This window comes from Carassius auratus, chromosome 35 (genome assembly GCF_003368295.1).
Source record: "Carassius auratus strain Wakin chromosome 35, ASM336829v1, whole genome shotgun sequence".
NCBI classification, from domain to species: Eukaryota; Metazoa; Chordata; class Actinopteri; order Cypriniformes; family Cyprinidae; genus Carassius; species Carassius auratus.
Window position 1 is genome coordinate 15,408,928 of NC_039277.1, and position 126,567 is coordinate 15,535,494.

At 36.0% G+C, this 126,567-nt stretch overlaps 7 protein-coding genes and 1 long non-coding RNA gene across 20 annotated transcripts; 3 read left to right on the forward strand and 5 right to left on the reverse strand.

The window, feature by feature from the left end:
• The first annotated feature begins 10,333 nt into the window (after positions 1-10,333).
• Positions 10,334-32,552, forward strand: LOC113054578 (fibroblast growth factor receptor 1-A-like). Of its 4 annotated transcripts, none has more exons than XM_026220219.1 (17): positions 10,334-10,766; positions 15,272-15,459; positions 23,007-23,093; positions 23,174-23,346; positions 24,631-24,754; positions 24,849-25,039; positions 25,739-25,883; positions 28,384-28,556; positions 28,653-28,798; positions 28,904-29,025; positions 29,282-29,392; positions 29,506-29,696; positions 29,770-29,892; positions 29,975-30,045; positions 30,162-30,299; positions 30,919-31,024; positions 31,199-32,552. In XM_026220219.1, exons 2-17 carry the CDS (start codon positions 15,372-15,374, stop codon positions 31,379-31,381), a joined length of 2,172 nt encoding a protein of 723 aa, XP_026076004.1. In that variant the 5' UTR covers positions 10,334-10,766; positions 15,272-15,371; the 3' UTR covers positions 31,382-32,552. The 4 variants fall into 4 exon arrangements, with proteins under 4 accessions (XP_026076004.1, XP_026076001.1, XP_026076002.1 ...); XM_026220216.1 differs by having other exon boundaries at positions 10,335-10,766; positions 28,363-28,556; XM_026220217.1 differs by having other exon boundaries at positions 10,335-10,766; positions 15,276-15,459; positions 28,363-28,556.
• Positions 32,553-35,800: 3,248 nt separating this feature from the next.
• On the reverse strand, positions 35,801-38,292 carry LOC113054861 (stanniocalcin-like). The gene is made up of 4 exons (XM_026220643.1): positions 38,032-38,292; positions 37,745-37,887; positions 37,424-37,635; positions 35,801-36,648 (listed from the first exon to the last, which is right to left on the reverse strand). The coding sequence occupies exons 1-4, from the start codon at positions 38,141-38,143 to the stop codon at positions 36,366-36,368; spliced, it is 750 nt and encodes a 249-aa protein (XP_026076428.1). The 5' UTR covers positions 38,144-38,292; the 3' UTR covers positions 35,801-36,365.
• Positions 38,293-40,802: 2,510 nt separating this feature from the next.
• On the forward strand, positions 40,803-49,363 carry rhobtb2b (Rho related BTB domain containing 2b). The gene is made up of 10 exons (XM_026220220.1): positions 40,803-41,196; positions 42,441-42,642; positions 42,736-42,839; positions 42,919-43,104; positions 43,721-44,667; positions 45,325-45,443; positions 45,662-45,812; positions 46,562-46,650; positions 47,720-47,825; positions 48,644-49,363. Exons 1-10 carry the CDS (start codon positions 41,174-41,176, stop codon positions 48,865-48,867), a joined length of 2,151 nt encoding a protein of 716 aa, XP_026076005.1. The 5' UTR covers positions 40,803-41,173; the 3' UTR covers positions 48,868-49,363.
• Positions 49,364-49,963: 600 nt separating this feature from the next.
• Positions 49,964-74,933, reverse strand: LOC113054580 (cGMP-dependent protein kinase 1). Of its 6 annotated transcripts, none has more exons than XM_026220222.1 (20): positions 74,861-74,933; positions 63,779-63,987; positions 63,574-63,695; positions 63,320-63,486; positions 62,651-62,764; positions 56,507-56,612; positions 56,337-56,400; positions 56,161-56,238; positions 55,987-56,081; positions 55,821-55,886; positions 55,356-55,430; positions 55,185-55,281; positions 54,966-55,105; positions 53,975-54,064; positions 52,954-53,095; positions 51,802-51,965; positions 51,548-51,670; positions 50,546-50,608; positions 50,371-50,437; positions 49,964-50,152 (listed from the first exon to the last, which is right to left on the reverse strand). In XM_026220222.1, exons 2-20 carry the CDS (start codon positions 63,896-63,898, stop codon positions 50,054-50,056), a joined length of 1,992 nt encoding a protein of 663 aa, XP_026076007.1. In that variant the 5' UTR covers positions 63,899-63,987; positions 74,861-74,933; the 3' UTR covers positions 49,964-50,053. The 6 variants fall into 6 exon arrangements, with proteins under 6 accessions (XP_026076007.1, XP_026076011.1, XP_026076006.1 ...); XM_026220226.1 differs by lacking the exon at positions 74,861-74,933 and adding an exon at positions 65,253-65,800 and having other exon boundaries at positions 63,574-63,692; positions 63,756-63,987; XM_026220221.1 differs by lacking the exon at positions 74,861-74,933 and adding an exon at positions 65,253-65,799.
• LOC113054583 (uncharacterized) lies at positions 74,529-76,964 on the forward strand. Its single transcript, XR_003277401.1, has 3 exons — positions 74,529-74,755; positions 74,984-75,112; positions 75,336-76,964. It is a non-coding gene; the product is annotated as an uncharacterized LOC113054583 (long non-coding RNA).
• On the reverse strand, positions 76,132-82,891 carry LOC113054582 (ras-related protein rab7-like). Of its 2 annotated transcripts, none has more exons than XM_026220229.1 (6): positions 82,691-82,891; positions 81,944-82,016; positions 81,714-81,840; positions 80,726-80,944; positions 77,616-77,744; positions 76,132-77,304 (listed from the first exon to the last, which is right to left on the reverse strand). In XM_026220229.1, the coding sequence occupies exons 2-6, from the start codon at positions 81,994-81,996 to the stop codon at positions 77,215-77,217; spliced, it is 618 nt and encodes a 205-aa protein (XP_026076014.1). In that variant the 5' UTR covers positions 81,997-82,016; positions 82,691-82,891; the 3' UTR covers positions 76,132-77,214. The 2 variants fall into 2 exon arrangements, with proteins under 2 accessions (XP_026076014.1, XP_026076013.1); XM_026220228.1 differs by having other exon boundaries at positions 82,687-82,891.
• A 931-nt stretch (positions 82,892-83,822) lies between these two features.
• On the reverse strand, positions 83,823-88,589 carry wdr45 (WD repeat domain 45). The gene is made up of 11 exons (XM_026220230.1): positions 88,496-88,589; positions 88,270-88,383; positions 87,727-87,801; positions 87,542-87,646; positions 87,308-87,413; positions 87,113-87,207; positions 86,936-87,015; positions 85,882-86,090; positions 84,431-84,532; positions 84,154-84,299; positions 83,823-84,073 (listed from the first exon to the last, which is right to left on the reverse strand). Exons 2-11 carry the CDS (start codon positions 88,316-88,318, stop codon positions 83,964-83,966), a joined length of 1,077 nt encoding a protein of 358 aa, XP_026076015.1. The 5' UTR covers positions 88,319-88,383; positions 88,496-88,589; the 3' UTR covers positions 83,823-83,963.
• A 27,766-nt stretch (positions 88,590-116,355) lies between these two features.
• LOC113054585 (uncharacterized) lies at positions 116,356-119,442 on the reverse strand. Of its 4 annotated transcripts, XM_026220233.1 has the most exons (12): positions 119,293-119,442; positions 119,152-119,196; positions 118,736-119,044; positions 118,584-118,643; positions 118,439-118,489; positions 118,263-118,334; positions 118,082-118,159; positions 117,860-117,979; positions 117,693-117,776; positions 117,331-117,551; positions 117,004-117,163; positions 116,689-116,909 (listed from the first exon to the last, which is right to left on the reverse strand). In XM_026220233.1, exons 1-12 carry the CDS (start codon positions 119,426-119,428, stop codon positions 116,764-116,766), a joined length of 1,482 nt encoding a protein of 493 aa, XP_026076018.1. In that variant the 5' UTR covers positions 119,429-119,442; the 3' UTR covers positions 116,689-116,763. The 4 variants fall into 4 exon arrangements, with proteins under 4 accessions (XP_026076016.1, XP_026076018.1, XP_026076019.1 ...); XM_026220231.1 differs by having other exon boundaries at positions 116,356-116,909; positions 119,152-119,442; XM_026220234.1 differs by lacking the exon at positions 119,152-119,196 and having other exon boundaries at positions 118,736-119,047; positions 119,335-119,441.
• Positions 119,443-126,567: the final 7,125 nt, after the last annotated feature.

Consider the following 126,567-nt stretch of genomic DNA (forward strand, 5'->3'; position numbering starts at 1 on the left):
CTTTTACAGGAAACCTCATCACAGTCTCACCAGGGCTTTATGGCATAATCAGGAATTCTGTTCTCGGATGAATATGTGTGATTGCTGAAGTTGTTGTTTGGGCACTTTTTTTATTATCATTATATAGCCATGACTAAAAGTGCTGAAAAAAATATTGTGAAAAATATCTATAAATTGATTTTTGTATTGACATAACCGTCATATATTACTTTTTGAATATGACACAGAAGTCCCTTTTTGTTTCCTTTATAGAGATTGTCTCTTTATGCCTTCATTTTATGGAAAGTAGCAGTATGAATATTATGATAACTTTTCTTTCTATTTCCAGGGAAGAAAGAAAGTCATATGGGTTTTGGAAAGCCAAAATGGTGCATAAATGCTGACAGAATTTATATTTTTTTGAAAATATAATTCAAAATTATTGTATATAAGCCGGTTTATACAGTGAACTAAGCTATCTCATACATATTTTCCAAGACCATGGGAATCCTGGTTCTTCAGAGAGAGAAAAAAAGAATCAAAATGAGAAATATATAGATTTTTAGTTGTTTTGTATTATTTTTAATCATTCCGAGTCGTCTTACGTTCCCTTTGGAAGTTTTACCCACTGGTTGAGAAGCACTGATTTAAAGTATCCTGGCTGTATTGCATGTATTGCAAAAAATTTTTTTCCATATGTTTCCATTAGATGTTGTCAGGTGGTCTACCTGCCCTAACTAACGTGACCAAGATGTTCTAGCAATTGAAACCAGGTCCAGCTGCTGAACGAGCCGCTAGAAACCATGCAGCTCCCATCCAAAACTAGCCGTCAGATCTTGGATGAACTTCAGAAATCTTGAGGAAATGAAGTCCAGCACTTCGGATATCCTGAATTTGACACATGTCTGTATATGTGGCATGAATGTTGACATAGCGTGGCATGTGTGTTTTCAGCTGTCCCCCACACCCCTGTCAGCAGGGCTGCTTCCTGTGTGGAGGGCGAGGGGGGCTGCCAGTGTTTATGCCCTGCCGAGGCTGCGGTGTATTTGTTTGCTCCAGGATCCCGCAGAGCATTCGCTCACTCCTCGAACAATAAACATTGGTGATTGCTGACGAAGGCCCTGGTCCCGGCTTCTCCAAACTCTGGTGATTTAGAGGTGCCCAGCGGTCTACTGATGTATTGTTGCTTATGGCACAGAGACCATAAGTGTAAATACTCTCGGTTTGGACCTTGTATACATGCACACTGTAACATATCAAACTACGTGGATGGAGTTTGATTAGTGTCGGGTGATCAGAGGCACCGTTATGCCCCATTTGCATGCAGATGGATCACATGGGTCATCCCACAGTAGAGAAGACACCTACATAGGGGGTTTATTTGATCATTGAGTCTTAGCATTTGAAACGGGATGTTCTGTCATGTCTAGTGTATGTTACGCTGTTTTCAGACTGCATTAATAAAACAAAACAACAGCAACGAACAAATAGCAGAAACTATAGGATGAAGGTGAAAATGTGTGGATTTTTATTTTAAAGATAGCAAAGAAAATCACAAATAAGATCTTTAATATCTTAGATGTTTCTCTTGGACAGTAATAAGATTATCTAGAGAGCAAGTTGTGACTTTATATCTCCTCAGAATATTATTTTGAGAAAATGACTAACATTTCTCCTCTAAAATTGTAAAGTCAAAAATCATATTCTTCCCAGCCAAACATTACCTGACCTGCTATCCACATTCATTTAAAGAAAAAAAATATATAGTCTATTTTTATTCTAGAGCATTTAAGGAAAACGTCTGCAACAAAGATGATACTTAAAGGGATTTTTATGAAAATCCGGTCATCTTTACTCACTAAACCTGTATATGACTTTATATTTCAATGGAACACAAAAGAAGATATTTTGAAGAATGATGAAAACCAGATACTGTAATTTCAGTTCCCATTGACTTCCATTGTGTTTTTTCATCCATACAGTGGAAGTCACTGGGAACTGATAAGATTCTTCAAAAAAACTTATTTTTCCATAAAATAAAGAAATGCATACAGGTTTGGAACATGAGAGTGAGTAAATGATGACAGATTTCTCATTTTTTGGGTGAACGATGCATTTAAAGCACAACTGAAAACTTCACTAAATAACATTTCCTCCTGGGGATTCTCAGTTATTTAATGTTGCCTTTTACTTGAACTAATCTAAACTGTCACTAATTTAGTTCAACTCATGCTAAAAACCATGTTTTTCAGATTTTCATGCTTGAATCCACACTTCTCTGAAAGATTTTCCAGCAGCTGAACTCATGTGCAGTGCACAACAGCCTCAAAATGTTACTGATGGCACTCACTTCGGAATGAGGCAGGGTTAAAAATACGGAAATGTGGACAGCTCCTCGGCAAGCAGCCCGCCCGCCAGCTGCTCTCTCAGCCCATCAGCGTCTCCAAACTTCAGCCCCAGACCCCACCACAAACTCCAGCATCAACCCAGAGACACTCTCCAACCACTCAGCCCGCTTCCTTCCACCTCACCATCAAAAATGACTTAAAGCTGAAAAATAGAGGGAACATTACAGCAGTCTGTCCTCACAGCACAAGGAACTGCTGTATGACTATAAGACGAAGAACAAGTGCAAGTACATAAAATCATGTCTTCAGGTAATCAAAATCCCCATGGGCTGCAAAAACTCATATTCATAATGAGTTTCTAATTTTCTTGTTTCAAGGATTATTAGATAAATTGTTAAATTATATAAAAACTGTTTGGGCACCAATTCTCACTATGAAATAACTAATAACTCCTGTTGCTTATTTAGTAAGGTAATTGTTAAGTTAGGTATGGGGTAAGATCAATGGATCTAAAATATGATCATGCAGAATAAGGTATTAATATGTGACCCTGGATCACAAAACTAGTCGATGGGGTATATTTTTAGCAATAGCCAAAAAACATTGTATGGGTCAAAATGATTAAATATTAAATAATAATTTATCTTGTATGTCAAAAATCATTAGGATATTAAGTAAAGATCATGTTCCATGAAGATATTTTGTACATTTTCTGCCATAAATATATAAAAATGTAATTTTTGATTAGTGATATAGATGGCTAAGAACTTCATTTGGACAAATTTAAAGGTGATTCTCTCAATATGTGCTTTTTAAGTATTAATAAATAGCCAGTAATATGCATGATAGTAAGCAACTAGTTAATAGTGAGAATTGGTCTCTAAACTAAAGTGTTAGTATCACTGAGATGCTATTATGCTTTTTAATGTAATATTTACCAGTCTAATTTTTTTTAATATACTGTTTATAATAATTTTGATCTCAATTTTAGGTTTAGTTATTTAAGTATTTTAGTAAGTTAAAAGTTTAATTTAAAATTAATTTAAATATTTGTTAATTTTATTTCAGTAGTAGTAAGTGAAAGTGAAAGTGACATTCAGCCAAGTATGGTGACCCATACTCAGAATTTGTGCTCTGCATTTAACCCATCTGAAGTGCACACACACAGAGCAGTGAACACACACACACACACACACACTGTGAACACACACCCGGAGCAGTGGGCAGCCATTTATGCTGCGGTGCCCGGGGAGCAGTTGGGGTTCAGTGCCTTGCTCAAGGGCACCTAAGTCGTAGTATTGAAGGTGGAGAGAGAACTGTATATGCACTCCCCCCACCAACAAATTCCTGCCGGCCCGAGACTAGAACGATTGGGAGTCAGACTCTCTAACCATTAGGCCACGACTTCCCAGTATAGTGTGTGTGTGTGTGTGTGTGTGTGTGTGTGTATGTATATATATATATATATATATATATATATATATATATATATATATATATATATATATATATATATATATATATATATATATATATATATATATGTATATATATATGATTCACAATATAAAGAAATATAAAGAAATATATATATATATACAACTTAAACAAGACTTATAAATATTTCATTAGTCAAATAAAATGTACAGAGAGAGAACAGACGGAATAGTAGCTTATATTTTCATTCATTCATAATTTTTTTCTTTTAATCAATCAGTTAACATGTGTGCATTTGCTAACAAGCAGAAATTGGAAGCACAGGGCTTTGTCTAATTTTCCAGTTACAATAATCTAACAAAAACGTCTTAAACAAGATAAATTTACTTGTGAAACCATGCCATTTAAGATATTAAGACTTTTCCTGTATTTATAAGTGGATCTTTGCCACGTATTTGTTAAAAAGAAGTGGAACAATTATGCAACATTTATATCAAATTCTGGACAGCAAGCTAATTAAAAACATCTTGAAGTCAAGAGATCATTTGTTTTGCAGGGAACCTGATTGTGGTTTTATTGAAGTGGTTATTTTTATCCTCCTGTGAAACTCTCAGCATGATTAAATGCAAGGTCATAGAAAGAACTGGACAACCGAACCCCTAGACAGCACAAAGCCACACTTTGGCCATGGTCAGAAAGTACCAAAACAGGCCAGTTTTGGCCAAACACGTCTCGTCTGAGCTGAATTCACAATGCGACCGCAGACCTAGGTATTCGCTTGCCCTTTGTTCTTTAAGGTCCTCGTTTCATTTGTTGCTGCACCACAGAAGGTTGTGAATATGCAATGATGCTAAACCACGCAAGCATGTCATTTTCAGAAAATCTGTAACCCTTGTGAACTTTGCAAGTAATGACAGGCTCTCAGATACTGAAAATACTGGATGCATTTCCCATTTAATGGACGATCCTGACAGAAGTGGCAACCGTTTACCACATGACCTCACCATTACTGCATTTCCAGCTGCGTGGCCGTCCACAGCGTGCATTGTGATCTCACTGATCATGATATGACATGCATGTACATTCATCTTTATGCAGACTGGTTAACTGCGAATGATTGTGTCTTGCACCATTCTGTGCTTTCCGTCGGATCTGTGTTTGCTGGATTGCTCCTTGTGGCGATCTGGGTGTGGTGATGCTTTGCCCGGCAAAACCGCATTTTGCTTTCCTCAGCATCCATCACTGCCACTGTGGCATAAAGTTGCGCTAACACTTCCTAAATACTGAGAGGACTAAACCAGGCACATTTAAACGGCTCGCTTTGCTTCAGAATATCCAGATTTGTTCAAAATACAAAGTATAAAACAACTAACAGACACCACAAACCTTTGGAATTTGGATGTCATGTTCCGAAAGGGAACTGACAGTAGCTTCCAAAACCAGCTTCCTCTGTAAAGAAACTAAGTTTAGGAGAACCTGACAATTGAGCATAGAAAATACATTTCATTCGCAAAAAGAGCAACACAAAGCTGTAAGTCTGAGAGCGCTAATCATTCACAGCTGATAAAGTCTTTGATCAGTTTCATGCAATACTTCCAACACGTCTTTCTCTGGCCACCACTGCTAACATGTGCTATGCACATTGTGGCTGATGAATTGGTGCCTGTTTATTTTGGGCATCTTTACTAAACTCTACTCTGATTCTGGTTCTGATTAATTATCAGTGTGAATCTGACTGTGTTTTGGCCATGTGTAAATCACTCTCACAGCTGTTTGTCGACTTGACTGCCACAGCTGTGTTGTGATCAAAGCTGCATCTATTCACTTTCATTAGACATTAAAGATATTAAAGACAATTTATACAAATGCAGCTATATCATTAGGCAAAACACCTCATCAATACAGAAGATTGTCCCTTTTAGAAATAATACCAGGTCGTTTAAGGTCAAACGAGAAGCTTCTCTGGCATGTCAATTTGTGTCCTTCATTCAGCTTATATTTAAAAATGAATTTAATGAACAATTGATACCTAATATCATCTTTTACAATGTAGTCATTTGTCGAAAAGCATCAACAAAAATCTAGCAACTTTAAAAAAATATATTGTTTGCTATATAAGTTTAGAATTGTAATATTCTATTTGTAAATTTTGTATTCTTTTTTAAATAATATTGTAAAATATTTCTATAAATATAAACATTTATGATTCTTTTATAAAATATTTGTATGCGTGTACAGTGGGTATAAAGAATCACCCCGCTTTACAATAATGACATTTTGGTAATGATGATTGAGCAGTTTATGTTTGTGGAAGTATCATCATTCAGTTCTGTAATAGGCATCATGTAGTTTCATAACACCGGTGGCAAAACAAGGACAGAAGCGATGGCAAAAACAAGTCAGGACCATAAACCATGAAGACTGTGTGTCATTATGAAAAATCTTAGGGTGGCAACCCACTCTGAGCCTGTCATTTTCACCGTAATGAATGCCTGTTATTATGGATGAGCAGAAGAAAATGACCATAGTTTCAGCAGAAATTATGCCAATAAACAAACTTCCTAACCTTTCTATATCCTAATTCTAATTAACTTGCCAAAATGTATTAAGAAAATACAATAGTTTTCAGAGTATTGTAATCTAAAACTACAAAGTACCAGCAGTTTAGTATTTCATTTTTAATGCAAAATGTGATCCAAAAACTTGCAAATTGGTGACAAATAAGCATAAAATTACAATTATAGCTTGGTGTGAAAGTAAAATGCAAGTGGGGTTTAACAAAAGTTACAAAAGTCCCAGGTTGAGTGACCTTTAACTACTTCAAAAATACAATCTGAATCTGTCTCAAGGGTTTAAACAGGACGGCGTTAATATGACAACAGTGTTACCACATAAACGCTGCTGCAGGCAGAGACAATAATCAATCCTCTTAGACTCTGTTAATTACTGAGCAAGTCAAAAGCGAGCTGGCGAGGTCACGTCAGGGGATGCCCAGTAAAACGGGCACATTTCAAACTTCAGGGTGTTTGTTTACTGAGAGCAGCGTGTTCCTGTCTGGCCAAACACAGACACAGGCCGGTTTTAAATGCGGGAATCTAGCGAGAGGAATGTGTCTAAAGTGCCAGTAGCTAGATAAATGTTAAATTATTATTATTTTTTGTTTTTACCCTATTTACTTTTAAATGCACGTTCATTGTCTTATTGTGTTCATCTTTGCATATTATTCCAGATTTAAAAAAGAAAAATAAAATTATAATATTTAATCATAATGGTTTGCACCATTTATCTTTTTGGTTGGCATCACAAATAATCAATGACTTTATGGTTGCAGATGCTGTATATAATTTGAACCAGTGTTATATTAGTATAATTGTGTTGCTATTATAGTTTTTCTTAATATTTTGATTTAGTTTTTATTTTTATAGTTTCTGTTTTGATTTAAATTTTAGTTTAAAGTTTAAGTAATTCTGTAATTCTGTTGTGTGTTTTTGTTCATTAATGTCTTTTGAAAATATTTAATTCCAGTTTTAGCTTCAATAATTTTAATACATCAAGTTACACTAAATTATGCTTTTAGCAACTACCTGAAATAATAAAAAAACCTTTCTTTGTATATATATATATATATATATGTATATGTAAAATGTATATATATTTTCTTTTATTATTAGTTTTTTTTTATTATTGGTTTTAGTTTTAGTTTAAGGAATAATTCACCTAAAAATAAATATTCTGTGATCATTTGATCACCCTAAGGTTCTTCCAAACCTGTATGAGTTTCTTTCTTTTATTGAACACAAAATATTTTTTGAAGAATGATAACCCAACAGTTGACAGTAGTTAGTATGTGGGTTAAAAACTATTTTTTTGCATGGGTTACTGTATGCATTTAACTATAATAACCCTGATTTGATGTAGTATCCATATTGTTAATGCTATTGTTATTGTTCACCACTTTCTGACAGGTAAGATAAAAGTTTTAGATATAAGATACAAATCCAGCCACTCCCTGATAAAAGAGATGAAAATAAGCTGATGAGACCACTGTTGTGAAGAAATCAATACTTTGACAAAAAAAAGGTGGCATCTGCCTCCAGCGTCATTTTGAGATGCTTGAACTTCTCATTCTGTACTGTTCATATTTCAGGACTGAAAAAATTTAAAATATCACTTTTGTTGCAATATTGTGTTAATAGTGATTATTTGTACTCTTCGTGGCAGAAGTTCAAAGCCTGGCGTTTATCCACTGTTAATTCATGAATACTTTATCTATCAATTATTTTTCCAATGTACTATCAATCCCCCTCCGGCTCTCATGAGGGCATCCGTCAGTGTGTTAGTGGGAGCCGAACAGATGAAGTGCCAGTTGTAGCATTGCTGACTCTGCTGCATTGATTCTGCTGCCAGTTACAGTGATACTGTGGAAATGTCACTTCATTGTTTGTGATTTAACCGATGTTTGACCCTTCCAGTTACAGCAGTAAACGTCCCTCCTCTTGAGTGCTTATAATGTAATGCAGGAATGTGTCCAAACAAAATGGAAGTGTTACTCCAGTTATTGATTGGAACAAATGCTAATTAGCTTGAACCCTAGATGAAAAAGATCACTGTGATAGATGAACAGACTGCTCTGTTTAATAAAGCTATATTTAAAATCTAAATATTGTATTTTTACTTACCCCTGGTCATGTCTTAATTATTTTATATATCATTTATTATTTAAATGTATTTTTCTTTTTTTTTGTATAATTTATTGTTCTACAGTATTTTTTTTATTTCTTTTAAAGTACAGAAACCATACTTTTTGGAGCATTTTTTTTTTAACTGAAGATTTCATGGATATTTCTCTTCATTTTTCACTAGGTGATTATGGTAACCAAGATTTATTTGGCATGCTGAATCACGGCCCCAGTGACATGTTTATGACTATATCTATTTGTATCAGTACCACTTCACAGAGGTGAGTCAAAATATGAATACACTTGTTTCTTAGACATCATATTGTAATTGTAACCAGAGACTTCTAAAGCACACAGCACAGTGCTGTGAAATACACTGTAAACGCATCTCCAGATGTTAATGCTGTGGGACCTAGACCTGCACTGTGGTTTTTCTACGATCCAAGTCATCCACTTACCACATCAGATGCTCATGAATGAAGCAGGTGGCTCCTGCGCTGTGGTGTGTGGATCGAGAGAGCTGGATGGGTTCAGCAGATGGAGATACACTCACTCTGAAAGGGAAGTGAGCAAATGGAGTTGAATGTTGATCTAAAGCACCTCATGGGGAGCTGCTTGAAAAATACAGCGGTGTCACAGTAAAAGGTAATTCATCAAATGCTCTTATCCTGAGCTGCTCATCTGAAGTTTTAAGTGACACAATCTTAAGTACCCAAGAAATACACATTTTTGGTAAAAAAAAGAAAAAAAAGAAACGTAAGTTAGTTTTTAGATTTTCTGATTAAAATTACCTGTGCAAACTTGCCACCGTGATGCTATAGATGTTGTGGATGATTGCTACATACTACAAGTTTCATGTACTGTAAGTGAAATTTGGCCGATATATATTCCAACAGAACTCTTGCTCAGGACATTGATGAATACAGTTGACTGGGTTATTATTGACTTGAACAGTAAATGGAGTCTTTATTTGTTTTTGCAGTTCATATTTTCATTCTAGTCACTCTGACATTAAGTGCTCTGAGATCACATGACATCAACTGAACCAATCAATCCAATTAGAAACAGAGACTCAAGACAATAACATAAAATAACCCACCCATTGTCTGTCCGTCTGTCTATCTATCTATCTATCTATCTAAATTCCAAAATTGCTTTATTGCCATGACTGTAAAAAATACAATCTATTATAGAATATCTGTGGAGATATATAATAATAACAATGTAAAGATCAAAATAATAGAAGCAAACATAACAATTTAATCTTAAATGAACAGTGTAACAAATTAGAACGTGTGTGAACTGATACCACAGTGTTTAACATAAACGCACACATGCTGGGGGTCACTGACAGAAGGAAACACACAGAGGTCAGATATAAAACACACGTTCTCCTGTTGTCTCTCAGGCTCTGGCACATCCACACATTTCTCATGTCTTTCACTCCTCTTCAGTCATGGCTGTGGAGTTCTTTATTGTTTTTATGAATTTGTTCATGTATAGGTCTCTTATTGATTAAATTTGTAACAGTGAAGGAGGAAGTTCACCTATCTATCTGTCTGTCTGTCTGTCTATCTATCTATCTATCTATCTATCTATCTATCTATCTATCTATCTATCTATCTATCTATCTATCTATCTATCTATCTATCTATCTCACTGTCTGTCTGTCTATCTATCTATCTATCTATCTCACTGTCTGTCTGTCTGTCTGTCTGTCTGTCTATCTTTCTATCTATCTATCTATCTATCTATCTATCTATCTATCTATCTATCTATCTATCTATAATAGATAGATAGACAGGCGGTGAAGGGTGAAGGGGGGGGTGAAGAGGGGTGCAGTGGAATTCTTGAATCCTCAAATCCTGGAAGTGGGAGGAACGATGAAAAAACCTCCTTCATATTCATTTCGAGTGGAAGAACCGCTGCTGTGAGCGCCAGAGAAAGTGCACGACGAACACGCGCATTCGCGGCAGCTTCGGTGTGACTCGTAAATCTCCGTTCGCCGCGAGACACCCGCGCGAGTTTCTTCCTAAAAACTTAGCAAACAGCAAATACGTGGAAGTTTTCTAACGGTCCCTCTACGCACCTGGACAAAAAGCTTTTGTGTGGTTCGGCTAGTTTAAACGTGACTCCTTTTTTCTCGCTATTTTTGCAAAAACGCGCGCTGCACGAGAGAAATCTGGCTGAGAGGCTTGTTTTGAGCAACTTCAGCGTGGGACATTTTCTCCGGAGAACGCTTGTTTTGGAGTAACGTTTTACAAACCTAAATAACTCCCACAAGAAGTGCAAAACAACGCAGTGCTCACAATAACATCCAGAGGTGAGTGTTTAAAACAAATTCTGTATTTTTTTAAATAAACTTGTTTTGCACATTTCATGTAGAGAGGTCAATACAGAAGTGTGGTTGAGGTATAAAGATAAATAGTGTACTATAGGCTAGATTTATATAACCTTACACATATAGCCTGTATGTATAGTTGTGTTTTTTAAAGCAAATCATTCCCATTTCCATTGTATTTGCACATTCATGAAGAGACCAACCTTGAATAGGTGCTCACAGCAGGAGTAGAATAAGAATGCTACATTGTATTTCCTCAATTTGCATATCAATGTACATGAAAAGTGGCCTATTTTGAGCTGTTAAACCCTAGGTGATATGTCCAGTGTTTCTTATGGATGCATTGTGTTCCTTGAGGAAATAAACATTTCTAGGATCTGTTTCTGTGGTAATGATAAATCAGTTTGTGTGTGTGTGTGGGCATGTATTTGTGACATATCAGGACACAACTCTGTATAATGACATGACACAGGTATTATAAGGAGAGGGTGACTTATGAGGACATAACCCATGTCCCAATTTTTCAAAACGCTCAGTTTGTACAGTATAAAAACCATTATGCCTATGGGATGTCCTCACTTTTCACAGAAACAAATGTGTGTGTGTGTGTGTGTGATTTAACTGAGCTGATGTTCCCTGGTCTGACCTCTGTTGTAGAATTTAGGGGAAAAGATGCACTAGTAGAGTAATTCTAAACATCTTGGTCAAGAACCACTGAAACAGTAATTGTGCTCCATGCTCGAGATGTTGTGCTAATTTACCTTTAGGGTCACTTTCTGATCACGAGGATCATCTCTGAGGATGACTACTTAATTCCAGAAGCATTAATTTCAGAGATGACTCATAAATAAAATGATATTTTTCAAACCACAACTTCCCTCCCAGAAGAGCACATCTTGACTTATTGTGGCACTTTGTGCTGAGTTACAGCCAAATCTCATAATATGTCAACTGGAGCCCATCCAAATTGAATGTGTAATATTGGATGCACTGAAAGACCAGCTCTGTCCATGCACCTGGTGGTTATTCATGCCACTGGTTTCGTCCAGAGTTTTAGATATTCCATGAATAATATTTATGGTTTGTAACTCTTGAGGTTCCAAATGATTTTTTTTCTTCTTCTTCTTTCAAGTGTGGCGACCCATACTCAGAATTTGTGCTTTGAATTGAACCCATCCAAGTGCACACACTCAGTCATGGTATTAAGGGTGGAAGAGAGTGCATGGTTATTCAATCCCCCCACCGACAATTCCTGTCAGACGTGAGACTTGAACCCGCAACCTCCAAGTTACAAGTCCGACTCTCTAACCATAAGGCCATGACTGCCCCTGTAGCAATACCACAGAAGAACAATTTTGGGTTCCCAAAGAACCTTGTAGTGAACAGTGAGGTCCTGGGATGGATTGATGACTATCTTCCAAAACAAACACCAAGTCGAGGAATGTCATGCATGGATGCAGCAGCATAGTGATTAAGGGCTGGACTCTCAGGGGGGTTAGGGAACACAGTAAACCCCAAACTTTAATTAACACAATGGGCTTTTCAAATGCTCCTCTTGCATTACTGTAGAGAACTCTGAAAGGACTACCGGTTTCAAGGCTGTTTCGTGGCAATAGTTGAGTAGAATTTTATTTGTTTGCATTTATCCACATTTGGAAGATGCTTTTGTCCAAAGCAGCTTGCAAATGAGAATAATACAATCTACTGAAAGGTTATTTAGGGCCAGATATGAAAAGAAATATATACATGCACACACATATATATATATATATATATATATAATTATTTAGTAAGTTAGTTATCCATTTTCATATTTGCTAATCTGTAAAATGCACACATTATTTTTTATACAATATTTGATATATATATATATATATATATATATATATATATATATATATATATATATATATATATATATATATATATATATATATATATATTTAAAGAGATTAAGTTTCATTAGAGATGAAAATAATTTAAATTATTTTTCAAAGTTAAAGGTAAATAAAACATTATTATTTAAGTATGTTTTACAAGAAAATACTGTTTTAGTCTTCGGAATTTCAGGTTTAATTACTTGCCTTTTTTGTTATTTGTGAATTTCACTAGCAATTTCTAAAGTGAAAATTTTTCAAAGTATTTACTTAATATTTTTAATTTATTTATTTCGATGTTGTATGGCTAATATATATATATATATATATATATATATATATATATATATATATATATATATATATATATATATATATATATATATATATATATATATATATATATATATATATATGGTGTTTAACATTAGAAATGGTTTGTTTCCTGTTTTCCCTTTAGTGATCATGAGCACTACCAATCTCTCTTTTTTTAATAATTTTTTTTAATCCATCAGACTGGTGGTAAGACTGTGCAACATGTTAGCTATTATTCTTCTAGAACTTCACACGTTTTTTATTTTATTAATTTTTTTTACATGGTTTCGTGACTGTTGTTGAAAAACACTTTTATAGCTCATCCAATAACAGTTCTTTGAATTTCTCCAGTGTGCCGCAGTTTCATGTGTGAAAAAGTGCCACGAATAGCTCCACATTCTCATCAGTTTAAGAGATTCTTAAATTTTACTGCTTTGACGCGGTTATGGACAGCGCCTGGGAGGTAAATGAACTGCGCTTATGGCCTTATCATAAACCCGCTGCACATCAGCATTTAAGATTTTTCAGTCAGGGTCGCCACCCACCGCAGAACGACCGTCTCTTCATGTACTTGCCTTTAGCTGAATTACTCTGGAATAAAACCATCCGACAGCTCTCAGTAATGGACGGACACCCCTCGTTTATTATTCTTATGAGGTGTTCATAATTAACAGAATTGGATGTTGCTGTATTTCAACTCCTCTAGATGAAAACAGATCATGGTTGAGTTTTTTAAACAAACCTGTGTGAAACCTAGCCTTACAATGAAGGTGCTAATAAGTTAAAAACAACTTTGTTTACATTCACTAATACTTTAATTCCCCTCATTAGTAATGAGAGCAAAACATGTGGCACCAAAATGTGTTGTTGTTTCAGATTGGAAATTGTGAGTAATGTTGAAGGTGCGAGAGCAAATGGTTTGCAGCACTATTATTGGAGGAGGGGGTACAAAAACAACCACCAGATTACTGGCTTTTGTTTGGTAATGTTTGACAGGGATGGGGGCGTGACTGGGGTCCCGACGAAAGACAAGTGTCAAGTGGCGGGTCTTAGGGGGTCATAGCATTAACAGATGTGTTTCACACCACCAGGAGGGCCTCTCTACACCTACTCAGGGGGGCAGCTGCTGTCGGGTGAGGGGTCGAGAGGTTTGGGGCCTCTGTTTTCTTCATACTTGTGGGAAAACCATGTTTGAACTAGTTTTTGATTTGTGAGGTATGTAGTCGAGGAGTTACAGCTTTTTCTTAGTTAACTTGGAATTTTTGGTAATAGGACGATTGTTGCTTTGAAATTAGGAGATTTTGTATTATTATTTATCAGTGGTTGTTTAATTGGGTGGTGAATTGATGCATAAACGGTTGTCAATGCTAATCAAACTTAATTAATATTTAAAAGCAACGAAGGAGCCTTAGAAGTTGAATTAGTGGGTACCAGATGGGCTTTATTGCCAGGTGATGGTATTATTTCAGTAAATGAGAGGGGTCTGGTCTTTGTAAGCCGAGCGTGAGTGTAGTTGGGCTCATATTTTGTGGCTCTTTGATATGGTTATAAGTGGAAACTTATAATACCAGTCAAAAGTGTGGGGCTTGTAAGATTTTTGTAATAGATACGAAGTCTTTTATGCTTATCAAGGTTGCATTTCTTTGATAAAAAATCCAGTAAAAACAGTTATATTGTGAAATATTATTACAATTTAAAATAACTGTTTACTATTTGAATATATTTGAAATATAATTTATTCCTGTGATGCAAAGCCGACTTTTCAGCATCATTCCTCCAGTCTTCAGTGTCACGTGATCCTTCAGAAATCATTCTGATATGCTGATTTAAAACTTTTAAATGGTGTGTTGCTTGAAGTCCTTAACTTGTTCCTATTGTGATGTGATGCATCTTCAAGTGATTTTGATCAAAATAAAATTGACTCGTTCACAAAATTAAAAGTAAAGACTGCATATTAGATGTTCATTTGACGCTTTATGTATGTAGTTTATCATTTTTGTGTTGCCACAGAGAATTATGGGACATGTAGTTTTATCGTGCAATCCTGTTGCCATGGTCATTTAGATTTTTTAGCATGTAAAGAACTCTTTTCCACTATAAAGAATATTTTATGGAATGGAAAGGCTCCAATGATTTTAAAGGTACTTCAGGGAAGCATAGATGCCAATTGAAAAAGAAAAATGGGGAGATAAATTTCCCAAAGCCAGAACATTCCAATGAAAAGTAAATTTTTCCTCCTTTGTATCAATGCATAGCGTGTAAGACTAATTCCTGTACGCATTCTCTCTTTGGCAGGTAGCTCTATGCTTGCATTGGTGATGGGCCAGTGCTGCCCACAGCTGAGTGAATGAGCTGACTCGGCCCACCCTCCTCGCCCAGCTGCCCATCTCTCAGGATGATGAAGTCATGGCATTTGCTTCTCCTGTGGGTTATTCTAGCTCAGCTCCCCTTGGCCCACTCACGTCCCGCAGTAACCGAACAAGGTAAGTTTTTCCTGTTCCCATGTCCATTTCCAGGCTATTCCTAATCTGAGGTGGCACAAATGGAAACAATTGGAAGAAAGCAAGCAGCACATCTTTCACTTGCCTGATTTAGGTTCGAATACGTTCATTTGATGTTCGGTTCACACTTGGCTCCAGCTCATGCAGCAGCAGAGTTCTGGTCATGGCTCTGTTTTTGATGTGGCGTTAACTAGCGGAGCTGGAACTCATTAGGATCTGATGTGCTGTTGGACTCCAGATGCTTTTTCTTTATGCATCCAAAGTGCTTTGGGGTCTTTCGCTCTTTCTTGAAACCTTAGAGGTTCAGATGGATCACGGTGGAATGCATAGCATTGCAAAGACTTCTCAATGCACTAAAAGATCACCAAATACAATACAGACATCTACTGCAGTCAGAGAATGGCTTCATTAAATCTGTAATGCTCCTCAGCCGCTTCTCTCTTACTCATTGGTTTTGATATATTGGAACCATATGGTTATATCAGCTTTATTTATTACCCCCCCCCCCCCCAACACTGGATGGATATCAGTATATAGAGCCCCTTTCACACTGCATGTTGGACCCAGAAAATTTAGTTTGAAGGCAGATCAATGTTCGCGACGAAAAAAATATGTGCAAACTGTAATGAAGAAGAGTTCAGTTAATTCTTAACTTTCTGCGCTGATCATGCTCATTTCAAGTTTTATTTTTTTATATTAATTTAGACAAAATATTATTCAATTTTAATATCGATCATTACAAGCCATAGTTCATTGTTTTGAGTTGAATCAAGTAGTTTGATAATTTGAATTTCCCTTTATTGTAAAGGGGCAGGGGCAGAATTGTTGTTGTGACAGCCTGACACCAACACGCTTACACTAGTCTTAGTTGTTTACAGCCTTATTGATGATGCATGTTTGCATACAAGTGGACATAGTGTCCATTCACAGCTGCTTGAGACAGAGCTCCTCTGCATGTGAAAACCACCATCGTCCATATCCTGTTGCTGCATAAACTCTTGGTCCATTGTTTGTAAGCATTGATCTAACGGTTTGCCCTCTTGCCTGAATTAACTAGTAGTTGTGACTCGTTGCCCAGGACTATTACTAGCCAGGCAGGAAATCCCAGCAGCAAACCATCCAGGCTATGACTTCCTTTACTGATTCCCAGCCAAGTGCAGAGCTTAGCACCAATCCTGGAAGATGCGGAGAGACGGTCAGCTATAAGGATTTGAGGCTTGTTTTATTGAAGGTTTAGTTCATTAAAAGGGTCATAATGATCGGAAATGCAATGACATTTAGGCTTTTAAAGAAGTCGCGGATGAATAATGAGGTGATGACAGATGTTGTCCACTTCAGCTTGGACTGACTGACCAAGACTAATGGGTCGGGCCTCCGCCTCCCTCTGAGAAAACACATTCTCTTCGCTTTACCAAGAAGCCAGTCCAGAGCATTCTGAATCTGAGCACACAGATGTGTGTTGGTACTGCTCGCTGATGAAATCATGCTTGTGTTTTTGGGTCTGTCAGACTGGGAAGAATGAGCATATCAAGATTTTTTTCAGTTTTATGGAAAGTTTTTATTTAGTTTGATTATTTTCTAGCAGTTATAAGCAAGTATTTTTCCACAGATTTTCTTCAGTAAACAAAATGTGCTTCCAATTTTACAGTTTGCCCATTTCAGCTGTTTAGGTGGTACACTTTTCCCCTTCTTGTGAACTGCTTAAAATTTTACCAGAGATATGGAATTTGTGCATGTTGAGGGGTAAATTTAACTGTATTTTTATTCTCAGTGCTGTTTTATGTGAAATAGCTCATTTTTGGTGAAGCTTGTGCAATAGCTTTGTATGATATTCTGAGTTTGAACTGTTTGAAAGCCAAAAATAGGGATGATGTTCTGTTCTGACAGGATTGTGCACAATAGAGGAAAAAACAAATCATGTATATAAATAATAAATTTCAACTATGCATTACTGTTCAAATTTAGGGGTCAGTTTAATTAATTAATTAAATTATTTTTATTTTTTATTTTTTTAAAGAAATTAATATTTTTTTTCAGCAAGGATGCATTATATTGATATAAAAGTGAGAGTAAAGACATTTGTAATTTGACAAAATATTTCCATTTCAAATTAATGCTCTTCTTCTGAACTTTCTGTTAGAGCCATAACAACATTAATAATTTTGTAGTGTTTTTTCCTTATGTTAAGAATGGTTATGTTTTCAAAAAAATTGTATTTTTTTTTATTAGTTGTATTTGTATCACGTGACTTTGACTAGTTACATATTACGTATGCGTAAAAAGTATACGGAAGGAAGGAAGGGTTGGAACTAGACAGTCTTTTGACCGTGAAAATTTCTCATTTTTGAAACTGGAATAAGTGTAGACTTTATTTTTGAATTTATTTTGTATTGTAACAAGACAAAGAAAAACTAAAGGCGTCAAATCCTTTGTGCCACCCCTTAATGGAAATGGTAAAGAACAAGCCTTGGATCGCCATTACGCTTTCTATTCATCAAAGAATCCTGGAAAAATATACAGTATATCATAGTTTCCTCCAAAATGTTAACCAGCACAACAGTTTTAACACTAACTATAACAGATGTTTCTTGAGCATCAAATATCAGAATGATTTCTGAAGGATCACGTGACTGAAGACTGGAGAAATGATGCTGAAAATTCAGCACTGCATCACAGGAGTAAACTAAATGTTAAAATATATTAAATAATTAAATACTTATTTTAAATTGTAATAATATTTTACTGTTTTGCTGTATTTTGATTTTATAGATGGAGCCTTGGTACGCATTAGCATTTTCATATGAAAATAAATCTTAACGACCCCAAACTTTTGTTCAAATCAATTGCTACATTTGCTTCAAATAGTTTATTACTTGGTAGAAGCTAGCTAAATTAGGCACATGCTAACAAGGACAGACTCTTTGACGTTGTTATTAAAAAGTTAAAAAGGCCTACCCAGACTACATTAAATACCAGTTCGGTCGCCAAAACAATTGAATTTCTAGTGCAATTCAGAAACCAAACTCTTTGTTGCATATTGTTGTGCAGGGCCGTGCACAGACCTTTTGAGGGGCATGTGCTGAAACTGAAAAAGGGCACCCCCCTCCCTTTTTTATATCAAGATTATTTAGTAACCCTGCATAAAAGGAAGAAATGGTCACATCTTCATGACAAATTCAATAACACAAAATAATAGTCTCAAAAGCTTTAGATTTATTCACGATTAATAACAACCATAATAATAATATTAGATAATATAGATAAACAGGGTTTTAAGGGCTTCTTTAAACCTTATTACAACAGCAACCTTCTGTGAGCCATGTATCTGGCAAAAATTTGATACTGTGGTGGACCAGGGATGTTGGTCTCTTGAATGTCTCTTATTCACTACACTTTCCCTAAAATAAGCCAGCAATGAAAAAATACATAAAAATAGTGTGAAAAGTACAGTTGCAGTGAAAAGCATTTCTGAAGGATCACGTGACACTGTAATGTAAGTAATGATGCTGAAAATTCAGCTTTGATCACAAAAATAAATTACATTTTAAAATATATTCAAATAGAAAACAGTTATTTAAAATTGTAAAAATATTACACAATTTTACTGATTTTGCTGTATTTTGGATCAAATAAATGAAGCCTAGGAATGAATCATGAATTACATTCTGCATGATAAAATATAAAGATTTCACAGTGATCTTCTGTAATTTTTTTTTTTTTTAGTTACTACTACATTACTGTAGTAAAACCATGTTTTACAACATTTTATACATGTGAGGACGAGCGGAGAGTATACCATAACATGAATAGCCTAAATGTTAATAAATTAAGTGTATCAGCAATCATAAATCAAAGAATAAATTTCTTAGAAATATATGTTATCTAGGTGACGAGGATCACTCGTCGCTTTGTGTAAGTTCCAGAACGAAACAGCGCGGGGGCGCACGATTTTCCGATGGTAAAAACAATTGTGTTGTTGTATTACTTATCAATATATCGTTTTTGACCAGCGAATGTGTGCAAATGTGAATGTTTTTTTATTTTTTTTTCGTCATTAAAACGGCGACGGCGCCTGCCACTGCCGGTGTAGCAGTCGATTCTGTTCCCCTCGGAATGTCTGTTCCCCTTTACGCAAACATACTACAATTCTGGCGTTGTTGCCGAGTTACTGTACGTACGATCAGAACTAGCGTGCACCAGAAGCGTGACTGGATGTACGGCAAGTCAAATACTTCAAAATACCGTCCTAAATCTTAAACTTGAAAATAAATTTAAGACGAGAGGTTTTTCAACTTGAAATGTAAAAACATAAGACAAAAATAACGGAACAACTGCAAGATGTATAATAATAAAAAAAGAACATAAACGGGAGTGTGAATAATTGTACTATGCTGCAGTGTAGCAAGAAATTTGTCCCTTTTTGCTTTCCTTACATCCAGGTGTGTTTGGTGTATTTTCATGCGGGAATGTTGCCAAATCCGCGGAATTTAGGCTACTTTGGGAAAATGTTTGATTAACTATTTGGTTGGGTTTATTACACGGACCTGGCAACCCGAGGGGAAACAGACATTGGGGAACAGAATCGACTGCTACACCGGCATCACATTACATTTTCATCTAATGTTACAAACTAGTTTTTTTAGCAATATATACGGAGCGCTCAGTTTTTCCTGTGGTAAAATGCATTTGGCCAAAATAGCATTTTATAAAAGATGAAATGCAACTATATGCACAGGCTATTTAAGTGTTGGCTATGTATTGGCTATGACTAGATGGCAAATGCTAGCCCTCTCTCTCAGGTGACGTCCCACATGTCTCAGTCAGTGAGTCAGTCAGACATCAAATAAATAAAATATGAGCCTTTATAGACATAGGGTCTCATTCATGAAACATTCGTAAATATATGAGTAAATATGGGAGTGATTTGCGCGTAAAGAGACCTTCCCGAAAACCCTTCTCCTGATTCACAAATACTTCGTAAACGTCAGATGTGATAGTGAAATGTGTGTGTGTGTTAATGAATTCCAATCAGTCGTAAATGGGACGCGCGTGCACGCTCATTCTAGATTTCTTTCGTACCAACTAACATTTGGAAAATACGAACATTTTAATGAATCCGTAATTTTACGACAGAACCACTTTACACACGATTTACACAAAAATTAGTTCTGCTCGTGTTTCATGAATGAGACCCATTGTGTTTAGTAGTACTTATTCAAACAACAAGATATTTATTTACCCTTCGCAAAACTTTGTTCAGCTCAGCTGGTGTCTACTGTGCGGCTGCTGTGGAACTTCAGTTGATTCAATGAATATAGAGGGGGCGGAGTTATCAGCTTACTGACAGCTTGAGGATCGAATAAGATTTACACAAGCTCGTTTTAAGAACTTTCATTTGCTAAATATTTGTAAAACAGACAGACAGACGTAAAGGGTGACCAATAGCATTGTTTAATAAAAAATAAAAAAAAAAACACCACCAAAAAAAGGGCACTTCGGAGTGTAAGGGCAAAAAGGGCATGTGCTCTGCACATGTTGAGCCCTACCTGTGCACGTGCCTGTTGTTGTGCCTATAAAAGGCAGGGTCAGATTGATGTTTTTTGTGGACATTTTTGTAAAGAAAATTTGCCACTTAAAGCAAAACCACTTGCCTATGAAGAATTAATAAATGGCAGACTCCTCTAAAAATAACTTATCTGAATTTATTGCAACAGTATTCACAGCCAGGGTTTAATTTTAGTATAAAAGAATCAAAGGGCATGCTGGGAGTTGTCAGCCCTATTAACTGCAGTTGTTTTTCTCGTAAATGTGAGGTTTAGGGCTGCACGTGATGTTTCTGCTCTAGTATGTGAACGTAATGATTGGAAACAAAGTAATGAAAGGATATAAGATGAGACATCAGTTCTCATTTCATATTTACAAGACCAGCATCTCCTTCAGCCTCAACCTTTCCTGCACACCATGCTTTTTTTTTGTTAAACTGGGCTGAAGCAAAAGTTGATCCCAACCCCCTCTCGTCCCGTTTCCCTGTCGGGATTAAGAGGCCTGTGATCCAGGAAATACCTCCACTAGGCTTAAGTGAGATCTCCATGACAACTAGCCGAGGAACCTGCTGTTACAGGCTCTTCTCCGTCTCTCCAAACACTCTCTCTTTCCCCCTTCTGTCTCCGATGGATCCGCTCACATTGTCAGGAAACGCTGCGGAGGACAAAAGAGACGGATTAGTTTGTTTGACAATTAAGGTGACTTTAGGTTGGTGGGGGGTCTCTTTGAATGGGACGGCTGTATGTTCTGGCGTCAGGTTTTTTTTGGGCTTTTGTGTGGAATGTACTGAAACTCAGGCCTAATAAGTGTAATGGGCCACAGGAGGTTAATCTTTAAACTGTTTCATTTTTTCTTCAGAATATCTTCTCCTCTTTTGTAAAGGAAGTATCACATTTCTTGCTAGCAATCTTATGTTTTAGATTCAAAGTATTCGAATCTAATGATAAACATGACTGGAACACATTACACCTCAAAAACCAAAGGAAAAAAAAAAGGAAATAAATATATTCATAATTTATAACAATTTTGCTGCACTATATTTAAATTATTATTATTTAATTTTTAAATCATTAAATGCAGTATAACAAATAGTATTTTGATGTATAAATATGTTACAAATTTAATATCTAAAATCAATATTTAAACCATTAATGTTTAATGCAAAAAAATTGCTTAATTGTAATGATAAATTAAATGAATAAATATTCATGAAAATATTTTCTTACATATAATTTTTTCTTCATTTTCTTTATCTGAATTGTAATCATTATTTTCTTTTAATTATAAATTCTGTTAAAATATGGTTAAAATATGACCTAGACGTGATCTAAGCAAACAGGTTGCAACCCTCCTGGCATCATGCAGGCAAGTTTTGCACAGGCAAACACCACTTATTGTCTTCTGAAATAGTTAAAAACTAGTTTAAGTTGTTTTGGGGATTGTATTGTTGTTATTGATGAGCAACTGGAACATTGTGAGGCTGTTTCTCTCTGTTCAGCTGTGGAATGTGTCAGGCGTTGAGTGGTGAATTTTTCAGACAGCTCCCCAGAGTGTGTGTGTCTGTGTGTGTGTGTGTGTGTGTGTGTGTGTGTTTGTGTGATGGGAGCGTGGGTACAGCTCTGGAGCGGAGCCTGCAGTGACTCATGAGTTCTCACTGTCCGACGCTCTGTGAAGGGCGGATGCATTACTTCATCCTGGTTCAATATCCAGATCAGACAGGAATACAAAATCACCAGAATATTGTGAATACATAAATAATACAAAACAAATAAAAGTGTTGTAAGCCTCTCCTATCTCATCCTGCTGCTATTCTCTGCTCCATGAAAAACACTTTAAGGGATATAAATCAAGACATTATCAGATTTGGTGGATCAAGGTTGACAAACAGACAAATAAATAACCACATCTGCATAGCTATATTCTGCCCTTTTTGGGTGGCTGTGTGAATTTATTCTCTGACACACATCCTGTCGACTTTGTCACAGGTCACGCAACAGCGTCTTCCGAGGATGAGGACGACGATGAGTCATCGTCAGAAGAGAACAAGCCGTCAAGTAGCCAGGAGCTCTTACGTAAGAATGCACTCTCATTTTCAGGAAGGAAATCAAATTATAAATTGTTCTTTGTTATTAATACCATATTTCCTCTTTAGCAATGGCACCTCATTGGGCCCAACCTGAAAAGATGGAAAAAAAGCTTCATGCCGTACCAGCCAGCAAAACGGTGAAATTCCGATGTCAGGCCGAGGGAAATCCGATGCCGAAACTACGCTGGCTTAAGAATGGAAAAGAGTTCAAAAGAGACCAGCGCATCGGGGGATACAAGGTACGTTTGCATATAAGCAGACTTCAGTACCTGACTGATATCACTGTTATGTGGGACATAAAGCCCTCATTTACTTTGCACCTGACCCGAGAGAATGAAAGCTGATACCTCAGCTTACAATAGGCCAAAATCACAGCCTGAATCTATACACCCTGAACCCGACACCTGAATGCACACACCCTGATGTAAACGTGTTGGAAACAATGGAGCTCTAGTACAAAAAGCTTGCAATAGTGATTAGGGCTTGGAAAAATATTTGTGATGATTTGATGCAGATTTAAAAAATGGATTCAAGGGATTGTCACATCAGCCATATAGAAGTATACAGAGTATAGAAGTATAACCGTTTCCTTCAAGAACCCAGAAAATGTAAAAATGACTCAACATAGAGAGACAATGTGCACATATCAAGACAAGAAGTACCACAATGTGCTAGAATAACAGCATTAAAACTGATGTTTTTAAGTGTTTTTGAATGTGAATCCATTAATTGATTCAAACTTTTACCCACGTGTTTTTTTAATGTAATCATTTTATAGTAGTAGTAATTTAATTATTGTCATATTGGTCAATATAAATGAAAATTATTGAATATTATTATATTTATTTAGACTTCTCAATGGTATCTTTTATTTGAAATGAATCATTTAAAGCTGCAGTCGGTAACTTTTGACGCTCTAGCGGTTAATAAACAGAACTGCTTGCATCTTGTGGAAGAACATTGTAGCCGGAGCTACTTCTCTCTGTTTATGTCTATGAAGAATCACAAAGGTACTGGGTTACTCCGCCGCGGTACCCCCGAAGCAATCTAAAATAGTCCGAATATAAACACTTATTATAGGTGTACCCTAGTGATTCAGGACAAGCCAAAAACACGGTTTGGAAAATGGATTCATGGTGTACTCGCTTATTATATACATTTTTCTACATTTTGAACACAAACAAAGTTACGGATCGCAGCTCTGATTGGTTGTTTTTTACCGGGAGCGATGGAGTTTCTGCAAATGGCAATAGGACACTGGGAGGAGCCAGAGGAGCTTGATTTTTTTCACAGATTATCTGTCTCATATTCTACTGTCAGGACATAACGACAGGTTTAATAAATATGTAAAAAATATATTTTTACAAAAGTTTCCTACAGCACCTTTAAGCCATTTCTAAGGCAAAATATATATATAGTATATATCAAATAACCGATTTGTGAATGGAGTATGTATATCTGGTTTTCATTTGTGTGTGTGTGTATTTTGAGTAAATATTGTGTGAATACACTTCCATTCCCAGCTGCGGGAACACATGTGGACAATAATCATGGAGTCCGTGGTGCCCTCAGACAAGGGCAACTACACGTGCCTGGTGGAGAACGAATATGGAAGCATTAATCACACCTATCAGCTGGACGTAGTGGGTCAGTCATCTCTCAATATCAACCGGTAGCATTCCAGGAATAAATACTGTGCTTAAATACAAATCTAACAAACCCTGTCTTGTGTATATTTCAGAGCGATCGCCTCACAGGCCTATCCTGTACGCTGGTCTCCCTGCAAATCGAACAGCTGTGGTCGGCAGTGACGTAGAGTTTGTTTGCAAGGTCTTCAGCGATCCCCAGCCTCACATTCAGTGGCTCAAACACATACATGTGAACGGAAGCAAACTGGGACCTGATGGACTCCCCTACGTACGCATCCTAAAGGTAAAGGTTTACATTGAAATGCAGTCAGTTTACTTAAGTCTGACTTGCATGGAGCAGTTTCATATAAGTGGTCCACACATATTAGGATGTCCTGGGTAGGGATTGGAAGTGATGAATTTGGTCTCTTGTCATCTCCAGCACTCGGGGGTCAATAGCTCGGACACCCAGGTGCTGACGCTCTACAATATCACAGAAGAAGAGGGCGGCGAGTATATATGCAAAGTGTCCAATTATATAGGAGAAGCCAATCAGTCAGCCTGGTTAACTGTCCTTAGACATGACATACAAGGTAACTTGACCACAGAATAATCTAAAGTGATCTCCTCAGAGGTTTAAGCCTTGGGTTTCTCTCATGCTTTGGGTTTTCCTATCCCGTTATGCCATGGAAACTCCCGGTCGACCCAACCAATGGCGATAACTCCCTCGCTATGAATTGGGTCTTGCTGGAGAGAGTCTCCATGTTGCTTGCCTGATGTGGGTGGAGGTAGATCGAAGGTGATGGTGCTGGGCAGCAATATTTGATCCCTCTTAAGGTGATAGAAAGTTTTCAGGTGGTTTCCCGAGCATCTAACTGGTTTTTAATCCAACCGGATAGACGCAACGACTCCCCGAAATCTCCCAAACTCAACGTTTTCCTGCTTACTCCTCCCTTCCCCTCACGTCATGGGCCTCGGGTCTGCTTTTCTCGTTCTCTTTCAGACGGCAGGCCTAAACACCACCGACAAGGAGATGGAGGTGCTCCAGTTGAGGAATGTGTCCTTTGAGGATGCTGGGGAGTATACTTGCTTGGCGGGCAATTCAATTGGGATCTCCCATCATTCAGCTTGGTTGACCGTTGTCAAAGGTATCCGGCAACTCTTTTCTGTCCTCTCTAGACCTTTCCTTCTCGTCCTAACAGTGGCTATTTTGTATGTGTCATTCGCCAGTTTCAGGTGAGCCACATAAAAGTCAAAAAGAATTTACTCAGCTCTCACTTTAGCTGGTGTATGTTTTGCACCATTGACAAAAGACGAGGTGTATCATGGGCCGTCCACAGGTGCAAAACCACCCATGCATGGCACCAGCATGCAGAGTAGACCAAACATTTGTATTTTAATGACATCTTCCCCTATAAGTATCAACTTACAGAAGTGCCCTCATTGGTTTCCACCTCTGGCTGATGACACAAGTTATAGCACTGTTTCACCTCCTCTTCTTATTTTTCTCGATAAACCTTGTTTTCTCTCTCTGACCTGCTATCTTTGTTGTTTTAATGAGTGGTTATTGCACATCAAGTCACCTTTATTCAGATTAAAGCCCCGTCCACACAGAGACAGAGCTTACCCCAATCCGATCTTTTTTTTCCCCGTCTCAAGAAATATCCGCGTCCACACGAAACCGCATAATGACGTAGTATACATGCCAGACCAGTATGTGGCGCTGTAATTCTGCCACAGAGATACACTAAAAACAGAGAAGAAGACTTGGACTATGCTCATAAACCTTGCGCGTGGTACACAAATGAACATGGAACAATACATTTATTAATCAGTGTTAATGTTAGTTAATAAAAAGACAATTGTTCAGTGTTTGTTCATGTTTTTGTTGCTGTCACGTGACGTAGAGGTGTATGACTAGGGGGGGGGGAACGTGGGCTGATGACGTCATAGTTTCAGAAAATATACGGATTAGCCGTCCAGACGAAAACGCAAAGACGGCGTTTTAAAATTTATCCACTCTGGGACCTGTTTTCAAAAAATAGCGGTTTCACCTTATGAAAATGCCTGATCCGTGTGGACGAAACGCCTATCCGATAAAAAATGCGTGCGTATTCACAGAAACGCTTCTCCGTGTGGACGAGGCCTTAATGAGTAATGCTCATTCTGAGAGTAAGCAGAATCATAACAATGTATCAAGACGGGTGTAAACCTGTTTTTTTATATTTAAATATTGTTGAGGGGTTGAATTACAATTATAATTAGCTTTTTTGTAGCTTATTTTAATGCTTGTTTTGTCTTATTTTAATAATTTTAAGTCATGTCAGGGCCATTTAGAAGTTCACTAAGTCTTCCTATTTGGCCTCGGCCCTCTGGTTGAGAACCTCTGCTGAAAATGGTGCAAACAATATTGCCTTAAAATAGGATCTAGATATAATTCTGGAGTCACTGACTATAATCTAACTACTGTGACTTGGTGCTGCATTTTAACTGGCTCATTAAAACATTTTTTTTACTAATGTATTGAAGTTGGCATTTATTTTCAGAGTTTTGTGGCTGTTATAGATGTCACTTCCTCTAACCCATTGTATTATCAGCTTGATCACTAACTAATATGGGTTTCCTTGCTGGAAAAATAATTATTAATGCTCAAGCATCACATAATTAGTTTCTTATCTTCTGGAGGATTTGTTTTATTTCAACCACTGCATACTATTGCAGAAAAACTCAACTCTTTATGAACGATGCTCTAATTTATTAACAACCCGTCAGGTGTAGCCTTGTGTCACGTTGGCCTTTCAGGACAGTTTGGCCAGGATGGTTCAGTTTCATACTTGTGCATGGGATGACTGCAGCATCACGCTGGTGGAGAATGTGGGATGAAATACTACGCCACAAAGGAGCCATTGTGTGGCCACAAAAGGGTGCTTGTGCTCTTTTCTCAGTGCCAGTAGTGTCAAATGCACTGGTTGAAATAAAACAGAGCTTGAGGTGTGTGTGTGTGTGTGTGTGTGTGTGTGCCTGTCACCAGCATCTACCAGTGTGTGTCAATCCAAAGCACTGTTTAATGCCGTAGACACAGTTACAGAGGTTTTCATGACACTGCACAAGTAGATTCAGCCTTATTAGTGCTGTTTGTTATGGCAAGCATCACTATTATCTCCATATTTGGTCTTGTGTTCCATAAAAAATATTTAAACCATTCCCAAACAAGATACATTTACTTTACTTTTATGTTGTTTATGGATAAGGAAAGCAAAAGGGCTATTATTATATATATATATCAAATTTATTTTATTTATATATTTTAAAAAAAGGAAAAAATATATATAATTTTTTTTTTTCTTTTTTTTTTTTTGCATGTCAATTTAAATCTTGTTTTGAGGATGTTTTTACTGGAAAACTAGACGTACGAAACAGGGTTATAGTTGTTAACTAAAACAAAAATTTAAATAAGAATAAATTATACCTAAATAGTATTAATAATAATCATCATAAAAATAAAAATCTAAAATTAAAAACGGAAAATATAAAGATGTTAACTATAATGGTTTAAAATAACACTAAATAAGATATATAAATAAATAAATATTTACTGACTGCGTAGCCTTCTATTTGTCCCATAAGCCCCAACCACTCCCTCTGCAGTCCCCAGTCAGTCCTACCTGGAGGTGCTGATCTACTGCGTTGGATTCTTCCTCATCTTCCTCATGGTAGGAATCGCCACCATCGTCAAAGTCCACAGCTCCTCCAAGAAGAGCGACTTCAGCAGCCAGCTGGCCGTCCATAAGCTGGCCAAAAGCATTCCTCTCCGCAGACAGGTAACAGATAAGCTTCGATGTACTGCTGTCCAAAGAAGGGCCCTTGTATCCTTCTAAAGGCCCTTAAAAAATCCATTCTACTTCCTCACTCTACAGGTGTCTGTGGAATCCAGTTCCTCTCTGAACTCTGGTGTGATGTTGGTCCGACCTTCACGGCTCTCCTCCAGCGGGACGCCCATGCTGTCAGGGGTGTCTGAGTACGAGCTGCCCCAGGACCCATGCTGGGAGGTGCCCCGAGAGAGGTACACACACTGTGCATCTAGAATTTGGACTTTTCTCACATCCTTAACTCTGTAACAGGGTCAACCGAGAAATGATTCTGAAATCTTCTGTAATTTTTGTAACAGGCTGGTACTTGGGAAACCTCTGGGTGAGGGCTGCTTTGGTCAGGTGGTGATGGGCGAAGCCATCGGACTGGACAAAGACAAGCCCAACCGCATAACTAAAGTTGCTGTGAAAATGCTGAAATGTATGTGGTTTCGCAAATTAACAGACTAAACGACCCCATGAAATGGTTTGATGTGATTTCTATAGGTACATGTTAGGAATTTATTATGTTAAGGTTATTTGTTTTCAATGTTACATTATGAAACCAGACAAAAATACTCATTAAAAAGAAATTTTTGCAGACCAAACAGGCATTTTAGTCATAAAACTCAAAACCGCATTATTTATCAGATGACATTATTAACCAGACCTCATCATCATTTCTCATGTTTTATTAGCTGATGCCACTGAGAAGGATCTGTCTGACCTCATCTCAGAGATGGAGATGATGAAGATGATCGGAAAACACAAGAACATCATCAACCTGCTCGGAGCTTGTACCCAGGATGGTAAGAGCCCATTTAATTATCCTTACAATCACGCGGCATCTGAAGATGTTGGATCACACTACATGGATTTATTTTCTCAAAACACACGTTGGTTTCCAATCTCCCTGTTTCAGGCCCTCTGTATGTCATCGTGGAATACGCCTCTAAAGGAAACCTGCGGGAATATCTGCGTGCCCGCCGGCCACATGGCATGGAGTACTGTTACAATCCTGACCAGGTGCCTGTGGAGAGCATGTGCATTAAAGACTTGGTCTCCTGTGCCTACCAGGTGGCTCGTGGCATGGAGTACCTGGCATCCAAAAAGGTATTGTTGACATACTGTGTGATTTATTTCTTTAAAATATGCGCTGAAATAAATGCTTTTTCTTTTTTGGTAGTGTATCCACAGAGACTTGGCAGCACGCAATGTACTTGTTACAGAGGACAATGTAATGAAGATAGCAGACTTCGGTTTGGCCCGGGATGTTCATCACATAGATTACTACAAGAAGACTACAAATGTAAGCCGTCAGTTATTCATAGTTGCATTTATTATCTAAAAAGTCAATATATGACAAGTGAGCATCCTTATTTCTTCTTCAGGGCCGGCTGCCTGTCAAATGGATGGCACCTGAGGCTTTATTTGACAGGATTTACACTCATCAAAGTGACGTGTAAGATGGCTCATCTGTTTTCAATGCCAGTATATCTTTATATCAGCTCGCTTACTTCATAAAAGGACAGTTTCTTGGTTCTGTTTTGGTATTAACTGTGTGATCTCATGTTGTAGGTGGTCTTTCGGTGTTCTTCTGTGGGAGATATTCACTCTGGGGGGCTCGCCGTATCCAGGAGTGCCTGTGGAAGAGCTCTTCAAGCTACTGCGAGAAGGTCATCGCATGGACAGACCCTCAGCCTGCACTCAGGAGATGTACGGCACATTAGAATTAATGACTAAAATAGGTTCCTTTTAATTTAATTAAATAGAATCTTTTAAAACCTTTTAAATTGAAGCATTCAAACAAATCAAAAACATTTAACTTCCACAATTTGAAACATATTTGAGTGTAACTTGTATAATTCATGTACTTGTTTTTGCTGTAATAATTATTTTATTATTTTACTTTTTTCTTTTTTTTTTGAATAAAAAGGACAATTCAGATGTTTTGATTAGCAACTAAAATCCTTCTGAATTGAATAAAATAGAATTTTTAAAAAACATTTTACTTCCATAACGTGACACATTTTTTTATTAAACAGACTTTCTTTTAATTGAATAAATATTTGTTTTATTTGCAATAATAATAATTACTTAATTTTTTTTGGTATTATTTAAATACATTGCTCAATAATGTATCACACCATTTTAATACAAGTTTAAAAGATTCTATATTTTCCACTTTTGGTGTAAAAAAAAAGTAATTATTATTATTTTTTGTTAAATAAAATGCACTGATGAATTGTCCACAATAAGATTTAATACAAAAATAAATACTTTTGTGTTGTCTTCACATAATGACTCAGTTATGCAATTGTTTTTTTTCCCCCAGATACCTGATGATGAAAGACTGCTGGCATGCAGTTCCCACACAGAGGCCAACTTTTAAACAGCTGGTAGAAGACCTTGATCGCACTCTGTCCATGATATCCAATCAGGTAGGGCCAGCAGACTGCATAGGTAGCTACCTGTAAACATGATGACTGATGTGAAATACATCATGGGCAGAAACTCTATTAATGCTGCTCCATCTGCCAATTTGGATGAAATCTTCATTGTTCTCATTGAAGTGCATTATAGGGATGACTTAATAATGTATGTTTCCGTTGCAGGAGTATCTGGACCTCTCCGTTCCCCTGGAGCCCATGTACTCTCAGGTCATCCTGAATGAACGGAGTTCCACCTGCTCCTCCGAGCCGGACTCAGTCTTTTTAAGAGAGTCTGGACCCGAAGAACCCTGCATCCCTCCGACAGTCTCCCCACAACAAAACATACGATCCTTCAAAAAACGCTGACAGTAGAGAACACCTGCACCTCTATGTTCACAGAGGATCTCTCTGCATCTTTCTGCTTCCTCTGACTCGTAAACTCTGCAGGCTCGGAGACTGAGGTCAGCCTGGGCTTTTCTAGCACAGAAACGCAAGCGGGAGGAAACGTTTCATACCAGCAGACTCAAAAACAAGACTGATCACAACAGAGAGTCTCACGTGGGGAACTATCACACTTTCTGTCCATCGACTGATCTCCAGATGTGCGAAAAGTATCACAGAAGAATAAAAATGTTGTTGACGCCAGCAAAGTCAATGGGGTGGAGAAATAATTATGAAAAAAAAGTGTTACCCAGTAGAGTATGTTGGCTTTGTAAATGTGGTTAGACTGTACAAATATGAAATTATATAAACACAATGGTTTTATATTACAATTATAATAATTATTATTTTTGTATGAGTTTGTTTATTCCTTTTTTGGTTCAAGAACATGATCCGCAGCACAGTGTTCTAACCAGTCACAACCGGAATATCTGTTTGTTTGACCAATGGCAGATGCAGTAATTATTCAGGAAACCTGTTTGAAAACAGTTGTGCAGAAATTACACACTTCACCTTTAAATGTCAAATATGATCTGGCTGGTTGTGATTGTGTTACATTTTCTCTTTCACTGTGGAAAAATGAATAACTTATGGTTAAAAATGTCCTTCTCGTGCCTGTACGGTGTCACAGATTTATGGAAGAGTTTCTATATGTTAAAATAAGCTAGAAATGAAATATTACTCATTGCTTGCTGTTCCGATCATAAGGTGCGGTTACCTTTTGTTTGGTGTCCTGGAAGACTAAATTCAAGTTTGAATGAATGTTTAGTAACTATTAATATGAAACGGCTGTTTAGCATTAGCATGGTGGTTGATAATCTGTAAAATGCACCAGTTTCAGAGCATTGCATGTCTGTAGCTTCTTCATAATTTGAAGCTACACTCTCAAATGACAGGGTTTATATGACAGGATTGTTGTGAGGAACAGTGTGCAGTTTGTTCTCAAATAGTTTTGATGTGTTCGTGATTGTTTATGGTACGTCCTGATGTGAATTTCGAGGCAGTGGCCTTGCACTTATATTCAGGCTTTCAATAAGCTGACTGATACTGCCTTTCCTGTGGGAATATAAATAAAAAATGTTATACATAAAATATGATCTGAAGCTGGCATTTGTATTTGTAGCTCATGCATGCTGGAAAGTAATGAGAGGCGAACCAAACATCTTAACTCACAGGCCAGTCCTGAGGTTGTTGGTAGGGCAGATGTGCATAAGAAGTTGTTGACTTAAATGCGAACCGTCCACTCATGCTGAAAGCTTGAGAGAGAGCTAAGCACATGATTAACGGTGAGATGAAGTGTTTTTCTCCTCCGCTGGCCCCTCATCGATTAACCACGCCAACACCAAGAGCAAGCACCGCAGCGTCAGGCTATACATCAGGAGGAAAAACTCTCAAGGCAGTGAAACAAGACAGTTAAGCACACTGCCAAGCCTTTAGATCTTCAATTAATGCTAAGCAGTTTTTCAGAAGATTGAAACAAATATGGAAACAATCCAAACTAAAAATTCTATCATACAGGTGTTTCTGTTCTGAAAATATAACAGATAAATTTGAATAATTTTTTAATAAAAATGTAAATAATCAGAAATTATTATTAGCTTGACACGCTAAGCTACTTGAATATCAGGATGTGTTGCTTGATCCATCAGAAGCCTTTTAGCATCTTTGTCTTTCAATCTCAGTAATCTTGTTGCTTTTAGCAGGAAAGGGTCATAATTGTATTAATGCCTGGAAATAAGAGACGTTAGGAGTCACATCTGCCATTCTGTTTGTGCCATTGTACCCTTGCCAAAGCTATCTATGGACTACACACCTACCTTTATGAGCAGCTAATGGGCCATGAGGTGCAATTAACCATCGGCCATTATCACCTCTGACAGATGGTCCAGGGACGTCCTGGATATACTACTCAAGTGCTCTAATAGTGATAGTGCTGTCATTACAACCAGCAGCCTCAAAACAAACATTTGAGCAAACAAATAGAATTATCTGAGCTCCATAAAGGTGTTACGTTACCAAGCTGTAGGCTAAAGAGTAAGCACAGCATATCTAATGGCACTTCCATGATTGTTGTGCTTGTGTGATATAGATTGGTTCAGTGTGTTGTCCTAAATCAGAAGAGAAACAGCATTTTCAAGCCATGCTTTCCCTCTGTAATGCCCTAGTGGTTTTTTCACAATAGCAATTTTAGATTTTTTAGTAAAACAGGTTCTGTAGTTAGTATTATTTAAAAGAGACTTTTAACTTTTATTCTTGCTATAAGTTGCTAAGTTGCTAAATGCCTGACTGCTTCGCAAGCACATCCGTTCAATAGTTGTAAACCTTATTTAGCAACTCGTTAGCAATTTTCTAGCATGAATGTTGTTCTGTGATTATGTTGTTTCATGTTTTGCTCTAAACCTCAACATTGTGAATCTGTTGGGCACTTAAAAACTATTAATTTTTTTTGCATTGCAGCTTGTGTTGTCACATTAGCTAAATTTCACAGGCAAAAGGGTCCATTGTATATTGATAGCAATGAGTAAAGCACACCTCCCAATTCTACATTCCCTGCACATACTGGGTGTTTTGAGAGATGTGGCTGTGTTGAGGTGCCGGGGATGACACTGTCACTCATTGTGTTTATTTCTCTAAGCTCTCATGGTTTCGGTGTCAGGGTGTCATGACACCTGTTTAGATGCGTGTCAGTGTGTGTTTACGATAGGGCTGATGTCCTGACACGTAGCCTATAAAGAGACGAGAACGATTGTGCAGCTAACACTTGAGGACAAGGTAAGTATAGAACGGACAGGTTATAAAAATTCAAGGCTGATTCTTATTTGCAGTTTACTACAGATAAAACTGCATTGCCTAAGTGGCAAATATAGACTGAAAATGATAAAAATGTATTAATATTCATGAAAGAAATTAGTCGGACTATGATACAATGTGCATACTAGAATAACAAATGACATTTTAATGAGTGCTCATGTCCCAAAATGAGACCATATTTTATGAACAGACATTCAATATATTCTCATAAACAGTCTCACACATTGGCAGCTGTAACTTGATCGGTCCGTTTGCTCTTTTTCCCATCCTCATTTATGAAGGAAAGACTACATTAAAAAGCCTTTGTGATGTAACTTTATAGGATAATAAGTAACAGTATTGTCTGTCTGTTTACTTTATACAAGTTATTCCTCATGTGTTCCTCTGGCCCACAAACAAAACACCCAAGAGCAAACTAAGAAACGTTCTACTTGCTTTCTAGGATCACTTGATTAGATGTTTATTTGTTCGGTCTCAGTTAGGCAACAGTACCAGCCCACTGTTATCTTGATTCTGGGACGTTTGGAAATTGGCTTTTGTTTTTTTGAAAAGTGTGTGGTTACAATCATCTCTTGTCAATGATGTAATGTAGTTGAACACGAAGGATCAAGGTCGAGATAAATGAATTGCCTTGGCCCTCTCCTGACTATGGAAGCCAATTTCCGGCACATAAAAAAAATTGCTTTGGTAAATTATAATTATGACTTTTTATGTCATATTCAGTCATGAGATTCTAAATAAAAATTTAAAAAATTCTAAATAATTCTAAATAATCATTTAAAAATTTGAAATTACGAGATACAAAGTCTAAATTATAACAAAAAGTCTAAATTGTGAGATACTTATGATACTTTCTGTGTATGAAAAGAAAAAAAACCTTTGTCATAATCATGTATTATGTTATAATTTAGACTTTTATGTCTTAATTATAACTTTTAATCTTGTATTTGACCAAGCCAATTTCCATGACTTGACAATTATAACATATTATTATAATATAAGAGTAAATGAAAATACAAAATTTAGTCAATTTTTGACTAAAAAAATATAAAACCATTTAGTCAATTTTTCATTGACTCTTTAATTTTATAATAATATGTTATAATTTTCAAGTCATGGAAATTTGCTTGGTTGAATGCAACTAATGTTTTCCATTTAGCTAATTTTCTATGAAACACTATCAGTGGATATTTTTTTTGAAACTCTCTCTCTGTCTTGAAAATAAAAGCATCAAATTATTTTATTGCTAGCATTTTATGCATCCTAAATCCAAAGAAACTATGTAAAAATATACAAATATGTAAATACGGTTAGCTCACGTTGGGAAAACTCACTCAACTTACTTCAACGAGTGTTTTGTCTGGTAAAATGTAAGAACGTGGTTAAGGTGTTTGGAAGCAGCGCCCCCTTGCGAGTACACGCTGCAACATGACCGTTTGAAGAGTTTTTGTGGCCGTTATTGGCCACATCATGGACACATTTCATACAGTAAGCAATGAAAGATGAAACTATTTAGTATAGCAGGAAATTTTATTTCTATATAAGCACATCAACTATGCAATATCACCAACATGAACAAAGTATGCCCTTTTTAATCATATAGAATATTTCTCATGACCAGCATAGGAAACATTTATGAAACATATCCAGAAATATGTAGTTTTCTCTCTCTTAAAGAATAAAGACTCTTTCATTTCAGACTCAGATTACAATAAACAATAAAATACTATTTAAATGACATTTGGTAGGAAAATAAATATAAATTATTTTCATTGTACACTAATAAATATTTCTGCCCTGCCACAACAAGTTGGTTAGGGTGACAGGTTTCCCTTTTCCAAAATTTGTGCTAATATTTAGCTTTCCTTGCATTAGGCCATATATCAAAAATGCAATAAATATTAAGAGTCTAAAACATTTTTATGCTATAAATGACATTGGCATGTATATTCAATGTAACGCAGTTAAAGAATCAAGCAAAGATTTCCGTTGTGTCCCATAATAAAACTACATTCACTAATTATTCATTACCGTCTTCTACTTATAAACATCAGCATAATGCATGATGCAAACAGGTAGTTGTGAATATTGTGCGACTCTAAGAGCTTCCATCAACTGAGCGTTTCTTGGCGAAGAGGTGCGTGGGGTCCCTGTTGCGCAGGTTGGGCTGGATCTTGAACATGGGAGGCCAGCGGAAGCTGGTGTGGCCCTCGATCACAGAAGGCCCAGCGGCGGCAGGTTCAGGTGGACAGGGCTTGTTTTGAAGCAGCTGGAAGAGTGTGGTCATGTCAGGTCCCAGTCTGGCCACCAGCCCGGCTCGCACCACCTCCACGGTGTCTTCATCACACTCCATCAAGCTCTGCAGAAGTGTGCTGTAGTACCTGCAACACCAAAGTATGATGCATGAGTATGCACTTTTGAGTACGCTTCTTATATAAAGAAATAGTTAACTCAAAATGTAAAATTCTGTTATTGTTTCTGTTATTGTTATTGTTTTATTCAAAGTTTCAAAAAGTAGGCTATACCAACAATGCAATAAGCTATTAAAACACCATAAAGCACCATAACATAATTTTAACTTAAATTTTGGCCTGTTCCTCACACAAATGTATAATTTGGCACCAGAAGAATTCAAATATGGCACACAATATCCACCTTATTTTAAAACATTTGCAACTTTGAATGTCTGAGGCTTCTGGTGTCACTGGCTTTCAAGCTGTACAAAAACCAAACAGCCCGTTATGCTTCTTGCTATGGCAAACTTTTATTTTGTATCATATATTTGATCATTTTAATGCATTATTTTAATGTACACTGACTGAAACATATAGAATAGTTCTTCTAACGTTTACTGTACTTTGTTATTTTAATTAATGAGTCGGAAGTCTTGCACATTCACAGAAAACAGCTTCCTGCAAAATAAGGTGGAGAGTGTATTATAGCATTTATTACCTTATATTGTACAGTATGTTGCATTAGGACTGTAAAAATGTGAAAATCTCATATTTATTTTTTATATTTTGTAACTTTATTTTTTTGAGTGTATCTTTGGTTTAAAGCAAAACTGCAAATAATAAATAAACTGAACAAATCCTTTCCCTTTAAGTCTAATATGGACCAATTACGCATGCCAAACATGTTCACGCGCTATATTACCTGTTTGGGAAGTGGCTGGGCACCTGGACCACGTCCCCGATGGCCTCAGGATTGGATTTGGCCACTTCGCAGATGTCAAGCTTCTTGTAGCATTCCTCCTGCACTTCAGCAATCATCTTCTGGAAAGTGGAGCAGCGTTTGATGGTCTGGAAGACCTTAGTGGTGATACCTTTGGCGATGCACGTGATGCTTTCTTTCACAAACGTCTTACCCTGTAAAAACAAACAAAGAAACCTGATTATAACTTGCACTGCAAAGCAAACGGAAAGTGAAAAGGCATAATTTTGACTCACTACGGAAAGGGTTAATGAGGTTTTGTACCTCTGTATTAAAAATCGCAGCAGTGTGGAGGAAGGCGTTGCAGATGTCATGCATGCCGTCAGTGTCGCAGGTCGAATTCTCCAGACATGCGAACGCTGCACACCCCACCTGCAGAGCTCCGTTCAGACAGCGGGCAACCTCAGCTAGAGAAGAAGAACAAATTTTTGTGAGGTGCTTTTATTCAAAGTGTAAAAGTGGACCTTTTTTTCTAGATGAGCAGTCCTGAATCTGGACATTTGCCCATGCATCCTCCGAAAAAACAAAAGCATAAAGAAGAGAATACTTACTGGGGCTGTTGGCAGAGAATCGTGCTCGTCTAGGTTGTGCAGGTTCTTGATCTGTCCCAAATGCAGATGCCACCAAAACAAGGAGCAAAACAAATCCGCTTTTCAGGAGCATGTCTGCACTTAGAATCAAAACTAGGATAAAAACACAAAACCGTTTGCTGATTCTGTAGGTTTATGTTTCAGGTGGATGACCGCCTCAGCTTTATACAGATCTTCAGCTGAGCTTGACGGTTCATAAACCCCTACAATCACCAATCAGAACGCAGGATCCGAAAGCTCAGACTTTCCATCTCTTCATAAATATTCATGGACGGATGGTTAATACCTGCTATGATCTTATCTCCAGTTGGACGTTTAAATTATTTCTGTGTGTTCCAAATACTGTACATCAGGGCTGGACTGGGACAAAAAAAAATCAGCCCTGGCATTTTTTGGTCTAAATGGCCGACCACTAAGATCTGAATCGGTCCAGTCAGACATATGTATATATATATATATTTGGATACCAGAACTTGGGGAATACCACTTTACACACTAACTCTGTGTGTGCTTATGTGTGTGTACTAGTTTAAGTGGACCAGTCAAAGTTATGACCTTTTGGTGAGACGTTCTTAAAAGAACCTTTTTTTCTTAAGGCTGGAATATACTACACGATTTTGCCATGATTGTCCTCTGACTTACTGTATGGTGAAGTTGATGCAAGTTTCCAAAAGTCGGAGGCAGTCTGCAGATTTGAGTTGACCGATTTCATAGAAAATCATGTAGTGTATGATGATGGTTTCATCTGATTTTAGATCACATTGTTTTCATTCGTCACGCAACAAGACGCATGTTTCTGCGTGAGTTTGTTGTGATCGTAAAACAATGCCAAGTTTTCCTCTGTGACTGTTACAAAGTCGGTATGCCCAGTGTTTTAAAATCTGTTCAGATGTTAAGTCGTGAAGTCACCAACTTTAGTGTAAAGGTCCCAAGAACCTTATTAAAACACAAAAAACCTTTAACGTGATGGAAAGATTCGATTTTTGTTAAAGACACTTCATTCATTATTCAAACCTAAAATGTCAAACCAACCTTTATTTAAAAAAATAAATAAATCAGATTTCTTAGAATTCTAAATGATGTTTGGTTTACATTTTCAACTGGAGGATCTTGTTGATTCAGTAACCGTGTAGAAGATAAATGACATTTCCCTCAGGCAGGTCACTCTCAATGGCTTCTTTGTTGAAAACAACTAATGTATGTTTGGTTTGGATTTCATATAACTGTGATTTTGGTTATGCACATTTCTCTTGTTTGCTTTCGGCTGCAGTCCTAAAAGTTGAAGAGTTCAGGGAGTTTTGTTAACACCTGGCACAGGTAATTGTGCTAAAGGTAGAGTATGAGCGGTTTTTGACAATGCCTAAGGACTTCGTGAAAACCGACAAATGTAGCTTGTCAGAACTGGTCATGTTGTTAATTAAACATCTGTTCCCACCGTTTGCAGTGCTGGGTCTGACGGAGGAGCGTTTATCAGCGTCTAATCAGTGCATGTTGGAAAGGCTTTAGAGGAAGTGATGTTTTTCAGGTTGAATTTCATTAGCCTCAAGAAATTTCCTCCCCTAAAGGGTTAATTACACTGATAATGATCAGAGCGCTCACTGGTTTTGAAGGGGGCTGGAGACAGAGCTATTTTGGGTTTTTATTACCTTTGTTCACACAGACATCTGTCTGTTACTACTGAAGTAGTGCAGGATAGTCACACACACACATCTTTACTGAATAACATGAATGAGTAGTCTAAAGAATAAATACACACACACACACACACACACACTGTAGGCCTTTAATTTTCCAATTCTCCAGTGATACTCAGACTACGAGGAAATGCTCATCAATTATTTGTCCTTCACGTGACAATGAAGTCATTTTTCTGACTTTAGTCAGCTTACCTGAGAGATTTAGGGAAAAAGCTAAAATGTGAGGCAGCAGGTATGAAGTTTTAAGTGGTAATGTTATCTTTTAAACAAAAAATGTAAATGTTTGTAGCTAAACCTCAATTAATTCAACCTGAGAAAACATTACCATTCAATCAGTTTCCAAAACTGAGGACGGAAAATATTCATTAAAGAAAGTGGGCTCCAAAAGTCTGAGATGATTTAGGAAATCAAATCTGGAAATAAACAAAGTTTTAAGATTTTGTAAAGTAAAATAGAAAGTTATGATGCATATGTTTATAAATGAATGAATAAATAAATATAAAAATAAATGTAATATAAAAATATGTAATATAATACATAATACATTTATAATTTTTATAAGTATTTTTGTCCTATCATGTCACTAATCAAGTAAAAGAAATTAAGTGACATTTAATATGTGAGCAACATATTTTCCATTGAAGCACTGCTGGATATGATGGATCATTAGTGCTGTCACAGAAAAATAAAATAAAATTGGTTAATAATAATAAGGGTTCACAGGCCTAATAAATAGTAAACACTGTAGAAATTATGAATCCAAATTTTCCAATTCAGTTCCTCACTCTGATTGCCATGCAAGATTGTATATCAACTGAAAAAAAGTTTAAAGCATTTTAGTCTGACTTTTAGACTTCATTGATGGCTTTAATTATATTAACACCAAACACACATCATGACACTGTAAGCGTATCTATTAAGATTTAATATTAAGTATTATTATTTCATTAAAGTGAGTGTACAGGTGGGCAAACAGGTGCACACGACTGAAGATGGTGGAAAACGCATATATAAAGATTAAGTAGATATGTTTGTAGTCAAGAAGCTTGAGGAAGTTAAAGGCGTTAAATCTAATTCTCCTCAGCGTTTGTGTGGTGCGTCAGATGGCGCTGCTACATGCGGAAGAGAAAGCAAGGAACACCGGGAATGTCACGAATCGGAAACCTCCAGCCGTCGCGCTTCTCTGCGCATTCAATCGGTGTTTTTGACTCAGATGAGCTCAAGAACAAGGGCATGGGCTGGTAACATGGGTTAGCGGTAAACTACGCTAAAATAATTCTGTATCTTCCGCGTCTCCGCCGGGAAAATGAAGTGTATGCCCGTTTCGCTTCAGGTGCTCTCCGCATCAACCGGGCATTTTATTACCATCATCTTCATCTCTAAGATCACAAACGACTGCCAACCTGATGCATTCTTTCAGTTCGCTTCGGTAAGGTATTTCGCGTTCATAAATGCATGTGCTTGCGTGTAGGCTACATTAATTGCCCTCTTGAGCAGGACATTACGGACGTGAGAAGTATTACATAAGTTCAGGATTGAGGCTGTGTCTTAAAACCTAGTGAGCTACCTACCTAGACAGAATTTGTAGGCAGCGTATTTTTTCATCGCGTTCTGAGCGCGTCTAACGATGCTGACGTCATACTTGACTCTGATTGGTCATACGCTTTGGCGTATAATTTTTTTCCCTCGCCAAACTGGACACTTCGCCATTGTCCATAGCAACATAACTGCCATACTTAATTTATTAACCATATTTTTTGAGGGATATTTAGAAACTGAGACCCCTGTTAAATCAGTAAAGTTGTAGCAATTTTTATTTATTTACTTATTGCAAAAAAGTAACATTGTCTATGTTGAGAAACAATATTTGAATTAATTTGATATTTTGCTGTTGTTCATAGAAACATAACTTTTGAGATGTATTTAGAGAGGCAGTCCCCAGCTAAAGCAGGAAAAAACATTGTTATTAGAGTTTTAAGTTACATAATTCTTTTGGTAATAGTCTATAGAAATCATAGTATTTTCTATGCAGAATAATAATAATATTTAATTTTGTTGCTATGATGTCATGGACTTCTTTTTATAGGAAGTTTAATGATTCTGAAAATTATAGCTGAACCGGATATTTCACTGTTGTCCATAGCAACATTGGTGCTACTTTTATTTTGCTTGTTTCTTTTGAGAGACATTTAAAATGGGAGTCCCCAGTTAAAGTAGAAAATATTGTAATAAGACTTAAGTTGTCTCCATTTTTCTTTATTTTTGAATTCATTTTGTTGCTGCGATGTAAATGGACTACTTTTATTACTTAAATTGGACTCCCATATATTTTGCTGTTATCCATAGCAACAGCACTACTTTTATTTTTATCATAACTTTTAGAGAGATATTTAGCAAACTGAGCAAATAATTGCTTTTACAATTATGAAAGAATAGAGCAAAATACTGCATTGCAACTTATTGTTATATCACAAATTTTAATTGCCATTTAATTTTATAATCTTTTATCATTTTGTATCGGGGACTTTATCATATATCTCATATGATATATGAGGACATAAAAAGTATATCTTTACAAATATAATTTAGAGTATTCTTGATTGTGCAAAGAATTAATTTGCTTAAACTTGACAAATTTCTTGCATGAATTCTTTTTTTATCCATTGCTTTTAGGTCCCAGTTTACAGATACTGACATGGAGTATGAGAGGCCTAATGTCGAGACCATTAAATGTGTGGTGGTGGGGGACAATGCTGTGGGCAAAACACGTCTGATCTGTGCTCGGGCGTGTAACGCCACTCTCACACAGTACCAGCTACTGGCCACGCATGTGCCCACTGTCTGGGCCATTGACCAGTACAGAGTCTGTCAAGAGGTCTGGGTTTTATCTTTCCACTCATGAAACTCCAGAAGTATTATAACTTCAATCCAGTTCCAATTTAAATCCAATTCTCTTCTGGTTTTGAAGGTTTTGGAACGTTCCAGAGATGTCGTGGATGATGTCAGCGTGTCTCTTCGATTATGGGACACCTTTGGCGACCACCACAAAGACCGACGCTTCGCTTATGGCAGGTGTGTTTGTGGACCACATCTTTCTTAAGAGGTATTTTCAGTGTTTTCTTGAGTGCTTCATCTTGTATCTGGACACTAGGTCAGACGTGGTGGTCCTGTGCTTCTCCATCGCCAACCCCAATTCTCTGATGCATGTGAAGACCATGTGGTACCCAGAGATCAAGCACTTCTGTCCTCGTGCTCCAGTCATCCTGGTGGGCTGCCAGTTAGACCTGCGTTACGCTGACCTGGAAGCTGTTAATAGGGCACGGAGACCTCTTGCCAGGTGAACTGTCAAATATTTGATCTTTGACCCTTTGATCACAGATTAATGTAATTTAGTGGATACACTAATTTCAAATTTATAGTCATTATTTTTCTGGAAAAAAGGCCAAAAATATTTAATAAATATAATATTAAAAAAATATATTATTTAAAAATTATATTTATTTCTGTGGATTAAATTAAAATGAATTTTAAAATTTTATCACAATTAAAATAGATAAAAATACATATTTTCGTTGAAACCATTATAAGGATTTAGTAATGACAACTTTTATGTGACATATAATTTTATTATTTGAATATATTATTTAAATGTATTTTGTCTCACTTTTGATCAATTTAATGCATCTCCTCTGAATAAAAGTACACATTTTAAAATATTAATACTGCACACAGAAAATCAATAAAAATGTTTTTAACCGTCTCTATATTATAAATACCACCTGATTCTCTAAATTGTAAATATGAAATATTCTTTTATCAATATTATTGATTGGATCTTCAGTGTGAACTGGACGTCATGTATGGGACATGAGACCAAATATGTAACATTCACATTCACAAGATATTGTAGCACATCCTTTTTGTCGACATTTCTCCATGATCCCATTTTACAGACCCATCAAAGCGAACGAGATTCTTCCTCCTGAGAAGGGTCGTGAAGTGGCCAAAGAGTTGGGCGTGCCGTACTATGAGACCAGCGTGGTGGCTCAGTTTGGAGTGAAGGATGTGTTTGACAATGCCATCCGCGCAGCTCTCATTTCACGGCGCCACCTGCAGTTCTGGAAGTCTCACTTGCGCGACGTCCAACGGCCCCTTTTGCAGGCGCCTTTTCTGCCTCCCAAACCTCCTGCGCCCGTTATAGTCATCCCGCCGCCCCCGTCCACCGCCGAGGAGCACCCGGGCCGGCTGCTGGAGGATCCTCTGTGTAGTGATGTGGTTCTGGTCCTCCAGGAGAACCAGCGAGTCTTTGCTCATAAGGTCTACCTCGCCACAGCCTCCTCGAAATTCTACGACCTTTTCCTCCAGGATGTGAAAGCCGAGGCTGACTGTAAGCTACCCACGGGACGGGAGCCTCCGGCACGGGCTGCCAGCTTTGACATGTGTGAGAGCAGTGATGAAGAAAGCAGGGTCAACCTCAGGGCCTGCATCAGTGACGGGACTCTAATCGGCGCAGTCTCCGATGGGATCCTTGAGGGCGGACGCGGGGGGCGGCTTTTGTCATCTTTGGGTCGGGCTTTCGTCAGCATCAGGAGAGAAACGGTCCAGGACCCCATCACGTTCATCTCCCGGCTGATGACGGTTGTGGACATGGACCCCTCTGTGTTGCTCGGGCCGTTTCGTGTGGTCATGCGTTACCTTTACACGGGCCAGCTGGACGAACACGAGAAGGACCTGATGCACATCGCACACATCGCTGAGCTGCTGGAGGTGTTCGACTTGCGCATGATGGTCGCCAACATCCTCAACAATGAGGCCTTCATGAATCAGGAGATCACGAAGGCTTTCCATGTGCGACGGACCAATCGGGTGAAGGAATGCTTGGCCAAAGGAACTTTCTCAGGTTACATTTTTTTCTCAAATACCATTTTCAGTGAAAAAAAATCTGGATCGTTTTTCTTTTCTGTTTAATATTTTTCTAGACTTTGTTTAAATGGTTAAATTGTAGTAATCAAAAAGCATGTCTGATTAATCGAAATCACGAAACTTATACAATTTACTGTAACAAAATGTAAAATCTTAGGGCCCTGTGATATATTCCCCCAATTTTTCCCTTGGACTTAAATATTTCTGGATTCTGTTTTAACGGTTCAATTATATTTTAACAAGAAAAGTATGTCTAATCAACTGAATTCATAAAACTTTAAGTTCATAAAAGGCATGAAACATTAACAGTTTAATTAATGTTTTCATATGTGATCAGATGAAAGTTTTAACAATTCCTTTTATTTTGAACTCAGCTGAGATAAGAATATTTAAATAGCAGTCTTTTGGACTTTAATATTCACAGACACTTGTCTATATCATGATTTAACTACATATACAGACCTGCAATTGACTTATTAATCACAAATTTCCCAGATTCCACATTCCATACTGTAAAGAAAGATTTTGTGACTGGATTCCACGGAAGATTTCATTATCTTCCACCTTGCGAAGATCATAGGGTCGTACTCAAACCTGTTTTGCTGCAATAAAGATTTCTTTCTTCATATCCCAGATGTGGTGTTTAAACTGGACGATGGTCCCGTTCAGGCCCATAAACCCCTGCTCATCTCCAGCTGTGATTGGATGGCAGCCATGTTTGGTGGGCCTTTTGTCGAGAGCTGCACTAAAGAGGTGAGTACTGCATTTTATGGATCTGACCCATTCATGTGCAGCATTTGTAAACATCACTTTGACAAAAAGAACATTTGGTGAATTGTGTACTTCCACTTGTCCTTTTGACCTCAATATTTGGCAACAATATTACACTTGATTCTTTTAGTAGTGTCCAGATGTTAATATTGTACACATTGGTGTACAGATTTTTCTCATGACTTGTTGTGGTTCCACAGGTATTGTTCCCAAACACGACCCGTAGTAGTATGCAGGCAGTGCTGGAATATCTCTACACGGGACGCTTCTGCTCCAGACCTGACCTGGACGCCATGGAGCTCATTATTTTGGCTAATCGCCTGTGCCTGCCTCACCTGGTCGCCCTCACAGGTCTGCTGGTCGATTCTTATGCAAATAATGAATATAAGAATTATCAGGGAGCAGTTAGTTAATTAAAAAAAATGTATCTTCTGGGATTTTAGATAAAATGTATAACCTGTTGTTCAAAAGTTTGGGGTCTGTAAGATTTTTTTTGTTTGTTTCTGAAAAATAAAATACAGTTAAAATGGTAAATTTGTGAAATTATTTCAATTTAAAATAGTTCAGTTTGAATATATTTTCAAATGTAATTAATTCCTGTGATCATCTGTCTTCGGTGTCACATGATCCTTCAGAAATCATTCTAGTATGCTGTTCTACTGCTCAAGAAACATTTCTTTTTATTATCAGTGTTGAAAAAGTTGTGCTGCTTAATATTTTTATTTTCAAAGTTCTTTGATGAAAATAAAGTTCTAAAGAACAGCATTTATTCAAAAGAGAAATCTTTAGTGACGATATAAACGTCTTTCCTGTCACTTTAGGTTAATTCAAAGCATTCTTACTAAATAAACCTTTTTATTTCTTAATTTTAAATAAATTTTACACGTTTTTAATAGCAGGGTAAATATTAGGATTTTTTATTTACATAAAATATGCAGTGACCCCTTTCATTTAAATTAATAATGATCAGAGTTGATTGAAAAGAGCAGCATGGGCCTCGTGCTAAACTTCTCCGTTTGTGTTGCACTGAAGGAAATAAATGTATGTAATGACATGAGGGTGAGAGAATGATTTTTGGGTTTAATTGTGTTTTGCTGCAGAACTCCATACAGTGACTGTTCTGAAGGAGGCCGCTGCTGTGGGCACGGACATCGACGGAGATGTGCTGGTATATCTGGAGATGGCTCAGGTAAAACTGCATGTGAAAACCACCACAAACTCCTCCTGCAGTAAATGTAGCATATATTATCAGTTGAAGAGTATGTTGTTTAAGTTGTTTCATGTCCTTTATCGATTGATACTGAATGTACTTCTTCTAACAATCACAGGTTTTTTAGAATTGTTGTGTAGGAAATTATAGGTTTCTTGCAAATGTTGCAGTAACCCGTTTCCTGCTCTGGGATTTGGTGTGAAGTCAGACACATTTTTTGCTGCATTCCTGTGACCGTTCACGTGGTTTTTTAAGTCATGCCTGACTGGTCAACGCTTTACTAAAGACTCTCAGAAACGCTGAGCATTTCATGATTAAGGAGCTCTCTGCCATAAAGTGGGATCCTGTAGATGACTGCTGATGTAATAATGAAACTAAATGGTATGATTTATAAAACGCATTCAACAAAGCTTGAGTTCCACGGTTGAGCTGGTATAGACTGACTGTGGAGAATGAGCTCACTCACAATAATGTCATTACAAACCCAGATATTTATCACATTGCTCACTTGTTTGGTGAACAGGACATAAAGAAACAAAATGAAAAGTTTTGGTTAGAAGAAATCTAGGAACTTTGACGTTTCGCAGAAGAAAGGTTTTTTCAGCAAGGATGCATTAAATTGATAAAAATGGAGAGTAAAGACATTTTTGGTACAAAAGATTTCTGTTCTTTTGAACTTTCTATACATCGAAACATACTGAAGAAAATAAAATGATAGAAGCTTCCACAAAAATATTAAGCAGCAAATCAGCATATTAGAATGATTTCTTAAGGATCATATGATACTGAAGACTTACGTTTATGATGCTGAAAATTCAGCTTTAAATCAGAGGAATAAATTACATTTAAAAAAAATATTCAAATAGAAAACAGCTATTTTAAATTGTAATATTATTTTAGTTTTTATGGTATTTTTGATCAAATAAATTCAGAGACTTCTTTTCAAAAGCATAAAAAAACCAACCCCAAATTATGAATGATAAAGTCTGTGTTTTTGAAACAACTTGAGGGTGAATAAATGCTGATTATTGTTGTCATGTGGTTTCAGTTCCACTGTGCCTACCAGCTCACTGATTGGTGCCTTCACCACATCTGCACCAACTACAACAACGTGTGCCGCAAATTCCCCAGAGACATGAGGGCCAAATCAGCAGGTACTACATCACAGTTAGTTTTTTTTTTTTTTATATTTTACATTTTCATTAACATTTTTGGTCAAGTTTTATTAAAGGGTTAGTTCACCCAAAAATGAAAATGATGTCATTAATAACTTACCCTAATGTTGTTCCAAACCCGTGAGACATCTGTTTATCTTCGGAACACAGTTTAAGATATTTTAGATTTAGTCCGAGAGCTCTCAGTCCCTCCATTGAAGCTGTGTGTACGGTCTACTGTCCATGTCCAGAAAGGTAATAAAACATCATCAAAGTAGTCCATGTGACATCAGAGGGTCAGTTAGAATTTTTTGAAGCATCGAAAATACATTTTGGTCCAAAAATAGCAAAAATTAAGACTTTATTCAGCATTGTCTTATCATCCGGGTCTGTTGTAAGCGTGTTATTTTTGGACCAAAATGTATTTTCGATGCTTCAAAAAATTCTAACTGACCTAAATCTAAAATATCTTAAACTGTGTTCCGAAGATGAACAGAGGTCTCACAGGTTTGGAGGGTGAGTTATTAATGACATCATTTTCATTTTTGGGTGAACTAACCCTTTAATTTAGTTGTGATTTGGTTATTTTCATCAGTTTTTGTTTCTTAAAATATGCCTATATAGTTTTTTATGAAATTTGTTATGTATTTCACTTTTCATTATCTTAATACATCAAGTTAGACCAAATGAAAACGTTAGCATGGTGTATATTTTCAAATGATTTTATATTATTTTATATATTTCAAGAAACTAAAATGTTTTTTACTGTTTGTTTACTACAATAACCCTGTTGGATGCATGTTCATTTGCATTTTCAGAGAACCAAGAATACTTTGAGAAGCACCGCTGGCCTCCGGTCTGGTACCTGAAGGAGGACGACCACTACCAGAGAGCTCGGAAAGAGCGGGAAAAAGAGGACTACCTCTCCCAAAAACGGCAAAACAAGCGTAAATGGGTGCTGTGGAATCTTCCACCCTCCCCTTCGAACCCCTCTTCATCTTCTTCATCGTCCTCATCCTCGGGCTCCTCTGCTATCATCTGAAGAGACGAGGGCGAAACCTTAGAGATGGAGAAACTGTAAGGTGCAGTGAACACATCCACCAAATATTTCTGGTTTCAGATCAACAAGTCGTGCTTTGACGTTCTTGGTGCTTGAAGTCCTGCACTTGGAAGTGTACAGGCATCACATGTGACATGGCCGGCAAGCAGGTCTAGATAAACGGTTTACCGAATGTGACTGTAGTAAAACACATAGACATTTCATCTTAAAACAAACAATGAAGAAACCTTGCTGTGATTTTGTGATGTAGATCAGTGGCTCTCAACAGTTTTCATTCACAAAATTAGACATCAAATGGCAAGGCAAAAATTTGTTTTTCACATAAAAAATGTATTGAATTGAACACTCTGGTTGTATATTATTTCTATACTACTATAGTATTCATTACCATTTTGATTCAGCCTTAATTTTTATATTTTCAGTTAATTTAGTAAATTTGTGATTTTTACCTTTTTTTGATACTTCAAAAATTATAAGTTTTCAATGCATTTTTTAAAATTAGTTTTTTAATTGATAGTTAGATTTTATTTGATATTTATGTTTATATATTTATGTTTATATATATATATATATATATATATATATATATATATATATAATATATTAGTTTGACCTCAAAAGAGATTTCTAAGATAGTTAAAATAATAATATTTCAGATATTTTGCAATGCTAAATGTTTAATAAATAATTTATTCATTATTGATCTACTAACTGAGAGCTACTGATCTAAAACCATTAAGCCTCAAAAGCAGAACTGTGGGAAAACTGAAGAGTCACCCAAAGAAACAAAACTAAACCAGTTTGTACAGATCGCTCTGCATTTTTAGCCTATAATAATATTCTTGATTTTTAGCATTGTACCTACAATGACTCTGTGATTCATCCCCTGAATCATATCACGTGTATTCTCCTGATTATAACAGGCATGACCGTCAGGTGATCACTAGACTCTAGTGCTGAAATTAAATCAGAAAATGTGAGTTCACCTCATAATTGTGCCTAGTCATGTTATTCAGAGAAGTCATGGCGAGATGTCGATGCGTGTGTATATTATAATCAAGATATCCTTAGCAAAACTGAAGAATAAAAACATTTATTTGCACATGACGTTCAGGTCTGTTCTTGTTTTATTCTGGAAATCATTCATATAAGCGTTTGGTCCCTCCGATCAGAACTCCAGGTCCCAGCCGGACTCCTCATCAGGCGGCGGCTCATCTGTGTCCTCAGGGAAACTGTCGAAATTACTCGTGTCCAAAGGTCCTTCCACCTGTGGCAAACAAACCAAACTCAATTTCTTTGGATGAAACTCACACACTCAGGACTGCAACTCTCTAAAAATATCTGGATTTATGAAGTCAACTAATACTTCTTTTTATTTATCGGAGATGACTAATTCATTCTGAACATATGTATTTTTCATATCCCTCCATGTTAAAACACAGTCCATCAAATGATTCATTTGTCTTATTTGCTGGAGAATCTCACATTTGGTATAAACAGAGGAGTCAGGGTCCCTTCACGAATACCATCCCAGTTAAACCCCTCAAACCATCTGCAAGACACATTAAAACCAGCACAGCCCACACATCATGACTGTTAAATAAAATGCAGTACTGTGAATATGTAGTGATAAAGTCAGAGCTGCATGTATTGTCTGTACTTGTGTTTCTGGATGTCCTTCACGCCGTTCTTCTGGTTGCCGAGTCTCTCAGACGGATTGTCCCTGCCAGGTCATATGGTACACTTTATGGCTGATTTTCAAAATGTATAATCAAATATATATTGTGACGAGTGGGGCGGGGCCGAGAGCTGTGGGAACGGAGCGAGGCCGGGGGAGTGAAATGAGCGACACCTGCTTGACCCACCGATCTCAAGACCCACGGAGGAGATTGGTGGGTCGAGCAGCTGTCGCTCATTTCCAATCACTCCACCGGCCTCGCTCCATTCCCACGGCTCTCAGCCCGCCCCACTCGTCACACACACACACACATATATATCTTATTTTTTTTCTTTTTGAAAATAAAATGTATTGATAAAAAATGTGCATCAATATATTATTTAAAATTTCACAATTGGAAGGCCTGAACTGCAATGTGAAAAAAGGGTGAAAATTTTGTTATTTCCTAAAAAAAAAGTTTTATAATACAAAAATGTTTTTTCCCCTCTCTCTCTCTCTCTCTCAAAAAAAACTCTTTCTCTTAATTTCTTTTCAGCATTTTAGTATCTCTTTAAAACAAAACAAAAATAAATCACATTTTTTTTAATGTTTTTTTCTCTCCAATTATTCATTTAAAATAAACACCTTTCTCTCTTAATTTTTTTCACACACTGCATTTCGTTTTTTTTTCTCTTTGATTTTTTCTTTTTTTTTAATAAAACACTGAAACCTTGTTACTGTATTGCATTAATCAGACACAAAGTAAATGTAATATTTCAACTCCAATCTTGCATAAAATAGCGCGAATGCAGAGGTGAGCCTCAACTAGTTATAAGTTATAAAGTAAGAATTTCTGAGTCACTGTATTTCTGTAACAATTCCCCTCCCCCCTCCAAAAAAATTATAATTTACAGAATGATGTTATTTCAGCAGCTCAGGTTTTCATAATAAAAGAACAGTTTTTTTAAACAGCCTTTCTGAATAGACACGTCTCTCTCTTTGTACCTGCACAGTCTCTTGATCAAGTTCGCAGCACTCTTAGTGATTTTCTTGGGAAACTCCACCATATCGATTCCTCGAAGAATAATGTTGTACGTCTTCATGGGATCTGACTCTGAGAAAGGTGGGCTCGGAGGGACAGAGGACAAATGGTGTTGAATGTTAATAATTAGAAGAGTCAGAGTGTGAACTTCGCTTCCTGGGATTCTGGAAACAGGAAAACTTAATGTTGTTAATAATGACATTAATAAATCACCAACCTTCCGCTCAGCAGCTCAAAGACGAGGATTCCTAGAGACCAGTAGTCGGCCGAGACGTCATGTCCTTTATTTAGGATGATCTCAGGGGCCACGTACTCTGGAGTGCCACAAAACGTCCATGTCTTCTTCCCCAAGCCAACTTTTTTAGCAAAACCAAAGTCCACCTAGAAAACGATGACTGTTTTTCTTAGAAATAGACATATGCTTAAAAATATTGTAGACTAGTATAATGTATGGCTAAAAATACATTTCATGACAAAAGTAAACATTTTATTTACTATAAAAAAAGTATTATGGATATCAAATGTAGTATGTACAGTAATTTAATGTGTATTAATTCTATAACAGAAGTACATTGGTTTAGTGTTGTGATTATTAAATAAAACTAACACTAACATTAAACAAACTTTAAAAAATCTTTTTCATTAATTAAAGCTGAAATAAAATATAAGATGAACGCTTCAACTAAAATGAAGAACTACATATTTTAAGTACTGAAATTGCTAGAACCTAAATAATAAATGTTTAAAAGGAACAATTAAAGCTAAATAGAAATACTACAGAAAATCATTAAAATTTGAAAAAAATAAATAAAAATAAAGTTGCATTTAGTTGTTAAAGCTTAAAATAAAAAATAAATATTAGATGAACACTGAAACTTAAAAAGGTGAATATTCAAGCACTAAAATCACTGGAAGAAACTGAAATAAAAATGTGAATGTGTTAAATTGAAAGCTAAACCGAAATATTTTGTAAAATATTCAAATGTTTGTATTAATTAAAATAAAGCTGAAACTAAATAAAATATAAATATCAGATGAACACTTATTAAAATGAAGTACTTAAATCAATTTGAGTTAAAAAAAAATTCAACCTACTACAAAAAATTTAAAAATACCTATTACACATTTTAATTAAAAATTTAAAATGAAAACTGAAATAAATGATAAATATTACAACACTTTAAATATAAAAACTTAATTATGTTATGCTTCAATTAGTACTCCATTTTAGTTGAAGTACTAAAACGCTAGAACTAAAATAAAAACGTAATTTGTTAAACTAAAATGAAAATAAAATAATAAAACCTAATGAAAAAGGAAAATAAATATTCTAATAGTATATAAATAATACTAAAATAACATAGCTTACAAGCTTGGCATATCCCCGGTGGTCCAGTATGATGTTCTCAGGCTTCAGGTCTCTGTAGATGATTCCACGGGAATGTAGAAAAGCGAGAGCTTCCACCACACATCCAGCGTAGAAGCGTGTGGTGCTGTCATCAAACGAGCCTCTGAAAACAGCCACACAACTTCCTGTAGGTCACTAGATCGGTTCAGGAGAATATGAGACAATACTGCGTGGGATCCTGATTAGTGGTCGACCGATATATAATCAAGGCCGATATATCGGCCGATATTTGTCATTTTTCAAATGAATCTTATGATTTGATAGAACGGTTAAACAAAGGAATTAATGTATACAAAAAGTATTTAAAGATTGCTTTTATATTAATAGTAACTTTTCTCGTTTGCCGTCAGCGTTAAGCAAATACACATTTATATAATTAAAGCAAACCTTGAATGGCTAATGAACATTTAATTTCACAAACCTTGCAAACTTAGTCGAATCCAGCTGTGAGATCTTGTGAAGTGTGTATTTTTATCCAGCATGATTGCGTGTTCTCTGTGTGACTGTCGGTCCTTGTGAATTAAATGCTTTAAACTTTAAACTCTTGATTTCAATATATGCTGCTCTTTATGCATTTGCACACTTTCCTATTCATGTCATTTTCTCTGTGTGCTGTATGTAAAATGAGGGTAACCCTGGCTTTATTTGAAAAATATGATTCCCAATGCACACAAACTTCCCAGAAAACGAAGTCCCCTGTTGGTTACAGTGTTTACTTCCTTTTTAATTATTTTAATTAAATATTTATTTATTTGTGAAAAATACTTTGTCATCTAGAGTATGTTTATTTTACACATTTATTTTTTAATCCATTGTTAAATTATTTCAAATTTCTTAAATATAAATAAATAAATAATATATATATATGTATTATATACAGTATATACATGCTATAGGCCCCCCTGCTTTTCAAGGTATCGGCATCGGCTGTCAAAAAAAACAAAAACAAAAAACAATATCGGTCCACTACTAATCCTGATACCTGTCTCTGAGCAGAGTCCACAGCTCTCCACCCAAACACGCCTCCAGCAGCATGTACAGGTACTTCGAATCTCTGAAGGTCCGATAAAGTCTGAAACATGTAACCATTATGGGATTACTATTGCATGCTTTTCAGATAAATACCACATGAGTCATAACATATGTAGAGCTACAGTGTCATCTGTCAACTAAGAGTTTTATTTCATTCTTTAAGATACTATAATCAGATTATAATAATTAGAATTAAACTATAACTGCCTTTTAAATGGATATAAGATATAATAATTATTGTATTGAATATGATATAATATAAATTATATAATAATAATATTTATAATAGTTTTAATTATATGTATTATACATTTTATTATAATTATAATCATTATTATAATAATTATAATCATTATTATAATAATTATAATATAAATTATTATAATCAAATTAGTGGTCAACAAATATGCTAAACTTTTACCGAATACTCTATGTAGCCTGATAATATACAGTTTACACTGTAATAATGATTTTATTAACATAATTCACAATTAATAATACCAATATTAATAATTTTAAAATTATTTATTTTATTTTGAATTATTAAATGAAATGATATATTGATAACTTATGGTATTTCACTTTCTTGATGTTCTAATTCTAATTTTGTGCCAAAAGGCTTAAAATAAGTTGCATGTCACTTCACAGACGGATAATTATGGCCACATAATTCACAGTCAATATGTACTTTGCGCCATGCAGGACAAATCTATTTTTCTATACTATTTTTTTCTCCTTTACCAGAATTGAGCTTTAGGAGACCAACACGTGTAAACAATAACACGCATTTAAATGTACTGTGTTAGTGAATATAGGTTCATATGAAATATAGGTTTTTACTTAAAGATTGCTTTAGCATTGCACATTAAACAATTAAATCAATCAAATCATGTGACTATTGTGTTATATGATAACTTCCACTGGCACAGAACTGTACAGACCTGACAGTAAAAGGGCTGTGGGCTTCCATCATGATGCGTCTCTCCGACAGGATGTGGCCCTGCTGACTCGTGTCCAGGATGTGACGCTTTTTCAGGACCTTCATGGCAAAGGAGCGACTGTGATCGTTCTTCAGCTGCACCTGTAGAGAATCAATATGAACACATGCTCTCAATATACTTCTAATCACCTCTACAGAAACATCGAACTACTCGTCTTACCAGCTCCACCCGACTGAAGCCGCCCACCCCAAGCGTGCAGATCACACGGACGTCACTGAGAGACATATTAGAGAAGAACGCGGCCTCTGCCTCCAACCTACGAGACATGTCAGTCATTCTGATATAACCGTCTCTGATCGACTGATCTGAGGCAGCTCATCGTGAGCTTACCTGGTCTTCACCTCTTCACTCTCATACATCTTGTTGCTCATATTATCCAGTCCTCCGATCAGCTGCTTAAAAGATCTGTTAGAGTTGAGATTTATTAGCAGTCAGTAAATGTGACAAGACGGAGGAGAGATGATGTTATTAGTTCACTGACTGTTGTGATATTGTGATTGTAGAGGTTCTACTTTTGACTGATTATGATGGTTCTGACTAGCTATGATTTTGAGCAAACGTGCTTCTTAATATTTTGATTGAAATATTAATATTGATAGTTATGATTTTGCTGGTTATGATATTGTGGATTGTGGTAGTTACGATTTTTTTCGCTTGGGAGGGTTGTGATATTGGTTGTGATTTCAAATGATCGTGGTTCGTGGATTGTGGTCTGTTATGCTGATGTGATCCTGACAGATAGTGTCTGCTGTTTATGAATGATCCCTGATTGTGATTGTGCTGCGAGCTCCTCACTCTCTGTCCACAACCAGACATGTCACATCTCCAACAGCCGTTACATTAGCTGTACGCACATCTTCCCTGGGAAGAAAAGTGAAAAAATTTAAAAAATATTCTTAAATCTTAACCAGATTGGTTAGAATGAGAATTACAGCCCTAAAAAAAGAGGTTTCTCCCTGACCCTTTGAGAGCCTGCTCTCCAAACCAATCCCCTGTAGACAGCGTGGACAGGAACACTGGCTCCTCACTGGCTGATTTCTGCTGGGTGACCCTCACCTGTGGGCCAAAACAGCCACACAACGTATAATAAATATTCTGTTCTACAACTCGTCTACAATTAAGGCTGCTTTCTCACCTGACCCTCACTGATGATGAAGAATGTGTCTCCAGTAGCGCCCTGACGAATGATGTAGTCACCATCACTGTAGTGAGTCTAAAGTGTAAAGAGAGTGAAAACAATAGAATAAAAACACTGAAGCTCACAAAGATCACATGAATCAATTCGTATATGCAGTGTTCAAACACTTTCACCTCTTCCAGAACATCTGCTACTTTACTCAGCACATCTTCAGTGAGAGTCTTGAAGGAGGGGACACTGACGACAGAATTCAGGTGATGGTATTACTACTATAGTATTACTAAATCTAAACTCTTGATTTTGGTTTCAGATGTCAAATTTGATTTGAAGCGAAATGTGTTACCTTCTCAAGAACTCCATGTAGTTCGAATGCTTGAGAAGACCAGTTCTCATCATGATGGTTTGGAAACCCTGTCGATCTATAGCCCATAGTTTGATATCAGTCAGGGCTGAAAGGGAAGAAGATGATAATGGTGAGGAAGGAGGAAATTATTCCTGAAAATGTGCGCTTTAATTCTTACCATGCAAATAAATGACACTACTAATTCAAATCCCTGAATATCTTGTTTTTTTAAACTTTCCTATCAAGTAAAAGTCAAAAAGCTCCTAAAATTCACAAATTAAATGCATTATATAAATGAATAATAAATAAATATATCACATAACATTGCTTCCTGCGATTGAGCAGCCATATTGAGCATTGCATTTTTCCCTCAATGGGACACGCATAATCTTACGGGTGGGTGATAAAGAAAAAAATATTCTATCATGATTTTTTTTTTTTTTTGAATATTACGATGCACAATTTTATCACAATTCTTTGTCATGTTGGTTTTACTATTTTGCAAGTTGTCTGAACATTACAGCCAAACTAATTTCCCAATTATAAAGACAAAGCCTTTCAAGGTAACAAAAAAGAAAAAAACAGAATGGCAGATTAGGCTAAAGAGGGTGAAGATAAAACTCTTATTTTTTAATAACAAAGAGAAAAGAATGACAAAGATACACATTTCAGCTACACATAATATACAAATAAAACAAACAGTGCTTTATTTTCAGGTACAGTAGGTGTATTTAGAAAGAGCATTCAAGAAATTAAATGAACAAATATAAAAATAAAACACTATATAATCCTAAAGCAAGTGTGTTAAATTTCTTCAGTCAAGAGCAGTCATTGATTTTTCTCTTTGTGTTTTGCTGTTTTATTAAGGTTAAAGGAATAGTTTACCCACAAAACAAACAAACAAAAAATCTGTCATAGTGTTTTATATTTATCGAGTACCACCATCACTCAAAAGTGGTTTTAAGCCTGAATGAGTTTCATTCTTATTCTGTACATAAATGCTATTTTGAGGAACATAGCCAAACAGTTGCTGGTTCACAGTGACTTCCAGAGTATTTTTTGCTACTATCAAATTCAGTGTGGACCAGCAACTGTTTGGTTACCCACATTCTTCAAAATATCTTCCTTTGTGTTCAGCACAAGAACGAAATTGGTCAGAAGATTTGATGAGAAGATGAAATACGATGTGATGTAAAAAAAAAAACGTTGAGCCATTTTGGCAGAAGTGACAAACTGCAATCATCTTAATGCAAATTTTGTCACTGTTTTGGAGCAAGCTGCTTTATAAATAACCTCAAGGCTAACATATTGATACTAACACCCAAAAAACGTTAATTTTGATTTCATTGGGACTATAAAGTCACCATATACGGTTCATTGAAGGCATTTCTGAATGCAAATAACTGAACGGGTACGAGCATGTTACTTACGCACATGTGGGATTTATCAACAATGATAGCTTACTCATGTGCATAAGAACTGCGTGGGCACATTTGATAAATGCAGATTTTCTTGTACTTAGGCACATTCTAAATTTCATTCGTATAGCAAATTATAGAACCTTTTCTATGCACTGTTGATAAATGAGGGCCCTGGAATTTTACAGTCAAAAAGCCTTTTATTGAAATATATGACATGGATTACAACAATTAAGATCAGATGGATTTACTATAATTCTCTGCTTCATAATTCATAAACTTGGACATGTGCAAATATAAATGTGGGCTTGATCCCTTCACCTCAAAACACTTATGTTCTGTACTTCCTCTCAACACGACTGACAGCTGCTGCTTTGAGAACTCTTCACATCCCACTCAAAGTAATTACTCTGCCAGCCCACCACACACAAACACTATATTCCTCAGTAAACACCAATAAACTCTGGAGTCGTTTTATTAATACCTGCAAAACCAATACATAAATTCCTAAAAAACAACCAAAATAACTTCACTTTAAGCCAAAAGATTATTTGATGGCATGATTGTGATTAAATATCCTGCACATTCTATTTCCCGGCTTATTGTTCTTCCATTATGTATGTACAGTATATATGTGTGTGGGTATGAATATATATGTGTATATTGTTCAAAATAGCTTACTACAATAGTTACTGTACTATTTTATAGTATGTAATTATTATATTGTTCCAAGTTTACAAATTATTAAAATGAACAGAGTACCTGAATGACAAAATGTCCAATACACAACAGTGAACTATATACTCTGCACAGAATATTGTGTCCCATGATGCAATGAGTTCGACCTGATCTCCCACTTTCAGTGAGACAAAGACAAATGAACTACTTAAATGTTTTATTTTTCCAGACCTGCCAACCTGGTACGATTTGTCACTCTAAACTACTCAAAAACCTGGTGACGCCTCTCTCTGTGAACACAGAAATATAACACAGATAACATTAAAAAATATTTTTTTTTTATGAAATGTTGATTATTAGTAACTCAAACCCCTTTACCCTCTCTCATTAAAGTGTCCACGGATCCACACTTCAAAAATCTACCTGAAATAGTAGACCATACGGAGATTTCTGTCACGCTTTTCAACATACTATGCTTTGGGATGCATTTATTTTAACTTAGTTTGAACATTGTGACGCAGGGTCTGCTGCAATAGGGGTTATGCACAACAGACTTCCATGTTCTGTTAACCGGGTCCCCTGACCCGTCACTTCCGGTTCAATTGTTTTGTATATGCTTTGTTAAATATGAAGCAGTTTTTCTCAAGATGCCTTCAAAATAGATAGCAAAGATTATCATAACCAATGTGGACTGATATCTATTTTCACTAACATTTAGACATAAAACTGGATAAAACGTCTACCATAAAAACAGCTAGCTAGTTTAACTGATTATCGTAAAAGTCCATAGATATCGTTATTATTTATTACGGCTGTTAGCATGTTCTCCGACAAGTAGAAGCGATGAGACCTGTTTTCCGGGTTTGGTAAGGTGACATTCAACCCGATGAAAAACCCTCCCGATCCCCCTCTGCTCCCGCCGTCTGGCTGATTTCTTAAGCGAGCACAGACACAGTACAGTATGATCGCATTTTTTTTTTTGTCTGGTTTTATGTTTAAATAATTTTCAATTGTTTAAATGGCTGTGTTTGTGTGTCCGTAAGTTTGTGCGATGAGATGAGCAAACACCTGAACACGCCAAACATCTTCAAGGAGAAACCTCCTGGCGAACAAAAGAGAACGTTATAACATGTTTTACTCCACAACATCAGTGTTTGAAATAACCTTTAGTGATCTGATATCGTTTGAGGCAGGAAATATATTCTTCACTGTTGAATGGATTATAAATATCCATAATTAATTATGAAAATACCCGAGATGGCTTAAAGAACACAGATAAACTCCATTTGCAGTCCAGTTTTTACTGTCCTCGTATTTTATCATTGTCCATACTGTGGATTTCTTGGAGTGTCATCAGTTCTATTATTTCTGTGATGCACATTTATTGCGTATTTTCTGCTAGAGGCCGCCCTCTGGTGTCCAGTATGAATGAAACAGACATTAAGTGTTTAAAGCACTAAATAATGACCAATCCATAAAATAAATATATAAATAAATAATACCTCCCTCTCTCTCTTTTTTTTTATATTTATAAAAATTTATATTGAAGTAGACATGACAGTCCATGTTTTTTATTTTATTTTAAATGTTAAAAAATACTCTGATGTGCCAAGCCATGATAGCCGAACCGAACAATTCTGTTTAAAGGTGTGTGTGTGACTGACTGCAGACCACTGATCTATATAATGTTCTCCATTATAGATCAGTAGTGCAGATCTGCTAACCTTTGTAAAATATTTAACATTAAATCTTGCATTTTGACATTAGCCATCAAGGAGCTTCAGGTAATAATGTCTTGGAATATATGAACCCTTCCCCAAACCCTGAGTCATACTTTAAACCTAAAGTAGCTGTTGACATTTCTAACACCTTCACCCTGCTTTGTCACTCTCTGATGTCTCAATGACGTCAGATGTACATTGAAAATGGAGCTGACCTCTAACATCAAAAACAGCAAGAAATGAGAAAGCCCAGAAATAACTGATGGGGTGAAAGCAGACAATGAACGCAGGATGCTGTAAGAAACTGTTGTTCAAGTTATTTTATTTTCAAGCTATTCATGTAGCTGACCCTGAACAGCAGACACTGCTTGCCATCTTTCTATTAACAAAAGAGCGAGATATGACAATGTTGAGAAACATTGTTGATTTATTTGATTCTCTAATTATGTAAATCCAGCTTCTATTGTTGTCATTCTGGGCCACAAAATAAATAAAGCAATTTGCAGCACTTTTTGTTCAAATCCAGCATATCCGTACTGTTTTGTAGTATGAAATGAAGTGCTGAAATACCTCAATTACTACATTCGCCAAAATCTGCAGTATAAAACCAGAACATGTGACATGGACTAATATGTCCTAAAATGCAAATTTTCATCTTAAACTTCTATTGTGGAAAATATTTCACTTCTCAAGACGTTAACTGATGGACTGGAGTGGTGTGGACTACTTGTGGATTATTGTGATGTTTTTATCAGTCTGGACTCTCATTCTGACGGCACCCATTCACTGCAGAGGATCCATTGGTGTGCAAGTGATCAAATGCTACATTTCTCCAAATCTGTTCTGATGAAGAAACAAACTCATGTACATCTTAGATGGCCTGAGGGCTGAGTACTTTTTCACCATTTTTTGGGGGTGAACTATTCTTTTAAACACTATGCTGAGTGATGAAGCCAATCTGTGTCAAGTTGAGAAGCATTTTTGATTAATATTATTTTATAATTATGCAAATATAACTTAAATTGTACTCATTCTGAGCAGCGGAGAGAAACAACGATAAAAATGTTTAGCACTTTTTGGTGGAAGTCCAGCAAATCTGATCACGGTTCACAGGTGAGATTCTTACAGGGAAATATAGAGTGATCTTTGCATGAACAGAAACAGCCAAAGGCCTGATTTTAATTGAATTTTTATTATTGTGATTAAACAGACACCACCAGAGTCAACTCATTTCACCCCAATCCATCACACTAAACCGATGTGTCGCAAAAGGGCATAAGATGAAGATATATTAGAAAAACCATATGGCCAAACATCCCAGCAATTACACACAGCCGATTCCTCCACGTTCACTTGTCTATAGCCCACAGCGCTGGCAGATGAGCAGGAGTTCAGACTCAAGACAACAAACTTTGTATTCATGATCTTATAAACTCAGGCTTATATTCTTCCTACTAACTAATTATGTCACATCCTCTCTCTCTCTCTCTCTCTCATTTTTATATATAATTTACTCTGCAATGGTATATTATTTTGTTTTTTTAAGTTTTTCAATTAATTTTGCGCTATTGGTATTAATATTCTATTAATTGTACTATTTTCATATTACTTTATATATATATTATATTTACATTTTTGATAATTTAACTTAAATTAATTAACCATTCGGTTTTTTTAGTAATAATACTTATTTAATCATTTTGCTCTATTGTTATTGACTCTATATTAACATTAACATTTTCATATAACTTTTACCCTTTGTATACCTTGATTAAATCTATTTTAGAATTTAACTGAAATGAATCACTTCTGTTTAATCTAATATAAATAATAAATGTAATCAATTTACTCTGTTATTTCACTCTATATTTACCTACACTTTATACATACATAGATGTATTATTTTATATTACTATAAAAATTTCTGTATTTTAATTATTCTATGATTGTATGACACATCTTGTTCTTTTTTTGGTAAGCTGATTGTTACTTTCTCTGAAATTGAAATTTAATCAATTGAAAAACTAATTTGTTAATTAAAAGTTTTAACTCCATTTGATCCATTGTTATTTTACTCTGTATTACTTTATTATTTTATATTACTTTTATATGTTTATTCTAAACTCCAAACATGTTAACAGTATAAACGTACAGTTTTGTCAAACTAATAAAGCAAATCCCATTAAAACTCAGTTGAACTGAAAAAAGGAGAAAGCTAATTAAATAGCTAATTACATTTTTAAAAAGCTCATTAAATAGTCAGCTTCATTTAGTTCCCAGTTTGAGTGATATTTTGTGCCCAAGCACATAGACTGAGTGAATCTCACCCGTGACGGTGGCCGTGCGCGTGCAGTTATAGAGGATTGCCAGCTCTCCGAACACTTTCCCCGGCTCGATGGTGCACAGCTTCCGCTCTCCTTTGGTAACCTCCACAGACCCCTCTGCACACAACACACACAAACAAACCCAACAACCTTGAGGCTGAGAATGAGATGAATGTGTGTGGGAGAACTGTTAATACTTTGATTCAGCAAAGGATGCATTAAACTGATGAAAAATTTGAGTTTAGAAGGTTACAGATGATTTCTATCTCAAATAAATGTTATTTTGAACTTTACATTTATTACAAATATTGTGCTTTCAATATAGATATTAATAAGAAATGTTTCATGAGCAGCAAATCAGCATATTAGAATGATTTCTGAAGGATCATGGGACTCTGGAGACTGGGGTAATGATGCTGAAAAATGTTTGAACTATTCCTGTGCAAAGCATGAAATAATAGCACACATCATGTGAAGTGTTTTTTTTTTTTTTGCACAGAGGATCGCTGTCACAAACACATGACGAACAGGCAGCAAATTCAGCTGCCCACTTGACAGAGGTTAGCATAAAAACAAAACACTGTTGTTAAGGGGCCTTTCAGTTTTACATAAACCGTTTCTCCAAAAAGTTTTAACTGATCATAAAGTAAAAATGGTAGATTTACTCCTCACCTTCCAGGACGTAGACGGTAGAGCCGTCGTCGCCCTCCTGGATGACGCAGCAGCCCTGTGCCAGTGTGGTGGGATACATACAGTCCATGATGGTGAGGATCTGACTGGCCTCCAGGTGCTTCATGAAATCATTCTCTAAAAGAGCCTTTTGGATCAACTCTCGAGACCTGGGATGAGCACATGAAGAATGAAGATGAGACGCAATCAAACATGTGTCTTTTCTAGTTCCCTCATGTGTCCGGGCTCTTACTCACTCCTCGTTCTTGCTGTAGTTGGTGAGGGTGACGTGGGCGAGTTGATTTGGATCCAGCCCCGTGGGTTCGGCTGAAATGGCCTGGCGTTTAGTTCGCTGGGGTATCATCTGGTAACGCTGCTCCTGCACCAATAAAATAAAATGCACCAATAAATAAAATGTGTCCGCGTGGTTAATCCAGGCTTTAGATTGAGTTCCCAGCTCACCTGTGGCTTCTGTCGTCCCGGAGGGGTTGTGTGAGACAGAGGCGGTGCGGAGACGGTCCAGCTCGCCCTGCAGCTGTCTGATGAGCTCATCTTTGGAGTCCAGCTCCAGCTCCAGTTCATCGATGAGGGCGTCACGTTGGCGCAGCTCCTCAATCTTAGTCTGCAGGGCAAACTGGAGGTCACGGAGAGTCCCCATCAGCCCGTCACCGCTGGAGGATCATGCATTCATAAAAGCAGTGAAATCCAATAAAGAAATCAGAACAATGGTTTGGGATGGATGTTTCCAAGACGTTATTAATTTCAGTCAGAAGGAAATGGAAGTGTTACAGCTGATGGGATGATGAGGAAATAATTATGAATAAATTAAACACAAATATAGTGTCAATTAAAGAAATACAGTGGAGTCCTCTTGAAAATGCTTTCTTTTTGAATACAGTTTTTTTTTTTTATTACAAATTAAATTAAGAGAGTAACAATTCAAATGCGTTTCCAAAAATTAACATGTATTTTACAGGTTCTTAGTATTTGGTCCAAATACTGAACAAGAAGATCAGCGTTTTATTAGGTCTGACAATTGTGAATTTCTTCTATGTCTTATGTTTTTGGCGCTATGGTATTAATATTTTATGTTTTTATATATTTCTAGATAATATGATATTTATGTACAGAACTTTGGTCCATTTGTATTGTTTTGTAAATCTGAGAGATGTAAATCTCTTCATTTTATGAAACTTAAAATACAAACTTAAAAAAAAAACGTAAAATGTAGGCTACAAATAAATATACATTTAAAATGCTTTCTTTTTGAACAGTTGTTTTTTTTTCATTACAAATTGTTGTAGCATCAACTGTGAATTTAAAAAAAATACTGAAATTATGAAAATTATGATTTTCTTTTGATTTCATAGTCTCCTAATATTTGGTTTTAAACTTTTCCTATTTATTTTACATCATGTTTCCTTGTTTAACATTTTAAAAATCCAGATTAATTTTGGTTTCTTTGAATCCCTGATAAATAAATAAAATAATAATTAGAATTTTTATATATATATATATATATATATATATATATATATATATATATATATATATATATATATGAACAAATACACAGAGAACCATAAAGAAATGAAAAGGAACAGAAGTGATTTATATATATTTCTTTATATGTTACATTGTACATGTTTATTTAGCACATTGTTTTCTAAATAACAAATCATTTTTACTATTCAGGCATAAAGATACAGGCAATGGTAAGAGAAAAACAAGTAATACAATAAGAAAGGCTTATTAGAATGATTATCATTATGGTCCTTGTAAAAATCTTGTTTAAATCATTACATAAAAAGAGATATGGAAAAATATTTACTACTCTGTCATTTATGTTTTTTAAAAATTTTCATAAAAGGAAAATGTTTCGCCTGAAATAAAATTCAGTCATATAATAAAAGACGTTCTGCTGTGTCGGACTTACCTACAATAAAGAAGCAGAGAGGACTGAACCGATCAAGCGCAGATGAGCAGGGAGAGACTCGGCTGTGTTTCAACATCTAGTGCGCTGCATACACACTAACTAGACTGCATCATATGTGCCTCCTCCTCTGCGTCCATAAACGAAGCTCGCTTCTTCATAACGAGTCTTGCTGTATGTCATTAGTGACGTAGAGTGAAGATGCTGCAGGTGTGTTTCTGACTGTAAGTTTGATTCATTTGAACTGACCTGTGTTAAAAATATCAAATTAGACATGCTACTTATAAAAACTATGTTTCCGTTGACAGTGACAGGAGTGACAGTAGCTCGGCTATAACGCTTTTCCAGCAAGGAGCTTCTTGTATCGCCAAGAAGCAGTGTAAAGTGACAAATCGCTATTTTTGTAACGAATTTTCCGCGCGTTCTCTTAAATGTTTACTAGCTCTTGTATGAAGCACTATGATTCATTCCGAATCGGTTCGCTCGAATGATTCATTTAAATGAATAAGTTTAGAAAATGTCCGTTACTTCGCGGCATTTACAAAATAATATCATAATATTAATTACAATAATTTAATAAAATAATTTAACATTTATTTAAGTGTTAATGATGGTTTGACATATTCATTCAAAAAACATCACTTTATAAATAATTTTTACTGATTTACTCTTGTTCCTGACAATCTAAAATATGAAAAATTAATACCGAATCGGTTCGTTCGAATTTTAGTTTAGATAATGTCCGTTTCTTAGCGGTATTTACAGAATAATATCTTAATATTAATTACGATAATTTAATAAAATAAAATAACATTAATTTAATTTTGAATCATGGTCATGACGTTTTATGTAAGAAACATCACTTTATAAATTATTTGTACTACTGTATTTTTGTGACAATCTAAATTATGAAAATTCATCATAAAAATATTAATTATATTTTGATAATCTAAACCAGTACAATAATCAATAAACATAACATTAAATATAAGAAAAGCATACATTTACGTTGAATGCAAGATAGTTTTAACCATAGACATATAAATACCTATAGGTATATATATATATATATATATATATATATATATATATATATATATATATATATATATATATATATATATGTCTATAGACGCCTCATTGGCCACTTTGAGCCGTTGCCGCGATAACACGTCCGCCATGTTAGTTAGGGCAAGACTGCCTTAAAACAAATGAAAGTAAACGGGGGAGCTGCGGTTTTTACTGAATAAAAACACGATTTATCAACCGATTTCAGAGGTTTGTGATCTACGTGCAGTTAAAAAAAACTTTGCCTCCAGTTATTTAGTTAGGTTTGGAAAATTATTAATTGAAAGCTCACATTTGTCTCACTTGTTGATTTCGTTGATTTTTTCGGTTTACAAATCTGTTAATTTAGTAGAACTGTATCATATTCATGTAATGTAATTTGAATGTACCTTGGAGATTGAAAATTTTTCTTTTCTGAGACCCCAGAAGCCCAAATTCAGACCCAGAACAATAAAACCCACAGAAGAGGTGGGAGTTCAAAAGAGGAATCTTTATATTACCAAACTGCAGGGAGAGGAAGAGTAGATATAAGTCATGATCTGCAAGATTAACCACAATCTGAGGCATCATTTGATTCAGATTGGGACTCCGAATCGCGTTTCACGAATCATTTGATCTGGGCTTTGGAGCGAGTTAGCAAAACATTTGATTCAGATCGGGACTCCGAATTGCGTTTCGCGAATCATTTGATCTGGGCTTCGGAGCGAGATCGCAAAATATTTGATTCAGATCGGGACTCCGAATCGCGTTTCGCGAATCATTTGATCGGGGCTTCAGAGTTCGCAAAACATTTGATTCAGATCGGGACTCCGAAGCGTGTTTCGCGAATCATTTGATCTGGGCTTCGGCGCGAGTTCGCAAAACATTTGATTCAGATCGGGACTCCGAAGCACGTTTTGCGAATCATTTGAGATCAGGTCTTTCGAGCGGATTTGCAAAGCATTTGATTCTATCATGTAGGCTAGATCAAGTTTTAATAAAGAGGTTTAGAGATAAATTTTTGTTAATAGCCTGTTAGTAATCCCTCAGTCCATATCAGTAACTTTATTATTTAGTAAGGGAAAATTAAAACAAAATAGGATGAGTTTAAATTTTTATTTTATTTATGTAGCAATGGTCATCTTAACCTCTGTGCAGTGTTCAGGGTATTTCAGGACCCTAAATTAAATTCTAATACATCTAAATGACATGGCACTTAATGACTTTACCAAAACAGAAATTGGGATGTCTGATTGTATATTAGTGTAATGAAATCAATCAGAATGTTCATATAGTGCTTTTGTTTTGGTTTCCAGTAAATAGCAGAAATCTACCACTTAAGTACGGCAAATTTTCATATGACCACGTATGAAAGCAAGAAATGTAGATATACTTTAAAATTAACTACATATTCATTTTGTATAAGCATTTCATATAAACATGTAATACTTTTTTTTTTTTTTTTTTTTACAAATTTAACATTTAAACAAATTCCATATCAACTGTCTAGTAAAAACATTAAAGGAAGTTTTGTTACAATTCATGATTGTCTAGATATTGGTGTTTTTAATTTCACCTCTTAAAGCATTTTCTTTTATCATTGCAAATAACAGTATTCAACATTTTGGGATTAAAACATCAAAACATTATGCATTTGTAATTGCAGGTTAAATGCATTTATATCTTGCATTAAACAGTGTGTGTAAACATCTGTCGGGGTCTCTAGAGAGCGATGTGTAGAGGATTAAGACTTGAGCCAGAGGTTCTTCACCGCTATGAGGAGACCTTTGACGTTAACGTTCTTCCATCTGGTCTCATCATTCACCCTGATGCTCCACACCTTGGTGCAGATGGCAAAGTGGTGGACCCAAATGAAGAACCTCTCTGTGGCCTGGTAGAGGTTAAGTGCCCTGATGTGAAAGAAATCGGAGAGGCATCCCACGCTGAGTTTATTGGGGACCATGCAAAACTAAGAAAGAAACACACAATTGGCATTCCACGGTCAGCTGACTGTTACTGGCTTAGTTAACCTGGTGTGATCTTGTGACAAGTACAAGAGGTGACTTCCATGTGGAGAGGGTATGGAGAGATGATGAGCTGATCACAGAGATCACGGCTAAAGTTGTTGAATTCTACTTTGGCAAATACATTAATTTTTTGCTAGGAAGAAAATAGGCATGAAGAATTTACCAACAAATGATGTTCCTGTTCTATGTTGAATGTAGTTCTATAGTGTTCTATTACAAGAAAAAAACAGTTACCCCAATAAGTCATGCTTCAATTAATTATATTTTATTGTTATTTATGTTATATTGTTGCCACATACCTACCCCAAACTGGAAAGATATGTCAGGAGGGGTTGGTGATTTCTGATGTGTTCAGAATCTGAAACGATATTGCAGATCATAAGTGAAAGTAAAGAGTTAGATTTTCATAAAAAAATTCTGACTTAAATTTTCCCCCTAAAATCTAAGCATTAAATTCAGCAAAAAAAGCACACTGAGAAGTATGTGAAAGATTATATGTATAATGTTGGTTAAAAACCCTGGCTGAGAAGGTTAGGTAACAAAAGCCTAAACTTACTAGAAGATAGCAAAATGTGCTCATCACAAAGCAGACCAGTTACTAGCAGGTGAAGAGAAGCATGGTGTCACTAGCAGGTGAGTAACGCATCTCTTTCGCCAAGCATTCGAATAATGTATTTTCCTTAAAATTGTGAGTGTAGTTGCATCTGATCAAATGTGCATTTTTATTCATTAGTTTGGGTTAAACTAATTTTACTTTGTTGGATCAGCAGCATGCTAATGATGTCTCTATTTTGTTTCTATGTTTTGCCACGGGATGTAACTAGGATTTACACAAGCTCCAGTCTGGATCCAGAACACCTGAGAAGAGATGATGCTGACCCTCAGAGGACCCCAGAGGATGCTAACCCTGAATCAACAAACAGAACTAACAAATACTGCTACAAGTGTGACTGCATCATATAATAATTATTAATTAATAATATTAATCATGTTCATCGTCTGGCTGACTACGTCTTGTATTAATTTTCTAAAAATCCTGTCAAACGTGCACAAACTGACAGTCACCAACATAAGCTACTACTAAATATTGTAGATACATAATTTTCTGTAAAGTTGCTTTGTAACGATTTGTATTGTAAAAAGCGCTATACAAATAAACTTGAATTGAATTGACTTGAGTAGATGATGCTGATGTCACTAGCAGGTGTGTAGATGATGCTGATGTCACTAGCAGGTGTGTAGATGATGCTGATGTCACTAGCAGGTGTGTAGATGATGCTGATGTCACTAGCAGGTGTGTAGATGATGCTGATGTCACTAGCATGTGTGTAGATGATGCTGATGTCACTAGCATGTGTGTAGATGATGCTGATGTCACTAGCAGGTGTGTAGATGATGCTGATGTCACTAGCATGTGTGATGATGTCACTAGCATGTGTGTAGATGATGCTGATGTCACTAGCATGTGTGTAGATGATGCTGATGACACTAGCAGGTGTGTAGATGATGCTGATGTCAGTAGCAGGTGTGTAGATGATTCTGATGTCACTAGCAGGTGTGTAGATGATGCTGATGTCACTAGCATGTGTGTAGATGATGCTGATGTCACTAGCAGGTGTGTAGATGATGCTGATGTCACTAGCATGTGTGTAGATGATGCTGATGTCAGTAGCAGGTGTGTTTTCCAGCTCCTTTATTTTTCCCATGCCTCAGCAAGAGCACTTAATTAACATAAAGCAAACAACAATACAGGTATTATTTTGTGTTAAACTTAACACTTTAATAAAAACAACTCATTAATTTGGAAAGTTACTTAGAACATCAATTCAAAGTTAAATAACCTACAAACTATTATAAAATAATTTTAATTCTGCTTGTACAACAGATGTTTGTTCAACTGCTATTTCCTACATTGTTGTGGATTTTATTGATAACTTTAAATGTCTTTGTTAATTTTGTGCGACTTCAGCCCGAAAGAGAGCAGTATAAAAGGGTGATGGCTCAATAGTATAAAAACACCGCTTCACTAACCTGCCCGACTGTTAGCATAACTGCTACCATGTGCTACATTAAATGTATAACGTTAAATCTAACAATACAAATAAAACATACTATATTTGATTAATGTCTAGTTGCCGATAAGCTTTTAATATAAGTTATTGTTTTAGTTAACACATTGTACTCACCTGGGACTGGACGGCTGTTGTAATCGTGCTCGTGCACCATCTCGACATTTATTGCTCTGCACCATGCACAACATCCCGTTTTGACGCGTGATTTAACGTCTTCTTAACTTTTCCACGCAAAGCTGGAAGGCACAGCCCACGGTGCGAGATCGACCATACTCCGGTTGGACACGGACCTCATCCTCCGTGAAGTGCTTAGCACACACTAAAGTACCTTTCCTCACAGTAATTGTCGCCTCCTCCTCTCGCCTTTCTTATTTTAATGGTGGGAAAACTATGAAATGATAAATATGTTTTTTTTTTTTTTTATTAGAACACAATAAAGGCACACAAACATCTCAATACTTTTGGTCTCCGCCATTTTTCGGCAAGCGAATGAACGCGCTTTCACTGGAAAATAACTTGAGATCTGGGATTTGGAGCTCGCTCGCAAAACATTTGATTCAAATTGGGACTCCGAAGCGCGTTTCAAGAATCATTTGATCGGGGCTTCGGAGTTCGCAAAACATTTGATTCAGATCGGGACTCCGAATCGCGTTTCAAGAATCATTTGATCGGGGCTTCGGAGTTCGCAAAACATTTGATTCAGATCGGGACTCCGAATCGCGTTTCAAGAATCATTTGATCGGGGCTTTGGAGTTCGCAAAACATTTGATTCAGATCGGGACTCCGAATCGCGTTTCAAGAATCATTTGATTGGGGCTTTGGAGTTCGCAAAACATTTGATTCAGATCTGCACTCCGAAGCGCGTTTCGCGAATCATTTGATCGGGGCTTCGGAGTTTGCAAAACATTTGATTCAGATCGGGACTCCGAAGTGCGTTTCGCGAATCATTTGATCGGGTCTTCGGAGTTCGCAAAACATATGATTCAGATCGGACTCCGAATCGCGGTTCGCGAATCATTTAACCAGGGCTTCGGAGTTCGCAAAACATTTGATTCAGATCGGGACTCCGAATCGCGGTTCGCGAATCATTTGACCGGGGCTTCGGAGTTCACAAAACATATGATTCAGATCGGACTCCGAATCGCGGTTCGCGAATCATTTGACCGGGGCTTCGGAGTTCACAAAACATTTGATTCAGATTTGGACTCTGAAGCGCGTTTCGCGAATAATTTAATCGGGGCTTTGGAGCGAGTTTGCAAAACATTTCATTCAGATCGGGACTCTTTTAAATTAAATTCTAATTCTAATACTGCATCATACAAGTGTTTATTTGAGTTGAATATTTCGATATTCATGTAAGGAAAGAAGCCATAATTTGATAAGTTTTCATTTACATTTATTCATTTAGCAGACGCTTTTATACAAAGTGACTTACAAATGAGGATAAAAAACAACACAACAAAAACAACAAAAAGAGCAACAAAAAGTTTATAATCGAGAATAAACAAGATGCATGCAAAATGAATGTAGATATTGTCTGATATGTTAAGAAATAATATAAAATAAAAATGCTAAGAAATTTTGCCAAAATATTTGACTCAAAAGTCCAGATGATTCAAGCTGTTCGTGACTGAGTGTAACAGCAGCAGCAGAGATTGTTATAGTTATAGCACGTGGGACAGGCGTACTACTCTGGCTGTGACATCATCATCCTGGGGAGGGACTTTGAGAGGATTCAGATCATCCCAGGAGCCAAACACGGGAACATCCAGGTAAACACACACACACACACACACACACACACGGTTCTGGCTTCCAAACAACAATATTTTTTTTGCCTTTTTCAGTTTTAATAATTTAAGCATTTCAACTTTTTTGTAAAAAGTTACTACTTTAATTTTAGTAGTTTTCATTTAATTTATAGTGCTTTTTACTTTACAAATCATTGCAAAGAAACTTTACAGAAAAGTAAGTTTCTACAATATTTAGTAGTAGCTTACATGATTTATCTATATCATTTTACTTTAGCTTTATTTCAATTACAGAAAACTGTTTTTAGTAGTTTCAGTCTTAGTTAACAACAATGACACATAGTTGGTTGCTTTGGGAATTACTAGTTAGGAATAAAAGTTTAACTGTGTGTGTTTATTTTACATATTTATAAACACCAAATGGTTGATGGTACCCATTCACTTCCATAGTATTTCTTCCTCTTTTATAGTAGTCAATGGGTGCCGTCAACTGTTCGCACTCAAAAAAACATCTTCTTTAGTGTTCAGCGGAAAAAAAAACACTTGTTCAGGCTGAGGAAGAGTAAATGATCGCAGGATTTGATTGTTTGATTCCTCTCACACAGACAATACAGTTATATGAGTGTTAATCTAAACTGTTTGAATATGAAGCACTTTTTGTGTGTGAAATGTGTCACCATCAGCTGTCACTCGATTTCAGAGCCGCTAACTAGAATAAGATCACAGCTACTTTTATTTTCAGTATAAATATGGAGTTGAACACAAGGCTTGATGAAATAATACTGTGATAAAGCATATTTATAATCATCGAGGCTCCTGCAGACGTATGTTTTAGGAAGATTGTCCAGGGTTTATTTTTTACTCTTTTCTTTTACCCGCCACCGTTCGACTCGGACATAAACACGAGAGATTTTAATTTGATGAAGGTCATGGTGTTCTTCTTCACCAGAGAATGGTGCTCTTCCTCTTGTTTTCCAGCTCAAATCTCTGAACATCCTTAAATCGAGAAGCATTTACTGAAATATAAATGAGTTCATGTTTAAAACAAGAACAAATATCTGTCAGCGGCTAAGAAAAACAATGGTTTTCACCTTTGGCAGAATTGTTTTCCCCCGTTTTAAGATACAAAAGAATTAACCAATAAAAATCTAAAAATGAATATATTGAGTAGATAATAAAAATTAATATCTGAGGTCATTATGCATCTCCTGCACATGTCTTGGTTTCACGATGTTCATATATTAGCACTGGAATACAGAGTGTAATAATTTTTTCTTCCCCAGATTATTGCTGATGTGAGGAAGCAGTGAGGAATCCGCTGTATAGTGATCATGCTCTCTGCCCTTTAACCTCTCAAATCTGAATATATACGCCAATGAATCTAATTTTATAACAAGTATGAAGAGATCTGTAATATACTTGACTGTATGTAATGAGAAAATAAATTACTTAATGCAACATCCATTATTTCTTTGCTGGGTTTAAGTTTTTTTTTTATGAATGATTATGTCATCTTTTATTATAAACATGAGTGCAGTATTAGCATTTGTATCAACATTATTAGAAATGTCTGAATGAATCAGAATCAAACAATTAAGTGATTAATGCAGAGATTTTCTTCCTTAGTATTTCTGTCTTGTTTTCTGGTATAAATTAATGCTTTCAAACGATTAATCGCTTTAGAATATGAGCTGGGTCATTCTGTCGATTCATTCAGGGCTACTCTGGGTTTAGTACAAACACAACATTAGTCTAGGGAGGTGTAGTCTTGTCTCTGAGAACAGCTTTCCTCAGCTTTCCTTAAGGCTGTCCTTGTCCTGTTTGCAAATGGCTAAGAGGGAAGAAAAAATAATACAAAGTATAAGTTCACAGTTTGTTCATTGTTTGTTCATGTTCGTTAATGAATTAACTAACATTAACTAAAGGACTAGTATTCTAAAGTGTTACCACTTAATCTTTGTAAATAAGTAACGGTAGTGAAATTAAAGAGAGAAGCTTAGCTCCATCATTAATCTAGACAGTGAAAGTGCTCACTCTGTATACTGTGCTCATAACATCATTTAGTTTATTATATAAATGGCAATAGAAGTTAAAACGTAATAAGAATTCGTTTAAAATTAGAATTCTCAGCTTTCACTGCTAACTACATTAGCGATATCGCTAGCTATTTATTAATAGTCTGACACTGGTGGTTAATTAAGCTGTCAACATAATGTTAAAAATGACCACAAAACATCGAGAAAGAACAGCTGATTCTTACCTGTGAAAGATAACACCCCGAGATCTGTTTTTATTATCGTGTGACGGTTTGTAGGTGTCCAATCTGTCGATGAGTCAGGTATGTTTTCTTCTGTCCTGGTGTGAGAGTTATGAGAGTTGCCCGCTCCAATATGGCGGCGACGTTGACGTGCGGTCGAGTGGCCAATGAGCATATGTCTATGGTTTTAACTGTAATGCAAATCTAACTTTGTCGAATGTTATTTTATGAAAAGAAGGATTGCGTTTAATCAAAACATGACGAAAATGCCGCTTTCAAACTGAAAGGCAACAAAACATGTCAATATGGCTGCTTGCGTGAGTGAAAACGATTCAGATAAAAAACTGGAATTGTATCCTTTTAGTACTGCTGTTCTTAAATATCAAACTATTTTAATGTGATACAGTTGAACTCTGCTTGTGTATCCCGGGATTTATTAAGACTTTTAAGCTCTTACCTGCTTGCACGACGGAGTTTGATCAGACACGTGCAGTCAAGTAACAGTAGATCGGTCAATGCATGAGAAACAGGTGCATGTTTTTTCCAAGTCCTGTTTTGCTTATCCTTAACGAAACATCAGCTTTTTAAATGTACCCTTCCCATGTGAGAGAGAGGCAGCTATCGCCCTGCAGTCTTTATCTCCTGATCCTGAGCCCAGGAAAGGAGGAATCACTAAAAACTTGGATGTTACAGGACACACACTGTCTGTGTGAGTTAAAGCACATGAACGATCACATACAAAACTCTAGCGTTAAAAATAGCTGTCCTAATTTAGATTTAGGTCGACACAGTATGCCACACTGGTCTAATTACCTGATTTTCCTCTTTCAAATTCCATCCTGTGTGTTTATGATATTAATTCATAAAAAAAGAACAGTACATTTCTATTATACACAATAAAACTTACCTTATTTTTGGTCATGTCTTTATAGGAGATGGACTGCGGATGAAGCTCGGATTCTTCGGGTTTCTGTAAGTTCATTCTTGGACCATTTGTGTCTAGTGATGGAAACTATGGATGCATTCGGACCACCTGTTTCATAATGACAATTTGAGAGACAAATTCAAGCATAAGAGGAGAAATGTGGACGCAGATGCTGTTTGCACTATGTTAGAAGGACGTCCAAGAGAAACATCTGCTGCCGTGTCTTTATCTTGGACTGCGAAGGCTTAAAAAGCATAAAATAATGTGCTTTTGCTCATGTCTGAAGACAATTGCTTTGAGTTGTTAAATGAAATATTTCACCAAAAAGTAAAAATGTACTTAATAACTCGTCCTCAGACCATACAAGATGCAGAGTTTTTACATCAGAAAATATTTGAACTGACCAATGGATCCTCTGCAGTGAATGGGTGCCGTCAGAATATTTTCCATATTATGGCCATAAATGAAGGTTTAAAGTTTGAAACACCTTAATGATCAATTTGTTTCTTACAAACATGGAGCTTTTCACATTACAAATAGTTAATTGTTGGACTGGAATCATGTGGATTTTTGTAATGTTTTCATCAGCTGTTTGGACTCACATTCTGACGGCACCCATTCACTGCTGAGGACCCACTGGTAAGCAAGTGATGGAATGCTAAACTTCTCCAAATCTGTTCTGATGAAAAAACAAATTCATATGGCCTAGGGGCGAGTAAAGTTTCAGCAAATTTTATCTTATTTGTGAACTATTCCTTTAAAGTTTATCAGTGTAAAAGAAACCAAAACAAACCAGTTTTGTCATTTGAATAAAGATTTATTAATGAAGCATTGTTGATGAAACAATACAGAGAAATGATTTGACCATGTTCAAGGAAAGGTACTTGTTTTATAAAAGAGGGACAGATGTGTGTTTATTAGTTTCTATTGGCAGACATCGCTAAGGGTTTTCGATCAATATAATCTCCAACACTGGTTGATAGAAATAAAGACGTAAAAAAAAAATGTCGCACAGATTCAAGGGTTGTCAGGCCTCACTCTCTGATTTCAGCTTTCCTTTATTTAACCTACATAATACCCATAATTCGATCAATGAGATGAGCCTGTTAGAAATGTCTACTATATGAACATAGAAACATCAAAATAAACTGTAAACCTAGTAATTAAACAGCATGAGGTCAAGACAAGAATTAATCATGACTGTTACATTCATACATTAAAACTGGGGAAACACTTTCGTTCGAAGTGAACGAAACTGTTGCATGGTTAAAATGATTGCACTTAAGACTTCGTGAGCTACCAGATCCCCAAAATGTTCACCAGCCTAACAAGTCATGTAAGGTTGCCTCCTTAGGCACAAACTTGAAATAATTCTTTCTGGCCTTGGCAGCTCTTAAATTATGCTGAGGATTTTGATATTGTGACATGCTTGGCTGTGTATTCTGAGTGTACGTATATTTGTTTAGTTTACCATATTAAAGGATTTGGCAAAATAAAGGAATTTCAAGGAAGACTTCTTCATCCTAAAACAAAGTAAAAGGCACAGACAGACAAACAAGCAGGAGACGAGTCTGAAAGACTATAATCTGCATGGATGAAGGAATAAACAATACAAAAAGCCAAAAAAAAAAAAAAATCACTTGTAAATAATAGAATAACTATCACATTTCATCTCTTTCTCATAGAAATAATATCCTTAAAGGTAGTTATATTAAAAGTGATGCTGTAGTAGGGAGTTTCTTTAAATTCCTAACAGTTCTTTACATACAAGTTTGGAAAGGAAGTGTTTTCTTCTGAATGCTGGATGTTTTGCACTTCGGGATCGGTCTGCCCCACACTGGCTCTCCTCTGCATCTCTGGTCCCCTCTGTCTCCATACGTCCCGCCTCAGCAGCTGCAGCCGTCACCAGAGGACACGGGTCTGTCATCTCTCAGTTTAATCTGGTCTGGGAAGTCGTACGTCTCAACCTCAGACTCCTGTGAGAGGGGCATACATTAGTATCAGAGTGGAGGTGCTGTTACTATAAAAAAAAAAATTAAAATGCATTGCGATGCGGATGTTGCAATTTTCGATTCACAAATGTCAAAACATTAGCAAACATCTAAATATCACATATTTTTTGCACATCGGGGAGCCTCTGTAAATATGAGGGGTGTTGAAATCACTTGCAGTTCAATTTGATGCATTGATAATCGTTTTATAATCACAATGCAGCTCTCTGAATCAAAATGAGATCGAATCGTGAGGTGCCTAGAGATTCCCACCCGTAATGTCAAATGGTACGTACCTGTTTGAGGGCGTTGCGAGCGATGGTTTGGAAAGCTTGGTCCACGTTGATGGCCTCTTTTGCACTAGTCTCAAAGTACGGGATATTGCTTTTGCTCTGACACCAGGCCTGGGCTCGTTTCGTTGTCACCTGCACAGGGCAGACAGTTGGTCAGTTTAATAAGGCAGCATCCAGTCAGATTTTAGAATCAATATCAGGGTTATCATGAACTGAAATTAAAAAAATTTAAAAGTAAAAAAAATTACGATTATTTCAGCTCGTTGCTAAAATAACATTTCAGTCCAGTATAAAAATTTCCTGATAATTTCCTGACCCCCATGTCATCCAAGATGTTTGTGTCTCTTTCTTCAGTCGAAAAGAAATTAAGGTTTTTGAAGAAAAAAATCTAGGATTTTTCTTAATTTAACAGACTTAAATGGGAATCAACAGACTGAAGGTCCAAATATTGTAGACAAACGTATATGCTTTTGACCACAAATGCTCATCTTGCACTCTGTGATGCGAATCAACGACTTGCATGACGTAGTCCCTTTGGAAAGGTCATGCGCCTTTAGTTCTTCATCTGTGTACAACAGTACGAAAAGGTAGGGTAGATCTCATTCTATTTCTTATAAATCCTCAGACATCATTGCTTTACCTTTTTTTTTTTTTATAAAGGGCATTTGACTTTCTTTGCACGTTCACATTAAGTCATCGTAGTACCTAAATATGTAATATGAAATATATAAATAGTGAGTGCTGTACAATCTTTAATATACATTAATTCACATTTACTTATGTTTAGATTAAGACATGAAGCTTCAGACCATTTTTTTTTTTTTTTTACAAAAAATAAGCTGAAGTCATCTTCTAATTGACTAATAAATATTTCTCGACCCACTACACGAATACCACTTTCACAAACAAACGTTGACAGTTGCTGCACACAAAGAAGAAATTAATAGGGAGAAATGAGGACTAGAAACTAAAAATTAGGAACATCTGACCAAGCCACGCCCCTGGCACTTAATATTTAAAAATATATATTTTATCACATGAAAAGATAAATCTTATATTTTAACACATTTGTCCGGTAAAAATAAAAAGCAGTATTTAATAATCACGATAATAATTAATATTATAAAATGTAATGTAATATAATAAAAGTATTAATAGAATTGTTATTATTAGTATTATTAAGTATCTGCCAAAAGTTTGGAAACATTACAATTATTAATGATTTTGAAATTACTTTCCTCTATTCACCAAAGCTGCATTTATTTGATTTTGATCAAAAATAAAGTAAAAAAATAAAGCAATATTATGAAATAAAAAAAGGTTTATATTTTAATATATTATAAAATGTAATTGGAGCTTTCTGCATCAATGCTCCAGTTCTTGATGCTCAAGAAATATTTCTAAGTATTATCAATGTTCAAAAGAGTTGAATCTGCTGCTTCATGTATTTTGTGTGGTATTTTTTTTTTTTTCATGATTCTTTGATAAATAGGAAGTTCACTGAACCGCATTTATCAAATATTTTTTTAAAACAGTTTAAATGTATTCACTCTACACTCACTTTATCAGTTTAATGTATGATGAATAAAATGATCTCTCTCACTTTTAAACCTTACCACAAATGTTTGAGTGGTCTCATTATTTCCTCAAAAATGTTAAGCAGTAAAAACAGTTTTGAACATTCGTAATAATAAATAGTAAATGTTTCCGAGCAGCAAATCAGAATGTTACAATGATTTCTAAAAAAATCCTGTGAACACTGAAAATTATTTATACAAACAACAACACACTTATAAATGGATCTAATGACGAATGCTGTGTTCCCAAATGCAAGAAGAGCAGTTAATCGAAACTGAAAACACCGTACTGTTCAGCAGACATGTAGAACAGAAGACTGCAGCTTAAATTTATATAATTACATCGCAACCATTACATATTTTATGACAGTACTAGCCTCAAATTCTCACCATCATTCATAAAAAAAGTTACAGGGTGAGAAACACATTTCAGCACTGATTCTACTCGCATTTGAACCCTTTCAGCTGTCCAGCAGATGGCGCTGTGAGCTCCTTCAGTGCTCTCGGATCATTCCGTTCATGATGTTTCCGTCCATAACCTTTTCGCAGTTTATTTAGTGAATTTTTTAAAGCCATTTTGCAATTTCAATCACCATGAACACCTCCATCCCCCTGATTTTTTATTTATTACTGACCTGCATGATTTACATGGGTCATGATTTTAGACCGAATTCCAAAATAATCGGCAATAATCACATCCCTGATAAAGTGAGAAATTGAGCTAGTGCAAGATGAGCATTTGTGGTTAAAAAGTAGGGCTGTGCAGTTAATCTCATGCAACCGTCAGGCGCGCCGGTTCTGTGATTAGTAGTAAATCTCCATCACCTGCTTTCAGACGGAGCGGCATTCACTACACAGAGCTGTAGTTCACTGACAATTGAGCAATATCGCAGGCGATTTGATCTGCAATACTGAATGAGATAATGCCTATTTGTCAGATTTACTGCTGCTAGGGATGGGCATTTTAGGAAATTTCTCATTTCGATCATCGATAGGTTTCAAAAACGATGAATCGATGAATCGGGGGTGGGGCTTAATGCGGGTGGGGGGTGGGGGGGGGGCATGGCCATAATGTATATAATGAAAAAAATCTGAAGATTGTTATGAAAATGAAAAAATAAAAAATACAAATAAAAATCTGACATGAAAATCTGTCTATGAAAACATGAACACATAATTAGGACAGGTTAGATTATGATTATGATGAAGCAATGTTATTAATAAAGGAGCAAGAAATATCTGCCTGAGGTGAAAAGTATACCAATAAACGGAAGCTAATTCTATGACACATCCTATGATAAATCAGATAACTGAGATACATATCAGACGTAACATTACAACTTGTATCAGCACAATAGAGTAGATATTTTATAAGACCAGTTTGACCATCTCTATCTATCCATTCAGTACCCCCAAAAGGAGTGTGTTTACATGTACAACAATCATTGGAAGACAACAACAAAAGAAGAATCTTTCTTCTGAGAATTTATGTCAAAATGTAAACATGTAATCCCACGCTGTTAAATAAAGACACACCTGTCGGTTCTCCAAGTCGATTTTGTTGCCGAGCACTACAAAGGGGAAGTTCTCCGGGTCTCGAGGGCTGGCCTGAATGAGGAACTCGTCCCTCCAGCTGTCCAGGGTTTTGAAGGTGTTCGGCGCAGTCACATCATACACCAGCACACAGCAGTCTGCCCCGCGGTAAAAAGCCACACCCAAAGACTGGAAGCGCTCCTGTCCTGCCGTGTCCCAGATCTGAAACGGCCATGAAATAGTTCAGTGCTGCATTGTTTGCATTTAAAGGGCCATATCATTAGGAATCAAAATGTCCCTGATGTTTTGCAACTAAAAAAACGGGTCGAGCTGAAAAATGGTCATGAAATGATACAACACAAATATGCATTATATATATACAAAAAATATGTATTAGTGCAAAAAACACTGTGGACGTCAGAATTTATATATATATATATTTTTTTTTTTTTACCTGAGATCCACTCAGTGTTTTTGGCACTAATACATATCTTTTTTATAAATATATATAAATAAATATACATAAATATGATTATATGAATATTGCTAGTTCACTCTCTCTACATATACATATATTTATAATATTAATGTTATATATTAACATATATAATCATAGTAATATAATAGTATTTCTGAGTGTGAAAGGACTTGACATTGTTATTGAACCTCAGATAGAATAAATAAATAAGAATTTATATCTATCCATCTATCTATCTATAAAATTATAATCATTAATACTATTTATATTTATATATATATATATATATATATAATAGATGTATTATTATTTTAGTATCATTGATATACTATTCGTTTTTAATAATACATTTAATAATATAATTTTTTTGTGATTTAGTAAATTATAAATATATATATATATATAGTAATACTTCAGCTTAAACTAAAAGAAAATGAGAAATGCTATCTTATTATGGGATTAGCTTTAGTTAACAATGGTTTGTAATATAAAAATACATCTAAAGACTCATACCTGCATTGTCACCAGCCTGTCATCCACCATCACTTCCTTGGTAAGAAAGTCAGCACCGATGGTGGCTTTATACTGATTGCTGAACTTCTTATTGACATATTGGTTCATCAGAGAAGTCTTCCCCACACTGTAGCACACAAACACAAGAAGAGTTATTAATCTAAGTGAAACTGAAACGTAAACTGAAATAACACTATCAGGCATTATTGGTTCAGAAGATCATCACTTACCCAGAATCCCCGAGAATGATCACCTTCAGGAGCACCTTTTTACGAGAAGCCATCCTAGTGGACTAAACTGTGCCTAATAAAACGATAGGATCACTTGTGAGGTCTCTTTAAAATGTAATTACGTTATTTAGTATGCAACCTCTGCAAATGACATGTAATGACTGTGATTGCCAAACAAACACACACAAACATGTTGAAAAGGGAAGGTTGCACGATATTAGTCATGTCCCCAAGCGTCAAATCTGCATTATTATATCTAATGTAAGGCGTGCCATAAATAAAAGTCAAAGTTCTAACCCATTAATTATCAATAAAAAGATACTTGATGTCAATGTAACGTTAAACGTCAATATTAGCTGTCAGTTCATGCTGGCCTGCTGCAAATGTCCAGTCGATTCTTAAAATGACAGTGTTAAACGTTCACAATACTTTTTTTTAATTATTATTCAAATAATAAATCAACAAAACCAATGTTTTAAAATAATCAGTTTAGCTTATCAATGTTGAGCTAACGTAAAGCTATGAGAAGCTAGTTAAAGCTAGCACAAACATACCGCGAATGTAACACATGAACAGACTTTATTTATATAAATAAGCACGTTTCATACACCTAAAACGTCTAAATCTCAGTTTATGGTTATTTCTATGGGTTTCAGTCACGAAGTTTAAATATTTTTTATCTTGTCACTCTGCTGGTTAGCGTAACGTTAGATGGCTAGCATGTTAGCATGACAAAAACTCACTTTCTGAGGCGAAATCCCAATTTGGGCTCAACAATCTGCTGCTGTCATACAACAAAAGGAAGCCAACACGACACCTCCACCGTCTCTGATCGACTCGGGACGCTCTCTCTGGGTCGTGTGGCGTGTTTTTGGATGTTGTTGTCACGGACAGTTTTGCACATCCGTGTGTAATAATGAGCCGCAAACACTCCCTCTCTCGACTCGACTCGACTCCACACTCATCATGTTTATGTCTGAGAATGCAAATACATATGTAAATACAAACGTGTATTGTGTATTTCTGTCGTGTGGTGTTTATATCTGATATAAACACTTTTATCACTTCATAAGAAGAAGTAGACCTGTGCACTCAAAACTCACTATCACTTAAAATGTACGTTTGTGGTATGTGAATGTGAAATCCACTGATAAAACCATTTATATGGCCTGACAGACCTTTTAACTATTTTGTGTAAATATTGACATAAATGTTATGTATGTAAATATAATAAATATTGAATTAACTATGCAGTGCTGTTGATATATTAAAGTTTTACAGTATTATACCCACACACACAGTATTTTATGTTAGATTTACTTTATACTTGATTGCTATTATCAGATTTTGCCTCCCTGTAACCACTACAGTTCAAACTGTTTTTGTTTTCAAGAGTATTTTAAGAAATTAATACTGTTAATCAGCAAGGTTGCAATAAATTGATCAAAAGTGACAGCAAAGACATGTATAATGTTATAAATGATTTCTATTTCAAATAAATGCTGTTCTTTTGAACTTTATATTCACCAAAAACCCCGCATATATCAGGGTTTCCACAAAAATATTTCACAATATTTTCATATTGACAGTTTTCAACGATAATAATAAATGTGTGCCATCACAGCAATAAATTACATTTTTAAAACACATTTAAATAGAACACATTTACATTTTAAACTAATTTTTTAATTTTTGCAAAAGAAAACATTTTTTTTAAAGGTTGAGAGAGCTTATTCCTCAAGAGTAACAGCACACAAACAGGACAAAGAATGATGAGTAATCATTCCAAAGTGTTCAAAGGTTGAGTATCTCAGAAGGACACGTAAACAGACTTTGAAACTCCTCTATGTGGAGTGATAAGATAAAAGGTAACAAGACATTTACTCACAGACTGATTTTATGTACATTTGATTATACAGCGCAGTAACATACACTCACAGAAAAAAGCAACAGGATCAACCAGCAGAGTTTGCTGTTAAGTGACTACTAGTTAACATAAGTTACAGCTCAATCTCCAGCCTCAGAAATCATCATCATCGCAAATGTCCAGATACACATCGAAAGCCTCACGGTTGCAGTTTCCATCAGGGGTGAAGACGTACTTGTGGAATGTCCCATCAACACATATGGCTTCAAAGAGAGACATAAGTGATGAGAAACTGACATATCAATAACAACGCACTCAAAGGATTTCAATAAACCCTACGTACCAATAACAGAGTTGACGTTTTTGGAGGTGTTCTTCCCGAAGGCACAGATGCAAGCGCACTCAGCCGGCACCGTGAAATTAGCCAGAGACCACTGACTGTCCACATACTGTCCGATGACCGGACCCACCTTTCCTACACGTGCCAAACTAGAGAAGACAAAAAGCCACACATAAAACCCAGTGACTACTAGGATATTTCTAAATAACACTTAGAATGTAATGAAAACTGTAATGAAATGACAATTAAGATTTTTTTAGAGTGAAATGGTTAATCTTACGCAGAGCGCCGGTTCAGTTTAGTGTCTTTCAGAGCAAATATGTGCACTGTTCCCTTGTCACTTGATGCACACAGAAAGGATGAGTCGTGGCTGAAATTAATACTGTAAAACAGAATTCAATAAATAATCTGACATTTTTTTATTTCATAAGTATTTTTTTTTTTTTTCATTAAAATACAGCAATACTAAAAATCTATTCATATAAAATGCAGTGAAGAAGTTTGGGCAAACTTAAATCAAATTATGTTTTTAATTTAATCTAAAGGCTTCTACATAAATTCTACTGAAATTGTTACTTAACCCTCTCAAGGCAGGCGTTGCAGATTTGCAACAGTAAAGTAACTAAAAACCTTATTACTCCAGATACATATTTTATGAATCTGGAGTACTAAAAACTTTACTATAGGTTACTAAATTTACTAAGTTACTAAAACTTAATTTGAGCCTGAGAGGGTTAAATTAGTTCTGTAGACCAGGGTTTTCCAAATGTGGTTCACAAAAAGCCAATAATAATAATAATGATATTTGAATGAAATGTAAAATTAATGTGGCTTAGATGAACAAAATATAATTGTAATATATTGTTAAATAAAATAGATGCAAATGCCATGTGACCAATGGACATCAGAGAACCATGAACATGCAAATGTGTTTTTTTAAATTATAGAAATTGTAACTAAATATTAACAAATATTTTATGTCTAAGGGGTTCGATTTACTAATACATTCCCTCGATATATAAATGGTGCACACGATTTACTAATACGTTCCCTCGATTTATAAATTGTGCGCACGATTTACTAATACGTTCCCTCGATTTATAAATTGTGCGCACGATTTACTAATACGTTCCCTCGATTTATAAATTGTGCGCACGATTTACTAATACGTTCCCTCGATTTATAAATTGTGCGCACGATTTACTAATACGTTCCCTCGATTTATAAATTGTGCGCACGATTTACTAATACGTTCCCTCGATTTATAAATTGTGCGCACGATTTACTAATACGTTCCCTCGATTTATAAATTGTGCGCACGATTTACTAATACGTTCCCTCGATTTATAAATTGTGCGCACGATTTACTAATACGTTCCCTCGATTTATAAATTGTGCGCACGATTTACTAATACATTCCCTCAATTTATAAATTGTGTGCACGATTTACTAATACGTTCCCTCGATTTATAAATTGTTTTACTACATCAATGGAATGAATTAGTAAATTGTGCTCACAATTTATTTATTTTTTCTTGCATGTCGTGAGGAGCTCCATATTATATAGATATCATTCAGTCAGTGTAGGAAAAGCAGCCAGGTTTTTAGTATATATGTGAACTCCTTCAATACTGTGTAGAAAGTATCCCAGGATGCACCTCATTAATTTAAGAGAATGTCCAAAGTGAGCAAAGATTGAATCTAGATAAAGAAGAAGCTCAAATACAATACCAGTAGAGTGTAGCAGGGTCGGTTCCTCTACGTAGTTCCACTAGCTTGTCTCGTGTTGTAGTGTCAAACAGACGGATCAGCGTGCCCTTTCTGGATGCAGACGCAACCACACTGCCAGGCTGGTTCAGTGCCAGGCAGGCGATTTCACTCTGGTGGGCGTTGATAGTGAATGGAGCAGATGATGTGCCAGGTTTTGTGTTGGAAAGGTCCTATCAAAGCGACATGGACAGCATTTAAAATTCCATCCAACATGTAGATGAACAGATTTGGAGAAATGTAGCATTACATCACTTACTCATCAATGGATCCTCTGCAGTGAATGGGTGCCGTCAGAATGGGTGCAAACATCTGTTAAAAACATCACAATAATCCACAAGTATTCCACACCACTTCAGTCCATCAATTAATGTCTGGTGAAGTGAAAAGCTCCATGTTTGTAACAAACAAATCCAGATATTTTAATTTCATACCGTCGCTTCTGGCCAAAATACAAGTCCATAATTCATATTAATGCTTCCTCCAGTGAAAACGTCCATCATAATATGTCCTCTCAAATCAAAATTCACCAACATCTTTGTTTAGAACTATTTCAGTCTTTTTTCGCTTGTAAAACATGCTTGTTTTGTTCATATTTCTCTCCTGATTCAGACAAGATGAAAAGCAATAATACGGATAGAGAATTCATATTTTAGATAGAAGCATGGTTTGAAGTTAAAAATGTCTTAGTGATGGATTTGTTTATTATAAACATGCAGCTTTTTGCTTCACCATATGTTAATAGGCTTGGAGTCATGTGGATTATTGTGATGTTTTAATCAGTTGTATGGAATCTCTTTCTGACGGCACCCATTCACTGACAACGAATTTGATAAATTCTCTAATGATAAATTTCTCCAAATCTGTTCTGATTAAGAAACAAACTCATCTAAATCTAAATTTTGAGCAAATTTTATTTTGGGGTGAACTATTCCTTTGATAAATGATTAGAAGTTTTAATGTGCGAAATTCAATTAACTACTCTAATATTTTATAATAATTTAAACATAAATCTTACCACTAATTGTAGACTGCCACATTTGTGTCCAGGAAAAACCAGCAACTGCTTTTCCAAACTAGGGCACAGGTCACACAAACCTACAAACACAAAAATACAGTGATGAAAAATTCACAAAAACAAGTCAAGCCTATTTCTGATGAAACTATATGAAATTGCAAGCAATGCTCACAATACCTTTCGGGTTATCTCGAGTGTCAAACTCAAACAGCTTGACAGGGTTGTCAGGAAAACTATACACGTAGATCCTATTTTTCAGGACAATGATGATTCTTCATGTATAAAAACATGAAATGAGACATTATTAATATGAACAGCATTTTTAACATGTGTAAAGATGGAACACTATTGTTTAATGGCTGGATATCTTACTTGTCATGTCTCATCCTCACAGCCAGCACTGGTTTGGTGAACGTGAACTCAAGAACTAATTTATCCTTGGGGTCTCGCACTTCCCGAGCATCATCCCAAATTAATACTGCCAGAGATAAGATGATTAAAAAAACACACATAGTTTATTCCAGCTCATATAAAGTCTGGATTGAAGGAAGCCATTCAAGTGTACTTTATCCAAGTATATAAGTGCAATTTAGACTCCAAGTGTACCTGAGATTTCTGAGAATTTGGGGTTGACACCGCCTCCCACCACAGCCAAGAGGTTTGATCTATGAAGCATTGAACACAGAGCAATGCTGCCCACCTGCTCATGATCTATAACCAACCAAATCACACACAATCAACAGATAAGTCAACAAATAGGTTTTTGCAAAAAGATAACAGATTTATCCTACCTAAATGGCCCTTTTCCATTAAAGGTTCCACATTGTAAATACGAACACCTGTTTCCATGGCACAGCAGAAACAACCTAAACAACATGGAAAAAGTCAAAGCTAATGAATACAGAAAAAGATCATCAGTACATTATTAACAGTGGCTAATATTGCTGATATTTTATTGTGGCTGATATTTTATTAAATTTTTGAGAACACTGACTTTATTTTATCCACTTTGTCAAAAAAATTTCTGGTTTAAAGAATTATTGCGTAAAAAAATATGTGTTCATTTGAAAATTTGCACTGGTCTCATTTGTGATCATGACATTGTATTATAAATATATTAATATTTTATTGGTTACTCTGCTTTCTGGATGTCAATATTGAAAAAAATATATAATAAATCATGAATATATATATATATATATATATATATATATATATATATATATATATATATATATACACACACACACACACACACATGAAATCAGTCTGGCAGCAATTGTAATAATATAGCAGCAGCATGTTTCTCAAAGGAAATGATATTTCAGACTCACTTTGGTCCTGGTTGAACTGAAGGCTGTTGACTCCTCTCGGCTGGGCCATGATGTCGGAGAAGAGTTCGCTGCTGATTTTCTGGTCTTCAGGAGTTTTAACTAGATCTAATCATCCTAAATTAGCAAAAGAGCCGGAAACAGCGTTTTATCATATAAAAACATGACTACGAGCTCAGAAAATCAACTTCATTTTATAATATAAGGGTTGACATAACACCTCACTTACCATTAAGCTGTTCAAAAGGTCCAACCAGTTGTCCTGACACTAAACAAGTAAAGCGAAGTGATTTTATAACGGTTGATGCAGTGTTAATTTCGTTGACTAAATATTTTCGTCATTATTTTCGTCACGAATATATTTTTGCAGACGAAAACGAAACGAAAACTAAAATAGAAGGCACTGATGGAGACTAAAACTATGACTAAATTGATTGACATTATCGTCAACGAATAAAGGACGAGACGAAAATAGACTGTGACGAAAATCAAATCAGCAGACGGGAGAGATGCGAGGAATGAACAAAAGAACCAGCAAAACAGAACAGGCAAGACTGCATGAGAGAAGAGAACCAATCAGAGCCTGACTTATTGAGACGTGAAGCGAAGGTTTTCAGTTTTTAAATGAGCTCCCGGGAAGACGGCATTCGAAGAGGTGATGTCTAAAAGAGCGACAAAATGTCCACAGCTCACTTCACGTTTGACGACGAACAAAACAAAACAAAGTGTAAAGCATGCGGAGCGCTCATTCGTGGCAAGAATGCCACCAATTTGAAAAGACATTTACAGACGAGCCATCCGGACATTTTCTCAAATGTAATTTTACAACGATGTTCTTTTGTTTATTGAGCTAAGCAAAAGTGGAATACTGCAGTGCGTAGATGTTGTAGCATTAAATATTACGAACTGAAAAGTACTGTAAAATAGCCCCTTCTTCAAGTTAGATGCGAGCACAATACTAATACGTAATATCATGATAAATACATTTGATTAATACTAATGTTTAGTATATTTTATAATGTTCTACTTGTTGACAATATCACAAATATTTCTATATTAGTCATGTGAAACATGAATGTTCACATCCTATCATTATACATACAAATCTAGCAATATTGTAGTATTTAAAACATACAATATTGCTAGACAAATGAATACCTTATAAAATCTTGTTACTTTTTTTATCCACCTAGCTGCCAACTTATTAAATATTTACTTTAAATGTATGCACTTATTGTTCAGCTCAGCTGTAAGCTTTAAGGTCCTGGACCTAACGTTATTTTTCTTTTATTGATGGTCAATTGGCAGCTAGTTATTGTTTACATTATCATGACAGTGTTTGTTGCTGCATAAAAGCTTTTGAATCGAAATAAAGACACAGTTGTGTTGAAATAAAGTTGAATTTGTGTTTTATATATTTTGGTTAAGTTTGTTTCCTATACCAGCTGTAAAAAATTGTCTAGTGAATATGTTATTGATTTTAGTCTTATTTTAGTCGACTAAAATACCAAGCAATTTTAGTCGACTAAAATACCAAGCAATTTTAGTCGACTAAAATAAGACTAAAATTAAAACAAATCAGATGACTAAAACTCGACTAAAACTAAAAAGAATTATAGTCAAAAGACTAAGACTAAAACTAAATTAAATTTCGTGTCAAAATTAACACTGGGTTGATGTAAATGTGACACCTCACATTAGGCAATAAGCCGCGTAGAGCTGCCAACCACTGCTGTTGTTGTTGTTGTCGCAGCTGTCTTATTCTACGCTGGCGCGCGACTGTTAACGGAGCACAGCTTCCCCCTGCTGGAGAGGAGGACAACGAAAGTAGCGCACGGCCACGAAGAAAGATTTCTCACAGAGATGAAAGCTGGTAGAAGAAGACACCTAAGTGGGCGAAGCTACTGTCTATGAGGCGTAGTAGAAGCCCAGAATTTATTTTGAATCTTACATGTACAATAGGCCTTAATTATGTTTTTTTTTTTCACGTGTTACCTGTAAAGTCACCTATGATTTTTTCCAAATCATTCCGTGATTTTCAGATACAGATCGTTCGATTTAATAGTTCTAAAATATACTTTTTTTTAGTGCGTAAATTTGCCAGAGAAGAAGTGTAATTAAATCATTTATTTACTCGTAACAATCCCTAGCCACTTAACACCATTAATTCCTTTAAAACTGTACACATTGCAATTACGCACTTAAATATTAGAAAAGTGACACATATTACAAGGAGCCTCACAATATAAAGATGAAAAAAAAGGCAAAAATGAATAAGGATATAAACAGAGAGCTAAATAATTTAATCGCATGGAATCATAATATTGAAACATAGTGAAAATATGTATTTACAAAAACTGATTGTGTAATTAACTTTTCTGTCCATAAGGTGGCAGTAAGTTACTAAAGACGGTCTCCTCAATAATGCATCTTTAATCATTTAATTGGAAAAGTGATACACAGGTAATGATGGCCCTTATAACGTCTGTCTGTTGCATGTGCGACCTCCATCTCACCTGTGTCTTAGAATTACTATAATTACAAATGAAAATGTCTGCTTAGGCCATTAAACAGGTCCCTGAGCTGTTCGCCAGCCAGACACACATTTTAGAGAATGCAGCTTGTTTTAGGATTTCAAAAGCATGTCTAGAGTTTCTTGGCGAAATATTATGCCGAACATGTAAACGAACCTAAATGTAAGTGTTTTTCTCATAATCAAAAATATGGTGCCATAAAGGCATACACTATTTCTGCATTATAAAGTATGTATACTGAACTATGCAAATTTTCTGTATGCATAAATTACCTGTATCCCATGATTTACTGCACTTTCCATATGACAGATAACCCTGTTTTTGAATCATTATTTGTTTAGAATGCAAAAAGTTCAGACATTGTCACACAAAACTGAACTGGTTCTGGTTCAGTTGGTTCTGGTTCTGAATTCTGATCACTATATTTAAAAGAAATTCAAGATGGAACAAAAGAAATAGGATCAGATCATCACATTACGATGGGCAGCAGCTGCTTCGCATTCAGAGAAAATCTGCCACACAAATTGTAAACAAGTAAATGTAAATAAATAAAGAAGCTCACAGTTTGAAATAAAAGGAGGTTTATAACAGAACCGTGTGAACAATGGTCCATGAATATGTGCGTCATCAAACAGTACACTCGGTTTAAATAAGCTCCTTAAGATCACTTGACTCCACAGGGTTTTGCTTGCACAAATTTAATTTTAAAGAGACAGGCCCTAAGCAATTATCCAGAGTGATCATGGAAAGAATACTGCGGTCAGTGTCCTCCTGTGTTGTTATCAAAAAGATACTGGAAAGCTGTGGGAATGACCATACATAGAAATAATGGTGAAAAATGTGGAGCCAGACTCTTTTGTAGATCAAACCCCCCTATTGAAGACCCCTGTAAGTTTATTTAGTACACCAACATGTAAGCCTATGGAAGCTTATATCCAATAAAAAAAAATTAAAAATGTAATTGTGTCTTTTTATCTCACAGTTCTGACATTTCTTGCCATTCTGAATTTATATTTTACAATTGTGAGAACAGAAAGATAAACTCAAGAGGAAAAAAAAACATTATTGTGAGAAAAAGTTGCAAATGGCAGAAAAAAAGCAGAAACAAGCTAATTTATTTTTCTTGCAATTTATTTTATATCCATTTCAGACTCAGGATTACGAGTTTATGTGTCACAATTTGTTTTGTCTTTGCAAGACTTTTTTCTTGTAATTCTGCAATGGCAAAACATAAGCTTGCAATTGATAAAAGATCACAAATTGCAAACAAATCACAATTGCGAGAATATATCTCTCAATTCAGACTTTTCTTATGCAATATCTCACAACTGCATGTTATAAACATTTGTGAAAAGTATAAGTCAGAATTGTCTCACCATTCTGACCTTTTGTCTCAGTTTCTTTTTTTTTTGTGAGATATTTACGGAGCCCCGCACATGGCATGCAGGAAAAATTAGTAGGCTAAATCGTGTGCACGATTTACTATTTCGTTCCCTCAATTTATAAATTGTCCACACGGTTTATAAATTGAGAGAATGAATTAGTAAATTGTTCACACGATTTAGCAAATAGAGGGAACGAAACAGTAATCGTGTGCACGTTTTAGTACATCGAGGGAACGAGAATTTGTAAATCGTGCACACGATTTATTATTTTTTTCTTGCATGTCATGTGCGGGGCTCCATAGATATTAACTTAAGAATTGTGAGAGAACTTTTTTCTTGGCGGAAATAAACTTCCATTCAATATGGCATGCAGGACAGGTGTTCTTGATAACCACCAGATTCATTTCATCCCATTCCTCTGACATTCAGTCTTGGACTTAATTTCCCACAATCCTTCGCCCGGACTCATCAGCACTCATTGTTGGCACCTGTGTCTTGTTAACCCTGTCTGCTCACCCAATATATAGCCTGGTTCATTCAGTCATTCATAGTGAAGTCTTGTCTGTGTTAATTACTGCATTTCTGAGCCACTGTTTCCTGAGTCTTGTATTATTCTGCCCCTTGTTCTGGATTACTCTCTCTGTAAAGTTTGCCTGTTTTATGACTTTTGCTATGACTTCATGATAGTGGAATACCCTATGAATAAACACTGCTTTTGGATCCTCAGCCTTCGTGTCTCTGAGCAGTTCATGACAACAGGAAATGCAATGCTAATCAGTTTGGTGGGCATGAATCCAGCCCTGAGGGGCGCCGAAGCTTACTCGCTTCATTTAGATGAGAATAATGTTTAGTATAATGTTGTTTGCATGGGTGCCTGGTAAAAACATTGTTGCTTGTTAATAATTTGATTACTGGGAAGTAAGCCTTCACCAAACAATAACACTCACAATTTATTAATTTACTTGACTGAGAGTGTAAAGCATAGTACAGCATAAATATTGTTAATGTGCCACGGTGAGGAGCTCATTTCCTTTTGTAGGAATTTTGCATATCATACAGCAGTGGGATGTTTTGACATAGTAAAACTTACATCTGAAGAAGAACTGAACTTTTAAAGACACCTTGCAGACGTGCATGTACTATCTGGGTTCATTCTGTATTTCACAGAAAATGAAATGCATTGGAATTAATAATTTATTGAAAACACAAGATGAGTTTGAAATGAAGACTTCATTCTCTCTGCCATTTCTGATGTAATCAGCCTGATTTTCTTTACATTATCACTGTTTTGGCCAAATTATTTGAATGGAAACGTTGTTAGCTATAGTTCAAAGTACATTTGAGCTGATAAATGCACTAAAATTTAGACTTCCCTTTCCAGAAAATGGATCAGAAATATTTATGACTTTTTTGCATGGGTGCATAAAATGAGAAAATCCTTCTCCACCTGTTTCTGCATCAGCAAGCAGCAAATCATGATTAAAAATTGTTTACTTATGAAACAAATCACTTATAAAATGAGTTTAAACTAAAACTTGATGTTGTGTTAATTAAGTAAGGCAGCTGGAGTCCTCAGTGAGTTCATTCAGGTGTATTAAAAAAGCTCTGCCTTAAATTTTTCTCCATATGGGAGGAAACACTTCATGAAATAGTCCAAACAAAAACACTTTATCAGAGTTAATTTTCTGCTTAATGCCAACTTCACCTGAATCACACGTCTCAGGAGTATTGTTAAGCAACAACTCAAGTGCACAGAAAGATGATAATACATACCACAGTATTTTGATAAATACACTACTGTACTGTACTGAAAACATTCATTCAGCAAGAATGCTTTAAATTGATCAAAAGTGACTGTGAAGACTTTTATAATGTTACAAAATATTTATTTTCCACAGCAGTATTAAGGAGCACAACTCCAAGTTTCAACATTAATGATAATAATAAGACATGTTTCTTGAACAAAAAATCTTAGAAGACTGGAGCTAAAAATTCAGCTTTGAATAAACTACATAAAAAATAGAATAATAATATTTCACAACATGACTGTATTTACTTAATTTTTGATCAAGTAAATGCAGCAATAGTGAGAAAGCAACCACATACTCAAGGTTATTCAAAAAATAAAACGTACAAGCTGGTAACTGCAAACCCTGTATAGATTGTCACATTATTTTAAATATTGAGGGAGATGTGCGTCCACATCAGTATCTTTGAGTATTGTGATGTTGCTAATTTAATTTTCAGTAGAAGTGCTTTTTTCTGCGCAACATTCACTTGGTTACTTCCAATTAGAAACCATCACACCAGTTCTCTCAATAAGATGAAGTAAAGAAAAGCACTTAAACAGAATAACAAAGACAAGTAATTGAGTGACTGAAAACTCTCTCTCTCGCCTTCAGCATTAACACCTCCTTCCTCTGACTGTCACTTTAGTCTAATCCTGTTCATCACTTCCAAGATGAGACTGGTTCACAGAGAACCACAAATCGATAGAAATGTTCCCGGGGGGCAGAAGATTAATGTGGGAATCACCGGCTTTGTGAAGATGTTTTAGTAGAACACATTCCCCTCTGGAAATCACTCAGATCTTAATTAGCTTTTAATGTGACGGAGACTGACACGGGCTCCTCTGAGAGAGGAGTGACGCACATGGACCAAGCCCTAATAAACATATGCTACTGAAATATTATGTGACAGTAGGCCGACTGACCCGACTGCTAGAAAGCTAGCACGTTTGTTTCAAAGAAAGAGTTCACACATCATTCAAATGTTGTCATGATTCACTCGTTTGACTTTCTTCAGTTGAATAGAGCTGTGCTGGTCGCATGGAATGGGGACCGACGCTTCAAAATATACAGAAAATAAGTATATTAGATTACCAACATTTCAGTGATTTTTCACAGGCAAAGGGTCAACTGTCTAATCTGTCTAATATTGTAGCAATGTATGAAGCAAGTGATGAAATTTCATATTTCTTTGGAAAAAAACTATTTGAATGTCTTATCCAGATTGCATCTTTCAAGTAGTTCTACATAAAAATCCGACAAACTATGCTTTGTCAAGTACTGTTTCAATCAAGGGTGAAATCTCTTTAACGTATCAGTTTCAGGTTTTTTTAAACCAGATGAGTCGTATTATTATTCAAACAGGACCTACTTTTACAAACAGCTAATGCTGTTAGCCATTGTGTAAGCACACCCTTTCAATATTTCCTTGATATAAAATGATTACCAAACACGGTAGGTAAAGCAATGCTTTGTGATCCCAATAACACGAGTCATGCTCTCTGGATGCCTGTTTAGCTTAGAGAAACGATTCCCTCCTTGTTGTGTGTTCTCGATAGGACATATACTGTGAAACTACATTAACTGCTTTAAAGAAATAAAGGAACTGAACAATGCAGGATTTTTATACAGGATTTATGAATGCAAATTCAAAATGTTTTAAGACCTTTTAAGACCAAGTTAAGAAAATGTAAGGAATAAACTAAAGAAAACATATGTTCTAAATGTAAATAGGGAGAACACAATACATTGTAAACACTTTTAGGTTTGAAAATACAATCCTACCAAATCCTACCAATTGTCATTTTTAATAATTTTACAAAACAAGAATATGAAAATAACTTTTACTGTACCTTCTGATCAGTGATCACACTGCACAAAAATGAATGTTCTAGAATATTGTCTCTCCTGTGAAACTGATCAAAACGAAGAAAGTTTATGTTTAAAAAGAACAAATATCGATCAGTGCAGTGGATTTAAGTAACTTAGTGCCAGTGTAACTTAATTTAAAGGGGAAAAATAGTTTTCACACCTCGTATTCAGATTTACAGATATTTATTTATTTTTTAAAATATTTTTATACATCTTAATTTCTTCAATCACTTAATTTTGTCAAATTTCTCATTAAACAGACTTGATACCTTTATTTTGCGTCTCAAAGTAAAAGACAAAAATACTGAGGAAGATATTAATTATTAGCATTATATGCAACATTTAATGCCAAGACTTTCTGCTCTGACTGAAGGCCTTTTTTTTGGGATTTCATTCGTGGTAGGGTGAATTGAAACCTTTTTAAGACCTGCTAAAACCCTGGAAGACATTTAAGTGTGATATTAAAAATTCATATGTCAAAATAACAACTCATTTTTTCCCTAGGCTGCTCATTTTCTCCTCACACCTCCTCAACCGGAGACAGAAATGGGTGGCTGTTTTTTTTAACACCTTGATGTACTATCTAACGTTTACTTCCTGCCTCGTACAGAACAGCGTGCCTGAGTTGGTGGCAAATACCGCTCAGCCCAGAAACATCTAAAAGACTAATCGTGCTCAACCTCATCTCCTCATGTTTAAAACAATCAATTTGTGAACTTCCATATTCCAGCTATACCTTGAGTATCTCCCTCACCAATTATCGCTCTGTCAGAGCCAACGTGTAAAGCCTGTCAAGACCCTTGTTTGCCTTTCATTTTTTCTTATTGATTTTATTGGCTGCTAACCTCTAACCCACTCAGACTTGTGTACCTTTCTTAGACTTATTAATTTAATTTTACTAGTGATTAGGGCAAAGATTATTCTCCTACATCTATACATCTGCTATAGGTGTTAGGCCACAATGAAGGCTTGCTGTGAAATAATAATTGCTTAATATTATGCGAGGTCACGTCATGTCTAACATGGAGCAGGTTACCGGTTCGGGGACAGGTGTTAACCTTAGTGATGTGAGAGGAAGCAGAGTTGACTTCACTTCATCTACAGCGATATCATTGACTTGATTACAAATAAATGCACAGACACTATTTAAACTGAACAGAGATGACATAACTGAATTCAATGATGAACTGCCTTTAACTATTATTTTGAATTATTGAGACACTGTTTTCCAAATGAATGTTGTTCAGTGCTTTGACGCAATGTATTTTGTTTAAAGCACTATATAAATAAAGGTGATTGATTGATTGATTAATTGAGAGCCCAGTAGTGTACCTTCTGAATACATGAATAAAACACAGCAAACGTCAAGGCTGCGCAAACCGAAAACTGCTTTTGCCTACACATTGAATTCACAATGTTGACATGGACAGATATGACACTGACAGATGTCACAATAATTTAACGCAAAGAATTAGCATGCAATATTGGGAAGTAAATAAAAAGAAGAAAAATAATAATAATAAAAAAACTATAAATATAAACTATAAATATAAATTAAAACTTTATAAACCATAATCTTTAGCTTCCGCTAACTATCGTATGTGCGTTCACGAGAGGGAGGCGTTTCAGCGGATGATAGACATAGGCATAGCGTATTATGAATTATTTAATAAAATATTTGATATAAATGAAAAATACAGACCTACATCTCCTCACCTTAACTATGCAGGCACTCTGTTTATAATCACAATGTGGACACCAGAACACAAATCTGGACTGAGAATGACTGCTGGAATAAATCCAGTTTTCTGACACAAGGTGAAAAAAGATGATAAAAAAGCGACAGAACATGACAAAAAGAGACAGGCAGAGAACTGGATTTGAAAAAAAAGTGGAGCTTATGGTTTTTCTGTGATGTCTTTCCAAGAAAGACAGCAGGAAAGATTCTGGCGGCAGTTTCTGAGGATGTCTAGAAACAAAATGTTATTTCCTGAAGCTCAAAACCATAAAGGAACAGTTCCCTCTAAATAAAAACCTTGTCCTCATTTACTCATCCTCATGTCATTACAAATGTGTTTGATTTTCTGGAACAATTTGAAAATGTCATTTGGATATATCCATGTTAAAATTGGGCATATTGCAATCAGTGTTGCTAAAACTTGGTAGTTAAAAAAGTAGTAAAATGAAGTAAAAATCTACTTTTCTGTTTAATCGAAATGAAGCTGAAACATAACTTTAACATTAGAAAATTTGCCTATGCAACTAACTGAAAAACAAAGTTTTAAGTATTGAAATTACTACAACTGAAAAAAAAAAACAATTTATAAAAAACAACAACTATTCCTCCCCCAGCTCAGTTACAGTATCTTCTTTTCTCTGAATACCATCTCTACTATCTCAGAGAGAAGAATGAAGACCGTGTGTGAACTGAGCCAATTAACAGACTCGGCTTGAAACTGAAGCCGTGCGATCACATAATGCACTGTGGCATTACAGGCCCAATTAATAAAATAATACAAATAGATGAAGAAAGAAAAATGTTGAATTTAAATTCACTTAATTCAATACCGGAAAGTAAATTATAAAATAGTAAAAAAGCGTCGCGCGCTTGCCTCTGGGAAATGTAGGAGCAAAGGAAACAAAATTTCCCTACTTTAGCAAAGGAAAACCAGTCTCCTCTTGGCTTATTTCAAAATCATCCGACATTTCTCTTTACAAATCCTGGTTTTGTGCTTCTAACTCGTGAGCAGTGTTTTGTTTTATTCTCTCTCCGCGCTCGTCACTGACGAACTACGACATCCACCTGCACGTCTTCTGGTTCCCAGTCAGCAGAAGTGAGAAAAAAAGTGTTTATCACATTTGAAATCTGGATATTTATCTTACAAAAAGAAGAATGGACGAACTTTCATTCTCAGGTGAACTAACCCTTTAATACATGATGTTCATGCATGTTTAGTTCACAAAAAGAGACAGACTTTGGCTCTCGGGGTGGTTGGAGGAGTTTCAAGATTGATGGCAAACCATCAATAAATAAGGCTCCATTTAACGTTACTTATCTCAGTCCCACAAATATTCCCATGATGGCTAATTACCCGCAGTACGCTGTGGCACACCAGTACTACCAGCGGGAACCAGTGCATCGTGTCGGTGGAAGGGGAACGGGCCGCCCGAATGTTCTCATACTCTGTTGTAGTACTGCTTGGGTTTTCAGATCGCAGTGTTCACACTACAGTCCTTCATGCCTCAAAGATCTGCCTTCAAACAATGACGCATCTCACAGGAACCCGCTGGAATTCAAAGAGAACTTTATAGTTAAAGTGATAGTTCACCCAAAATGAAAATTCTGTCATTAATTATTCACCCTCATGTCATTCCCAACCTCCGTTCATCTGTTAAAATAAATAAAAAACAGTTTGTCTCCTCCACGTACCCTAGTGCCATTTTGGAGAGTATTCACTGAACGCAAAAAGTGTATGTTGTTCTTTGTCAGCCGCACCACACGGATTGAATTGTTGAATAAAGTTGATATATAAATGACAACATATATCATGCACACTACTTAAAATGGATATATGCACACTGAGACACAATGTCTCTTTCCAGACAAACAGACAAACCTTGACCCCTAGAGCCAGACAAGCACCAAATCAGAAATTACCAGCATAAATTGAATGCTGTTTGATTTATGCTGGTAATTTCTGGTTCATTTCAGCAGGGGCTGTACTTCAAATATAAATATTACAAATATAACATTGAAATATAAAACAATAAAAAATAGCATTTCTTAAACAAATGACAGTAAAATATATAAATGTAAATATATAATTTCAATTATGAATAATATTTATTATTATTGTATAAATATTTAAATTAAGTATATATTATATTAAATATATTTACAACATTTGCAAAATTATATCAAATAATAAATAGTAATAGTATTTTTTTATCAATTTACATATAACTATGACTATTTATAATTACAACAATAATATATTATTATTATTATTTTCAGAAAAAAAGACATTGTGAAGCACACTGTACATACTTACCTAAAGCTACAAACAAATGTAAAGTAATTCTACCTCCTCCCTTAAGCATGTTGTAATCAATCTTAGCGCCCACTTTAATTAAAAGAAAAATGGAATTGGGACAGAGAATTTCTCTAGGGATTATTAAATCTAAATCATGCTGCAGGATCTATACTCCAGACAATACCCTCACCAACTTTCCATGAGTATTAATCTGGAATATTTTGTTTTCATAAATTAGATGACACTTCCATAATACAAGAAAACACATCAATAATTAAAATATTCCTAGACTGGAAGTTGCCATGAGGTCTTAAAAAGCAGTCAATATATTTCTAACATACTGAAAGCATTTTAGAAGCCCAAGACCAAATGAATCATTTGCAATTCAATTTTAACAGCAAAATAAAGGAACTGCACAGCTCAGACAAATATTTCCATAAGATATGCTTAAAGTCCTTCTCAGTGAGAGCTGTGCAGGGGAAAATAAAGCAGATATTCTAGCAGCCCTATTAAATTTGCCTTTGTGTTCGATATTTTATGAGGCACAGTCTTCACCGCTCCCCTCTGTCAATACAGCGTGAGTTCAGCATCATTCGGCCAGTAAACCACTGTTTCATGCATTGGCAATCCAATAACACATATATAAACCAGCATGATGGAACAAGGATCATGCAAGACAGCACAAAACTACAGCAAAGAAAGAAACAAAATATTATCCTTAACTATCCTTTAAAAATACTGCATGTGCATCAGCAAGTCAGTGACATCAATGGTTTATTACATCTTAAAAATCTACCCAAATGCTCTAAACCTAAATAATCTTTGGGCTCAGATGGTGTAGCGAAGGTTAAATGACACATGCTGCTAACTAGACAAACCCTGATCCTAGAGCTAGACAAACACAAATCAGAAATGATCAAGTTTTTCATGCTGGTTGTTTCTGCAGAGACTGTATTGTAAATATAAATATTATTTAAAAATACAAAATAGTAATACAAAATAACATATACCAGTAAATATATCTAAAAAATTATTTGGATATATAATTAATTTATTATAAATGTTGTTTTTATTTTTTTTTAATTAAAGTATTAATTACATTTCATATATTATATTTACAAAATTGTTTCATCTGAAAATTCTTCATCTTATTACTTTTAAGAATAAAAATAATATTACTATAAAACATAGTAACATTTTAAAATATAATAAATATAGAATTCATATTAACACATGTTTACATATTCTTATTTAATTGTTTACATTAAACATTTAATATATTTAATAAATAGTGTCCCATCTGAAAACTAGTACTACTCCTACTACTAATAACGTTTTAAAATAATTTAAATACATATAATTTAGGAGTAACATTTCTTATTTAATTGTTTAGATTAGATCTTTATATATTTAATAAATATCATATTTACAATATTGTCCTATTTGAAAATTATTATTATTATTATTATTCATAATAATAATAATAATAGTGATAATAAAGTATTTTTAAAAATAATTTAAATATATAATCCATTTTAAGTGTAACATTTATTATAATTATTACTATTAATATCCTTAATAAAAAATGTATTAGTCATATTACTAGTCATTGTCATTATCACTGGCACATAACAGATGTAAGATCTATAAAGTTTCTTGTTGTAAACAGCAGGACTAAAGATTGGAAGAAAGTTTCTAGCAGTTCCCCAGTTTCTGTGTACAACAAGATCAAAGTTTTGCTTAACTTGTTTTTTTGTTTTAAAGTGCTTTGGCACATTATGCAACCTCATCTTGTTTATTTGAATTTATTAAGCCTGGAGATGTTTGATGGATTTGTTTTTTAAGAGAATGACTTCTCCCAAGCGTTCCGTTAGACCACACTGGTAATTAAGAGAATATTAAATTTAGCTTGTTTTCAGTCCAAACAGCGTTCTAGTACTCTTTGCTCCTGATCTGGAGTGATGTTTCACATTGGGCATAAAACAATATCTCCTAACAACAGTGCAGTCATTTCTGATTATAGTCTTACTGACAGCAGCTGCTGCTGGGAGCACGAGTGTTCTCAAACCTACAAAAAAAAGTTTAAAATAAAACAAAGATACTGGAGTAAAGTAGATTTTACAAGACAAATAATTCAGTCTTTCTACGAGGAGACATATTTTTACGATAATTCCAATAGCATGTGAAGGCAGGATAAATATTGATCTAATGGACCCTGGAAGTCGTCATAACTGAGTAAACTTCTATCCGCTTCATTCTTCAATATTAATGTGAGCTAATGTGAGAGACTTCCGGTTCATTAGCCATTGTAGGGAAATAAGGAGAAGAATAAAAATGTGCAGTAAACCGTAAAACTGTTTGTAACACAAACCAGTGTGTTCATAATTAAGATAATGCATTCAATTATATAGGAAATATATAGGAGAAAACAACTAGAGCATTTCCATGAATTAACAAAAGAGGAAAAGCATCAAGAGAAATTATTATTGTGGACAAAAGTGAATAATCACCTTCACATTGAAATTTTTTTCGGAATGTCTATTCAATGCTCCCAGTATTGCAAAGCCTTTGAATTATCATCGTTTGAGTGCTTTTACTAGAAAACATGCATTTATTGATAAATCAGCATATGATGTAATCTATTCAAAATGTTTCATTAACAATCCTAAAACACATTTGAGGTTGCCAGATCTTTAATCTGAAGACAGCAGATGCAGGTTCTCAGTGGGCTCGTGTTTGTTAAGTCTGTAGGTCATCTCTCTCTCTCTCTCTCTCTCTCTCTCTCTCTCTCTCATCCATCTATCCAGCACTTATAGCACCTGTTCTTGTGTGCACTGAACCATAGCCCTGCTAAAGACAGCCATGCATTATAAAGTATGAACCAACATGAATCAGGTCATGGCCCGCTGTTCAGAGGCGCAGTTGAAAATGCAATATGAGATATCATAATGCAGATTTGAGATATTTTCCAAAGCCTTCTGTGACACCAGATACATTTAAAGAACAGGAGCTTCATGAGTATTCTATGATAGTGTCAAATTTGGACATGAAATGATTCAACTGAGGTATTGTGGGTAAACATACTGGACAATGGTGGAAGGTTTTGTCATAAACGGCGATTGTTCGTTTGCTTTGGATAATTACATTCACTTCAAATTCAGAAACATTTCAAACGACATAATAGACTGAAAAAAAATGAATCACAAAAGTGAAGTGGTAATTTCGTCAGTCATCTGCCCCCTGAAGAGTTTTAGTCATGCAAAAACAGTGTTATCAGTAAATTAAACTGGGTTATGATTTCGCCCACTAAATACAGAAGTGAAGATGTATGTTTTCCTGCATTTTTACAATTTATTTCCACATTGGCAGTTGAAAGCTTCAGGAAAAGTTATTTTTCTTCCCAAAATTAATTAAAAATGAACACAATTAGCATATTTGAAATAAGACTCATCCTGACAGCTGTCTTCAAAACACATCTGCTTAGTGTGCACTGAATGCCAAAATAATTGTTTGCTCAATTAGCCAGTCCTCAGAGCAACCAGGCCCTTCCGGGCCCTTCATTTGTCTGACAATCTGCCTGTTCCTTATGCGTACAGCCCAACACACAACGTTCTTTTAAACCCTTGAATTCTCCCGAAAACACTCGCTCCCTTCACTCATTAGCTATAGCTGCTGATTTGCATATGGAAATCAGTATGTTCTGAGTCGTTTCAATCAGCATTGGGAAATAACTAACTAAAAGTATTACTCCTTAGTAGATTCTCAGTAGCTTTTCCCAACAGCATTGCAGCATGACAAATTGAAGCATCGTTTTTTTAATGTTATATTGTTTTGCACACAGCTTCACAGTCAATCAACAGTCACTAATTATATATTTTTGCATTTATATGTGTACATGCATTTTATTTATAAATCACACACACAACACCGACATAATTCAATTTGAAAAGACATTCCCACAACATACACATTTTTTGTTGTAGCCTATTTTAAACGTTCTTAGTTGTATTTAAGGTTTATTTGTCTGTATTTTGTTCATAAGTGATGGTCTAAAGTAAAAATGCTTTATTGACTGATTTTTCTTTTCTTTCTTACAAACACACACACAGGTTTTCACTTTTCAAGACATTAATTGATGGACTGGAGTCGTGTGGATTGCTTGTTTATTATTGTGATGTTTTCCTGACAGCACCCATTCACTGCACTATGTCTTTAATGTAGCTAGTTTCTTTTTGTTAGTGGCAAAGCTAACTACTTTTTTACTTTTTCTACTATTGGTTGAACCTCCCTGTATCTGTATGTCTAATCTTCAAAAAAAATAAATATAAAATAAAACACCCCATCTTCTCTAATCCCACCACATGCTTGTGTGACAAGACTGCAGTCAGTTTTTTATTGTTTTTTTTTCTTAATGCAGTATCTTCATCTTTTGCTCTGAGATATACTCTATATTGCTTTTTTATCCAGCATGCTGGGAATTCAGAATGCATTGCATGTCACACGTGCAGCTTGTGTGTGTCGTTTCTTACAGGACAGATGAGTTTCCACACTGCAGGTTTTTATGTGGTCTATATGGAAATGTACTGTACACACATTCATCTGTCATATATTTTCAGTGTACATTAGGCCAACATGTGAATGAGTCAGATAACAGTGAAATGGTTGGTGATACGTAAAGACACATTTAAAAATGCTGACGGCGCAGATACTGCAAAAGTGGCTCGTGCAGCTCATTGCATTGCACATTTCAAAAACACGTTTAAATGAAACTTCGAAACTGAATTACTGTCAGATACATGGAAGCAACATCATAGATTCTGCAAGAGAAGGTTGCTGCTGAGAAATACATGTTTTATATTAGAGTTAAGAATTACCTGCATTGTAAATATGTTGTAATATATTTTAAAATGTAATATTGCTGAATTTGTCTTGGGTGTTACATGATCTTTCAAAAATCAATCTAATATGCTGATTTGCTTCTCAAGAAGCATTTATTATTATTATTTTTATTGTTGAAAACAGTTGTGCTGCTTCATATGTTTGTGGAAACCATTTCCTTGTTGAACAGAACATTCCAAAGAACAGTATTTATTTGAAATAGATAGTTTTTGTGACATTATAAATGTCTTTAAAGTATTTAAAACTATTAATTTTGAATGAATTTAATTTGAATGAATTCATTTCAAACTATTAAACCCTTACTGACCCCAAATCTATATATTTTCTTCCTTTAAGATTTAACTAAATGAAAATCTTGTCATGCTTGCTCTCATGTTGTTCCTGTTTGACTTTCTTTTTTGGGGAGGACACAAAAGAAGATTTTGCTGGTCATTACTCTCCATAATATTACAATGAATGGGGACTGGAGCCTTCAAACACAATATTAAAGTATCATAAAAGCATGAAAATATGAATTCTTATGAAGCTGAAAATGTGCAATTTTATTTGACTTCAGAACTAATAATGTTTTTGTAACAAATCATTCAATGTTGTCAAGGAATCTGTTGATTCAGTTCATGAATGATGCAGTGAATGATTTAATCACAAACTATAGTCTGATTAAAACGATTGTTTTTCTATGTGTGTGATGTTTTGGTTCATGTAAAACACTGAAATGTTACTTTTCACACATAGAGCCACTGCTGCCTTATTCCTCACCAATTACTAAAAACATAATTATCATAATATTGGGATTCCTGTACTTTCGACTAACAACGGCTATGTCAAGATGAGACCTGTGCATGGCTCTTTCATTATGTAAAAATCAGATATCAACTGAAGTCCTTTATATATTTGTGACTATGAGAATATTTGAGCAGATTAATTTCTAAAGTGAAACTCAATGAGATGGCCTTCAAACATGTGTCCTTTGAGGGCCATATCATTTTCATTCTTCAGCTCAACGTTTTCATAAACGAATCAAGTGAATGGCACTTGGAACTAATGATACAGATGTCTGATACAGGCATCTGCTGAAGTTCAGCAGTGGTTGTAACCTTCGCAGCGCTCCTGATCTTCTTTTACATTCACGAATGATCCGATCTGTCCCCTCTCCTGTCTCCCCCGATTGCTTTGATGAATGACAGCCCTGCTGCTAAATGAAAGAGAAACCCATTTCGAAATTTTCTTCAAGGAAGCGGATCGATTGAACCCTCTCTGCCTCTTCTCCTTCAAAAGACCCTTCCGCTTTTGAAAGTCAAGGGAAGCCTACAGCACAGAAGGCTTTTCTCCAAGCAAGAGATGTCACAAGGGCATCCAAATAATGCCATGAACAAATGCTCAGCGGAGCTTTCTCCAAACACATCGATGTGAAATGTACATTTCACAGGACCTCATTGACTTTACTCTAGATGAAAGACAAGAACGTACCATGAGATGCTGACAAAAGTTTCAGAAGAGAACAGAAATGGGAAACTGATCAAAACACACCAAGGCAAAATTTCACCCCCTTAAAATCAGAAGATAAACAAAATACTGTAAATAGGCCTACTGTATTTGCATATGTTTGAGGCAACTGAAGTCAATTTTTACTCTTTAGTGCATCCAGATAGTTAGTTTATCTGGATAGTACCCAGAGCTTTAAAAATAAATAAATAAAGCCCTTTAGGGTGAAGCCTGAAACACGCAGTAGGGGTTTATTTTATAGTAATGAACACTGATCTATATATATATATATATATATATATATATATATATATATATATATATATATATATATATATATATATATATATATATATGAGTGGATCTGTGCCATTCAGCTGTGAAGCCATCGCCATTTTACTATTCCCTACTGGCTGAGAGCATCATTGACTGACAGCCAAAACACTTATCTATATCACACGATTTGAAGCGTATCAGTTACACATTGGATAAGTGTATGTAAATTCAGTGCTGGTACGCACCGGTACTCAGTACCGCATGCGCCACTTCCAAATATAGCTCTTGAGCATACCTCCACCTCTCCATGCGCCCAGAACCGGTAGGTTCATTTGGACATCTGTTTTAGTAGAGGTTTTAATCCTTTGCCTGCGCTGCCGCCTTTCAGAGCGCCTTTCACAATGCACGCTTCCTAATTCTTCCTAGTTCGGAGTATGAAGCGTTCATTTGAATTGAATCATTTGAACCAGTTTGGGAGTTCGGAGCGGGATCGAATCATTTGAGTCAGTTAGGGAGTTCGGAGCGGGTTCACGAATCATTTGAGTCAGTTCGGGAGTTCGGAGCGGATTCGCGAATCATTAGAGTCAGTTTGGGGATCGAATCATGTCGGTAGTTCGGAGCGGCATTCGCGGATCATTCGAATCAATTCGAGAGTTCGTAGCGGGTTCGCGAATCAGTCAGTTCGGGAGTTTGGAGCGGGATCGCGAATCATTTGAGTCAGTTTGGGGATCGCAAATCATTTGAATCATGTCGGTAGTTCGGAGCGGCTTCGCGGATCATTTGAATCAATTCGAGAGTTCGTAGCGGGTTCGCGAATCAGTCAGTTCGGGAGTTTGGAGCGGGATCGCGAATCATTTGAGTCAGTTTGGGGATCGCAAATCATTTGAATCAGTTCGGGAGTTCGGAGCGGCTTCGCGGATCATTGAATCAATTCGAGAGTTCGTAGCGGGTTCGCGAATCATTTGAGTCAGTTCGGGAGTTCAGCGCGGGATCGCGAATCATTTGAAACAGTTCGGGAGTTCGTAGCGGGTTCGCGAATCATTTGAGTCAGTTCGTGAGTTCAAAGCGGGTTCGCGAATCATTTTAGTCAGTTTGGGAGTTCAGAGCGTGAATCATTTGAGTCAGTTCGGGAGTTTGAATGCAGTAGCTCTTTCTAAGTGTATTTTTTCAAAACCCTTTTGCACATTTGATTTATGTTCAGTAGTTCTTTCTAGCTCAAGCAAATCCACAAACTAATAAAAGGATTTATTATAAAGGTTGCCTGTTGACTGCTGTATATAAAACCCCTTCAGTATAGTTGTTGTTACCTCAGGGGATGAGGGGAGTCATCAAAAAAAGAAAAAAAATAAATAAAAAAAAACCGGAAAAGAAAAGAAAACAAAATTGCTATAATAGAGTACCAGCACCTCTTTTGGGCCACTTAAAGCACTGTGTAAATTAATTTTTACTTCACTTTAAAGTCTTTTTGACTTGGCAGGATAAGCGCTATATTGAAATAGTTAAGGTGGGTATGTCGGCTACTACATATGCCGACACAGCCACAGGTGGCTGATTCAAGACAAAATAGATTTCTTTGTACGCAACTATGCAGAAAATATTAAACATGAATACATATCTGCTATTAGTATCAGAAATTGATTTCATGAGCACTCTGTAATCTGAAATGGATATGTTGTGGATTTGTCTGTCTGATGATAATCATGTTCATTAAACAAATTAATGTTTACATGATATTATCTCATTAAAATCATACAATTTCTTATTAATTCAATAGAATGTTTGGGAACACTAGGGAATAACAATATGGCGGCGCTGCGACTTCACTTTTATGATGTCATGAGTGATCCAGTTCTCTGTGGTAATGACTGACTTATTGCTCATACAGCTTGATTTGTTTACACTGCAAACAAACATTTTATGAATTATTTTACCACCCCAGCACACAAGATCAAGCCTGGCTGACCACCTGCTCACACGGATGATGAAAAACTCCTGCCAGCAGAGCTGAGAAAACATACCATAACAAACCCCACTTCTTCCATCCTACCGCATGCTGACATTCATTCCATGGGCCACTCTTCCCAATATACTGTAGAGCCCCGATCGTCTCCATCACTGAATCAATTCACATCCACAGCTGGAAAAACACCATACCAATTACAGAAGCAATCCGTGGCAGGTCTGCTGACACTGAGCCATGGCAACATGCTACAGGATGATTTACAAAGCTCAGACTTAACAGACATCTGCGCATGTAACCACCACACATATCCAAGACTTATTTCTGACCTCTCAAAGACCGGGGAGTGAAGGAATTGATGTGTTTGTCCCCGAAAGATGGCATACGATAACATATGGGATCATATTGTGATAGATCAAGTAGGACACTTTGTAGGGATAGAATTATTAAGAACAGATGTGCACAACATACTACATACTTGGAATTCACTTGTATAGAAGTTAGTTGGATTAGACTCTATTTCTGATATAAGTAATCTTCAAAGGAATTATTTCAGACATCAAGACATTCCACACATTAAATGCTTTCCAATAAAATGAATTGAGAAGAAATTAGAAGTTGGGACATTTTGTAAAATGCAGTGAAAATCAAGAATCTGTCATATGTTAATTCCCTTTAACTTTTTTATTTTATTGACAAACGTGCAAAGAACAGATTTCCAAAGTTTTCACTGACCAACAAATTTTGATGCCGATTGCTGCAACACACTCCAAAAAAGTTTGGACAGAGGCTAAATAAAAGTGAAAAGGTTGTAGAATATCCAAGTTGAACTGTTTTGAAACAGTCCACAATAGGCAGCTGACTTGAAAGATAAGGGGATCATGTTTTGGTATAAAAGGAGCATTTCAGTCTTTGCCAGCAAAGCAACTTTGTGAGAGCAGTGTAAAAATATATATATATATACAAAAAACCCCTATTTTCTTATTAGAAAATCACAATGATTTTAGGGCTCTCACAAACTACCATATACAGATTATTGTGAATAGATTCAGGGAATCCAGAGAAATCTTAGTCTGTGTAGGTCAAGGCAGGAAGTGTGTGTGAAGACCTTTGATCCCTCAGTGCATAAGAAACCATCATGCTACTGTGTTAAAGAAACCCACACAGGCTCAGGAGTACTTTAGAAAACTGCTGTCATTTACCACAGTCTGCTGCTGCATCAGTACATGCAACTTCAATCTCTGTTACTCTTGGAGAAAGCAATGCTATGCAGTTATGCCGTTGGGTTCTCTGGGCCAGAGCTCATCTCAGATAGTCTAAAAGATGTGGAAATGTGTTCTGTGTGGTCAGATGAGTCCACATTTCAGCTTGTTATTGGTAAAAAGGACATCAATTTCTCAGTTCTACCAGAAAGACTAGAAAAATGATGTACAAAGCATACATTTATTAACAACTCAGCAGGCATTATTATAAATTTCTTTGGCGGAAGGCCTCGTCCATGGTTCGTAATCCGAGGGTAGCGAATCTGCATTTCCTGCCTGAAGACGAAGGAAGGGGCGCAGCCGACCCCCCTGGAAGGTAAGGACAGGACCATCCTGGTGGTGGTGGGGAGGGTGGAGGTTGTTGTCGCATCGGCATTTGCCAACTCAAACATGTGTAAGTATGATCTTTTATACCGAAGTATAAAGACATGATTGGATAATGATAAAGGTAATTAGTGACGAAGTAATTGAGTCTTCCTGGCAGAACTTCCATTTCCAAAGACAAAGGGACCATCAGCGACAGAAGCAAAATTAAACGTGTGTCATGGTATGGGGATGCAGCAGATGTGACTGGTGACTGGCATATGTGTGATGGTACAATTGACAAGGAGGCATATATTGGAATTGTACAGAAACATATACTGCCATCAAGATGACATCTTTCATGGGAAGTTTATGGTTATTAGATCAACACAATGCCAGGTCCCATTCTGCATGTGCTACAACAGTGCGGTTTGTAGTGGATGTGACTGACTGGCCAGCATATCGGTCTACTGATAATGTATGGCCCATCATGAAAAGGGGAATCAGACAATAACGACTACAGACTGCTGAGCATCAGAAGTCTTGTATCAAGTGAGATTGGACAAAAAGCTTTGCATGCAACTTTAACAAATAGTATCCTCAATACTCAAATGATAAAATGTTGTAATTAAAAGGACAGTGGATGTAACAAGAGTGTTAAACATGCCTCTTTTCAACTTGTTTGGAGCGTGTTGCAGCCACGAAATTCAAAATTGGTTCATATTTATAAAATACATTCAACCTGGTCAGTGAAAACATTGGATATCTTTTCTTTGTACCTTTTTCAATTAAATAAAGGTTAAAGAGAATTAAAAAGGTTTTGTGTGTGAGTGTATACACACACACACACACACAGACTTATTTATAATGTTAAATTTATTTTTCAAATAAATTTTGTTCTATACTTGCTATTTTAAAATACTGAACAAATGTATCAATGGTTCCATAACACTAGGCAGCACAACTGTTTGCAACACTGATAATAATTACAAATGTTTCTTACAGTAAGCTCAAATCAGCATATTAGAACGATTGCATATGGATTGTGAATCAGCATATTAGAGTGACTCTAGAGACTGGAGTAATGGTGCAGAAAATGTAGCTTTGCATTACAGGAATAACTAACATTTTGAAGTATTTTAAAAATAGAAAACAGTTATTTTAAACTGCAATAATATTTCATATTACTGTTTTATTGTATTTTTGATCAAATATATGCAGCCTATGTAAGCATACAGTAAGAGACTTCTTTCAAAAACAAATAAATTCTCACCTTTATATTTTATTATCATATTTTGGGGACCTGCCATCAAAAAAATGAGAACACCCATGCTGTAAACACATTTTTACTAGTATATAGTTTATACACTGGGGGCATGTGAATGGAAACATTTAATTATCTTACACTAAAATGATATTAATAATTCATGCAGTGGTCATCTAGAATGACAATAAGTAATGTGCTTATTTAAAAAGACATATGCAGCTCATAAAACAAACACCTTCACAGAACCTATGGACTTTAAAGATTGATCCAGACCACAGCCGTCCCGTCTCTGAAACACCTCAGCACAGTGTGTCTATGTGACAAGTCACATTTAGGGAATCAGACGCTCTACTCTCTAATTACACTCATTAAGAGCGGTGAGCTCACAATCTCCCACTATCCCGCAGAGAGCTGGGATCTCATTGCACCTCATTATCATTATGGCTGCTTGTGTTACAGCCTTTGTTTTCAATAATATCGCTCTCAGGAGGCACAGGCTCCGAGATGACCCTACGGGACATCCGGCTTATTAGCTGTCCGACGAAACATACGGCAAAATCAACACATGAACCATTTTCCGGGTGCAGAATTTAGTACAAACTGAAAAGTTTTTCCTTTGTGCTTTAGAAAAATTTCACATACAGACAACACTACTGTCAAAATGATCCGGTTCACACAGATCTACAAAAAAAGCCAGGCCAGTAGTTGGCGATGTCACTTTGTAGAGAAACTCTATGCGTCTCCCCACATATGCATTTCTATAGACTCAAAATTAATATACATGTGCCGTTTTTCAAATTTCCGATAATAGTATGGTTTTCAAAACCCTGCATTTTCAGGCCACCAAAATGCCATTGTCATGTAAATGAATGGGCAAAACTTTTAAAAAGTACTGTGCATTTGTGTTGTAAAGTTGCATAAGTTGCCAACGTGAAATTCTGTCTCTCAATGTAAAACCCTGAGATAAGTTAACAAAAATGGGTAAAAAAAAAAAAACTTTTTAATTTATTAATGGCATAGCAGTCACCTAGAACCACCCTGGTGACTCTAGAGTTTTCCTGTATCAGCTCCTTGGAAACTTTTGCACAGGCAAGCAGCACTCATATTATCTTCAGAAAGGTAGGCGTTTCATATGGCACATCTATATACAGCTTTGACAGTCATACTGTATTGAAAATAACATTAGGAAGAAGATATGAAGAAAAACTTTCATGGAGAGATACAGAAAACCAGATCATTTGTTTCAAAGCTCTTTCTGCCTCTGCCAGCTCAGCAGTATGAGGAAACAATTACCTTTTAAAGATTTCTCAAGCTAGGGGAACACTGGCCTACCTCTCCTGCTGTCTCCTACTGAACTTTCGCTGATATAAAGGATTTGATGTGTCTTTTTCCCTCTTTACTCTGTCGATCTTACTGTCTGCTCAACCCAAGCTCATAATTAGAAGACTGAGACATACAGTATAACTTACAGTTAACAACATATCCACGTATTCTTTGTTAATGAATATGAATGGGAGTTTAGAATGTGAGTAGCTGCTGGAATGGCTAACTATTCTGGCTAAATTAGCCTTACATGTTGTGTAGTAAAAAACTGCATGTTTGAGCAGACAGTAAGAATCAAGCTTATCATTAAGCCACTTTAACTTCAAACCAATGATCCTGGCTAAAATATTATGGAGTCCATAATTAATAATAAAAAAAAGTTGCACTATTGTCTTCTCACATCAAAATCTATTGTCAAATTTGTTTAGAACTGGTTTTGTTTGTAAACAGTGATAGATTTTTGCATATTTCTCCCCTGATTCAGATGAGACATCATTTTCACTAGAGAATTATATATATACACATACATTTACTAATTACTTTAAATTTTAATTATATAAGTTAATTATTGATTAGTGGGATAATATTTTTTCAAATATATCAGTATGATTTATAGTGGAATGACTCTTTTTAAGAGACACTTTTTAAACTAGGTGCTGCTTTAATTATAATTTTTTCAAAGTGCATACAGTATATCCTGACCCCTGTGTATAAATAAGATGGAGACATATCGAAGAGTAGAAATTTAGCTCTGCAATCATCCATCATGAGACTCACTTATACACAACTCTGTGGGTCACTGCTAGCCACTTAAAAAAAAAAAAACATCCGTACATTAGTGCAACGTTTAGCAGAAATTTCTTTTTAGAAAGGCTTAGAAGCAGCCAGCCGTACACTTACATGACATTATCTGCAACATTTTATGATTACAAACTCTGCGGCTCACCGCTAGCCACTTAAAAAAAACACCAACGACAAAAAAAAAAAAAAAACCCTGTACATTAGCACATCGTTTAGCAGAAACTCTTGTTTAGAAAGGCTCAGAAGCAGACAGCTGTACACTTACATGACATTATCTGCTACATTTTATAATTATGTCTTGAGAGATGTGGGCAGGGATGGTCGCTGCACTTCTGGAAATAAAACATGATGACATCTGAAGTGTTTCTTTAGCGCACACATCTGAAAATGGGCAATGGATGGGTAATTGGATGTTGTTTTGCATGTGTTTGTGGTTTTATAGTCCATGGATGCTGAGCAGACACACACAAAGCACAACAAAAGCAAAAGCAGCTGAATGTACTATGGTAATATGATAAATTGGGCCATTTTTGTCACAGAGATAAATGGCAAAAAGTGGGACAATTTACCCTACGTACATGTAAATTTAAGAATCATGAAATGATCTCACACCTTCCAACCACACGGCAGATGCTTTTGGAGAGCTTGAATGCATATTGAGGGAGAAATATCACACTAGCTCCAGCTTCAATGCAACACTCATTTCCATATTGACCTCAGACAGAAACATCTCCAATGCTTCCCACAAGGTTTATTCCACCGGAATATATATATTCCCTGAGAGAAAACTGAAGAAAGTCAGTGTAGGACTTGCTACAGTAAACCAAAATTATTTGGTTGTTGTTGTTGTTATATAAGTTCTATATACTTTTCATTTAGTTCAACTAAACTTACAGTGAAATAAAGACTATAGATATTTAAAAAACACTTTAGAATGAGGTCTCATTTGTTAATTAGTTTAAGCATTAACTAAAATTAACAATATTTGTTACTGTATTAATCTTGACGTTAGCTAATGTAACCTTAAAATATAAAAATAAAAACAAATTCAGGCCTCTAATTGGTTGCTGAGAGATAATAAGAGAAACTAACAAAAAAAAAAAAAACCTCTTAGTTACTGTGTCTATAAATACATTTACATTTAATAAGGTACAAACTTGATAAACTGGATGCATTAGGAAGAACATTTCCATAATTTACAAGCAGATATAAAATGCCCCATGTGTTCTCATATGTACCAAACATATTATTTTCTCTTGATTTTATCAAGGTTATGACATTAACGCTCACTATACCCCTAAAACCAGCTGTGCTCAGTCCACAGCACAATAATTCATACAGGCATACGGACATCAAACTTAAGAAACATAAATATAAATGTGGATCTTTTGAAGAAACTTAATGTCCAGAAGGAAGAGGTTTATCTAAAAAGATTAGCTGATACATAAGGTTTCACAGCTGTCTCCCTACCTTTTGTCAGCACCATCAGATATTTATGAAAATATTTATAAAATAAGGCAATATCAAAATAGTCTCCATACTAAAGGTCCTCTCCATATTTCACCTGATGTGAGTTCACCAAAGCCTGTGCTGTGTGTATGTACATGTATATAGATATACTATAAATAATATAACAGTTTAATATGTAATTAAATACAACATGTATACTAATATATAATAGTTAAATCACCTATATTTATATAGCACTTTATCCAATAAAGATTGTGTCAAAGCAGCTTTACAATATTAAACAAGAAAATAGTGTGTTGATAATGCAATGTTCATAAGGTCGAAAATTTCATAAGGTCGAAAATGTCTTTTTAGAACTAGTAAAGAAGGAACACTGAGTTGCTTCATTAAAAGCTTCTTGTATCACTGTATGAAAAGATCACTGTATTATAGGCAGTGCTTTAAGTGGCCCAGAAGAGGTGCCGTTACTCTATTATAGCCAATTTTTTTTTTTTTTTTTTTGATGACTCCCCTCATCCCCTGAGGTAACAACAACAATACTGAAGGGGTTTTATATACAGCAGTCAACAGGCAACCTTAATAATAAATCCTTTTATTAGTTTGTAGATTTGCTTGAGCTAGAAAGAACTACTGAACATAAATAAAATTGTGCAAAAGGATTTTGAAAATATACCCTTAGAAAGAGCTACTGCATTACTGCATTCAAACTCCCGAACTGACTCAAATGATTCATGCTCCGAGCTCCAAACTGACTCAAATGATTCGCGAACCCGCTACGACCCAGATAGCAATGAGTCGGCGGACCGCCGGCGGCGCTCCGGCGGCAGTAGAAGCGTCAGAATAGCGTAATCGCAAACACGTTTGACGGTGCACCGCCGGCGGCAGCCGCTTTTTAGAAGCGGCAGCCGCCTTCCTACCGCCTTCGTTCCGCGGCCGGCCCGCGGGCCAACCGCCGTCCCGCCGCCGTTATATCAAAGGCGACCCTTCCGCGGCCCGTCGGAGGCAAACGCTATTTTCGAGCGATCGGTCGCCGCTTGCTTATTTATATATATATATATATATATTATGCAGTTTATCAAGAATAATGATTGATCAAACCAGACAAATTTCCATTTGACGTTTTAATTCCACATTTCAAAGTACAGTAACTGTCATTGAAACATGATGTCAGATCCCTGAAATATAAATAACAGAAAAAAAGAGAAAAAAAATAAATAAATACACACACACACACACACACACACACGCAGGTTTCCAATTAAATTGTTAAAAAAAAAAAAAACAGCCTTAGCTTACAAGCAAATTATAACACTTACAATAATTGTTAATAATATAAAGAGGTCAGCTCTGGCATGAAAAGAATTACCAGTAAACATAAGTAATGAGTATATCTGGTACCAAAGAATGTGCAGGACACCAAAAAAAAATTCAGGTATAACATCACATTTACAAGCCATTTCTAACAATAAGATAAGTGGTAATAATTTAGAATAAAGCTCTGGAGTAGAATAGACCATTATAATGGCATTGCTGACCTGGGGTACAAGATGTCTCTTGTATCTGTGATAAACATCTTCAAATATATATAAAAAATACTGAGGTAAAAAAAGTAGTAGAACAGATATAACTGCAATGCTGACCTGTGGCACAAGGATTTACAAGCTATATTTAACAATATAATAAGTTAAGCACTACGATAATATCCACAGTGAACAGTGTGGATTGGGGAGTGCAGTCTGACACTTCTGGCTTCTTTAGGGGTCTTGATGTTACTGACTGCAGGATAAAGAAAGGGTTCCAGTTGTCAGTGATGCTGGGATGTCAGTAGTCAGCCTAGGTTTAAGGGGTCGGCTGTGGGTCCCTCTCAGCTGTGCGGCGCCTTTTTCCGCCTTCACGGTCAGATGCTCCTTTCAGGTAACGCGTAACGTTAACCTGGATGGCTTCATCAGTGGCATCCTGTGTTGCCGGGTTCTTCCGGATGGCTCCTGTAGAAAATACAGATCTGTCATTCCATTTGAATGGCATAATGCCATACACATCTACTAAACATATATATTTTTTTTTTTACATCCAACTTACTTTGAACAATGGTCTTCAGGAACATGTCTCTAAAACATGCTTTATCCCCAACTCCAGTCCAGGTTGTATTGATGGAAAGGTGATTAGAGAAGATACTTTGAAGCATCCGCCAGACGGTTGTCTTTAGGTCCCTCCCACATTTGATTGCCAAAAACCGAAGCTGAAAATCCAAAAAAAGTGTTACAAATTACATTTCTCTGAAGCTTATCATACATAAATATAAAATGTGACAGGCTATGGATTCAGACTGTAGAATATGCAGTGTACAATCTTAATTCTACTTTTTACATTACCCTATGGAGTTATAAACGAAATCAGCACACTTACAAATCGTTCCTGGAGCTCTTTATCCTGCCTCAAACTGTTGTCAAGCAACGCCAAATCTTCCTGGGTGTCTAGGGGGAGTAACAGATCCCCTGGCAGGGATAACTCTCCAACAGACACATTGGCACTGAAATGTTGCAGCATAGTGTCCATTTTGTTGTCCATGCTACGCACAACATCGCCAAACTCTCCAAGACGTCGCAGCATTAAGGTCTGATCTGCACCTACAGGGGTTAAATAAAATAATAGTCAGTCCTGGTCCCTCAACTACTAAACTATGACATTTATATCTAGGTCTACTACATGTATAGGTGGCCCCAGTGGGAATTAAACCAACAACCACAGGTGTTGTTTGCAAGTTGTACCTGATTGCCCAGTGCGAGCAAACGTCTTCAACATTGTCCCAACTTGCTTCACCTGCTCTTGAAGTGAGCCGCTGTCATCCGAAGCTACAAAATGAAAGGCATATGGTAATTTTGTACATACATCACATACTCTTTCCTAAGTTTGACTTTTTTGTGCATGTTCTTACCTGCTCGTGCAGTGCTTTCCCTCAGAGCTTGGTTCTCCTCCCTCAGAGCTTGGTTCTCCTCCCTAAGGGCTTGGTTCTCCTCCATCACGGCTTGTTTTTCATTCTGGAGTCTCTGGAAATCTACATTAAAAAACAAAACAACAACAAAAAAAAAAACACCTAAAGGCACTATTTTCAATACTTTTAAAACACTGGACACTAAGACATAGGCCTAAAATATACCTTCATAGCTGAAAACTTCATGCTGTACACGAGATGCCAGGGGAGTCCAAGGGCCAATTACAGAGCGATGACTTTCTCCTATTGATAATCATTGACGTAAAACTATGTTTGAAGTTATTGCATACATTTAATGAATTGGACTTAAAATGGAACACTTAGTTTAGCGCAACATATTACATACCTCCAGCGTTTTCACCCATATGCTGCCAGGGTAAATTTGCTGCTGGGGGTGTAAAGCTTAGTACTTGACGAGCTGGAAGAGCAAACATAACAGCTTTAACTTCAGTGCAGAGTATTGCATATTCAGTAATGAAACTATAATTGAACTGTGCAATGCTAATGGAATGTACAACACACCTCGACACCTTTCATCCAGAAACTGCTGCGGCGAGTAACCAGTCAAGTGTCCTAATGAAAAACAGATTATGATTAAAGGATTCCTTATCTTAAATAGAAGCAATAGTTTCCAAGACAAAAAAACGTCACAAATAACATCACTTACTTGTACTCAAACTCTTGGCTCTGTGAAGTGGAGTCTGAATTTCTGGGGAGAAACCTGGTTCTGAGAAAGAGGAAACAGAAATTTGAAAATCTAACAAAGGGTATAGTTTAGTGGCAGGATCACAAATCAAGCATCACAGCAATTTTACATACCACCTCTGAAGTCTACAGATGGCACAACATTTTCCTGGTTTTCTGGAATCGATGCAACTTCTGGAGCATCAGGCAGCACTGAAACCTTGTTACCAGGAACAATGTTTTCAAAGCTCAAAAGAGGTTGTCCAAACGACAGCACTGCTGGTGCATCTGGAAGACTAGACTCCTCTTCATCAGAAGAGGCCTGGGGTCTGTACTTGGAATTTGAGATTCTCTTTCTCTTTCTCTTCTTGTCATCGTCCGTCGTTTCAACGCTAGAACCTGTTTGGAAGCGCACCAAATATCTCATCGCCTCTTGCCAACATTCTAGAGCAGGGAATAATGAATGAAAGTCAGTTATCCACCATAAACAGACAAAGAAAATACACAGATGAAATGCAGGAAAATCAAATGCATAAGTCAGAACCATTTACCTGCTCCCTTCATAAACTTAAAATGATGTTTCTCCCAGGTGCTGTGTGGAGGCGTGCAGCGGATGGCTAAATTGTTGCCTTTGTCTTTTTTGCGGAGGTTATATGGGGGCCAATAGCTTGTTGAAGCCATTCCATGTTGATGTTCATTTACAGGAGGATTTACTTGGTCAAAGTCAGGAATAACAGCAAGTAGAGCATCGTTTGCAGCTGCAATTTCCTGTTTGTCCCTCTCAACTCCTTTCAATATTCGTCTCCTTTTGGCCCAGTAACTAGACATTGTAACTAACAATGCATTTCCCTTTAAAGCCAAAACGATTGTCCAACAGTAGGTCTCTTGTGTGAAGTTAACCAGTTATGCTCCGGTCAAGGTATCTGCAAGAAAATGTGAACAAAACCACATTGTTAACGTTAGGAATATACAGTAGCTATGCTGTAGAAAAAGAAAAAAAAAAAGATCAGCCAAACGTGGAACAGTGAAATTGTTAAAAAATAAAATGTACTCATTCAGTGTAGTGATTCAAGTGAACAGCACTGTCCTCAAACATAAAAAGTACAGCACTTCAGATAAATAACTCATCATAATCCCCTTAAATCCTAGAAGTACAGTAGCAACAGCACGTGCTAGCTAACACTTGCTAGTCACTGTAGCTACATTGTGAACTGAACTAGCAGCATACTTTGATCTGACAAACAAAATAATTTAAACAACCATCATTCTGCTTTGTTAGAAAACACCAAATAATTTAAGTTATACTGAAGTCTTTCTAGATGTAAAGCTTTGGATACCTACTGTAGCTAGTTACATTTCTACATGTAATGTAACTAGCAACATTGCTTAACCTCAGTGTGTAAGTTACTGTAACAAAGGCACAACAGCATGTGTTAGCTAACAATTGCTAGCCACTCTAGCTACTGGACTAGCAGCTACTTGTTCAGACAAACAAAATCATTTAAACAACCTATATACAACGTTAGTTTTGTAAGAAAACACTAGATGTAAAGCTTTTGCTACGTACTGAAGCTATACACATTTCAACATGCTTGAACAGTGTAAAAAAGGCGAAACAGCATGTGTTAGCTAACACTCTGAACTAGACTAGCAGCGTGCGTGTCGGAACAAACAAATGAAAACAACCTAACGTTACTGGTATCATCATTCGGTTTAGTTAGAAAACAACACAAGTTATACTGATCAGTCTTGTCGTAGATTTTGCTACCTACTGCTGGAACCACATTACCACATGGGCGGCGGCATAATTGTCCATACAAGTAACTGTAGTTAATTCGACTGACCAAAACTAACTTAAAACACATACGTACTCACACTCGTATAAACATACGTATCTTAGAAGAAAAGAAAAACTCAACGCCTGAAAGAAACAAAGTAGCTATTACAGAAAGTTAATTGTAACATGGCGGCAACTTTGTAAACAAGGCTAACTTACTTTAGCCTTACTTTAGCTTGACTAGTAAGGCATGAACAAAGATGACTACAGATTTTACAAAGATAAACTAAAAACAATGTAAACATAATATTGCGTTAAGGAAACATGTACTTACTTAAACGATGGTAGTCCACAGAAACTCGCGATTGAACGGCGAACTGACGCGAACTGTGTGCTCTAGTTATGTTGTTTGGGGAGGGGCCAGGAGCTCAGTGGCTCCAGTGCGTCATCGAGCCACCGTTTTAGCTCCGCCCAAAAAAAAATCCTGAACACAGCAATTGTGAAAACCTATACTTTCTAACATTTATAATGTGTTTACATTTTTTTAAGTGTTTTACTGTCTTAAACATTTGTACAGGTCGCAATTGCAAATTAATCCCTTATACATGTAAAAAGTCAAAAAAAAAAAAAAAAAATCGAGGTTGGAAAAAAATGAAAGACATAAAATGACATTTCCTGGAATGGCAGAAAGACGAAATATTTCTAAATATTTCATAAATCTGCCAGTGCAGCTGTGAAACCAGAGGAGCTTTTAGATTTTAGTTTATCCTTCTGATCAGGTCAAAACAGAGATTTTCCTGTTTATGATAGGCTATTACCATGGTTGCAAATTAATAAAAAATTATAAAGTATAGACCTACCCAAGATTTTGGCCATGTTGCAGATGTCTTTCACTGTTCACTGATGTAGCCAGGCATTAGTGAAAAGTCTAACTTCATCAATTTATTCAGCTAAATTGTTCATACCATGAATTAAATATCTATTTTAAAACCTAATCAGAATCAGAAAGATATTTATTGCCAAGTAAGTTTTACAAAAGGAATTATTTTGGTTTATGCATGTCTCAATTGTGCATAAATCAAAGAAATGTAAACAATTTTCACCTAAGTGCATAAAATAATTTTACATATAGCCTATTAGGCTACTCTATCGCTTCAGAGTTTCAAAGTAATTTAAATGTAATTTCCTAAACCGTACCTTATCATGGAATCAAGAGTCAAGAATAAACCCTAATGGCTTAAAAAAAAAAAAAAAAATAATAATAATATGGGATTTAATTCACATATAGGCTATTATGATTTTATAATCGCTTCAGATGTGAAAAGTAGTTAAAATGCTGTCAGTTCCACTTCCATTCTAACTCCCAACATGCTAAACATAGCCTTGGCTGCTGGTCGATTTTAGTAGAAATCCTTGTATTTCAAAGCGGCTTGCCGCCAGCCGGCCGCGGTCCATTAGACGGAGGCAACCGCCAAAGAAAATGAAGCAGTCGGCCCGCCGGCTTTTCGCCGGCGGCATCTCGCAAGAAATGGGAGTGACGTATTCGGCGGCAAACGTTTCATCCCCGCCAGCGGGACGCACCTATAGCCGACAGCTTAGGGCCGGCGGCAAAAAGAAGCCGTGCGGATATTTTTTGCTAGCTGGGGAACTCCCGAACTGACTCAAATGATTCGCAAACCCACTACGAACTCTCGAATTGATTCAAATGATCCGCGAAGCCGCTCCGAACTACCGAACTGATTGAAATGATTTGCGATCCCCAAACTGATTGAAATGATTCGCGAACCCGCTACGAATTCCCGAACTGATTCAAATGATTCGCGATCCCGCTCCGAACTCCCGAACTGACTCAAATGATTCGCAAACCCACTACGAACTCTCGAATTGATTCAAATGATCCGCGAAGCCACTCCGAACTACCGAACTGATTCAAGTGATTTGCGATCCCCAAACTGATTCAGATGATTCGCGAACCCGCTCAGAACTCTTGAATTGATTCAATGATCCGCGAAGCCGCTCCGAACTCCCGAACTGATTCAAATGATTTGCGATCCCCAAACTCTCGGAAGTCTCAAAACTCATACTTTCTAATAACCCTACTACTTGCCCGCTTGATCCTATTCCATCTCATCTTCTTCAAGCCATTTCTGCTGAAGTTGTACCTGCACTCACTCACATCATCAACACTTCCCTCCACACTGGTGTTCACCCCTCACCATTTAGACAGGCACGTATAACTCCACTACTTAAGAAACCCAACCTCAACCCATCTCTTTTAGAGAACTACAGACCAGTTTCTCTTCTTCCTTTGATTGCAAAAACACTTGAAAGAGCTGTGTTCAAACAAGTCTCTACATTTCTCACACACAACAATCTCCTTGACAGCAACCAATCTGGCTTCAGAAGTGGACATTCAACTGAGACGGCCTGGCTCTCAGTTGCTGAAGCTCTAAGACTGGCAAGAGCAGAATCCAAATATTCAGTACTTATCCTACTTGATCTATCCACTGCTTATGACATGGTTAATCAACAGATCGTCCTATCAACCCTACTGGCAAATGGCATCTCAGGAACCACACTTCAATGGTTTGAGTCTTACCTATCAGATAGGTCCTTCAAAGTATCTTGGAGAGGTGAGGTGTCCAAGTCTCAACATCTAACTACTGGGGTGCCTCAGGGCTCAGTTCTTGGACCTCTTCTCTTCTCTGTCATGGTATCATTAGGTTCTGTCATTCAGACACATGGCTTTTCATACCACTGCTATGCTGATGACACTCAACTCTACGTCTCATTCCATCCTGATGAACCGACGGTAGCTATTCGCATCTCAGCTTGTCTAACAGACATTTCTTCCTGGATGATGGACCATCACCTTCAACTCAACCTTGCCAAGACAGAACTGCTTTTGATTCCAGCAAACCCATCATTCCATCACAATTGCACCATCAAGTTAAGCACTTCAACCATAACTCCTTCAAAAACAGCTAGAAGTCTTGGAGTTATGATTGATGACCAGCTGACTTTCTCAGACCACATTGCTAAACTGTCCGATCCTGCAGATTAGCTTTATTCAACATCAAGAAGATCAAGCCCTTTCTTTCGGAACATGCAGCACAAATCCTTGTTCAAGCTCTTGTTCTGTCCAGGCTAGACTATTGTAATGCCCTCTTGGCAGGTCTTCCAGCCAATTCTATCAAACCTTTACAATTAATTCAGAACATGGCAGCAAGATTAATTTTTAATGAGCCAAAAAGAATACACATTACACCTCTGTTTATCAATTTGCACTGGCTTCCAATAGCTGCTCACATAAAATTCAAGGCATTGATGTTTGCCTACAAAACTACCACTGGCTCTGCACCCATTTACCTAAATTTGTTACTTCAGACTAATGTGCCCTCTAGAAGCTTGCGTTCTACAAGTGAATGTCGCTTGATTGTGCCATCCCAAAGAAGCACAAAGTCACTTTTATGGACTTTTAAATTAAATGTTCCCTTCTGGTGGAATGACCTCCCCAACTCAATTTGAGCAGCTGAGTCCTTAGCCATCTTCAAGAATCATCTTAAAACACATCTCTTCCATCTTTATTTGACCCTCTAACTTTATCACTCAATATTCTAATTCTATTCTTAAAAAATCTAACTACCTTTCTAATCTTTTTGTATTCTATTTTTCTTTTCATTTATTATGCAATTATATATACTGTATGTGTGTATGTGTAAAGACCTCTAACTAGTTTGCTCTATTCTTTTTTTATTCTATCTGTTTTCTTTTTATTTATTATTTAAAATCCCATGCTATGTGTACTGTGTTAACCTAACTGAGACTTGTTATAGCACTTATATATCATTGCTCTTTTTGTTGTTTTTGATTGCTTCCACTGTCTTCATCTGTAAGTCGCTTTGGATAAAAGCGTCTGCTAAATGAATAAATGTAAATGTAAATGTAAAACAAGGGCACTGATATATTTTAAGATCAATTAGTGCAAGTTTTCTTCAAGTGAAACAGCTCAGACTTATATTTCAGTCTGTAATAGGCATAAGCCTTGTCTGTAAAAACGGGGACATAAGTCTCATTGTACCAAATACGGATAGATAGATAGATAGATAGATAGAGAGATAGACAGACGGACAGACATCAAGAAACATGGTAGCTTTCACTGATATGTTGATGATGCTCAGCTCTATATTTCTTTGCGGCCCGATGAAACACAAATTTGCAAAGCTGAAGAGCGCTGATAAACCAGCCTCCCACCATACACAGAAGCAATGTTCTGATTTTACTTTTTCAATATGTCTGCTGATTACTCATTCACAGCTACTATGGCACAATCAGAGGAAATTATTCAGTGCGGGATACGTCGGGAGGGAGGTGTTAGCACCCTCGCACACCTCGTCAGGGCTAATCCTCGACTCATGGAAGTCCTGCGAACACATGCCGCTGAAAAAGAATAGCCAGTTGTTTATTTCACCATGGGACTTCAGTTTGCATCTACTTCCTACTGGTATTAGGGCGGCATCTGTTTTGTTCCAGCATCTAAAATCAAAAACAACTGAAAATAATGAAATTCAAGAAATTTCTAGTCTTTACACATCCCTATAGAAGTCTACACATCCCAATGGGAGCAGAGAGCTGAATTATTTAGCCTAGCAGTAGTCTAACCACATCTGTCAGTTGTGAATATGGCATTAGCCCTCAGAGCCACGGCCTAGCGGTTAGCACACATGGTCCAATTTAAAATTGTATTTACAAGTTAGAAGCTACCTAGAGTTTAAAGTAAGTAAACAACAGTTAAACAATTGTTTGGAAGTAGCTAGTTAATGAACAAGCTAACGACACTGAAGCTTAGGGGGTAACAACCTAAATACAGATATTACAATTAGGTTATCATTTAAAAAATTATTCAGAGGCATACTTTTCTGGTAAAAAATAAATAAATATAATTTATACCATTGTTCGAACAAACCCTGTTTGCCCTGACATAAACCCACTGGACACCTCTTTAATAAGCCTGTGAGAAACTATAGATCAATAACTATAAATATTATATTTTATATAGTATCAAATATAGTTTTATTCTAATCTCTTTATTCTAAATGTTATTTTTAATATATAGTAATTAAAATACTATATTTAAAAATAAATGCAAAGAGTTTTAATATAAATAGATTTAAATAAATGTTATAAATACCAAAATATTCTTTATTATAAAACTATTGTCCTTTTTTGAAAAATATTGTGTTTTATATATAAAGAAAAAAAACTCATATCTTCTATATATAATATCTCATATCTTATTATTTTAATGATGCACTGAATGGCTTGTAAATGTTATGGTAAACTACTGAAGGGAATTGCAGCTCTTCACAGCAGTGGGACGAGGGAAGAGCTGATGCCATTTGTAACAAATCCTCATTTCACTAATGAGTTGACACTATGCCTGAGTGTATCGACTAATGGGTTCCTTCATAACAAGCTTACCTCCTCCATTAGCACATAATTTAATTCAAACGCTCCTCTAATATTTCCTCAGGTAGAAAAACTGTTTTTGCCATTGTTTTCTTAGCTGCCTCACCTTTTTCTAGCTTTTATGTTTTTTATATGGAACTGTTCATACACTGAATTCTATTTTTCTCCATATGTTGCTTAATCACACATTCTGCAACTTTTTTAAAACTATGATTTAGCACCGTTTGCATCACAAAAGCATCGGAGCGTGGTAATTAATATTTCCCTATAGAAAGTTTGACTAAAGTAAAGAAAGCCTTGCAATCACTGTGCAGTCTGGATGTTGGAGGGACATTTGTGATGATTACAGCCTACGCATTCTTTATAACACCAGAGGGAAAAATTTACCACCATTTCCTATGCACTCAGAAGCATAATACATGCAAACTAAGACAAATGTATGAAGCTTTGTGTGATGCCAGAACACATCACTTCAAATATTCCTCTAGTGCTCTCATATTGCTCTAAAAACATTTGCTTTAGTACTAATTTGCAGCTGCCTCCTGGAATACACTATACATTTTAATTTAAACAGTAGTATTGATGATAAGGTAGACTGGAAAGAAATAGTGAGAATAATGTTTGTTTCTAAATCATGCATTTATATAGCTTTCTAAAGTATATTCTGTAACAATGGACTTATACTGTTTATACGTGTGTGTGTGTGTGTGTGTGTGTGTGT

Bases quoted from the DNA above. Each gene is read 5' to 3' on its own strand.
- LOC113054585 (XM_026220231.1), bottom strand. From the start codon at position 119,428: ATGTCTAGTTACTGGGCCAAAAGGAGACGAATATTGAAAGGAGTTGAG. The intron at 118,644-118,735 runs GTATGTAAAATT...CCTCTTTCTCAG, and splicing joins ATCTGTAGACTTCAGAGGTG to AACCAGGTTTCTCCCCAGAA. The intron at 118,335-118,438 runs GTGTGTTGTACA...TTGCTCTTCCAG, and splicing joins TCTGGATGAAAGGTGTCGAG to CTCGTCAAGTACTAAGCTTT.
- LOC113054861 (XM_026220643.1), bottom strand. From the start codon at position 38,143: ATGCTCCTGAAAAGCGGATTTGTTTTGCTCCTTGTTTTGGTGGCATCT. The intron at 37,636-37,744 runs GTACAAAACCTC...TTGTTTTTACAG, and splicing joins CTGCGATTTTTAATACAGAG to GGTAAGACGTTTGTGAAAGA. The intron at 36,649-37,423 runs GTAATATAGCGC...TTGGTGTTGCAG, and splicing joins CCCAGCCACTTCCCAAACAG to GTACTACAGCACACTTCTGC.
- LOC113054580 (XM_026220226.1), bottom strand. From the start codon at position 63,974: ATGGGGACTCTCCGTGACCTCCAGTTTGCCCTGCAGACTAAGATTGAG. The intron at 56,082-56,160 runs GTGAGAAAGCAG...TTTGGCCCACAG, and splicing joins TCATCATCAGTGAGGGTCAG to GTGAGGGTCACCCAGCAGAA. The intron at 55,282-55,355 runs GTAAGCTCACGA...CATGTCTCGTAG, and splicing joins AGTGAAGAGGTGAAGACCAG to GTTGGAGGCAGAGGCCGCGT.
- LOC113054578 (XM_026220216.1), top strand. From the start codon at position 15,372: ATGATGAAGTCATGGCATTTGCTTCTCCTGTGGGTTATTCTAGCTCAG. The intron at 24,755-24,848 runs GTCAGTCATCTC...TGTATATTTCAG, and splicing joins CTATCAGCTGGACGTAGTGG to AGCGATCGCCTCACAGGCCT. The intron at 29,026-29,281 runs GTATGTGGTTTC...ATGTTTTATTAG, and splicing joins TGCTGTGAAAATGCTGAAAT to CTGATGCCACTGAGAAGGAT.
- LOC113054582 (XM_026220229.1), bottom strand. From the start codon at position 81,996: ATGGCTTCTCGTAAAAAGGTGCTCCTGAAGGTGATCATTCTCGGGGAT. The intron at 77,745-80,725 runs GTGTGTCTTTAT...TGCCCTGTGCAG, and splicing joins TCGACTTGGAGAACCGACAG to GTGACAACGAAACGAGCCCA. The intron at 77,305-77,615 runs GTACGTACCATT...CCCCTCTCACAG, and splicing joins CTCGCAACGCCCTCAAACAG to GAGTCTGAGGTTGAGACGTA.
- rhobtb2b (XM_026220220.1), top strand. From the start codon at position 41,174: ATGCATTCTTTCAGTTCGCTTCG. The intron at 44,668-45,324 runs GTTACATTTTTT...TTCATATCCCAG, and splicing joins GGCCAAAGGAACTTTCTCAG to ATGTGGTGTTTAAACTGGAC. The intron at 46,651-47,719 runs GTAAAACTGCAT...ATGTGGTTTCAG, and splicing joins TATATCTGGAGATGGCTCAG to TTCCACTGTGCCTACCAGCT.
- wdr45 (XM_026220230.1), bottom strand. From the start codon at position 88,318: ATGGCCCAGCCGAGAGGAGTCAACAGCCTTCAGTTCAACCAGGACCAA. The intron at 87,802-88,269 runs GTGAGTCTGAAA...CATGTTGTTTAG, and splicing joins TCAGTTCAACCAGGACCAAA to GTTGTTTCTGCTGTGCCATG. The intron at 87,414-87,541 runs GTACACTTGGAG...TATCTCTGGCAG, and splicing joins CAAATTCTCAGAAATCTCAG to TATTAATTTGGGATGATGCT.